Genomic DNA, 139,823 nt, shown 5'->3' on the forward strand with positions numbered 1-139,823 from the left:
ACGCTTTCAAAATAAGTACCAATAAAGAGGGTAAACTACCTGGGAGCAATGCTGGATTCAAGAAAAAGGAAAGGTGGACTCTCTATTAAATCTATTCAGCACAACTTCTATACACTGATCACAATCATGTGTCCCACACTGCACCAGATATTATCCTTTCTGGGTTCAAAGGCATGTTCCATTGGCATAATTCCTCATGCCAAATGGTACATGAGGCCACTTCAGGATTGTCAGAAAGACTAATTGTGTCAGTGGCCTGGAAGCTGGGACGAGTTAATGCTAATGTGCCTCATCTAGATGAAAGTAGTTGCCTTCAAATAATAATAATAACCTTGAATTTGTAAAGCGCACAGCTACCTCCTACGTGGTTTCCCGGCGCTGGGGGCCCTCGGGAAGATTAAGCGAGCTATTGCCCAGAGTCACATGGTGCCGGGGATTGAACCGTGAACCCTGTGGTAAGGAGTCAGGCAACCTGGCCGCTGCGCCACACCTCTTCCAATACAGTCAACAGTAACAGAGGCCTCTATGCAACGTTGGTGAGCATATTTTGGATGTCTTAAAGCTGAAGGCACACAGCCTCCATAGGAACAACACTCCAATCCAGATGCTCTAGCTCAGGAGAGAAAGAAAGCAGCACCCTTTGGCTCTGGAATCCCTCTTAACAAACACTGATCAGTGAGGAGCTACTGATTCAAGCTGACCCCTACAGATATAATAATTAGGAAAAGAAAAGAGCAAATTAAATCCTGAGAGAATGCAAAATATATATTTACATTAATAATCTGTTCTTAAAAACTTGGAACTGTTGTTGCAATAGCATAGCCTCTATAATTTCATTGGTTAGGTAAAGTATTGAAACACCTTGTCCGGTAATAGACTCAAGTGCAGACAATGGTGACAAAAGGGATTGAACTCACGGACTCATAGAACTTATTTATTGATCAAGAAATGTCCCTCAATCAAGCTTGGTGAAAACTGACAATGACACAAATTATGATAATGGAGATGAAGAAGTGGTGTACAGTGATTGCAAACTGCATATGTGCAGAATAAGACATCATAGTGGGGGAGCCAGATAGAAAGAGGACGATAGGGACTGCGAGGCCTATTTTTTTTATTTTATTTCAAGCTTATGTTATTTCACATTATGTACATGGACCTTCTCTTTGAACCAATGCAGTTCATTATTTCATATTTCACCTTTTCAGAAAAGGTATCAACCACCTTATTTTCAACCCAACATATTAGGTGACCAAGAATAGCTAGAATACAGAGGCTTGATTCCGAATTCTGAATTTAGAGTATGCAGATCATTTATGGGTTAGCAGAAAGGAGGGACTGCAGTAAATGGGATAATCTTCCACTCTGCCAAACTCATAGTTCCAAGCCCCATAGAGCGCTTGAACCTCAGACTTGACCATCAGTGGCTTCACTGCTGGCAGTCAACCAAAGGTTTTTACTACGTAGTTGCTGCCTTCCATGGATCTGGAGGTGCGTCCAATTTAAGCCGGTTCTCCAGATCCATATATTCACTACCTGTGTCCACCATGCAGAATGATACCTGGTTTATTAAAGGCCACAAGTCAATTTGATTTACTTAATTATGTTTGAAGACCATAAAAGCAGCACCATTTTTAGCATGTATTGCAAACATTTTTTTCATAGGTTCCAGGCCTTGTGCAAAGATAGGTGCCACATTTAAAATAATATCAAATACAATAGTCAAATATAGAATATTACTTCCATAAAGGTTATTAAAAAGCTTACGTATAAAAGTACTTAAAAGAGCAATTGTCAAATATAAAAAAGGCAGCGAGTACAAAGGTTCATTTTAAGGTAGCACTGTTACATAAACTATATGACTCAACAGAAACTATTGAATACTTTTATCCCGATAGTTAATTAGATCTTATGCACAGGAGAAACAGCTGGTATTTTGACGCGAATAGGCCAAGTAGATTTTAGGAATTTGGCAACAGAAAATACAATGCATGGCCCTATATCTGACTTACAGATCCTGAAGGCTAGCTTCTGGTGGCGTATTCACAAATATTCCCCCGACAAAGATGAATATATAGGTGTGAAAATACGAGTGCATATCCGAGTTGTTTTTGGTACTCCCAAATATCTGCACAGGGGCACAATCCAATGCCTTTAGCTCTTGGTTCGAGGACAGAAAGAAGGGTTGTGGTCATCGTTTCATAAACTTCCCTACAGGCAGGGCAAAGTGCCCTACCCTCTCGTCCACACCTCCAATTACTAGAAAAGAATGCTAGCAGTTGTGTACCCAGCCTAAATCTTATGTACAGTGAACTAGTAAACGGAGGGCTTGAGGAAACATGGAGAGCTATCTGTGAAATGAAAACTGGCAAGGCCCGGGCAAGATTGCTGGGGACCTGTACAAATCCTATTATTGCTGGTGCTCAGCTCCCCATTGGAAGGCCAGAGCCGAAGCTAGTCTGGCCTACGCTTCCCAGAAGATTTAGGATAAAAGGGAAAAGGTCGCTTTCATACCTAGGCTGGACTTCCATGTCGATGAGAACTGACCAGAAGTAGAGGTCTAGAAGGGAATAATCAATATTGTTCCGATACCCTACCCTCATAAATGTGGGTTTCCTGGATATATCTGACTGGGTACAGGCTTTGCAAGCTCCCAAACAGCCTGACCGGGCAGGAGAGATCAATGATTTGTAGTACTGCGTTAGAGTTACTTGTTATACAGTGGACTAGTTGATGGGGAATACTCCATTGCAGGGCTTCCTCACCTGCTGTGTTGGCCAAAACAATAACATTAGTGTATGCTGGTGATGGAAGATGTAATGTAGAGGGCCCATCACTGTGTGATACTGCAGTGGGTCTCCGACCTAGGTGTTGGATGCTGCCCAATGGTCTCGATACTATGTCCCTTCTCGGGCCAACTTCGGCAACCTCTGGCTGGGCCCGAAGTCCTGGGCTTCCAGATGCCATAGAGCAGACACCCACCCCCGGATTGAGAGGGGTTGTGATGCTGCAGTGTGGGGAATAGCACTGGCCTCTCTCCCTTGCCCCAAGGTGGCATCCCGTTTCTTCCCCACTTCTTGGATGTCCTTAGCTTTTACACTTGATGGATGACAGCCGGGAAAAAACAAGTTCTAATTTAGCAAATAGGATACCCACTAATTCAGCTTTGAGTGAGTTGACCCAAGTCCCCTGCACTAAGCAGGCATTGCTGGAAAGGGACCTCAGACGGAGGATCACATTTGAACTGAGTAGGTTTCCCTCTAGTGTTGGCTGACCCCCTCTAGTGTTTACATGCTGGGGTCGAACTTTGTGAATCACTAGGTACTTGGAGTAAATCACTATCAGGTAATGCAGATGGTGCAGTAGTGGTTGGACTGCAGAAACGCAGCTGGTTGGAGGGTGCAGGCATGTATCAGAGTGGGTGTCACGGGGCCAGGCTGGACTACCAGCGATGAGAAGTTGCAGCCGGACAAGGGCCCAAGGCTCACTCTACGCAATGGGGGCGCTTCCCCGATCAAAGACCATAGCAATCCTCCAAATTAAATGCCAAAAGATTATGGATTTCATTAAAGACACAGAGGCTAATATTCTTTTAATGCAAACTCCACTAAGCCTCTTTGAAGTATTGCATCACAAACGAAATTGTTCTAGAACAGAATACAGCTAGACCCTAGTAGGCACGCCCACAGTACAATCTGCCTCTTTGAAATGCGGTTCAAAATTCTCCATCCTGTATTACGTAAAGTCCAAAAATGATATGGCACAACAGGTTAATGAGGAAACTCCTCAAACAACGAAGAACTTGCATTGCAGAACCAAGTAAAGAAGGTACTTGGGTCATAGAGGTTTACAGGTGATGGAGACGTGTAGACACGAACTACTGGGAATTATCCGAAATAGAAGCGAATATTGGAACATCCTCCATAGGTGTAAGACATTCTAAATAAATAGCACAAATACAATGTATATAACAATCTTGAATTATTAAAATGTTACATTTTGTTAACCTCCTTTAGTTTTGTATTTTTGTTTATTATTTATGTCGGCATCCAAACCCTTCAAACAACTTCAGGATTGGGAGGGTTGGATAATGTCAGCCTCCGTGTCTTTAATAAAATCCAGATTCTCTTGGCATTAATTAGGAGAATCGATATTTCATTACAAGCCTGGCTACCATTATGCATGTTGGTAGGCCTGTAAAACCACATCTGACATGTGCTCGATCGGTTTACAGTAATGTTTTGCGAAGGTATTAGTTTGACCAATCAGCAGCCTTAAGGAGGTCCTCTAGTCTTCCACCTTTCCAGAAGGATGGGCTAGCCATAGTTCCTCTCATAGAGTGTGCTTGGAACGTCTTACGGTCAACACCTGCCAAATTCATAGTCTATTTAACCCACCGTGCTATTGAAGCAGATGTTATAGCCTTGAAAGGTTTCACAAATGAGCTGAGTAGTTGCTCAACACCATCAGAACGTTGCTCTCTCATTCTGGAATCTTATTCTCTCATGCAATCTACTACGCACAACTTTTTGCAAGAGTCAAAGCTAGGATAAAAAATTGTGTCTGACATAGTCTTAGTTCTTCTAATAAAATAAAATTTAACTTCAAAGGTGTCGTAAACCCTGTTCCTTACCTCTAAAGATTTAACATCCGATACACAATGGCAGGAGATTAAATAGAAGAGAAGCTAGCTTCATAGAAAATCTTTTCTGATCTAAATATCAGTTAGTAGGCCATGCTGTGAAAAGATCTAGGACATGTTTAATGTCCCGAAGGGTCTTGTATCTAGGTCTGGGTGGTCTCCTTAACCTAATGCTCTTAAGAATCCTACATACTATGACATTTTTACCAATGCTTCTACCGTTTTCTAACCTCTCCTACTGAGATTGCAGATCTGTAACAATTAAGTGACCTATAACTAAGACCGCTATCAAACTGTTGTACTAAGGAATTATCCACTTCAACTATAGGAGCTTCCACAGGATCCAAGTCCCTCTCCAAGCACCAGTATACCCATGTTTTCCATATAATCTATAATGGGTATGTGGAGCTCAGGATTCCCCAAGGAGCTCTTCAGCCCTTCCCGAAAGACCTGACCTCTCACTAGATCTCCTGACACTTTCCAGGCAAGAAGGTTCAAAATTCCAGTCTAAACCAGAGGGTGTTCTCTTTCATCTACGTCCCTTAAAAAGCCTCCCTCTGCCAGTAGAAGCAAGGTAATATCGCAGGCCCATTCCAAGGTCATTGGGAGCCAAGCCTGGGACGGACAGAAGGCAGTTACTAGTACCAGGGGCCATTGCTCTGTCGTACCTTCTGGAAAACCCTCTGGATCATTGCAAAGGGGGAAAGGCATCCGCTCTGGTTCCCTTCCAAGGTTGCAGGAATGCATTGACTGCCTGAGCACCCATGTCTGGCATTCAGCTGAAGTACTTCAGTTGAATTGTCAACCTGCTTGCAAGGAGATCTACCTTGAGTTCCAATCTGCTGCAATATTGTTTTTCCCTGGTAAGTACTCTGCTCTCAAGCTGATCTTGTATTCTAGACAGAACATCCAAATTCTTTTGGCCAAATCTGACAAGACTGAGGATTTTGTAACCCCCCCCCCCCCCCCCCCAACTGATTTATGTATGCCACTGCAGACACATTATCCATTTTTACCAGTCCAATTCTAATCTGGCATCTTGATCTAGAATCATCCTCTCCCGATACCATGATCCTTTTCTTAGAGCTCTCGCTTTCAGCCTCTGTAGAGCTCAATAATGTAATGGCCCTGGAAATATGGCTTGGATAGAAGACGAAAGGAAACCTAGGAGCCTGGCTAGCTCTCTCAAGGATATAGAGTCCTATCTGAACACAAATCTTATCTCCTTTCGAATCTTGGTAATTTTCTTCTCTGGCAACAGAAGGGTCTTTATTGTATGTCGTAAAACCCCAAAATTCTAGAGACCTGGCAGGAACTAGAATGGCCTTCTCCTAATTTATTATCAGACATAAACTCTCTAGAAGATTTACCACCAATTAAAGACCCTTTAAAATCTGAGAATGATATTGGAACATTATGAGGATATTGTATAGATAAACAATTAACCGTATCCCCCTCTCTCTCAGAAAGGATGCAGCCACTCATTACCTTGGTGGAACACAAAGGAGCTGAGGATAGGCTGCAGGGAAGTGCCTGAAACTGGGGAAAAAACTGTGATTCCATATGAACTGGAGGTAACCTTGAGACTCCATGGCCATAGGAATGGTGAAGTAGGCATCCTTCAGGTCCAACTTCACGAGCCAGTCTTTTTCTAATAGAATGTCTCTCAAGAGATGGATTCCCTCCATCTTCAAATGTCTGTAGACTAGAAATCTGTTCAGGTCTCTGGGATGTATAACTGATCTCCATCCTTTGTCTTTTTTCTACACAAGAAAGAGTCTACTACAAAAACATGGTATTCCCAAAAGAACCCATACAATTGCACCTTTTTGTCTCATAGAGACCACCTCTTCTTCTACCACCTTCTATTGCTCTAAGGTACGTTTCAATACTCTTGGGAGAAAGGACTGGACCGGGACCTCTGCAAAATCTAATTTGAAGCCTTGGATAGTTTCCAGGACCCAAGGGTCTTGTGTAACTAATTTCCAAACAGGAAAAATAAATATGTGAAGTGTTCATGCTCATTCTGAAAATGAGATCCTTGTCCACGGGATCTGAAACCTCTGGTACAAGTGGTTCGTCCTCTTTGAGGGTAGAAGGACTGTGAGGTGCCTGGTTGGTAACCTCTACCAAAACCTCTTTGTCTGAAGTTGGGCCTTTGTGTACCTCAGCTGGTAGAAAGGCCCCTTCTTCTGGCCCGACCAAAAACACTAGGGTTAAAAATCCTTCTCATATTTGTCTGTGCTATGTCCAAGGCCATGGACGTAGCCACACATTTTCCTACTGTTTTAATCATATTCTCTCAGAACAGGAGGCCTTTGGGGGTTTCGGAGAGTTCTTTATCCACCATATCGCCTCAGTTTGGGTTGATCTTGCTTAAGACAACCCTACGCAGATTGTCCTTCAGCCCTGCATTGGCGTTTCCTAGGAGGATGAAAGCTCTCTAGCTCCAACCCCTAAGTAGATTAATATCTACTGGGGTCCCATTAATATGGACCTCTGCCATGCTGATTATTCTAGCCAGGGGGCCTAGGATGTCGAGAAGGTGGTCTTGGCAGGCCTTAAGGGATCTCATCATGCCTTTTCAGGGGTTTCTTCCCCAGCTTGAATAACAAGCATTGGCATAGCCAATAGGTCTCGCCTTTGGGACCTTATAAGTTTTAAGCCATGCAACATTTGATGTTGTTGCACCAAGGATATTGTGCTGCATAACTAAATACTTATAAAGTCCCAAAGGTGAGACCTATTGGCTATGCCAATGCTTGTTAATGTTGGATTGACAGGATGCCCGCTCACTCCACCAACAGGTCATATATCCCACATCGAGCACACAGTCTGTCACTATCCATCACACCACCGCCACCTCTGGTTGAGTTTCTGTCCTCACTCAACCATCTCTGGTTCACTGCATAGACCCTGCTGCAATGCTTTGTAAGCCGGCTTTGAAGCCTGGCAATGGTATTCAGCAATTGGTTCCCACATGCAGAGGAGTCTGGCAGGGTGTTGTATGTGCAGGAAGTAGTTGTGTGTCCCCTCCTATCAGCTTGGAGAGATGAAGAAGGGCATCCAATATGGTAGGAGGGCTTCCCAAATTCTATCGGCATTCACAGGCACATAACACCTCCTCAAACACTTTGGCTAGAAAAGTATATCTACTGACCACAGTGACCTTGGTGGCAGGCCCAAACATCACTTATCAAGTGGGAGTGGCAGTGCTGATCTACCTACAGTATCGTGCATGCTATGATTAGCACTGGAGAAGTGCTGTCGTCTGAAGCTAGTGGGAAGTACACCATGGCGGCAAAACTGGCAAGGAACCTATTTTACTGGTAAATAACGGGGAAAAATGTATCAATAAAGTAATCAGTTAGCAGAATTGCACTAGGAGTTGCCTAACGCTACACAGAGTTCCACAAAAATTAAATTAAACCAAAAAAAAACATAGGCGAACAAGAAACTGCAGCATCATTTGTGGACGAGCACCATGCCTATCCTAAATAGGCTTGGCTAATGCACAGAGTCTGCATTATTCAATATTACCAGAATTATGTAAGTTTGCATGTGGAAAAGGCTGCAACTTTCTTAAGACTCAAACAGCATATTACAAGGGTGCTTCCTGCTTTCCAGTACCCTGTGGCGCTAAAACAAGCAGCTATTTATTTTAGCAATATTTGAAATGTATGCCTCTATCTATACAGGGGAAAGTAAATAGTGCGTATTTGTGAATAGTGCTTAATGATGGCGGCGAGCCCATTTCTAAGATTTCCAAGCAACAGCATTTAAGGGAAAATAAGGCATATGGAAACGAAGGGAAAATTAATCACATAATTTGGTCAGGTAGGGAAGCCATATATGTGATTATGCAGTGTACAATCTAACCACTAGACCGAAATGCCTTCCTAGAGGAAGAAACTTAAGAAGGATGGGACATTTGCAGATTCCACAATCAACCAAGTCCCCGCAACCTCTATGAACCATGTGCCATCAGTCAGATAATGTGCTTCATCGCCCACAATGAAGAATGCAGTGCTCCATACATGCATAAAGGGTAAAAGTAAAGCTAGGTACAAGTTATATACTTATTCTTGGTGATATAGTACAGGCTATAGATACAGCAACATACATCTCTATGAGAGTGCACAACCAAGGATATTTATACAAAGAAAGCAAGAAATTCTTTCTATTTTTCACAGATTGTTTTATTCTTATTTTGTTATTGATACTTTTTGTTAAATATTTATAAATTTCAGTTTGAAAACTACATTTGATAACTAAGTTTCAATAAGAGTTTTTTATAATTATATATGTGACATATAAATTCATTTATACAATGTAATAATGCAGTCATAAAGCATACATAAACCGACATAGAATGTGAATATAAACCATTACATAAAATGTCTAAAAATACATAATTCTGAAACAGAGGACAACATTAGAGATGGAGATGGTGAATTATCAAAGACATTTCCATGGCAGGCGGTAGATAAAAGCACTACACGCGTTTCGGCAGTATTGCCTTCATCAGGGAAAACCGTCTCAACTGTCTCGGTTATGGGCGAAGGCTCTCTATTTATAGGTGGATACTCCGTATGAACCGAGTATTATCTGTATGGTGACTATATGGAGGGGTATTCTTTGTGTATACACAGATTTAAAACAATTGGTTCACCCTCCTCGATATCTATCCAGATGTAGGGCATGTGCATGTTTCCATTAAACGAGTATTCGTGTCCGCTTTGTATTAGAGAAGATGTTTAGGAGGTAAAAACTGATCACTATTTGCAGTATATTTATAAAGAAGATGAAATTATTTGCGTCTTTTCTTCTGATCTTATAGTGCTGGACACTAGTAATCAGTAGGTGGCGTCCCTAGCAAGAGGTGTGCGTGTCTCCTCCGTCCACCCAGAGTGAGAATTCCGCCCCATACATGCAACCATACAATTCAACCATGATCAAGTTTGCCCCCTTGTGGGCAGTCCAAGCAATTACACTTCATACTCTATGTATCTGGCCCCACATCCAAGGCATTTGTGCAGCTTGAGCATTAAGCAGAATCAGTAATCGGAAAATAATTGGCAAAAGGTTCAAAGAAAACCTCACTACAGACCAAGACATGAAAGAACTGGTGCAGGATTAAGCCTGGTTCTGCAAGTAATCTGATATTGTAATGTCTACTTGCGCGTTGACACTACATACACTGGGGTTGGCAAGAGTTAGCATACTAATTCTTTATGGGTTCCGGGGTAGCTTGCTACTTGCCGATAAAGCGCTTCGACGCCTCGTCAGGGGTAGTAAGCGCTATATAAATGCAATTACAATACAATACATCAGTAATAAATATGTCAGCGCAACCTTTTCCTTTAAAAATGGATGAATTAGCGGGAACAACAGTTGTGCCACACATGGCCAGGAGGTTCTAGGTTGTGAAGTTTGTACTCTTGAGTGAATCCACTCACACGCTTCCCCACTGCCCCCGGGTTCACTTGCCTCCAAACACACTTCTTTTATTTGGTAACTGAAAGACATGCCTGGCCTGGTGCCTTGAATCGAATGCTGTCTGTTTCATCCATACATTTTCCTAACATGCACTGTGTCATTATGGCACAGTTAATCCCTTTCCCCTGCTCCCTCCGGACTCACCTAAGGGGTTAAAAGACTTGAGTACATTTGTGACTTGTCAGTGACATATAATACCCGGGTCCTTCATAAATCAACTTTAACTTGACATGTATTTGCTCATCATAGGACCCACATTAACACTGGGAAAATGAAGAAAAATCTAAATAAACACTTGACATTCAATATGGTCAAGTCCTTAATTGGCTGGGCTTCCTGAGAAAGCAATTGGGGTGGGTAGAGAGATGTGCTTCGCACACTCTTCCGAGACGGCGGCACCCCCAAACCCTACTGTTTAATTGGGGTTTCGGAAAGGTCAGGGCCTACTTACCTGCCGCCCTCAGAGGCAGGGGACGCGGACTCTCCTGAAATGTTTCATCCCGCCTTTAATTTATTTCTGCTGCGGGTTGCGCGCTTCCATTTCAGCAAAATTCGTTAAGAGAGGAAATATTTGAAGAGCGTCTGCTATGGCCGGAATGGGGTGCCCCGGCAGGGATTTGCTGCTAAACAAATGCGTGCTGCAGCATAAGCCAGTGCTGCTCGGGGGCAGGCTGAGGTCAGCAGAGGTTATGAGTGTACCTGGGGTACCAGATGTCTCTCTCTGGCCCCCTTACCATGCATAACAGGCAAATTATATTTTGGTATTCTGAAAAAAATATTTGAACTCTTCCTGCATTCATGTTATCTTGTAAATTTGGACGTGGCGTGCACGTGTCACAATGAGTTCATGTTTGGTCATTTAGTACAAGTGAGGTAGACTTTAAAAAAAAAAAGAATTTACATTGTAATGAACTGCATCAAATATTGACATCACTAATGTGATAACTGCTGTCATCATAAGCGATTTTAGTGATCAATGGTTGCTTGCCAGAGACCTACAGAACACCGTTCCAAGGGCAGGTAGGGCTGATCCAGTCCTTCATCCTTCTGATGTCAATACGAGTACTAGTACTTATTATAATAACAATAAGGCTGTTATTGGAATGCTCAGAGGTAATTCAGTTTCTGGTAAGCACTACACAAATAGTCATTCATTGTTTATCAGTAATCAAAACAGTGCAGACTTCACCTTGCGCAGCACGTACCATACACATTCTCATACATTTTTGTCCCGAACATTTTTCATGCAAGCTTTTACAAAACTAGAAGAAAATTTAAAAAGCCCGCGGGTGGTGCGCGCGCACTACAAAGAATTTAAGGATTGCAGCAGGCACAGTGCGGGGCCGCTGCTCGCTCCCTAGGCCAGGGGAGAGAGAAGGCGGGACATGCACACGCCTTTGGCCAATTGCATGCTTTTCTTAGAAAGACGCACGCAAAGGCCAATAGAGTGTGTGCAAAAAACCCCAAAAAAACGCGCACAAGCGTGTGGTCCGAGTTGGAAGTCCTTACTAGAAGCCTCGCAGAGAAGCGCATGCGTGCTGTCTCAGGCGAGACCTAAAAATTCAGGATCCAGGTTCGGAGCTAGGCAAACTTTCTCTTGGATCACTGGTCTAGTGCACTCGGCTTTCAAGATGTTACGTGCCTCTTTTTCTAGGGGGTTTCTTATCCATCTTCAAATAAATGTCCCCACATGATCTTTAGGCCACCAATTCGGCACTTCTTGGATGCCTGATGTTATGTGGGGAAAACATCTCCTGACCAAGGGGGTCCATTATTATCCCCTTAGAGGATGACGGACATTCCTCCTCTGTGCATAGGTCATCGATGTCCATATCATCCTGCTCCAGGTCAAGGATGCATTAATCAAGTAATTCTTCACTCTTATGCCCTTGATTTTCCATGGCAATATATTCTGCTGTACTCTGAGCACTTAAGATATGTGTGCCACCTCGGTCACCCAAGACTTTCGCGGTGCTTTGATCTCCTGATCTGTTCAATGTGGTTAGACTACCATTATGTGTTGAGGTGCTTAGACCTCCCAGTATGAATTGAGGAGCTTGGACCTCCCGATATGCTCATGGAAGCTGCTCCTTCAATGTTATTAACTTTTTTTAGTCTTTTACCCCCTTTCTTACTGCAATCAGACTCTCTCCCTGAGGCGGTTTCCAAGTCACAATCCTCATTAGAGATTAAGGACCTTTTATCAGACATGACCTGTTGCAAGTTTTCGCACAAGTGCGCATCTCCCGTTGTATAATTGTTTTTAGTAGTTAATATTAGGGACGTAAGGGCTATCAGTTTCAGCATCAGACGTAATGTACCAGTTTTTTTAAGCAAAATAGTAGCAGAAGATATATATATTTTTTTTTTGGGTAAAAGCACTTAACCAAGCCAGAAAAATTGTTTGAAGGATTACTTAGCCCCTCGACATGGGTAAGAACCGTGTAAGCTTTGCCTAATATGAAAATAACCTAGTGCTAACCTTTTACAATTAATAATAGGAAATCAAAGACACTACGGCCATGAATATGGTTTGCGTAAATTGGAAATCTGTATACAAATGCCATGGGAGCTCTTCCTTCATCATGGACTATCTGCGCATAGCTAACTCTGTCGCTTTAGACACTACTGTAAAGATGCGCCAGGTGGATTACCTGGCGTCCCTCTGGTGCACACCTGAATGAATCCGTGAAGGAGTAAAATAAGGTGATCCAATTTTGGTTGCGTTGTTCCTCCAAAATGTTTTGCACAAAGCTACTTGATGCGTGGTCAAAAGTACTTTTTATTCAATTGTAACATCAAAGTGAATTCCAATCTTTAGTAGAAACGAAGAGTATAATCAATTAAGTGAAGTAGCAAATATAATGATCCCAATGCATTTCGAATCATTCAGACTCTTCATCAGGGGATAAGGTCCTAGAAATAAAAAAGGTAATCACTACCAAGACATAAGACCACAAATAAAGCGAAATATTACACATGCGGTGAGTTTCTTTTGAGTTGAAATCCAATTAATATATATGCGTCATAATAATGACAACTAGGTGAAATATTACAACGGTCTGAGAAAAAACCAAGAAAAATAGTGCAGGGTAAACAAGGAAAAATGAAAAAATAAATGGCGAACATGAATGCTTATGTAAACGGTCAGCGTTTAAGAGAAGGAAACCTTATAACCAAGATGCGTGCTGTGAAGACTAAGTCCACAAGTTTAGTAGTGTGAGCGCGCGTTTATACCATGGAAATCAAAGCAAAAGTGAACTACATTGTCCAACAAATAAAGGGTGCAGGTAAAAACGAGAGTCAAACACTAAGGTCGTGCGAGTGAAGGTAAAGTCAAGTGATAGAGGTCGTGCGAAAACGGTGTGGAACACCATGAAAATAAGGACCAAAGGAGTGATGGCAGGTTTGATTTAGTTACCTAATTCTCGTGTGAGTTTCGTACTTATCCGGTAATCGAATTTCGGAAAAGACGAGTCTAAGGGAAACGGGAATGAAGTAAGGTCATATAAAGTGAATATTCACAAACACAATCCGTGGACGGATTTGTTAGAACCATAACAGAAGTCCCACTCACCTAACAAGAAGCGGTTTTCGGTACACGATGAGATGCAGAAAGTAACGACGGGCGAGTGTTTTCATCGCTTAAAGGCGTTTAAAAAGTTAGCAATGAAGATAGGACTAAAATGTAAGCTGGAAATACAAAAAGTGACGAAGTCCGGTATTGTTAACACGAAAATGTGAAGGAGTATAGAAATGAAAGTAGACACTACCCCAGCCAGAAAGCCACCAATGGTTGTAATTCAGGCAGGTGCCAGGGCATACAGGGGTTTGGCAGGGGCAGCCTTTCTTTTCCCCATAGTACGAGTGCTGCCCCAGTATAAAGAACTCCAGGAGAATAAAACAAGAAGACTGTAAGGTTGGATCTGCAGTTATCAGACACCTGCCACAGTCAACAAACCAATAGGGGCTAGTGGGCAGCCTAGCCCAACTTTTCGCAGGCACCGCAAGTAATGTAATAGTGCTATATGGGTTGCAGCGTAAGAGAACTAGAGGCCCCTTACTCAGGAACTGAGAACCAGGCAGTGGCAATGACCGTGACCGTGGCCTGCTGGCTGAACAGCAGTTCTAATAGGCAATAGTTCAGAACAGTTCAGGCGACTTAAGCAATGGCCTGAGATACCAAACAACTCCAAAACAACCCTGCACATTACAGGTTAATGGGGGTGTTTTTGTATTACTGCATCACTGTAAGTGCATATGCAGTAGTAGCTTGATCACAAACCGCCATCCCCTGGACAAAGCAGATAGCTGCCGCCACCCCCCACAAGCCGCACCCACAAGCGCGACACAGTGATATTTCCCGCTTCTTTTACTCTTGAGCAGCGATATTTCAGAGCCCCCAGTGCAATGGCAGGCAGTGATTTGTCCCTCTGTGTCGGGACAGGATCCGCCTTCAGGATCAGTGTAATAGGGGAAAGAAACTGAAATGAGCCCCCCCACCCCCAAAGCCTCACCTCTGGTAACCTAGCCTCCCAGCCCACGGCCATCCCAGCCACCGTCCTGCTGCACGCCTCTTACCTCCTCAAGGAAGTTAAGCGCAGTGATGGTTTGTGAGCAGCATGGTGAGCTGAGCAGGCAGGGACTGGGAAAGGGCCAGACGCCTGCAAAGAGCCACACGCAGACCTGGGGTCCTTGAGAGACAGGCCCGTAGTCCTGCACCAGCCTCCTGTGAAGTATTCAGAGCAGTTTCTGAGCTCGTTTCCCAGCCCTTGACCAGAACAGGAAGCCCGACACAGAGGAGCGAGACAGCATGATTGTGGCGTATTGGCAACTTGACTGGCCTGTGGGCTGGCACAAGCTCAGCAGCCTGGTCACAGTTTGGGAATCCTAATCAAAATATAATGCCAGATACTCAAAGTTAAATTCCTTAAAAGTTTGCAGGTGACAATAGGCGGCATTTTACAAGTATTCATAACAGTCAAAGTTAAGATATTCAGAAATTTAATAATAGCTTGTCCCAACTGACGTGGCTGGCCCGATGGGTTATCAATACTTCTTACCTCCAATAAAGGTTTTTGTAAAATAAAAAAAAAGCTAAGATATTCACAGAATATATCTCCACAGAAGCTGCGGAAAGCTGCTCTCCACCGACTGCATCTGTGCATGCAGCAACCAGTTCATACATGCACAATTAGTAAATCTTCAGAATCGCAAGGGAAAATGCCAGCCCTCGTACGCAGTTCACCCAATTGTTCATGATAGCATGTTTCCGCGATTTCTGCCTTCGTCAGGACCTGATGGAGGAGAGAGCTGAAACGTTGTGAATCAAAGGGTGAACCGCACAAAGGAGTGCTTTAGTTTTTCCATGCGATTTTGAGGATTTATAAATTGTGTGTGTGTGTGTATATACACAAGAGAAAGAATATTATGATTTAGTAAATAAGTTGCAATTGAAAACAAATTGTGATGTGATGAATTCTGAAAAAGGTGGTAATATAGTGCTATAGGGGAAAGAGGCTTACATGGGAAAGAGGCTTACATGGTAGAGGCATACAGCCAACTTAAGGAAGCCATGTGTTACTGTTGAGTGGCAAGGCAAGTTTTGGAAGGTTCATGACCTAAAGATTTATTCTAAACTGCAACAGTGGAGAGATCTGGATCTCCTTAGTCGGGAGGAATATTGTTTTTTTAATGAAAGATCATCCCGTCATACCGGTGTTTTATTTGATACCAAAAACACAAAAAAATAAAGATAATCCCCCCAGGGCGCCTGATCCTTTCTGCAATTGGCAGCTGTTTGGAAAATGTGTCCAGATACATTGACCCCTTTTTGAATGATATGGTTAAGAGCCTTCTGTCTTATGTACAGGACACGGGTGATTTTCTAAAAAGGGTATATGACCTCCCGTGGGAGAAAGTTTACATCCTGCTTACAGTAGATGTCACCTCACTGTACACGAGCATTCGTTACACAGATGGTATGCGAGCTGTTAGTCATTTCCTGGGCACCAGACCTTTGAAATTATGGCAGCGTATTAAAATGCTGCTAGCAATGATTGAGCTGTCTTTAACAAGCAATGTTTCCCTTTTTAATGGTGAAGTATTTCAACAGCTATTAGGGACTATGATTCACACCTGCTTCTCCCCCGTTATGTAAATCTGCATATGGGCTGGTGGGAGGAGTAGGCGGTCCTTGCAGAATATCAGGTGGAATGGGAGGAACATGTCATCCATCGAAGTTGTTTCATAGACGACCTGTTCATTGTTTGGAAGGGTACAGAGCAGAGTGTGAGATCATTTTTGGGAAGAATTGAGGTCAGTGATCTTAATTTACATTCTGTGAGCAACTTATGTCAAACTGAGGTGAACTTCCTTGATTTGACTGTGTACGTGAAGGGAGACCGACTACAAACGAACTTGTTCAGGAAACCAACGCTGTGAACACCGTGTTACATGCATCAAGTTTTCATCCCCATAACCTGATACAGAATATACCATATGGGGACTGTCTCAGAGTAAGACATAACTGCAGTGAAAAGCCAGAGTAAGAGAAGGCAGTTAACGACCTGAGAAAAAGATTCAAAGAGAGGGGGTATACAAAAGGCCACCTTGAAAGCAAAGTCCAAACCCAGGGAAGCAATCCTGTTCAACAGAAAGAGTAGTCAGAAACGTATGAAATTTGACCCACATTTTATGTTTATTACAACCTACAATACACAAGAGGCGGCCATTAGAGCCATCATGAATAAATACTGGCACCTTATTAGAAACAACCCAATTCTGAGGGCAGCAGCCCCACGCAGGCCAGGCATCATTTTCAGGAGAGCAAGGTCAATGAGACATGATCTGGTGGTGAGCAGCCCTGAGAGTAGAAAAGAGGTCACAAACACCTGGCTGATGGTGAGAAGAGGATTCCAAAAGTGTGGGAAATGCAAAGCATGTCAGCACGGAAAAAACACAACACAATACGCTTCTCCCCTCACATTACGCACCAAACAGATCAAGGGACAGTATAATTGTAACACAGAATATGCTGTGTATATATTGCAATGCCCTTCTTTGTTAGTGTATATTGAGAGTTCAATACTGCCGGTTCATAAAAGAATCTTACAGAATCTGCGAGCCATCAAGAATCGAGATCAAGGTTACCCTGTAGCAAGGCACTTTGAAGAATTTCATAAAGGGAACACAGAAGGTCTTACATATTGCGTGATTGATGCAGAACCTAAAATGTGTGAGAAGGTGACAGGGAAAAAAGGTTGAGACAACTGGAGTCAAGATATATTATAAAACTAAATACCAAGACACCAGAGGGTCTCAATATGGAAGAGGACCTATACACGCATTTGTAGATGGCTCAAAAAATACTGTGATGCTTTAGGACTGCTAAAAATCCTGAGAAGGATATATTTAATTGTGTTGCGTGGAGTGCAATTATGTTGTTTGGAATGGAGTGGAATTATATTGCATGTAGTAGTATTATGTGAATAGGAATTATGTGGCATGGAGGGGAGTGGAAATATATGGAGTTGAATGTGTTGGAGTGCAATTACATGGGATGGAGTGGAATGATGTGGAGCGGAATTGTGTGGCGTGGAATTATGATAATGAAATGTGTTTTGTGTAGTGGAATTATACAGTGTGGATCTGTGTATTGTTGAATTGCATGACATTAATTTTGTGGTGCTGTGTTGAATTATGTGGAGTTGAATGCTTGTTGTCTTCACAGGCCAGCTGAGCGAGGGGCGCAGTCTGCTTCAGTAGGCTATATTGTCCAGTCATCTCTGCGGTGCTTAAAGTGCTGTTGACTTGGAATGTAAGCAGCATATCTACTGCAGTGCTGAGGGAGCCGTCTTCATATGAGGTGAGACTATTTTGTTTCTCTTTTCTGTCCTCTCATCCCCTGAAATTGCCTAAAACAGTGTGAATGCGATCCAGCAATTATTGATGCCTCCCCTGCGACTGCTTGTGTTTCGAGTGGTTGGACTGATCACTGCTTTGAAGTTTCATTCAACGCGAGCTCTGCTTCGATTAAAGATGGCTTGCTGAGTCCTCTGTATTTACTCAGCGAGCGGGTGGCGTTTCTGCAGCTCTTCTCTCTAGTAGCATGTTTATTTCAAATGTGCATCAGCGTGAGGGACAGAAATAGTCTTTCTATTCCTCCTGTTAGACCATGACAGCAGCTTGTCTGCAGTGATGTTTTCTTGGATGTCCTTTAAATGACCAGCATCTACAGGGGCAGCCATAAAACAAGAAACAAGATAGTTAATCTGTAGAGGTTTTCGAGGTTTTCGATTTCCTGTCCAGAAGGTGGGTGAGGGAATAAAGAAACAGGAGCACGGGCAGTGCTATGCCCACTGAACAACATGTCTCGAAGAGACATTGCATGCACTGTCTAGCCAAGACCTAAAAAGAAAAGATGTAATTCATTTTTGCTTTCCTACTAGCTGAATGCATAGTTACTTCACAGGTATTTACTTTTTGCTGTGTGTTGCAAATTTTAAAAAACCACAACAACATCCTACAGCCGGTTCTTTCACATTCCTGGCACTCCAGCAAGATTATCACATAATTCACTTTAAAAACTTCTCTCACTTTGTAGTTGGAGAAAGAAAAGAAAACATTAATTCCTCAGAAGACACAACCTGACATTTGACCTCAGTCTTTAAGCGCTGGAAAATGCGACAAGATAAACACAGAATTTAAAGGCATCTTTATTTATTGCGGACTTATCTGATCCACCACAAATTGGCTCACTAGCCACAGTTTGGGATACACTGTATTAGAGGCTAAATATAATGTATTTTTTATATTCGGTCTATTCAGCATGTTATTCAAACAACCAACCTCTTCAAGTATAAACTTTTTGAGCCAGATCTGCAGTCTGTCAGAACAGTTTTAATCACCACTGCAAGAAGATTAGCGAGTAGGAGATCAGTAAAGCACCTTTCAGAGAGTTCCTTAAGGATCTGTGCTCCTAAACAAACTATAACTGGATTATGAGTTAATTTGGTATGGAAAACATCTGAGTCAATTGCTGATTTGATCAGAAGACAATGTTTTCTTCTTCTATTCAACAGGCTCTGTCCTCTTCATTACAAAGCAACCTGCCTAGCTTGGACCAATTGACCTTTCATCAATGTCTCATTAATAAAAGTCCTGAAAAAGTTTTTTTTATACTAAGCAACTAAGGACTCCATCAGAAGATTGTCTTCACCATATAATTAAAAGCAGTGCAGTCACGTTTAGTCTGAGTGTCACTTTAATTAATCTGTTCTTTATAGGAGGAGTAGTAAAAGTTAATTTTGGGTCACATTTTTTCAATTTTGATCTTACCTCTAAAACAATATTTAAATCAGATAACATTAAGCTTTCTGAAAATATAGTAAATAAATTAAATCAGAAAACTGAATTGGGAAGCATGATGACACCAGGACATGAACCCTCAACATTTGGAACAAGAGTCCAAGACTTTAAACTACCTAATACAGGTACCAGACACACTGTGTCACGGGAGTTCTACAGAATGCTGCAAAATGGCATGTAGTTTATTTATTTAGGGATTTGTAGAGGACCTGAATGCAACCGAACAAAGGTTAGTTTCATGGCACTTAAAGCATTAACAAGTAGAGCAGACTGTTGCCGGTAGAGAAAGAGTGGGCCTTCATGAGCTTACAAAATGCGTACAATGAACAGTTGTTTTTTGCTAAGACCCTAATAATGGGTTCAAGAGACCCGCACTACGAAACAATGTAGGCTCCTTGGTTAAACAAGCATTGGCATAGCCAATAGGTCTCGCCTTTGGGACCTTATAAGTGTTTAGTTATCCTGCACAATATCCTTGGTGCAAGAACATCAAGTGTTGCATGGCTAAACAGTTATAAGGTCCCAAAGGCGAGACCTATTGGCTATGCCAATGCTTGTTCTACCTGTTCTCCTCTTCGCCACTTTCCCTCCCACCTTCTCCCCATTTCACCCACCCACCCACTCACTTACCCACCTCTCTTTCACCTCCCCGCCCCTCTGATCACACATTCTGCCCCTTATCCCCTGCCCGTTGGCCTCCCCAGGTCCGTCTCTATATATCCCTGTGCCCCTTCGCCCCCACATGTCTCCCCGCTGCTGACCCGCTCGTATCTCGCCTTTCACCCCCTTCTCGCGGCCTCACTAGCTCTCGGCACACCCGGCCTCTTCCTTCCAGTCACATATGCTCCCTCTGGCCTCTCTTCTCTTTCCCCATTCCTCAATATCTCTCCCAGGCCTTTCGCTCAACCCCTTTCTTCTTCCCCATAACCCTCTTGCCCCCCTGCGCACTGTGAAAGGTTCACAAAGCAGTGGAGAGACACTAAAATGTGTATGAAAGACAGGGTGTGCAGGAAGAAAGTGCAAGCGTGGGATGAAGGTGAGAGAGAGGGAAGATCGCAGATTGGAGAGATAAAGAGAACCAAAGTGGACGGAGAATAGAGAGACAAGAAAAAGTAAAATGTAGGGAAAGGGGTTCGAGTAGAAGAGTATAAAGTTGGGGGACAAGAATAAAAGCCGCAAGGGGCAGATACAGAGGAGAAACTGTGATCGGGCATGGAGGGGTCGCGAAAACCTTCGATGAAGATCAGGGGTTCAGAAAAGAGAAGGAAGAAAGTTGAACAGAAAGGAACATTAGTGAGTGCTGACTAGAAGCTAGAGAGGGCGTAAGAGACAGAGAGAAAGGGAGAGAGAAGGGGGCAGAAAGTGGAAGGAGGAAATAGCGAGATACACAGAGAAAAGTTGAAATAAAGATAAACACGTGGAGAGAATTAGCGAAAATGTGAGAAAAAGAGGAAGTGAACTCCCGAAAAAATTACCGGAGAGAGAAGGGAAGGCTAGTGTAATTACATATGAAAAGAATGAGAGAGAAATTGTGGCTTAAACGGAGAACAGGGAGAAAAGACGGCGAGAAAGTAAAATAAATCATAGAATAGACGCTAGATTGGTAAAGCAAAAGGAGACGAGAGACCGGTAGGTAGAGAGACAGAAAAGCAAACAAGCACTGAAATACAAGCAGCAGCTGTTTGCTCTTTTTCAAAGCACACAGTCGTGCTTGTGGCGCGCCACTGCACACTCCCGCAAGCTGTATGCCCCCACAAGCACGAGTATGTGCTTGGAAAAAGAGCTGTACGACGGCTAAAGGTCTCCTATGCAGCGCATGCGAGACCTAAAAAGCGACAGTGCTAGGATTTGACGAGACGTTGAGTGGGGCGATCTTAGGCTGGAACTGGAGTTGCAAAGCCTTTGAAACTACTAAAGTCTGTAATGAATTTTAGATTCTAAAGAACCATTAAAATACTGGTTTGGGAAGACTTTTTCTTCTTGACGACCCCTAAACCATTTGAGCTCACTCTTTAACAAGGTAAATTTACCTGTGATCCAGGAAATCACACAGAACATTAAACAAAGAGAAGTGCAAGCATTTTAAACTTTTAGCAATCTATATGCAGACAAGCAACCCAAAACTATATTGGGTGACCTGGTTAGACCATCATATTATTCACTTTGTTATCCATCTAAAAAAACAAGTTCAGAAGCGGTGGTGAACAAAACAGTTGTGTCCGCTTAGCCCAGTCAAATGGATTAGATATGATGACCCTAATCGCTCTTGGAGTGCATCTTTGGCTCCAAACAGCCAACATGCCCATTACAGTTACTGTAGCCTTCATTAAATTAAGATGTACCAACCTCCCTACCAAATGTTACTTCAAATTAAAGTGTTATGGACACACCTCAACACTTGATATTTACATCTTCTGATGAAGCTCTGTCTTTCAGAAAATGCCTGATTCAGTTACAGAGCATATAGAGAAAGTATTCTTCAGAGAAGAAATGCAAGAGGGACCAAACAACTTACCTACTGTAAAGTGGCAACAAACCCCCCCCCCCCCCCCAAAAAAAAAAAATATATATATATATATATATATATACACACACACTATTTTATTCACTCTCTTTAAAATTTTTCCCAGCAATGCAAATTTGGGTTTTAAAAATGCAGTTCCCAACGACTCTCAAGTTGCTTGTAATAATGTCTATGAATGTTATCTGCAGATTATAAATAATGAACAAGGATTTGTTCTAGGGGTCTCTTGTCCTTTCACGGCATAATTGTATCTTGCTTTTGCCTGAAGTCTGTTATCTGTTTCGTCATTGAAAGTACGGAAAATTATGTGAACTCTATGCTCAACTACCACTCCTTTGGACCATTACGTGTTTCAAATGATTTTTTTTATTATTTTTTTTACAAAGTTTTATATAGCGCGAACTTGACCCGTGTTGGGTATCAGAGCGTTTTACGTATCACCAGTTGCATTACATGAGGACACATTCATTTTTGTAAGGCACGGGGAGATTAAGTGATTTGCCCAGAATCACAGGTTGTTCAGCGTCATTGCTGAGGCTCGAAACCAGTTCCCCAGATTCGAGGTCGACCGACCTAGCCGTTAGGCCAGCTCCTTTCCCCAAAGGCCGTGTAGACAAGAGTAGTCCAATTTTCACCTCTTTATTTAATCTTTTCTTTAAATAAGGAGTAGAACAAGAAAGAAATACAAAAATGTATGTGCCTTCTCAACTGAAAAAAAAATGTATCTTCACTTCAATTTCATATTTCTCAAAGCATTTTAAAAATACTATTTAACCCATCAGCAAAGAACAATCAGATTTAAGGACTCAAGGCATTCACACATTTCAAAGAATGATTGAAAGCACTAGAAGATATTGATTGGTAATGCCTTTATCGACAAATTATAATTGCACAGCAAATCCAATCTTTTTCATTTTGTTTTCACTTTTTAGCTTCAAAAATAAAATATGATCTGATCAATGTTTTCATAAAAAAATAAATAAAACAAAGAATTCTGAAATTGGGCCTTGGATATCACGCAGGGATTGTAAACTTTGCACTCCAACAGAATACAAACAGGACCCTTGACATCCTTAAGCGTCCTAAAACAAATGTACGAAGTAGAATTACTAACGCAGGTGATAAACTCTGTCCCATTCTATGCCAATGTGGGCATAGCAGTACAAGGATGCCCACACTATTATTGGTGCCCAGGGCCACCCTTCAATGAAGAACTTCTCCCAGTATATCTTTCCTACATGCTCCCCTCCTAGAAATACTAGATTGGTTAAAATCAGCATTGATGTTGCAACTGCAGCTAGTGTTGCATGGAACCGTCGCTGCATCTCTGCAGAAAGTTTCTGACAAACGGTGCTTTGGACAACAGCGCAGGACAACAGTCTCCTGATGACATATTCTGTGTTGATACCAATCCAATTTAGCACGGCCCAGCACCAAAGATTTTGGTGCGCTCCATGCCAGTAGGTCACAAATGCGAAAGTAATGCCTGTGGATAACAACATCCCTCCATAGCCAGACTTTGAACCTCCCATTGGTATGTAAATATATCTGATCAGAAACCTATGAAGTCCGATGTCAAAACTTCTCCACATCTCAGTGAAACTGTACATTGTACTGACACAGCGTGGCAAAGGCAGAGGCCTCAGCCCGTCTATGCGTACAACAAGGGCAGGAAGGCCATAAAGAACCAGGTATTTGACATAGAAAAATAGCACATGAGCTAAAGCCAAGCCCCCCAAAGCCCAGTGGGATGTAGTTCTCAAAAAGGCATCACTGGCGTACATCTCATGCATGTGCATGAGATGAATCATCAATTCTGCAAGCCACCACCACCAGAAAAGGCGGAATGCACTAAGGATGCCAACAAGCAGGTCAGTTTTTGGAGTGGAGGTCTTTTGCTTCTGCATCTCTTTACGGAATTCATCAAAGTTCATGATAGGCCCATTGTGGAACATGGGATAATAGAACATGTACAGCAGCAGCCATGCCAAAGAATACCCACTCTCCTGATCCTTCTGCTGCCAGCAATACTCCAGACAGAAGCTGGTATAGAACAAGCAGCGCACAGCCAGTGTGAACTGGAGCAGGTAATACTCATTCTCTGTTCTGTACCAAGCCCTGGTTTCTTCCTCAATTGCCTCAACCTGTAGAATGGCGAGGAGAAAAAGAGAGCAGACCCAGGACAGCACAGGGATCCTCAGCTGGGCAACACTGTAAGACACAGCGATGTGGAGCAGGAGTAGTCCAAATCCATGGATCCCCAGGAGATACCAGCAGGCAAACATGCCATAGATCATTAGGCACCAAGGTTGTAGGGCTCTCAGGAAGTAACGGGATGCTAAGGACACGACGATGTGCCCAGTGAGAAACACAAGTAACGGCACCCGAGCCCACCCTGTCCAGAAGTTCCACTCGAAATCCAAGGTATCCTTTTTAAGGCCCCAAAATAAAGTGCCCTCCTCTGAGTCAACGCCATTGTCATATTCTACAATGTACTCCTGGGACAACAAATAAACCTCATAAAAGGAGTAAATGTGGAAGCCCACAGAAACGAGAAGGTAGAAGTCCATTTCCCATTGTGGCAACAACATTCCCGTCAGCTTTTAATTCTAAAGTCTTTGTTCAGTGCCAACATAGCACTTACCAATATGGAGCACCAAGGTAAGTGTGTCTTTTATGTCTATGATCTCGATGTCCCATAGCCATTAAAAGAAGGCCTCTCGATTAATGGCTTAGCGTTCAATGTGTTATCCCTTCTTTCGGTGAGCCGTAATCCGGTGTCCAGGCCTTGTTTCTGACTCGAGTCTCTAAGCTTTTCTTAAGAAGTAGAAGCCTTGAGCATCCATGTAACATCGTGTCAATAAAAGTCGTTGAAAGCCTTGCCTTCTCACTTTATGTTTTTCCAAGTTCGTTCCTCAAAATGGCATCCTATCCCGAGTCCGTCCTTTATTTCTTTGTCTTCAGCGCCAGGCATTTTAAAATGGCTGATCGCCGTAGTCTCTTTTTTATGTCCATGCAACCAACGTCTCCTACTGGAGTTCGCTTGGCGTCACAATATCGATCATCCTGTGCATTCCAGAGCGTGGCACGACCAGCAGTGTGAAGGTGAAAATTCTGTAGACTGGTTGAATGCCATTTCGTTAGGAGCGGGAAGGGCGAGAGACATCTCGGACTGAAATGAACATATACCTGCGCAGAGAAATACAAGACCTAAATTAGGTAAGAAAACAATTGCAGTTTGGGGAGGCTTGTCTTAACTTTTTACAACCTGTTTACATATGAAGTGTTTGAATCTCACACATGTTTATTTATTGTACAAACGAATTTACTTTCTACAGTTTTCTACACGCCTGTAGCGCAAGTCGAATATATATATTCCAAGATGTCTGCAGACGTAACCACCCCCCTCTAATCCACATTGGCTGGTTACTACGATGCCATATAGCCGATGAAGGCCACTCCGTCGCGCTACGGAAGTTCCTCTGCGCGCTGACGTTCAGTCTACTACGTCGATCGTACTGAGGGATCCGGATTTTGGGCTGCTTGTGTTGAAGACTGAAGAAGATGTACGGGCGGCCCAACAGTAGCGGGTCTCAAGGAGGGTAAGAGTAGGGCGTATGGAAACGATAAGTCCGAAGCAGGGAATGGGACCTCCAACGGTGCTAGGGAGGGGGGTCCTGGTGGAAGGGTTCCGTGACCTGGTGCGGTTGAGCCATACCGGAGTCGGTGTTCACAAGAGTCCGAACAGCCGGCCATAAGTGAAGGCAAACCCACGATTAGTTGGGGGAGTTTTGCGGTTGTGGTGTGGACTGAGAGGGTCGGTCTTGAGTGGGCAGAGGAGGTGTGTCAAAGATAATGGATCTGTAATTTCGGCAGAAGGGGTGGCGGTGTGCTCGAGAGGGTCTTTTGAGAGTGGTCTAGTGGGCAATGACTGTGCCTCGGGGGAGGGTGTGGTTTAACGGAAGATGCGATGACGGAAAAGACCCCGATAGCAACATGTTTCAGCGCTAGGACAAACAAATACCATAGTAATTTATTTTGTAATCACGTTGCATTTGCGCAAGTCTGATGCTAGCGGTTAAGAAATATTTCAGTTGTGAAATGTTTTGTTTGGAAGCTGTATTAGAAATTACTGTGCCTCGGTCATGAAAAGTAGTGCTACACTGCCCATGTGTAACTGGTTGGTCGAAACGTGTTCTTGTAGATTGTAGCCCAAAGGAAAATGAGCCTAATGTATTGCCTGGGACAAGCATTTTTATACTATTGATTTCTCCGGTTAGGGTACATTTTTATTTAACTGCCCACCATACTGTTGAGGGCTGTTTGAAATGTAAGTATAGAGATCTATTTCAGTCTTTAAAAATACTTGAAGTGGGGACTTCCCTAGTTTACAAATGGCTCTCGTAATGCAAATGGCTCTCGTAATTCTTAACCTGGCCCATGTGCAATAAACATGTCGAATTCCTTCATACACGTACACTTTTCAAACAATGTTTTTCGAAAGCTAGCCCCAGATTTTGTCAAGATTTCTTAAATCAGACCCCTCCATATTTGTTAAACGGCCCCCGATGTATAGTTTTTATTCTTGTAGCTGTTCATTTGGAAGTAACATTTCGAAAAGAAATGTTACAAATGAACAGTAACCAGTACATGTAGACTCAAACTATGTTAATAAACCAGGTTTAGATTTTGCGATATTACGTACAGAGCTGTCGGTGAAAACTAGGATTACCTGCGTAAAGGCAAGCTGTAGCTAGTTGGTCAGAAAATGTAGTTTCCAAAATGTTACAGAAAATAAAAAGGCCGGTTCGAGACGAGACAAAATTCGGTTTGGGTGAAGGCAAAATGTTTTTACGTGTGGCCTCATAGTGGATCTTTCTTGTGGAGGGAGAGTAATTTACCTTTTAACTTTTGTAACAATTCAATTGCAATCTAATAGTTATACTTTCCACCTTGATTCCTGTAGATAATGCTATGCTGCCCTAATCCTCTGGCACACTCAAAACAGCTGGTCAATATGTGACCCTGTCATGCTTTCTGTGTCTTGTGTGACTCGGCGGTAGTCATGCAACCCCACGTGTTAAGGTGAAGGCAGAAGGGCAACGCAAGCCAGCCTCATCTCTACAAGCATACTGTATTTTATTGTATTGCAACATTTGTATAGCGTTTACTACCCCTATGTGGGGGCATCAGAGCGCTTTCCTTCATGGATAGCACACCTTGCTGTTGGTAGGGTGTTTGTTTGAAATGATGTCTTTTGTTTTGATTCTGTGTGGGGAGGTTTTTCCAGGTTGTATGTGAGGGCCATCGAGGTGCTGTTATTTTATGGGACACATCGCTTGGCAGTGTGTGTGAGAAAGTGGCTCTGTATATACTGTTCCCAAATAGGTACAGGGTGTACAGAGTCCACAGTCCCCAGAGATTTGGCAGAGGCTTAAGTTAGATATAACCTTACTCTCTAAAGTGGTAGCTTGGTCGAGTAGTAAGGCAGTATCGGAGGACAGTGTAAAGCATTTGTTGCACACACTCAGCCAGCAAATGGTCTCACACACTCAATAACTGAACTCTAGGCCAATGGTTTTATATAAAAGATATATGCTTGTGTTTTTTTTTTTTTTTTTTTTTTTTAGAACCAACAATGGATATTAAAATATACTTTCTCTGAATGAGATGCTTTATATAGTTACTTTTGCAATATGCAATTGACTTTTGTAGAAAGTTACAAGTGGTTGTAATAGGCAACACAATTTTAAACACAATAATGCATTGAGTTCAATGGAAGTTTCAAGTTATTTGCAATAGATTACTTTTTGAATTCCAGGACTGGATCCTAGATTCAGTCCTGGGTCAGTACTTGCAATCAAGTGATAAAAGTCGACTTAATTACTGTGATTTTTAGACACTATTTTGCTATTTTAAAAGTTGACACTTAGAAAATATTTCATAGAAAACAGTCAATGATTCCCTATGGCAGAAAATTCAAGTTGCAGGTATAGTATGTTCTTGTTACTTTTGTAATCCAGTACTGGGTGCCTAGACTCGGTACTGGGACCTTTATCCAAAACAGGTGAGTAATTACGTTTTCAGAAATCATACGATTTTTAAAGAATATTTAGAGTTTGCAGAAATTGACACTCTGAAGAAATTTCACAGAAAAACAGTCAATGATTTCCTATGGGAGAAAATTGGGATACTGGTAAGGACAGTTGTAAGTATTTTTCAGAGTCAGTGCTGGGCACCAAGATCCAGCACTGGGAGCTCATCTAATAGCAGGTGAGTATTTTCGTTACTCGGCTGATTTTTGGTGAATATTTTAAGTTTTCATAAGTCCACACTTGGAAAAACCGGTCAATGTTACCCTCTGGAGAAAAGTTCAGTTATCGGTTTAAAGGTAAGTACTCGACTGGTATAGTTAAGGTTCTGGGCATAGACGCGGGGGTCTCCCAGGGTCAGGTAGGTACAGTTGGTTCACCCTCAGCGGCACAGGGGCGGCCAGGTGCAGAGAGAGTTAGACCCAATGTTATCCTATGATGGGTAGAGGGACCTTGGTTGGTGGCTGCTGACTAGAAGGCCACGCGGCTGTGGGAGCTGGGCTCCTGGTCACTTACTCAGGCAAGTGGGGACGTAGATGGGTGTAGAGGTTGCACTGCCAGGGCCACTTGGGCGGCTTGGTGCAGGGTGCTTTTGAGCCTTCGGGCGCTCAATTGATTTCAATGGGAAAGCTCCGGTTTAGAAAAAGACTGCAAGCTCGGGGACGAAAATTCTTCAGGTGCCACCACCACTTCGAGAGGTAAGTTGGGTAGTTGGAGGATAGGTAGGTACCCTGGGATTGGGCACGTGGGGCACAGGGTTACCTTTTGGTGTCGGGAAATCTTACCCTCTGTTGATCGCTGTTGGGGGAGGGGGGGCGGGGCACCTGTTTCTGAGGTTGCAGGCTTCTTCAGGAGTGTCGAGGGAGGCTCTTGGGTGCCGGACTCTGGGTCACAGTCGCCGCGGTGTTGTCTTCGTGGTCTTTGTTCACTCTGGCACAGGCCAGGCTTGGTGGGTGCAGAGTGATCTGGGTTTGCGGTTCCGGGCTGCTGCCAGGGATTAGAAGTAGATTTCGAGTATAGCCTCTACTCATGGGAGTCCCAGGGGCTTGGAGTCAAAAGGTAGCCAGGTCCTCCGGGGTTTGTGAGGTTGCTGGCCACAAGAGATGTCTGGTTGGAGCAGGTTCGAGGTTCAACAGGCCGGTAGGGCTGGGGACAAAGCAGTTGGTGTCTTCCTCTTCTTAGCAGCTGCAGGGCAGGTCTTCTTTCTTCTAGCTCTTCTTCGGATTTTGGAATCTGGGGAAGGGAGGTTCAGGGTGCCCCATAATACTAGATTTAGGGGCGTTGTAGGTATGTGAAGTGCAGGGACCAATGGGTCCCTGTCCTGGGGTGGGTACACCCCCTATCCTGCCTCTCTCCTGTGGGACTGGGGCAGTAGCCCAGTCCTGATTGGGCAGGGCTTCCTATCTTCAAGATGGCGAGAGCCTGGAGATGTGCTTCACCTCGCCTCTCCCACCTGATGGGTGGGGTTGGCAGGCTGGCACATCCCCTCTCCTTATTTGGGGTTTCCGGCCAAGCTTCCCGCCAGAGTGGGGGGTTGCAGGGGCCTGGGGAAGCTCACAGAGGCGGCATGCCTTTGAAGCTTCCCCCTGCCCATCCTGGGGGAGGAGATTTAGCACCTCGCCCAGGATGTGCCCTGTTGCAGGCCCAGGAGAGCAGGGGCTCCCCTACCCAGGGGTCCAGCAACATGTCTGCTGTGTGGCAGCCTCAGAACAGACGTGGATGTTAGGTTTTAGGGGGCATCTCTAAGATGCCCTCTGGGGTGCTTGGTACATTAAATCCCACACTGGCATCAGTGTGGGTTTAATGTGCTGAGAAGTTTGGTACCAAACTTCTCAATCTTCAGTGTTGCCTTTATGGTGCTGTGGACTTCGTGTTTGACGAGCTCTCAGCGCCATGTACTCTTAAATGGCAGCATTGCACTTGGCGCCCAGGAATGGACCTGGGTACTGTAGGGGCACAGGTCTCTTGCTCCTGTGCCCACACCACTGGCATAGGGCACCCAGCTAGAGGGGTGGCTGATGTATACCATGGAAGTGTAGGTGGTGGGCATGGCACACAGGGATGTGTGCCATGTCGACTCTTTGTTTTGTCTTGTACCCAGACACCCAGCCTGCAAGGTGTGTGTGTGTGTGTGTGTAAGGGTACATGGCCTCTAAGGGTGGCACAATGAGTGCTGCAGTCCTTAAAGGCCTTCCCTGGTCACAAGGCCCTGGGTACCTAGGGTACCATTTACCAGGGGCTGACATGTGGCCAGGGTTTGCCGTTTTGTGTTTTAGGGAAGGAACATAGGCTCTGGGCACCGGATTGGCAGGAGTCAGTCAAAGTACATTCAGCAAAAAGTGGGGGCCTACCATGCAAGAAAGGTGGCACTTTCTCAGTGTGATAGATGAAGAATGTGAGATAAGCACACCATTTATGTTTTTTAGTCAGCTGGCAGGTTTGAGCAGCTCCGCAGGTCCCTTTTTGGTATTTCTTATGTTCATAGTCCACTTAGCTGGTTACTGCACTAGGTTGTCCATTTTGAGATACTTTGTTTAAAGTTTATGGTCCTGAGGGGGCATAGGTTAGAAGGAAAAGTGGTGTAGAGAACTGCTGGGATTTACTTCTTTCAATATTATCCCAAATCATTGTGGGATGCCACAAAGTGCCTATAGAATGTAGCTTGTCTGGACCTGTAGCAGGAGACTAAATTGGAGTTCTCCGTTGGACAGCGGTATGTGGTAGATAATTACTCTGTCCCCCATCGATTGTTGTTTTTACAACCATGCCACCTCAGTTTGCACCAAACTGTATGCAAATCATTCTTGACCATGTTCCTATCGAAAGAGTCGAGCCCAAACTTCCAGTCCAGAGCCTCCCCAGTTTTGCTCTGGTCGGGTGCTGTTTAGTTGGTATTGATACTGTAAAATATATATTATTGTTCGTATGACTGTTTATGCTTAGTGCAAATTATTATGGTGCTGCAGGGAGTGGGAGGCCACCCCAATCCCTAGGGATCTGCCTTCGAAACAACTCAAAGCCCGAGCACACACATGCGAGAGACAGTTAAGTAGTATGCTCATAGATGCTCATAGATGTTCATTTTCTGTCCAGTCAGGATTTGTATAGAAAAAGTCACTTCTGTAACATACCAAAAACTTTTTCACTTAAATTGTGTGCTCTTGGATACAAGACATTAACAAAGCCAATGGCTCTCGCATCTCCAGGACCTATTGTCTTTGCCAAACGTGTATTATTTCTGAAATGGAGGCTTGATGCGCACACTTCATCAGGATTTTTTTGTTTTGTCTACAATATTACTAGACGGTGACATACTTCGCTTAAACATATGTATGTAAGGGTGAAAAAAACAATCTTGCACTTGAACTTTCTTGGATAAATGAGAGAAAAATTGGTGTCTATAGTCATCCTTTTTATGTCTTGCACAAGCTAGTGCGGTTTGTTGAGAGATGCACTATGGGCTTACAGTGGGCTTAGAGCCTACCCATTGCTTACCTTTGGTTCTTTGTCACTTTCGATTTTTCATAGTCCCCCTCTATTCTTGTTTTGTCCATCCCCTGCAGAATGGACCAATTACTTGTCCTTTTGCCTCTCCCACTGCAGGCACCTTTTTTCCTTTTTGGTTAATTACTCTGCAAGAGTGCATATATTTTCCACCTGCCTCATTTGAGTACGTAGTTCTTTATTGTGGGGTGTTTCTTTCCTTACCCTTCCTCCTCAGTTGCCGTTCTTGCTTGCTCCTGGTCTGCCCACCATCTGCTGCCTTTCTTGCCCCACTCACGTTGTCTGTGTGCCTCCCCATCCCTGTCTGCCCTTCGTTGTCTGTATCCTTGCCTACCCTCTGTTGATCGCATGTCCCTGGGCTGCCCACTCTCCCTTGGCCATATGCATTCCAATGGTGTTCTGTCCCATGCCCATCTTTTAGCCTCCCCATCACCTACCAGCTCACAACCTCAAACTCCAATCTGTTTTTTCCCAAAGCAAATTAGCGATACATAAAAACAGCACAATGTTTTACATATGAATCTACTTCAAATTAGTAAATTAAAAAACAAAGGCTCACCTTGTTTTGAAGATCCCTGTCTGTGTTGACACATGCCTACAAAACGACATTGAGCTGCATCAGTGTGTGTGTATGTATATGTATGTATATATATGTGTATATATATATATATATATATGTATATTTACGTAACCAATTTCGGGCAAGCTGCGCAGCAGCCACTTTGCTGTACAGCATGGCTAAAATCATTGGGAAAGCCAATAGAGCTTATAGGCCATACCAGTTGACTTTTACAATGCTTGTTTTTTCATTGTTTCTCCACTTTGTCCTTAGTGGTGAATTTGTCAGTCTTTCTGATTGGGTAAAGAGCTGAGAGATAAGGTATCAGTGCGAGTTACAAGAATGTCATTTCTGTAGTCTTTTGAACTCTGTTTACTGATGCAATGATTTGTGCACTCTTTTACTGATAAAGGCGTAATCCATCTTATGTTTGGTTTTTCTTAGGCGTCGCAGTAAGTGGGATGTTCCTGGTGACTTTCCTTCATCCCAGTCCTATGCCAACACCATGGCACACAGCAACACTGCTACTATGTCTCAGGCTGGTAGTACTTTCCAAAACTTCCAAGGTCTATCTGGAAATCCTGGCTACCAGAATTCACCTGCTGGGAATGCTGGATACAGTTATCAAGGTTCATCTTCTAGCAGTATTGGACAATCCTTTCCTGGCAATATTGCCTATCAGGGCTCAAATTCTGGAAACGCCCGCTACCAGGAATCACTTTCTCAGAATACAGGCAACCGAGATTCATCTTCTGTGAAGAAAGATTCTGACAGTATTTCTACGCCCTCAGGAGCTTTGGATGCCGCTGCTGCAGTGGCAAGGAAAATCAATGCCATGCTTGTAGCAAAGGGCAAGCTAGTACCCTCCCAAGCTGCTGATAAGGTAATTTTCCCCCATTTATTTTCCAGTAATGCAGAAATCGTATAACCACCTATCTTGCAGGCTTCTGCGGTTTAGCCTGGATCGTGCATAAAATCTATTGCATTGTTCTTTCAGGTTGATGTCTATTGGAGTAGTGTATGTCTTTCATACTTTTGCTGGTTATATCTGGTATAGTTAAAAATCGTAGAAGTGATCGCACAACATAAAACACTTCTGATATAGGATCAAAACATCCATCCACACACCTTATATGGTGTAGCATGCTATTCATATAAGCGAGGGCTTCAGCACCCCACGTAGGCGTAGTGGGTGCTATATTAATGCTGCAGTACAATAGCTGGATGGACATAGGCGGTGACATTTGTGTAACATCACTAGTGACATTAAAAGTGTATTAATGAAGTTGCCTGGAGCTCAGGGCTTTCTTGTTATAGTTTTCAATTGGCCAGTTATATTGACACTCCAGCATATCGCGATTCCGGGGTCCACAAAATTTGCATTCTATTTGTGAACTTCCATGATGCCTGCGTAATTTAAATTTCTGTGAAAAATGGCATCGGCTAGCATTTTCTCCCTGTTGCATTTGTTAGTTCCCTTGTTTCTTCAGTGTAAAAAAAAATGACGTCTTGTGACTTGCTTTGAATAATTGGACGTCATTAAGTACCTCTGTTTTTTAGGTGAAACCTTTGCACAGGCATTAGAGCACTGTTTCTTCTTTACTGGCAGCATTTTACTACTGCCTGCTTGGGGAGTCTGAGGACAGGGAGCAGTGATAAACATCAGAGGTACACTCAGCAGTAAGAGGCATGGCTTTCCCTTGTCTTTACTATGGGTATTGCCTTCCGATACATGGAAACAGCAGAGTATTGAAACAAGTGTATTTGAAAGACGGGCTGGACATGACCAGCTGTATCGATTCTACACATAGGCCCTGGAGCCAGAGTAATTTTGTAAGTTAATTTGTCATAAAACTACCAGAGATAAATATTTTTAACCACCGTTGCTATCAATTAGTCACGATTTAGAGGCCGCCACTAATCACTGGGCCATTTGGAATTCCGGAAGTGATATGATAGTCTGGAGGTGCGTGGAGAGGCTTAGGTCCTGTCTGGTGAGGAGGGCTTGGGTCACAGTGAATCTTGTGTGTAGGGGTAGCCACTTGAAGGTCTTATGTAGCATGAGTAGTTTGAGGAAGCAGGCAGAGGAGATGGCATTTATCTGTGATTGCATGGTGAGCGTGTTGTCAATGATTCAGAGGTTTCTGGTGTGGTTGGAGGCAGTGGGTGCGGGTCCTAGGTCTAATGGCCACCAGGAGTCATTCCATGTGTTGCTGCTGTTGCCAAAGAGCGGTACTTTGGTCTTGTCTATGTTCAGCTGCAGGCAGTTGTCCTTCATCTAGTCGGTGATGTTTGTCCTGTATCTGTGGAAGTTGGTTCTGGTGGTGGTGGGATCATCTGTGAGTGAGAAGATGAGTTGTCGTTTGCGCAGGAAATCATGTTGAGGCCGTGGGATCTGACTATGTTGACCAGTGTGGTCATGTGTGTTTAAGAGCGTGGGCCAGAGGGATGAGCCCTGAAGGACACCGCAGATTATCTCCTTGGGTTCAGAGGTGGGTCCGCTGGGTTCTTCCGGTGAGGAAGGAGGTGATACATCTGAGCGCGCCCCCTTGGATGCCGATGTGTGGTAGGATACGATGTCGAAGGATACAGTGATGTTGAGGCGGATCAAAGCTTCTGTTTCTCCTAGGTTGGGATGGTTGGCGGTCGTTGGAGCTGTGATTGCTGCGGATCCGAGGCGTTGAGTAGCTGGTTCTGCTCCAGGTGTGTCAGGAGTTGATTGTAGATTATCTTTTCCAGTACCTTTGCTGGGAGCGTGGAGATTGGCTGGAGGTTTTTGAGTTTGATGGGGTCGGCAGAGGGTTTTTTGGGTTGTGGTATGACTTTGGTGTGTTTCCAGGCATCTGGAAATGTATAGTGATGATGAATAGGGTGGTGAGTTCCTAGCAGATCCTTTGGTTTCCAAGTTTGAAGATTTGCTGTGGGCATGGGTCTGTGGGAGCTCCCAAGTGGATGGATTTCATGGTGAAGGTGGTCAGTTTCGGTGGTGGTGCATCTGTCGAAGTCCGTAGGTGTGGGCTGGGGTTTGAACTTTCTGTATATGGTCCTGATCTTGTCATGGAAGAAATGGACTAAGTTGTCGCACAGCTCCTGTGAGCGAGTGATGTCGTTTTTGCTGGCAGCCGGGTTGCAGAATTCTTTAATAATGTTGAAAATTTCCTGTTGGTGTTGCTGCTGTTTTCGATGCATGCCGTAAGAGCTGTCTTTGTTGCCCTTTGCAGGCCGCGGTAGAGGTTGTGAGAGAGGTCTTGAAAGCTGCCCTGTTGGGAGTGTACTTGCTAGTACGCCATCCCCTCTCCAACTGTTTTCTGTCTCGTTTCGCTGTTCTGAGTTCTTGGGTGTACCAACTGGCCTTTTTGGAGGATTTTACCTGGATGTTGCTCTTGATTGGGACGATGCATTTAAGTTTTTCACTCTTTGTACAAGGTTAATGACGGTTGGAGGTGTTGAGGCATTCGTCCAGCTGGTCTCTGAGACTTTATTCTACCATCAGTGGAGGGCGTTGGTCATCTTGGGGGTGGCAGTGCAGTGGCTGGTGATGCTAAAGTGGACGACAAAGTGATCAGTCCATGTGAGTTCTATGACATGGCTCCATTTAACACTTGCTGGAGGTGAACATTGGGTCTAGCGTGTGTCCTGTGGTGTGTAGGGTCTTGGGTGATCTGGGTCAATCCGAGGCTGCTCATACTGTTAAGGAGATATGCAGTGTTTTTGTCATTTGGTTGTAGATGTGTAAATTTAGGTCGCCGGGGAAGGTTTAGTCCTTGGAATCGACCACTAGGGGTACTATGAAGTCTGCGATGGTGTTGCAGAAGCTGGAATGTGGGCGGGCCTGGGGGTCAGTATGGGTGGGTGCCTCTGGTTGTCTTGTCGTGAGCTTCAAGCTTGAAGTTGAGATGTTCCGGGGGGGGGGGGGGGGGGGGTAGTGGTGGTGGTGGTGGTACATGGTACACTGTACGGTCTCTTTGTGGACGATGGCTTTTTCTCCTCCTGCATTTTTGGTGTGGTCCTGGTGAGTAATAATTATTGTTTTTAAGATCCGTTTGGGCTCGCTTTGGCGGATGTGAGGTTGAGCTAGGTCTCAGTGATGGAGAATATTCGGATGTGAGGGTGGCAATGAGGTCCCATAATTAAGTGGAATGCTTGCATTGTGAGCGTGTGTTGAAGGATGCATGCACGTTTTTTTTTTGTTTTTTTTTTGTTCATGTGGAGTCTGGTGTGTTGGGTGTGTGGACTGTGACAGGTGAAGTGGCAATGGGTGCAGGTGTAAGGTACTATCGCGTAGCGTGGGTTGGCACGGTGGCAGTGTTTGTTGCTGGGGTTGAGGGTGTAGAGCTTGGCGATGATGTATCTTCGGGGGGGGGGGGCAGGAGGGCCAGGGTTTGTGCCGATGGGTGTGTTACAGACTCGGACTGGCTTGCCTTTAACGCTCGCGTCTACTACGTGGCCTGCTGCAGCCTGCATTAAGTAGGTCCTGTGGTAGGTGGGGTTTTTGTTAGCGGGAAGAACATTGAGTCTGGATAGGTGTAGTGTCACTGGAACAAGCAGGAACTGGAGGCAAGGGGCAAGCTAGGCGGCACGGTGCCTACTGATATGGTCATGCTGCGGCCTGCATCAAGTAGGTCTGGGGGGGGCTTCTGTTGGTGGGAAACTCCCAGTCTGGAGAACCCCAGCGGGCAGTTGCGGTGTCTGGATCAGTCTGGACCAAGCAGCTATGCCTCTCACCCAAGAATGGCCATGCCCTGCAGAACAAATACTACAAACAAGCATTGGCATAGCCAATAGGTCTCGCTTTTGGGACCTTCTAAGTATTTAGTTATGCAGCACAATATCCTTGGTGCAATAACATCCGGGCTAAACACTTATAAGGTCCCAAAGGCGAGACCTATTGGCAATGTCAATGCTTGTTTTTTTTAGCCAGCTCAGGCTGTCCACCGATTTTGGCCCCTACCTGATAGAAATAAATGGTTAAACGATAATACCTATTAGATTAAGCACAGTAGACTGGCATTGTGTGCTAACTTTGTGAATGCATCACTTTTTTTTAGCTGTTGCAGGACAGGTATGATCACAGCCTATTACCACCAGACTCTAAATACCAGTCCCACGCAGCAGACGCAGTGTAGTAAACAAAAGCACCCATTAGCACTGTATGTCTGAATGGAGGCGACAGACCAACTATACCACACTTTGCAGGTATATGGTTTGGACATGACACTAGTCTTTCTGTTCTTCTGATGCAGCTGAAGACTGCTTTCAACAAGGCAGAACCCCAGGGTAGGCCAAGATTTTAGGCCACGTCACTGTCCATGTGGAGCCTCTGCAGGGCAGTGCAATCCCAGCATAGTGCTGACTCAGGATCCCTACTCCTCATGCAACAGAGGCTGGAGTGCACCCTCCATACGTGCAGGCCCAAAAGTTGACACCATTCCACTTCACCATATGCAGCTGACTTGGTCATGCTGCTAGTCATTCTGCTTCACTGGTGCTGGCCAGCCCGAGAGAAACAGTTTGTTGCATGGTTGTGCCCAGAGATAGGCTGGCCAAGCAAGAGGTTTGTTAATGATTCCACTGTAGTTGCCAAGGTCAGGATGGAGCTGAAATGTATAATAGATTGAAGGTTGTTGCAAGCAGGGGGTCCACAATTAAGTTTGGCCAATAAACCCCAAAATCCTTAAGATGTCCCTGGTCTATGCAAGCACACAGTCATACTGCTCACCCTGGCTAATACTGCACTCACTCAGATATTCACAAAGACACACAGGGGCAGCAGAGATAACACAGAAAAATAGGGGCAGCATGATGGGAGTCTGATAGATCCCAAGAGATGGAGGAAGGCAGCTTTGTGGAGAGTAGGTAACAGTAGGAATGGATAGGAAAAACGAGGGCAGCACAAAAGAAGTCAGAGGTGGAGAAGGCTGGCCCTGAGAATGAGCAGGGCACAGCGGGAGAGGAAGAGACAACAGAAGTCACTGTCTGCCATAATGACGGATTGTCACTCTCCAGCAACTCTTGCATCTGATTCTTCATTTGCTCCTGCAGCACCAGCGGAAAAGTGATGAGGGCTAGTCTCACCCCCTTTAGCTCACAGAAAACCCTTCCACCAGCCCCTACTAGATGGTGTGGGAGCACAAACATAAAACAAAGAATAAGAAAATGGCAACAGGCACAGCATTGACCTAAAGAAAGGACGAGCTGCTGCCCTTATGATGTGTTGCGGCTTTGTTGAAGCAGATGTCATTATTATTATTTGCATGTTAGTCTTTTTCGGTGAGGGGAAACATCTCAAAAGCCAAATACGGGTGCAACAAGTACTTTTTGGTGTCGGCAAACAACTTCTTGCCAATACATTGTTGTAGGAAAGAGAATCAATATGTGGACTGAGCCAAAGCCCCTTTGCAGAGCTTCCCAACGCTTTTTCGATTAATCACATATGGCAAATGACAGGTCAAGCCAAACCTAAAAAGACTGGAATGCTCACACTGAGCACATACATGCATGATGGAACTCCATTTTATGAAACAGTTATCATACCATTCTGATAACAGCCGCGAAAGCTGCAAGCAGGGCACACTATCACAGTATTTTGAAGTTGCCAAAATGAAGTGACTATGCAAGGGTCCTAAATTCATAAATAAATACATTCAAGAACAACAGCCAGAGACTACATTCCAAAATTACAACTACAAGAGAGCTTGGAAGGATCAAGAAGCAACTAAAGCCAGAATGTTTATCATTGCATACATGAACAAGCAGCAGTGTGGCCGCGAGTCATCGCGATCAAACATCAAAGCGGCCGTGAAAGTAATTGCGGAAAAGTGCGGCACCCGCGCACATGCACTGTACGGATCCATATCCTCCTTTTCCTGATCCTGGCACGGACCCTACGCATTTTTTAAATGCAAGGTTTGGCATGTTTGCCAGAGCCCCTAACCCATCTGCTGCACTTTCTGGCCCCGTGGGTCCTTTGGCCTTTAATTTGGGTGTACCTCACCAGTATGCCCAGGCGCCCTTTGTGCCATTCTTGCCGACTACTCCGGCGTGGAATTTTCTGACGCCAAGGTCTTTCACTCCGGTTCCTTGGACTCCTTCAGCTGTCGAGTCGGCGCCACCTTGAATTCGATCGCCGCCGAGGTTTGAAACTGAAGGTCCTCCATCGACGCCGATGGCGTAGTCACCGGCGCCACCGATTCTGAAGCCGCGCTCTAGGAGAGATGCACAAAGGCTGCTTGAGGAAGAGGAATATAGAATGGAACAGGAGGAAGGGGAAATTGTTGAATCTGTGGACGAGTTTGAAGGATTACAGGAGGCCAGTGGGTTGGATACTTCCCCTGAGTATGAACTCTCATCTCCGAAGGCTGGGGTATTACAGGATGTTGCTCCATATCATGTTGTAATGAGGAAAGCAGCTGAGTTGCATGATCTGCAGTTACCTTCAGCTGAAGCCTCTTCTGCCCTTCAATGAAGCCTTAACTGAGCCTATTTTATAAGTCTAGCAAAAACTCTTGACTGCTCCAGCAGTTTCCAGGTCCATTGCAAGAAGGTACAGACCAGCTGCTGGGGATCCGGAGTTTTTCATTGCATCATCACCTGAAAGTCTTGTGGTCCAGGCCTCTTGCTCAAAACAATCTTCTGGTTCATTCCCAACTATTCCAGGGGATAGGGATTCTAAAAAAAATGGAGCAATCTGCAAAGCAAGTATTTGATTCTGTGAGTATTGCATTAAAGTCCACTAATGCTACCTGTTTACTTGGGAGATATATCCATGCTCTTATGGACTCAGTCAAGCAGCTGGCTCCAAAATTACCTGAGGATGATCGGAATAATTTCCTGGAGGCTCTCTGTGACTCTCGGGCTGCGGCCCGTCAAGTTATACAATCTGGTCTGGACACGGCTGACTCTGTGGCTCGTGTGATGGGGTCTTCTGTAGCAACAAGAAGACGAGCTTGGTTGAGGTCATCTGGATTTTCTCCTGATGTTCAGGCAACCCTGTTGGATTTGCCCTTTGATGGCTCGAAACTTTTTGGCATTAAAGCGGACTCTGTCATACAACGCTTTCAGGATAGCAGAGCGACTGCAAGATCTCTGGGCCCTCAAACGCAGTCTAAAGGATACGGCTACAAGCGGTATTGTGGATTTGGAAGGGCTGCTTCCTTTCGTGGCCGCCAGCAACCTCAACAGGGCCAGCAGCAGAATCCTTTGTACAAATGTACAGGGGCTGTCTTAGAGGAGCCCCTCGACAGCAATCCTCTTCCCCCCCCCCCCCCCCCCCCTCCCCCCGCCACTGGAAAGCAGTTCTAGATGCCCCCCCCCCCCCCCCCCCCAAATCTTAGAACTCGTTGGTCCGGTAGGAGGTCGGGTGTCCCACTTTTCCTACAAGATTGGAAATCAATTACTTAACCTCTTCGATGCGGCGCCGATTCCCGCTCAGCGCTGACCGTTTCTTGCGCGGGCATGGTCATGACGGAACGGTTCCGTCATGAGCACAGCTCAACCGACGCTCATGACGGAACCGTTCTGTCATGCGCACCGTAAAGGTTAAGATTCTTGTAGAGAATGTGTACACCCCCCCCCCCCCCTTTTTTTTTTTGTTTCCTCCTTCTTACCCTCCTCGCCAGGGTTGGTGTTCAGAGGACCACTTGCTGGTTTTGCAGCTGTAAGTTCTTACCTTGTTACATAGAGGTGGTTCTGGAGCATGAAAGGGGTCTGGGGTGCTACTCCTGGTATTTCCTGATCCCCAAATAGGACGGTCGATTGAGGCCGATCTTGGACCTCAGGATTTTTACATCTTAACCTCAGGCAGGAAAAGTTCACAATGTTGACCATGGCTCAGGTTCTTCTTGCGCTGCATCAATCGATCTGCAGGATGCGTATTTTCATCTTCCCATCCTGAAGTCGCATCGGATGTATCTACGGTTCACGCTAGGATCGCAGCACCATCAGTTTGCTGTTCTTCTGTTCGGTCTGACTTCCGCTCCTCGAGTCTTTACAAAGCTGATGGCGGTGGTAGCTTGCACATCTCAGAAGGTCAGGGGTTCCTGTTTTCCCCTACCTGGACGACTGGCTGTTGAAAGCAGTCTCCGGAGTTGGTATTGTGCCACTTGCAAGCGACAACGCAACTGTTGTTCAACTTGGGTTTCTTGATAAATGTACCCAAATCTCACCTGGTGCCTTCTCAGCGCTGCCTGTTCATAGAGGCAATACTGGACACTACTGTATGTCGGGCGTTTCCGCTTCCGCAGAGGATTCTCGACATTCAGGAGATGATTCCTTTGTTTCATGATGGAGCGGTTGTTCCAGTCCTGTAGGTTCTACGCCTGCTCGGTCTGTTCGCTTCCTGCATACTGTTGGTCAGTCATGGACGTTGGCACATGAGGGCACTCCAGTGGTGCCTCCGCAGGCAGTGGTTTCAACACAATGGAGATCTAGGGGGAGACGGTCAGAATCTCCATAGGTGGTGCAGCGGAGCTGACGTGGTGGGGTGTGCAGGGCAATTTGTCTCGGGGAAAGCCCTTTCAGCCTCCTCTGCCGGTGGCCACAGTGATCACGGATGCCTCCACCCTAGGGTGGGTTGCTCATCTGGGGGAATCTTGAGTTCAAAGGTCTTTGGTGTCCAGAAGAAAGGTTGCGTCACATCAGTTTGGCACTAAAGGCTTGCCTTCCCTTCACGGTCCGTCGGTTCAGACAGACAACACTAGCGCAATGTGGTAGATCAACATACAGGGAGGTGTAGGGTCGTATCGTCTGTCAAGAGGCTCTGCGACTCTGGTCCTGGGCTCAGGACCATCAGATTTGTGTATTTGCAAATCATCTAGCCGGTGTGCTGAATGTTTGTGCGGACAGTCTGTCGGCATTACTCAGCTGATCACGAGATTTATCCGTAGGTGGTCCATCACATCTTCGAAATGTGGGGGTCTCCTCGGTTGGACCTGTTTGCCAATTACCAGAACGTTCACTGCCCGTTGTTATGCAGTCTCCAGTAGCTGATGTGGGAAGCGCTGGGGGACCCGTTTCAATTGGATTGGAGCTTGTAACTTCTTTACGCGTTTCCTCCCATACCCTTGATTTCCTCAGGTTCTGAGGAACATTCGCCTAGACCGGGCTCAAGTCATATTGATCGCACCGGAGTGGCCAAGAAGGGTGTGGTACACAGATCTTCTTCAACGCTCCTCGCACTCTCCGCTCCGTCTCCCTCTCAGTGCAGAACTCCAGTCGCAGGGGCAGGTTCTACACCCCTACCTCCAGAGCCTGCGCCTTCATGTCTGAAGATTGAACGGGGCAGCCTGAGTTCCTTCTCTCTCCCGCCCTATGTGGTGGATGTTATTTTATCATCCTGGCGACACTCCACTAAATCTATTTATTCCTCCAGATGGTCTAGATTTGTCAAATGGTGTGGAGTGAGGTTCATTGATTCTTTGAAGGCCCACTTGTCAGATGTTCTTCAATTTTAGCTTTTCTTGGCCCAGCAGGGTTGTGCTGTGGCCACTGTTGAGGGCTATTTGTTGGCTTTTCTATGTTTGCCGGACCAGCCGTCTTTATTTAAGTCCCCCATTGTTATGAGGTTCATTAAGGGACTTACTCATGGGTTTCCTCCCACTCTGTTCATTATGCCTCAGTGGGATTTAAAGCTTGTTCTTACTTTTTTAATGGGTTCTCCTTTTGAGCCTCTTCATACTTGCCCGTTTAGGCTTCTCTCTTTTAAGACTTTTTTCTTGATTGCCAATACCTCGGCCAGGAGGGTAAGTGAGCTTCAGGCTCTTAGTTCTAAACCTCCATTCTTGACCATTCATGCAGCTAAGTTGGTTCTAAGGACCAGGGCTGCTTTCCTTCCAAAGGTGGTTACTCCTTTTCATTTGGGACTGTCCATTACTTTACCTACCATCTATCCTCCCCCTCACCCTTTCAAGGAGTAGGAGAGACTTCATCGCCTGAATCCTAAGAGAGCTGTCTGCTTTTATTTGGACAGAACAAAGGATCTGAGACTGGATGATCAGCTCTTCGTGGGCTATATTTTGGCGGATGAAAGGCAAAGCTGTGCACAAGCGGACTCTCTCCAGGTGGATCACCTTGTGCATAAAGATCTGCTACGCCTTGGCCAAGAAGGAACCGCCTGAAGGTATCGGAGCTCATTCCACCAGAGCTAAATCTTTTGCTTTGGCTAGAGGTGCTCCTGTTATTGCTAATTGTAAAGCGGCAATGTGGGCCTCCCTCCACACCTTTGCAAAGGATTACTACTTTGATTCGAAGATTTTTTTGGTCTAGTCAGGTGCACACCCTCCTCCGGGAGAGGTACGGCTTTGGGATTCTATTCAAAAGGTGAGGAATCCACAGGCCGAAGAATCCATCAGAAGAGCAAGTTACTTACCTTTGGTAACGCTTTTTTTGTGGATACTGTATCTGCCCGTGGATTCCTCACTGTCGCACCCACCTCCCCGTTGTCCACCTGTTTCTACCAAAAAATGCCTTAACTATTTGAGATGGATGTTTTTAATGTCTTTTTCAAGCTTAAGTTTTAATAATGGGAAATGTTTGGTCTGTTGCCCTGTTCCATGCTTGTATTGGTTATGCATTTGTATATGTATATTTTGTATACTGTGTATACATGTGAAAATGTGTCGGTCCACCCGTTTGCCTGGAAAAAATGGGTGGAACTGACGTCAGCACACCGACTAGCTCTTCTTATGGCTCTGCTTGACGTCATACGGAGTCGCGAGCGGAGCCATGCTATTATGGCGTCATCGTCGACGTGGGAGAGCTAGGAAAGAATTTCCGGGAAATGCTGGCACAGGGGGTATTCAAAAGGTGAGGAATCCACAGGAAGATACTGTATCCACCAGAAAAAGTGTTACCAAAGGTAAGTAACTTGTTCATCTCCGCCTTACATATTTTCATGGCCATTAGAATGAGTACTATTGAAGTTGGCAATAGTAACACCTAGTACGTTGTTCTTAGACTCGCATGTTTGTTAGAGTGCAATCAAAGCCATCATTTGTCAGTCTGGTTTGCAAATTCTTTCTGCATGATAGATCAGATATTAGGTAGTGTCTCCATGTTACAGTTGGGAAACCTCCTTCGATCCCGTTGGCTGGTATAGACAAGTATGGAGATCACTCCTTTCTTTTCGCTTTCAGAAATGTTGAACTTTGGTACAACTTTTTATTATTTCCTGTTGGAGCTGCTGCACTCTCAAACTGGTAAACATTAATATCTAGTTGGGAATGGGTTTGGCATAAATTGATAGGTTATATGCAGGGCTACAGCTTCCTTAGCTGTTACGCTAGATAGTAGGGTGCTGGTGAAAAACAAGCAGATCTGATTCAAAACTTTGTGTTCAAACTTGGGCTGTAGGTGGAAAGAATACATTCGTATTCCCTGAAGGCGAAATGTTTCTGTAAATGTATTAAGCCATGTTTATTTTAAAATTATTTCTCCTAAGTTGTTTTTATTGAACTTGATACCAGACTGGCACCACTCCAGTGGTTCTTGCCAGTTGCTCGCTAAGAAACCGGAGTATTCACTGGTGCACAGTTTGGTATTTACATCCTATTGTCCATCACCCAGTCTCCCCATAGGCGGATATCTAGAAATAAGCATTTCTACTCTTCAATTAGCTTGTTTGGTGGTTGAGTGACTTTACTTCAATACAATGCACATTGACGTTTATGATTGTGGCATTTCTTCTTTGGAGCTTTCTTTCTTCCACATCATAATAATATATAGAGCAAATTATTCTTTTTGTAGCCTGACATCCACTTTGAATCTTGGGCGGTATTCTTGCCTTTTGTGGCAAGTCAGCATTGCGAGGAGCCAAGCTGCCTACAAAATGTGGCCACTTTTTCAAATATAGAAATGGAATCACAGGTCGTTGGTCCACAAATTGAAACGCCATTTGATTTTTGTCGAGGTTGATCCTTTTCTTATTACTGTAGTTATTTGGATTTTTTACCTTGTCCCCATGGTGTTTATTGCCTCAGTACTTAAATGTTGTGGCAGATATATTGTCTTGCACTGTTAAGTCCACCCTAAGGGTTATTGGGTGTTCTTCAAAAAAATGACGCATTTTTAAATGGAAACAATGTGCCTTCTTATCTTGTCATGCTCTGATCTAAAGAACTTTCTCTTGCAGTTTCTACCAGCCATGAAAGTCAAGGATGATTTGGTTGTAGCAGAGGTGGAAATCAATGACGTTCCTTTAAATTCGAGAAACCTGCTGACAAAGGGGCAGACCCAGGATGAGGTGTGAATGCAATTTATCTATTCCCATTAGATGTGCTCTGTTTTTTTTTGTTTTTTTTAAAGGACATGTTTAGACATTTTTTTTTTTTTTTTACCCTGTGTCCTTGGGAAGTACTATTCCTTGTTAACTGAGCCTATTGGGTGATTATCTGAGTAATTAAAAACACCTGAATGGTTTCTTCTCCTGGGTAGTTCTTTATTTAAACAGCAGGGTGTGCAGATAACATAGAAGGAAAATGTGCTCACTTTTGACATTATTAAATTTGCCATTTTTGCATGAAGCAGCTAGATCTAAGGGGTATTGAAACGTTTTATCTGTAAAGAATGGAACCTTACTATGTAACAGTAGGATGGTCTCAAAGGCTCATAGGATTCAGTGCTTGTTCTGTGTCTAATTACTGGGCACAGGTTTAGTTTGAAGCACATCTAACTCCGGTTTGAATCCACAAGAGATCACGGACTCCTAAGTCATTTTTCGGGTAATGTGTTGCCTTTCATTCAAATTACAGGAGATTGTTAGTCGTGCTATGTGTAATATTAAAGGCTTGCCATTCTTTCAATGTTAGATTAATTTACTGCCACTAATTAAAGATGAGCATCTTTAACAAAACAGTTTGAAAACTTCTTCACTGTAATTTTCAAACTGCAAAGCTTGATCAAAGGAGATTTTGTTTTCCGGAAATTCTGTGAACGAACCTTGGTGTATTTCTTACAGATAAGTCGCTTAAGTGGAGCTGCTGTGTCCACACGAGGCCGTTACATGTCAAATGAGGAGAAAGCCCTCTTTGGAGCTGGGTAAGTGATTTTTTTTCTTTTTTAGTTTTTTTGTTTTTGTTACTATACTTACTATAGTGTAACAAAATTTAAAATGAGGGTCGCTGTTTCATCACTCTTCTAAACTGGATGTTCGAGGCATATGAGCTGCAGATGACACACTTAGGATAGTAGATCGCCATCTGGTGTTGGGCTCGGATACTTGCAGGTTGTTGTTGTCTTCGGATGAAGTTTTTGGTCACGAGATCGGTGACTCCTCTCTTGGACGACAGTGCGCATGGGCATCAACTCTATCGTTGGATTGTTTTTTCCGCCATTGGGTTCGGATGCAACTTTTCCACTCCGGTTGGAAATATTAATTCCAAGCTTTTCGAAGCGCAAAACTTCACACAACATCGAAGCACCTTCATTCTCGACATCTATTTCATCGGCTCGATTCCGGATGTCGACGCGCGCCGCTGGGCCTATCCACGCCGTGAGGCCTACAGCTCATGGAAAGGACGCCTTTCAAAAAATGCCCCCAGTGTGGAGCAAAATTTCCATAGTGACCACCACAAAGTCTGCAACTGTGCCTATCACCTGAACACACATCATGGCACAGAGAAAAGCTCCGGAACCAGAAGACATCTTTGATGAAGGCCCTGATGTCCCGGAAGAAGATTCCAAAGATTTACAAATAATTTCCGAAGCAGCTGACTCAGACGACCCCATCACTCCTGGGCAACTACTGCCCCTGCCCCAACCCCACCAAAGGCATTGGTCAAGACTTCGCCTGCTGGCCCCAGTCGAGACTGAAAACACACTTCAGAAGCCCCGCCTCCGGACTCGGCTCCGAAGAAACATAAGCCTTCCGGTAGCTCGGGACCGAGCAAACAGCATGTCATTGTCCAACCGGCACCCTCTGCACCAAATCGGCTCCAACGCCTTCGGCCCTGAAAACACCAAGGCCAATAGATAAACCGGCACCGAAGGTTCCCAAGCCCACAGATGCACCTTCGGCTCCGAAACAATCATCGGTACCAAAACCAACGGCTAAGTACTCTCATACGCCTCCTAAAGCCAAACACTCCACCGATCAACAGAAACCTTGATCGGAACCGAAAAAAATCAGTACCAAAGACTGTTCCTGAAGAACAATAACTTTTTCATCCAGATCCCATCGACCCAAGGCAGAAAAAGATTGATATCAACCCCAAGACTGGACCTGTCACCGCGGTGCCCTGTAAAAAACAGAAACTGGACACACTACCTGCCCCAGTTCCTGTAAACAGGAAGGACTCTGAAACATTCCCTATGCCTCCTTCCTCTCGTATACTGCCTCCTATCCCACCCCCTCTACCTACACCACCCTTACCTATGCCCTCTCCATCACATACACCACCTCCACAGGATGATGCCCCCCCCCCCCCCCCCCCCCCCCCCCCCCCCCCGGAAGTGTTTAAAGAACCCCGTTCGTGCCAGGGTTCTCAACCCAAGGATAGAAAAGAAATATAGACCTGCCCCTGAAGATCCTAATTACATCAAAGGGCAACTCTCTTTGGTCGTTTCCAATGCTAGGAAACGCGCCAACTCCCAAACTACAGGAGATACACCACCCCCAAACAAAGAATCCAAACTGTTAGAAGCCTCTGGCAAAAGCACAAGCCGCTAATCATTGGCGTATTGCCAACACCCATGCCCTACTAGCACGCTATGACACGGCCCACTACGAACAATTAGAGACTCTTACATCATCTGGCAGACCAATATAAGACCCAGGCAAATGACCTTCTCCAGGAGGGAAAACTTATTTCAAATGCAGAAATTAAATGTGCGCTTGACGCCACAGACACCACCTCTAGAGCAATTAACACAAGTGTGCTCCTTCGACCTGCGTGGCTACGCATTTCAGGCTTTAAGCCAGAGGTACAAACTACCATACTTAGTTAGCCGTTCAATCAGGAACAGCTCTTTGGGCCAGCAGTAGACACTGCCCTTGAAAAAATGAAGGACACAGACGGCTAAGTCCATGGGGGCATTACAGTCTCCCCAACCACGTGGCTCCTTTCGTTGCTCCTTCTATAGAGGAGCCTCCCAAAATATGGGAGGGGACACCTCTACATTCAAACCCGCTACACAAACATCCCCCAGTAGAGGATATTTTAGAGGCAGATACAGAGGAAACAACAAGGGTCGAGGTAATAACACTCGTGCCTCCCCTGCCACAAAACAGTGACTTTACTCCACTCCCCCCAGACCATTCCACTCCGGTCGGAGGAAGACTAAAACAGTTCCTACCGGTCTGGAACTCCATCACAACAGACAAGTGGGTAAGACAAATTATCCAGTATGGTTACTGCCTGGAACTCACAACTATCCCACACACACACATACTGCCCAAGCAACGTTCCATGTCACCAGACCATCTTGCGCTCCTCAAACAAGAGGTTCTCTCATTGCTTCTAAAACACGCAATAGAACCAGTTCCCTTAGACCATCAGGGTACAGGGGTATACTCACTCTACTTCCTAATCCCCAAGAAGGATGGGACTCGAAGACCAATACTCGACCTCAGACCCCTAAATCTGTATATCAACTCGGATCATTTCCATATGATCACTCTTCAACCAGTGCTCCCACTACTGCAACAAGGCGATATCCTTGCCACACTAGATCTCAAGGATGCCTACTTCCACATTCCCATACATCCTGCCCACAGGAAGTATCTAAGGTTTGTGGTGGACGGACAACACTACCAGTTTACAGTCCTTCCATTCGGGTTAACAACCGCACCCAGAGTATTCACAAAATGTCTGGCAGTAGTAGCTGCACCACATCTCAGAAGACAACAAATTCATGTCTTCCCGTATCTAGACGACTGGCTAATAAAAGCCAAGTCATTCAACAAATGTGTTCTACATACTCCCCAAACCATCCAAATCTTACACAACTTGGGATTCACAATAAACTATCCCAAATCTCATCTCCAACCCTCTCACATACATCAGTATCTAGGAGCCACTATAAACACCTCCACAGCCCTAGCATATCCCAGCCCAGCCAGGATAACCAATATACAAGCTCTTATCACAAAATTTCAAGCCCAACACTCCCTTCCAGCAAGAGTGTTCATGCAACTCATAGGCATGATGGCGTCGTGCATCTTCATTGTGCCTTATGCAAGACTTCAAATGCGTCCCTTGCAAGAATGTCTAGCACGTCAGTGGAACCAGGCTCGCGGACTACTTACAGATCTGGTGTTGTTAGACAGCCGCACACATCGCTCTCTGAAATGGTGGAACATAACAAACCTGTCCAAAGGGTGGCCGTTCCTAGAGCCTCTTCCACACATAGTGCTGACAACAGACTCATCGCTCACAGGATGGGGAGCCCATCTCCTCGGCCACACCACTCAGGACAAATGGACCACTCAACAGAAAGTGCTCCATATCAATTACCTGGAACTGCTAGCTGTGTTCCTAGCACTAAAATCATTCCAACTACAGCTTCAGAACAAAACTGTCCTCATACGGACAGAAAACATGACAGCCATGTATTGCATACAAAAACAAGGAGGCACACATTCTCTCCAGCTGTCCCAGCTCGCACAGAACATTTGGAGATGGGCTGTTCCCCAGAAAATATACCTGCTTGCAGAACACCTTCCAGGGGTTCACAATCAAATTGCCGATCTGTTAAGTCGCCAAACACAACAGATCCATGAATGGGAACTACATCCCCAAGTCCTACTGCCCTTTTTCCAACAATGGGGCCAACCAGACATAGATCTGTTCGCCACACACAAACGCAAAATGCCCAACCTTCGCCGCCAGGTTTCCCTACCCGGAGTCAAAGGGCAATGCGATATGGATAAACTGGTCGGGCAGATTTGCATACGCTTTTCCGCCTCTCCCACTCATTCGATTAGTGGTGCGCAAGCTCAGGCAATTATCTCCCAAACTGATCCTAGTAGCTCCCACATGGGCACGCCAACCCTGATTCCCAACACTACTGGAACTCTCGCTAGTTCCACACCCAAAACTGCGTCTCTCCCCGTCCTTATTAACCCAGAACCATGGAGAAATCAGACACCCAGATCCAAGTCAACTGAATCTGGCGATCTGGCTGCTGAAGTCCTAGAGTTCGGTTACCTCAACCTGCCCCCAGACTGCATGAATATTATAAAGGAGGCCAGAAGACCTACCACTAGAGCCTGCTATGCTGCAAAATGGAAGAGATTTGCCATTTATTGCTCTAACAATTATATAAACCCACTGGATGCATCCATCCAGGACATCATTTGCTACTTACTGCACTTGCAAAGATGTAATTTGGCATACTCATCCATACGTCTCCACTTAGCAGTCTACACTTGTCATTCTTTATAGTACCTGCGATCAAAGCCTTCTTGGAAGGACTAAAAAGGATTATTCCTCCCACATTACCACCCTCTCTAGTGTGGAATCTAAACATTGTTCTTACAAGGCTCATGGGACCCCCATTTGAACCTTTGCATAAATGCGAACTACAGTTCCTCACATGGAAAGTGGCTTTCCTTATCGCTATCACATCCCTCAGAAGGGTAAGTGAAATCCAGGCTTTAACCATACAAGAACCATTCTTACAATTACACCGTAACAAAGTGGTTCTTAGAACAAATCCGAAATTCCTTCCAAAAGTCGTATCTCCGTTCCATCTTAACCAATCAGTAGAGTTACCAGAGTTCTTCCCAAATCCAGACTCTGTAGCTGAAAGAGCTCTTCATACCGTAGACGTTAAAAGAGCCCTTCTTTACTACATTGACAGAACCAAATCATTCCACAAAACAATTGTTTGTTGCTTTCTCTCCACCACATAAAGGCAACCCCATTTCCAAATTTGGGATAGCTAGGTGGATAATTAAATGTATCCAAATATGCTACCACAAGGCTAAACGCACACTAACTGTTCCCCCTAGAGCGCATTCCACACACAAAATGGGGGCTTCCATGGCATTCTAACATTCCATTAGAAGATATTTGTAAGGCAGCCACATGGTCTACAACACACCTTCACTAAACACTATTGTGTTGACGTGCAAGCAAAGCAGCAAGCTTCTGTGCGTCAGGCTGTCCTTAAAACTTTATTTCAAATTGCTGCAACCGATACAGGTGACCACCGCTAGGGGAGATACTGCTATATAGTCTATCCTAAGTGTGATCTGCAGCTCATATGCCTCGAACGGAATATGCCTCTTACCAGTATGCATCTGTTCTTGGCATGTAGAGCTCCAGAGCCATACACACCCACCCACCTCCCCGGGACCTGTATCTGTTCCAGCATTGTCTTACTTAGACATCACACATCTCTCTCTTTTCTACAAACTCCATCATTTGCCATCATGGCGAAAAACAATAACGATGGAGTTGATGCCCATGCGCACTGTCGTCCAAGGGAGGAGTCACCTATCTCGTGACCAAAGACTTCTCCCGAAGACGACCACAACCTGCAAGCATCCGAGCCCAACACCAGATGGCGATCTACTATCCTAAGTGTGTGGGTCTGCAGCTCTACATGCCGAGAACAGATGCATTCTGGTAAATAGCATATTCCTAATCTTGTGTGGCTTCTCTTCCTGCAAGCCTGTAATTTATTTATTTTGTTTGACTATAGGGAGCGCCCTCTGTATCTACATGTCCAAGGCCATTCGCGGGACCAGGTGGAGAGTAAGTACCATTGATGTTTTTGTCTTGTTCATTATGTATTCTACTATTGAGATAATTTGATGTCTAATCTGTCAGTAGGAACACTAATAGCAATTGAGATCACATCATTTAATCTGAAATTCTTACATTTGAGACCATGTGGCGAGGTAGTAGCATGTGGGCCACCATTCTCTAGTCCTTTTTAAGTCTCGCTAGCGTAAGGCTGCGCGCATGCGCAGTCCCGCTGGCGCGATTTAATGAGATGTGGGTATTTCTGTAAGGGGCATTAAGCCCCGCCCCTCTTTTCCATTGGCTGGCGTCACCGTTTATGCTAAACGGTGGCCAGCCATTGGAAAAGAGGTGTCGGTGACGTATTTGCTTGGTTTTTCGAGCCGTCCGATTCGTACGGACTCGCTTGCTTTGCGTTGGTCGCAAAAGGTTTCTTATCTTTATGGGGCCAAACACATGGCCCCATAAAGACAAACCTTTTGGCAGGCGAGGCCGGCAGGAAAAGCCGAGCAAATACGTAATGGCGTCCGCTTGTTTAAACCGAGATGAGATCAGCTGTTGTGGAGCGACGGTTTGTTTTGATGACGGTGGAGGGAGTGAACCGCGCCCATGTTCCGAGCCGGCGTATGGAGGAAACAAGGTGAGAAAGGCGAGATCAAGAAGGCGGCATTATGGTGGCCACAGTGAGACTAAGAGAACGGGCCGAGTGTATGCCTCAGCATATATCGTTCTCCTCTCGGCCTCCCCTAACCTCACACGTTCCTCGGATCTGCCTGTCAGTGAGGAGGAAGGTTTCCGTTGTGATTCTGCGCAGGTGTTTCAGCTCGCCCTCAGTCGCTGTTGCTAGACTAGGAAGAGCTGACGACAAAGAGAAGATGGACCTTGCCCTGCTAGGCGACAGTCGGGAGCTGCATCGACTATTATGGCTCCCGCCTTACGGGCAGGTGAATTCTGCACGGCGGACAGATGTTTTTTTCCAAACGGGTGACAAATCTGAGATGGCCTGTTAACCTCCTGTTTCCATGACATTGAACAGATCTCGCTCTTTTCCCATTACAGTGGTCAGACCCTTCTTACTGTTCCAGGCCCTGCTCCGATTCCATTACACTGGTCAGACCGCGCTTAAACTAGTCACTCTTCTTGCGTTACACTGGTCTGATCTCGCTCTGCTTCCATTACAATGGTCAGTCCGTTCTTACTGTGTCAGAGCCTGCACTCTTTCCCTTACACTACCCATATCTAGCTTACGCTAGGCAGACCTCGCTTTCTTTTGCCGACCTTGCTCTAGTTCCATTACACTGCCCATACAACGCCTACACCCATCAGACCTCGCTCTGCTTCCATTACACTGCTAAGATCGCAGCCTAGTTCCAATACGCTGTTAAGACCTTGCCCTGGTACCATTAACAGTGGTCAGACCCAGCTTTGCTTTCATTACACTGGTCAAACCTTGCGATGGTCCAATCACAGTAGCCAGACATAAGGTTCCATTACATTAGTAAGAACTCGCTCAGGTTCAATAACCGCATAAAGGCCTGCTTCTGGTTCCACTACACTGGTTACAACTTCCTCTGGTTCCATTACACTGGTTTGAACTTCCTCTGGTTCATCATACTGGTTACAACTCCCTCTGGTTCTATTACACTGGTTTGAACTCTACCTCGATCCTTTACACTGGTTTGAACTCCCTCTGGTTTATTACTCTGGTTACAACTCCCTCTGGTTCATTACACTGGTTACAACTCCCTCTGGTCCCATTACACTGGTTACAACTCCCTCTGGTCCCATTACACTGGTTACAACTCCCTCTGGTCCCATTACACTGGTTACAACTCCCTCTGGTCCCATTACACTGGTTACAACTCCCTCTGGTCCCATTACACTGGTTACAACTCCCTCTGGTCCCATTACACTGGTTACAACTCCCTCTGGTCCCATTACACTGGTTACAACTCCCTCTGGTCCCATTACACTGGTTACAACTCCCTCTGGTCCCATTACACTGGTTACAACTCCCTCTGGTCCCATTACACTGGTTACAACTCCCTCTGGTCCCATTACACTGGTTACAACTCCCTCTGGTCCCATTACACTGGTTACAACTCCCTCTGGTTCCATTACACTGGTTTGAACTCCCTCTGGTTCCATTACACTGGTTTGAACTCCCTCTGGTTCTATTACACTGGTTTGAACTCCCTCTGGTTCCATTACACTGGTTTGAACTCCCTCTGGTTCCATTACACTGGTTTGAACTCCCTCTGGTCCCATTGCACTGGTTTGAACTCCCTCTGGTCCCATTGCACTGGTTTGAACTCCCTCTGGTCCCATTGCACTGGTTTGAACTCCCTCTGGTCCCATTGCACTGGTTTGAACTCCCTCTGGTCCCATTGCACTGGTTTGAACTCCACCTGGTCCCATTGCACTGGTTTGAACTCCCTCTGGTCCCATTGCACTGGTTTGAACTCCACCTGGTCCCATTGCACTGGTTTGAACTCCCTCTGGTCCCATTGCACTGGTTTGAACTCCCTCTGGTTCCATTGCACTGGTTTGAACTCCCTCTGGTTCCATTGCACTGGTTTGAACTCCCTCTCTCTGGTTCCATTGCACTGGTTTGAACTCCCTCTCTCTGGTCCCATTGCACTGGTTTGAACTCCCTCTCTCTGGTCCCATTGCACTGGTTTGAACTCCCTCTCTCTGGTCCCATTGCACTGGTTTGAACTCCCTCTGGTCCCATTGCACTGGTTTGAACTCCCTCTGGTCCCATTGCACTGGTTTGAACTCCCTCTGGGACGGAGCCGTGGCGCAGTGGCAGAACGGCAGCAGTCAGGCCAGTTCCAGGGTTCCAGTGCTTTGTCTGACTTCTAGACTCTGCCAAGCCAGGCATGTTGTGGCTCGTGGGCTGCTTCCCTGTTGCTGCCTCACTGATGATACACGACGGCTTCCCCGGCGGAGGCAGTAGGCCCCTGCAGCATGGCAGAATTTATTGAGCTAATCCGACCTTCAGAATGTATAAAAGGTGAGGCGTTTCACCCCTCGGGGTCTCAACCTAACATCCTGGCCTCTCCTTCCTTGCTTCAGCTACTCTAGCTCTCCACTTCTGTCCACAGTCCCCTCCTGCCTTCTGCTGCTCTTACAGTCCAATGGGGTTCAGCCTCTGATTCTCACATATAGCCTCTGTCGCCTGCCCCTCGTCACCAAAGTCTATTCCAGTGTCTAAACAGAATTAAAATATTGGAGTATACATGCGAAATATATGCAAATGCTCTATAGGCAAACGTATGCCAGGTCATTCAAAATTTACTTGTCATTTGCTGCTTGAAATTGTGTGAAATTTAATTGTGCAGCTTAATTCATCGCAGTGCCCATTTATACTCGAAAGGGAGCAGTTTATAAAGGTGACCTTATTTTTTAATTTAACAGTTATAGCCTAACCAAATGAGCATTTGCAATGCAATAGGTCTCACACTTTCGAAACTTTAACCTATTGGTATTTTAAATGGCAATGACTTTTAGTTATGTGCACTTTGTACTCATAGTCGTTGCTTGAAGGTTTTCAAAACGCATAAATAAAAGGCATTGTCGTTTACATTGCCAATAGCTCAATCTCGCAAATGCGAGACATAATGCATTGCAAATGCTTGTTGTAAGTTGTACTCTACTGCTATTTCGCCTGTATTGCACATGAGCGTATTGTGAGAAAGTGCCATCTTTCTTGCATGGTATGCCCCCACTTTTTGCTGAATTGCTGAATGTACTTTGACTGAGTGTGCCCTGGACTGCCAATCCGGTGCCCAGGGCCTATGTTCCTTCCCTAAACAAAAACCTCAAAACCAAATTTATCAAACCCTGGCCGCATGTCAGCCCCTGGTAAGTGGTACCCTAGGTACCCAGAGACTTGTGACCAATGAAGGCCTCTAAGGGCTGCAGCACTCATTGTGCCACCCTTAGAGGCCCTGTACCCTAACACACACACACTCACTCGCACACTCTGGGTACAAGACAAACAGAGTCGACATGGCACACATCCCTGTGTGCCATGCCCACAACCTACACTGCCCTGGCATACATCAGCCACCCCTCTAGCTGGGTGCCCTATGCCAGTGGTGTGGGCACAGACAGGAGCCCTGTGCCCCTACAGTACCCAGGTCCATTCCTGGGCCCTGTAAGTGCAGTGCTGCCATTTAAGAGTACATGGGGCTGAGAGCTCGTCAAACACGAACTCCACAGCACCATAATGGCAGCACTGAAGCCTGAGAAGTTTGGTATCAAACTTCTCAGCACATTAAACCCACATTGATGCCAGTGTGGGATTTAATGTACCAAGCACCACAGAGGGCATCTTAGAGAGGCCCCCTGAAACCTAAACTACAATCCACGTCTGTTCTGAGGCTGCCTACGCTGCCACACAGCAGACATTTTGCTGGACCCCCGGGTAGGAGAGCCCCCGCTCTCCTTGGCCTGCAACAATGCACATCCTGGGCGAGGTGCTAAATCTCCTCTGGCAGGAAGCTTGGCCGGAAACCCTAAATAAGGACAGGGGATCTGCCAGCCTGCCAACCCCAACTCTCAGGTGGGGAGGCGAGGCGAAGCACATCTCCAGGCTCTCGCCATCTTAAAGATGGGAAGCCCTGCCCAATCAGGACATGGCTACTGCTCCCTCCCACAGGAGAGGCAGGATAGGGGGTGTACCCACCCCAGGACAGGGACCCATTGGTCCCTGCCCTTCACCTACCTGTAACACCCCTAAATCTAGTATTTAGGGGCACCCTGAACCTTCCTTCCCCAGATTCCAGATTCCGAAATCCGAAGAAGAGCTAGAAGAAAGAAGACCTGCCCTGCGGCTGCTAAGAAGAGGAAGACGCCAACTGCTTTGGCCCCAGTCCTACCGGCCTGTCGACCCTCGAATCTGCTCCTGCTTCAACCCGGCATCTCTTGTGGCCAGCAACCTCACAAACCCCGGAGGACCTGGCTTCCATTTGACTCTAAGCCCCCTGGGACTCCTATGAGTAGAGGCTCTACTCAAAATCTACTTCTAATCACTGGCAGCAGCCCGGACCCGCGAACCCAGCACACTCTACACCAGCCAAGCCTGGCCTGTGCCGGAGTGAACAAAGACCATGAGGATGACCCCACGGCGACTGAGTCCGGCACTCAAGGACCTCCCTCGACACTCCTGAAGAAGCCTGCAGCCTCAGAACCAGGTGCCCCCCCACTCAACAGAGGGCAAGATTCCCGACACCAAAAGGCACCTGGCGCACCACGGCCCCCTGTGTCCAATCCCGGGGTACCTACCTATCCTCCAACTTACCTCTCGAAGTGGTGGTGGCACCTGAAGAATCTTCATCCCTGAGCTTGAAGGCTTTTTTCTAAACCGGAGATTTCCCATTGAAATCAATTGAGCGCCCAAAGGCTCAAAAGCACCCTGCACCCAGCCGCCCGAGTGGCCCTGGCATTGCAACCTCTACTCCTATCTACTTCCCCACTTGCCCTGAGTAAATGACCAGTAGCCCAGCTCCCACAGCCGCGTGGCCTGCTAGTCAGCAGCCACCAACCAAGGCCCCCCTACCTCTCGTAGGATAACAATGGGCCTAACTCTCTCTGCACCCGGCTGCCCTTGTGCCGCTGAGAGTGCACCAACCTGACCCTGGGAGACCCCTGAGTCTATGCGCAGAACCTTAACTCTGCCAGTCGAGTAGTTACCTTTAAACCGATAACTCAATTTTCTCCATAGGGTAACATTGACGGGCTTTTCCTGAAATTTCTTCTAAGTGTGGACTTTTCAAATCTTCAAATATTCATCAAAAATCAGCCGAGTAATGAAAATACTCACCTGCTATTAGGTGAGCTCCCAGTGCTGGATCAGGGTGCCCAGCACTGACTCTGAAAAATACTTACGACTATACTTACCAGTAACCCAATTTTCTCCCATAGGAAATCATTGACTATTTTTCTGTGAAATTTCTTCTAAGTGTCAATTTCTGCAAACTTAAAATATTCTTTAAAAATCGTATAACTTCTGACAACGTAATCGCGCACCTGTTTTGGATAAAGGTCCCAGTACGGAGTCTAAGTGTCAACTTTTAAAATGGCAAAATAGTGTCAAAAAATCATCACAGCAATTAAGTCGACTTTTATCACTTGATTCGAAGTACTGACCCAGGACTGAATCTAGGATCCAGTCCTGGAATTCAAAAAGCAATCCTAAAAGTAATCGGTGGCAAATAACATGAAACTTCCATTGAACTCAATGCATTATTGTGTCTAAAATTGTGTTACCTATTGCAACCACTTGTAACTTTCTACAAAAGTCAATTGCATATTGCAAAAGTATTTATTCATTCTGAGAAAGTATATTTTAATACCTATTGTTGGTTCTAAAATAAAACAAGCATATATTAGTTTGTATATAAACCATTGGCCTAGAGTTCAGTTATTGAGTGTGTGAGACCATTTGCTGGCTGAGTGTGTGCGCTACAGATGCTTTACACTGTCCTCTGATACTGCCTTACTACTCGACCAAGCTACCACTTTAGAGAGTAAGGTTAAATCTAATTTTAGCCTCTGCCAAACCTCTGGGGACTGTGGACTCTGTACATCCTGTACCTATTTGGGAACAGTATATACAGAGCCACTTTCTCACACGTATGCCTAGGGCAGGTGTCCCCAATGATTGGATCACAAGCTGCCAGTAGCTCCCAGATACGTTCAGAGTATTCCGTACCCTTGAATTAATATTTTAATCGGCAGAGGGTCACATTTTCCTTTTAAAGTTGAGAGGACACTGTTTATTTTAAATTATCAGGTTGTAGATAGCAGGGCCTGATAATGAGCAGTGCTGGAGTCAGTTTTCTGATCCAGACTGGGGCTGCGTCACAGATGTGAAGAACCGAGGCACTGATGTATTTAACTCTTAAATAAAAGTCCTTGTCAACTCCATATTGGAGCATGATAAAATTATGTTTCTGAATGCTTTTGAATGGGAGAAAAGTACAATGAAAAGTTACTTTAAATAATCTCTCTACATTTTAATTTTCTCCCATTTATAAAGTGTCGCATTCACAAACAGGCCTCTTGCCCCCAGTGACCAGTAGACACCATGCCATATTTATAACTGAAAAAGTCATTGTTTTAATGGGAAAAATTTAAAGTGACAAAATTGTTCTATATTTTGAACTTTTTTGCAGAATATTTTTCTGCACTTGAAATTTCCCCCATTTAAAAAGAAATGGTTGGAGGTTTGTGTTCTGCATGTAACGGTGCCATATATGGCGGAAGGTATATCCTGAGCCACAAGTACATACGACACAGGCTCTGTCACCCATACACATCTAGCCCATTCATACTCGCACATGTTCACACATCCCCAAAAACCACACACGGTCATAGTGCCCCTAGTCAAAGTATTTTGTTCAAACCATAGTATCTGGCTCTATGGACATTAGGCTTAAAGTCAATGAAGCTGGGCGTGGAGTTGTCTGGAAATGATGCATGAGTTGCTTAGCCATCAGTAGTTCATAATTTTCATTACAGAAATGGTTGGAGACCCCTGCAGTAGAGTCACTGTTGAAAAAAAAGAATCTGCGACCTTTTACCCCTTCAAAAGAATTTGCAGCTTGCTGTATATAATCTGCTGCATACTTTTACAATTTTCCTATCTTTGCAAAAAAACGTTTACGAAAGAAGCATTTAGTGGGAATCACGGAGTAAAACCTAGGAGTAAAAGACACAGCTTTTCTTGCCTGTATTTGCATCTTGTAATGTTGCATATATTTTAAGTCTAAAACAGTTAATTCACAAATTGGAAGGATCCAGAAAGAGTAGAATTATTCATATCACCAATATGAAGCCCTCCTCCCCTTCTTTATACACATGTTGAGGGATTTTGTAGAATAATCTTCGTGGGATATACCAAAGTCAAAGTTAACTTTATTCGGTTAATTAAAACCATCAAAGTGCAAACACAAAACAAACCCATCAAAACTGCAAACATTAAATACATAAATGTAAACTTGTTCGATTTCCGCCACCTTACAACAGGGTAACAGACATCATATTTCCAAACAGAGGACAATTTAACAATTATTACACTTCATAATCTCTTACTCTGTTCAGTGTCATTATCTACAAGAGATTCAAATACACTTGCCGTGGTTGAACAACATTTCATGCGCAAAGATAAACACCCCGGCAATCATGCGGCAAGCGAAATAAAATACAACTCTCCAACACAAAATAATTCTGCCTGGGAATTAAATAAGTAAGATAAAATTTTAGCCCAACTTGTTTTTGTCCAGTGTCCTATGAAGAGAGCATTAAAAATAAGTAAATATCTTAATTTAAAACAGAGACCGCAATGTGGTTCAATGATAACCTATTCCTATGCCTAATTGCTTCTATTAAACTTGCTACTCCAAAACAGACCATGGGTAAATATACCAGCGCCGTAGTGAATTATAATAAGGGCAAAAAAATATTAAATGGAGGGTGTTCTGGTCCGAAAAGTGGTCACGTGGGCAGGGATTTAATGTTCCTTCTTTAAAATACCCTTTCGGGAACGCTGAAAGCCAAGGCACCATATTATGCCTAAATCTTGTTAAAACAAACAAATGGTAAGGTTTATTTATATAGGATAAATATGGTTGCAACTGTCTGCCCAGACTTAATTTGACAAAACTTCCCACCGTGAGTTTTGCCAATTCATTCTCCTCCCTTAATGACATGCGTCTGTCCAAAAACTGCCGCTTGAAGTCCCTTATGGCTGATTTGCCCATTACTATAGGGCTCAAGAATAGGTCAGAACAGCCAAGGGTTTCCATCTGGACCTTGATGTAACGAATCCATGGGATATCAAGCTCCTTGTCTAAAGAAAGGCAATCTTGGATGGTTAATTGGTTGAGATTTGGGTTGGGCTGTGCCCAAATTCTCAGCCAGCACAATAAAGGGGCAACCACAATCTGGTCGGAAATCAAACCTGCTCCTATCTCCTCATGTATGTTAAAAACTGGCATGGAAGCCGAGACCGATGACAATCGGCGCAAAAAAGTATTTTCGGCCCCCTGAATTTCTGACGTTTATATATCCCCATATGTCGCTCCCATAAGTAGCCATGGGTGCCGGGAGTGGTTTAGATCCAATTCTTTTTGCAAAATCCAGAATAGCCCCGAAGCTCTAGCTAGCACGTTCCTTTTCTGTGTGCGCTGCATGAGCCATGAGCGCCTGTCATCAAAAAGAACCCCCTAGCTATGGAAAAGCGGAGACTTTTATTAATTCTTGATCTTTCCAATAAAATTTGACCTTCATTGCCTTCCTTGAACCTATCGACATTGCATGTGACTTTTTAAAATTAGTAATAAAGTCCAAGGACTCCATAAAATGTATAAAACAATTTAAAAGTGTCTGCAGCCCCCTAGCAGTCCTTGCCACCAACACTGCATCATCGGCATACAGAAGTGCGGGAATCATTTTAGTGCCAGCTCTAGGGATGTCTTTACAGCAAGAGATCAGGGCGCCCCCAACTTATTAATCTAGAGCGTAAACAGCAAGGGTGCAAAGATGCACCTCTGCCGGATCCCTCTTTTAACTGCCCAGGAATCAGTTAGGCTGCCATCTTCATTAAAGCGCTCTGCCGCTGTTGTATTTTCATGGATGGCAGCCAAAAAAGAGATCAGGTCCGTGTCTAGCCCTATATCTAAAAGGGTCGCCCACAGTTTTGATCTATTGACCAGGTCGAAAGCCGAGGTTAGGTCCATAAAGACCAGATTGAGATCCCCGTGGTTAGCGACTGTGTACTTCCCTATCACTAGATGAAGGTTGAGACATTGGCCCAAAGTACCTTTCCTGAAACCATATTGAAGGTCAGACTATATTTGCTTGGTCAAGCCACTCTGTTAGGCGTGCAAGGATAACTTCCCCATAATTTTGGCCACGGAGTTAAGAAGGGAAATGGGCCTATAACAGGCCGAATTGTCTCTGGCTCCCTTCTTGAAAATCGGTATAACCACCGCCTTGGCCCAAGACTGGGGAAAGCCAGACAGAGTGGCTGCATTAAAAACATGTATTAGGATTTTAGCCCATAACTTAGGATCTGTTTTATAGAGATCGACCAGAACTCCGTCAGGACCCGGGGCTTTTCCCCCCTGACGTTGATATAATCGCCTTTATAACTTCATCCGTTGTAAAAACTAAGGGATGTGAGACAGGAACACTACCTACTGACCTTACAGGTGTTGCAGTGATCACATCACTGTACACTTTCCCTAAGTGTTGAACCCACCTATCAGCAGGAACTAAACCGTCTTTACTGGCGTTTGGTGATTCATCAAACATTGGACTATTAACAACGGACCAGAACCTAGTACTATTTGCCAGAACACTGGCCTGACTAAGCTCCTCCCAAGCCATCTCCCTTTGTTGTTTTTTCCGCCTTTCCACCGCAAGTTTATATGCCCTCCTTGCATTTGTGACCCCTAAGGCCACCCTAGGTTTTTGCTTGAGTTCCTGCATGAGTTCATTATGGGTGCTCATACAGGCTTCATCAAACAATTTGTTTATATTTTAGGGGCCTTGGTCTGCGCGATAGTTGGGGTTGAGGCAACCTGCTTGGTGATTCGATCAAAGGCACCAAGGACTAATGATGGGTGGGAGTCCTGGTCTGAGCAAATCCCAAACTCCTGTGCACAGTTAGTAATTAGTTTATCAATGAAGCTGTCACGGGTGATCATTTCCCACCTTATTCTACGCGCTTGAGCTACAGGTGCGATATTAACATTTTTAATGTCCAGTGTCAGCGAGTTATGGTCACTTCGACAATTATTTGTTGCACTTAGTGTGCCTAGTGAGGACAGCAATGAAGATGAGACTAAAATATAATCAATTATATTTTGCCGGCTAAGCGCATATAACTGCATGTCTGGCGCACCCATCCCCCACTGCCTCAACGGGAGCATCAGCAGCTCCCAAGAGACTCTCGCCTGACCCCCTGCCCATGCCAGCGTCACCAGCCTTGACCTTAAAGAGTTAAATGTCGTTCAGGGAATGGGAATATTTGCAAACGGATACAAAAACTTGGGAGAACGATCATTTTGGTTAAGGCCAGCCTACCAGTCAGAGAGCGGGAGTTTCGTCCATATTTTGACCTTCTCCTCCAACTAAGTCATAACTCTTCCATAATTTAGATTCCAAATTTCCTGCACATCCCTACTGACCCATATTCCCAGATATTTTACCCTGTCTGCTTCCCACTGTAACGGATACTCAGTCTGATTTAGGCGTGCCGTCCGTTAAGGGGAAAATCACCGACTTGGACCAGTTGACTGTTATCCCAGCCAGACCCCCGAATCGGATAAATTCCCTCAAAACAGGGTCCAGATTTTCTTTCGGGTTTATCAGGTATAAAGTGACATCGTCCGCGTAGAGCGAAATCAGACGAAATCTGGAACTAAAGCCTATTCCTCGAGCCGTGTGATGTTGGCGTACCCGTGCTGCAAGCGGCTCCATTGCTATTGCGAACAGTGGAGAAAGAGGGCACCCCTGTCTTGTGCCACGGAATATCGGGAACGGGTCCGAAAGCATCCCGTTGACCCTAATCAGAGCTCTAGGGGAGCTGTATAGTAGCCGAATACTGTTTATAAAAAGCGGACCGAACCCCATTCGACCCATGATTGTGAACAGAAACGACCATTCCAAGGTATCAAACGCCTTTGTGGCATCAAGGAACTCCACTGCGGCGTGCTCTTCAGGGTGTAAATAATGTAATACTGAAAAAATGGTGCGCAAGTTGTGCGACGTCGACCTCCCCGGGATAAACCCGGACTGATCAGGGAGCGCAATCATGGGCAGCAGTGGCTGCAGTCGATTGGCGATTAATTTCGTGTATATTTTGACATCTACATTTATCAGCGAAAGTGGCCTGTATGAATCTAGCTGGGTCTCTGACTTCCCTGGCTTCAAGAGAGTTAAATATTGTAGCTTCCCTCCTGGAACTAGGTAGTTCCCTCGTTTCCAGGGCTTCCCCATAGACGTCCAGCAGCTTTGGCGCCAGCTCATCAGCATGGGCCTTGTAAAAGGCCGTGGTTAACCCATCAGGACCGGGGGCCTTATCAAGGGGTAAGCTCTTGGCTATATGCAAACTTGACTTTTTATCATACAGAAACTCTACAGGAAAGCAATTCTGGGCCGGTGGTTGATAGTTCACTTTGTTTGTAGTTTTCAGTTGCATACCCCCTCCTTTTCTTTATAGTCTGTGTTTGCACTCTATGAGAGCGAGTTCTTGGTTCTCTCCAGAAGAGTAGCCTTTTTGTCTAACAACTGAAAAGACGGGTGTTATCTATAACTGTAATGTGCATTATTTACACACATTGAGGAAAGTCACCCCTTTTCAGCAACAGTTTGAATGTAGTTGATCGTTGGTACTCATTTGTCTTTCCTTTTTAGGTCTCGCCTGGCGAATGCAGCGCGAAAGCACTGTTGCCAGCAAGATCTATTGTTGCTGACTTGCCTCCGAAGTGGGACAGGAGAAGGGCACGCGCAGGGCTTTTGGCGGATTGGAGCCTGTGTACCCGCACGTCCACACATGCGATGTGCACATCTCCTGAACCCCTTCCGACCACATGCCATCCCCGTTGGAGCGTCCCGCTGCAAGACGGGCCACTCAGATCCGGCACCAACAATAGCCCACACGGAGCCCCCCAGCCCTTCTTCACTCACTGGACTGCTCTCTTCTGGTGGGGGCTCCTCCTCGCGGCGGCATCACTTCTCTTGCGGGGCTTCGCTGCACTCCTGGGAGCCCCGCGCTGCTGTGGACAGCCTTGGCCGCCCGCACTCTTCACCCGGGCCCCCTCCTGGTACCCAGGGCTTTTCTCCACTCCGGCCGCCACCGCGGGGCTCTCCCTTCAGCATGGGAGCCCTGCGTTAGCACGGCACGCCGGTTTCACTTCCTGCCGGAGCAGGCCCTGTCCACGTCCCGGGCAAGGGCGCCTGACTTCCGGTTTTGCCGAACAGGGCCGCGGCGGTGATTGCTTCTCGGCGGCAAGAGGGGTAGGCTCCCTCGAGAGTTAAAATAAATGTAGAAGCGGGCTAGGCACCCGCCCCTCCTTGCTATTATCTACACTACTAATGTATTGTAACCTGTACTGCGTTGTTTATAATTACCGTGATGCAAGTTTCTTCCATGCTGGATGTGTTGACCAATCCCTCAGTACATTTGCCCGTGACCTTTAAGCTACCCCACCTCCTTCGCAGTTCTTCCCCCTTCTACCACCTATAGGGTATCCAGCTTTCCATTATCACTTCGCAAGATACTTTGTGTGCATGGATACATATACACACTTACAGACATTTTGCACGCATGGAGACACCAGAAGATGTTTGCTACGGAGGTATAAGCCATGGAGCGCTATTTCTGGGTCTTCATTCCAGAACCCTCCTCTGCATTAGGTCATTTTAAAAGCTTTAAGTCAGTTAGTGTGTACGTTGCTATTCATCAGATACCTTGTGCACGTAATAACTAAATTCATCCAAGCAGCGGTTGTGTCCTTCAGCTATAAGTCGTGGCAGTTACCTCCGTGCAAGTGAACTTCAAGCACAATCTCAGCTCGCTTCAATTGCAGCACAACCAAGCTTGTGAGCAGAGGTAAATGAAGGGGGAACAACTGTCAAATTAAACGACGCTAGAGGTACGGTAATCTTATCTTCTTTCCCAGCTGACTGAAACAAGCATTTGCAATGCAATAGGTCTCGCATTTACGCTAGTTTAAGCTATTGGCATTGTAAAGGACAATGCCTTTTATTTATGTTTTAAAAACGAAAATAAAAGGCATTGTTATTTGTAATGTCAATAGCTCAAACTCGCGTAAACACGAGACCTATTGCATTGCAAATGCTTGTTCTGAGTATAGTCAATCTTTATCGCCTACTAACCCCGTGCTATGATGCCAGCAGGGTCATTCTGATTTAGGGAGACAATGACCAGGGTTGCCTCACACATCAGACTGCAGTAAAAGACTCCAGGGCATGATATTGCCATTATTGGGAGTCCTCATCCTATGAGATGGACTTCATATGCTACAATTTCGTACTAATTTTAAAATTATTTGTCCATTATCACTTTTGCATGGTGGCTAAATAAGCTGAGTGGTGTGAGGGAGTTTGTTCCTGGTACAGTAGTGTTTTTAGGTCTCGCGTGGCGTTGCAGCGCAAAGTGAGATTTATTGTTAACTAGGAGTTTCGGAAAAGGGCATGACGCCCCGCCCCTCATTTCCATTGGCTGGCGTCCCCATTTATGCTAAACGGTGGCCTGCCATTGGAAATGAGGGTTTTTGGTTGACGCCCTTTGGCCTCCGATCCGGACTGGCTCGCCTGCTTTGCTGCTGTCGCAAAGCACTTTCTTATCTTTACGGGGCCATGTGTTTCTAATTAGAAACACATGGCCCCATAAAGATAAGAGATCGATGCTTGTTTTGAAGACAGCAGTCGTGCGTTGCTTTCTGTGAAGCTGCACAGCCAGTGCCTTCGGGTTGGAGTGTCATGTTTTTGAGAGATGATGGTTTACGCTTGAACAACAAGGTAAGGCTAGTGTTTTTTTAATTTGTATATGTGCGTTCCCCTCTTGTCATCCTTCCTCTGTTTCCTTTCTTCCGCCTTTCCGTTCTCTCAGCCTCCTCCTCTCTTTGCATTCTTTCCTCCGCCGGCCCACATCCCTTCCGCCCGCTTCCCCTTTCCTCTGCCCCTCTCTCTCGCTCTCTCTCCCTGATTCCCTCCCTGAGTGGTGACGCACCCCCTCAGCCTGACTGTCTCTGCCTGCTCTGTCCCTCTTCCAGCTCAGTTTGTTTGGCTTGGTGTTTGGGCCTCTCCCTGCTCTGTCCGGATCTCTGCTCCGAGTGTGCCTCCTCCCCAGAGCCTGGAGAGATGCAGCGCTGAAAGCCCCGTGCAGCAGGCGGAAGCAGTCCGAGCCTTGCCCCCTCCTCACCCTAGAGAGCCGGGCTCTGGCTGCAGGGAATGCCGGCCGAGAGTACAGGAGGGGCACTGCCGCTGCCCGCCATGCAGCCTTTGGATTGGAGTTGCCATTTCCCCAGGAAGGAACTTGGCCTGCTGTAGTCTTGTGGTAACCCGGAGGGCGGTAGTGCGATGACGGCGACCGGGGTGGGGGGGGGGGGGGTCACACACAGGATTCTGGAGACAGAGCTGATTCACTCAATTTGTAAATATCAGCTTTCAGAGGATGTAATAAATAAGTGAGCTGAGAGAACAACTGGCATACAGAAACCATGAAAGAATGAAGTTTGGCTAGCGGCAGTAAACTGGGACGGAGGGGCCATCGCCACAGTAGCGGAAAGGCCACTAAGGATTCTGGGTAGATGAATGACTGAAGAGAGATGAGGCGAGGCAGGGCCTGGGGTGGCGGCAGCACAGGGGATTAATAATTAGAGAGAAAGGGTGTCGGAGGGTACCAGGGGATCACGCATTCATTCTTTTCTCATTTATGTCTGTTGGGTTGTGATGCATAAGGACCCGCAACAATCTATGCTTTACCACAGCTCTAAGCCAGACAGTATTTGTTTGAAGCACAGCGCCCAGCTATTCAATGTGCAAGCACAATACTGACGTTATTTCATGTTTAAGGGGTTCTGTCTGCATTGTGTGCTTTAGTACAGCACTAAGTGCTCCATGTCTGAGTACAACTCAAGGCACAGGCGGGGCACTTGATGTGTCCAGAACCCCACGGCCTTTCAACAAGTGCCCGAGCCGGGACTCGAACTCTGAGTCAGCAAGGACACCTCGAGGCCCATCTCCTGCACTCTGACATCATATCAGGGCCCGGGGAGTCCGCCCTTGACCTGCAGCACAGTGGGCCTCCACATTACCAGGCACTGTCCTTTTGATCAGCGCCTGCCACTTTATACTGCAATGGTCGTGCCCCGCCTCAGCTCTGCAGGTGGTTCATTTTTTTTAATATCTTTATTAGTACTTTTTTTATTTTTTATTTCCTGGTACAGTATATCCATTGTCTAGCATCAATAACCATCACTTTCCTTAATACATCACTTGTTCTATGGCACTGTATAAAGAAATCAGCGTGTGTCCTTCACATGAACTTGGTATCATTGGTAGCTACAGTGTATGGATGCTCATCCAGTTGTTAATCATCTTGGGCATTGACAGGGCGCACATTCTGTCATCTCCAATCGAGCGCCAGGAGAAAAGGGTTTGGTAGGCCTATTTCCGACAGTAATCTATGGTGCGATAGAGGCAAGAACATTAAATAAATTAAAAGTAAGCAACACCTATATGAGAAGGCTATTCATTGTGGGTCGCAACTGTTAAAGTATACCTTAAAACATGTCTAGAATAAACAGATCCATATATACATACAAGTGTCGCTTCTGCTCACAAGATATTTCTTTTCTCTTGCTTATAACATTCAACCCCAAAAAAACGTTTAATAACCAATAGTTAAACTAAGCAAACAAGAGATGTCAATATGTTGAGGGAATGTGTCCAGTACCTGGTATGTCTTTGTTTGGTGTAGCCATGCCTAGATTAGTGTCATTAGTGAGCGTGGACTTCTACTGCCGATGCGGGCGTGGTCTGCTACTGCCGATGCGGGCGTGGTCTGCTACCGTTTAACATCTTCAAGGAATGCGAGGCTTGGTCTGATCTAATCATTGTGTTTGGGATAACATACAGGTGCAGCACATCCTCTACTTTCTGGTGCTACATCAAGTGTTCGGCCCCACCTGCTGTGCGGGCGGTGGCTGCTGTTTGGTATCGGAGCGCACTAGCGTTCTGAGCATGTCATCCCAGGTTTGTGCAATGGGATGCTTCCTCAACCCCGCCGCTTCTTCCCTGTGTAGGCTGGTGCTCTCTGCCTGCGCCCACACTTCTAGGGACTTCTTCCAGTGTGATACCTCTGGTGGGTCCTTGTGTTTCACTCATTTGGTTATGAGCCGTTTCGCTGCTATTAGTCCTAGGTCTCGAAATCGGAAGCCCGCTCTGTTTTATTCCTTTTATAGAACCCCAGCATACAGACCTCCCAAGTGTCATGTACTTCCATGTTGGTGCATGTGCTAAGCGTTTCCAATATCGCATGCCAGTAAGTGTGAAGCTTGGGGCAAAACCACAGCATATGTCACAGGTTAGCACCCAGAAGGCAGCACCGCAGGCATTCAGAGGTGTTGATATTAAAATATTTGTTAAGTTTATCTGGGGAAAGATACGCCCTATATGTGAGAAAGTGGCTCTGTATATACTGTTCCTTAATAGGTACAGGGTGTACAGAGTCCACAGTCCCCAAGGGTTTGGCAGAGGCTAAAGTTAGATATAACCTTACTCTCTAAAGTGGTAGCTTGGTCGAGCAGTAAGGCAGTATCGGAGGACAGTGTGAAGCATTTGTTGTACACAATCAGCAAATGGTCTCACACACTCAATAACTGAACTCTAGGCCAATGGTTTATATAAAAAAATATATGCTTGTTTTATTTAAGAACCAACAATAGGTATTAAAATATACTTTCTCAGAATGAGATTTTTCATATTAATACTTTTGCAATATGCAATTGACTTTTGTAAACAGTTACAAGTGGTTGCAATAGGCAACTCTATTTTAAACACAACAATGCATTGAGCTTAATGGAAATTTCAAGTTATTTGCAACAGATTACTTTTAGGATTACTTTTGGAATTCCAGGACTGGATCCTAGATTCAGTCCTGGGGCAGTACTTAGAATCAAGTGATGAAAGTCGACTTAATTACTGTGGTGATTTTTAAACAATATTTAGCTATTTTAAAAGTTGACACTTTGAAAATATTTCAAAGAAAACAGTCAATGATTCCCTATGGAAGAAAATTCAAGTTGCAGGTACAGTATGTTCTTGTTACTTTTGTAATCCAGTACTGGGTGCCTAGACTCAGTACTGGGACCTTTATCCAAAACAGGTAAGCAATTAAGTTTTCAGATATTATACGATTTTTAAAGAATATTTAAAGATTGCAGAAATTGACACTTAGAAGAAACTTCACAGAAAAACAGTCAATGGTTTCCTATGGAAGAAAATTGGGTTGCGTGTAAGTACAGTTGTAAGTATTTTTCAGAGTCAGTGCTGGGCACCAAGATCCAGCACTGGGAGCTCCCCTAAGAGCAGGTGAGTATTTTCGTTTTCGTTACTCGGCTGATTTTTGGTGAATATTTTAAGATTTGAAAAGTCCACACTTAGAAGAAATTTCAGGAAAAAGCCAGTCAATGTTACCCTATGAGGAAAATAGAGTTTGCTGTTTAAGGGTAAGTACTCGACTGGCAGAGTTGAGGTTCTGGGCATAGACTTGGGGGGTCCCCCAGGGTCAGGTAGGTACAGTTGGTTCACCCTCAGCGACTCTAGGGCAGCCGGGTGCAGAGAGAGTTAGGCCCAATGTTATCCTATGAGGGATAGGGGGGCCTTGGTTGGTGGCTGCTGACTGGCAAGCCACGCGGCTGTGGGACCTGGGCTCCTGGTCACTTACTCAGGGCAAGTGGGGAAGTAGGTAGGTGTAGAGGTTGCACTGCCAGGGCCACTCGGGCGGCTGGGTGCAGGGTGCTTTTGAGCCTTCGGGCGCTCAATTGATCTCAATGGGAAATCTCTGGTTTAAAAAGGCTGCAAGCTCTGGGACGAGGATTCTTCAGGTGCCACCACCACTTCGAGAGGTAAGTTGGGTAGTTGGGGGATAGGTAGGTACCCCGGGATTGGGCAAAGGGGGCTGCGGGGCGCCGCGTGAAGGGGTGCCTTTTGGTGTCGGGAAATGTTACCCTCTGTGGATCGTGGTGGGGGGGGGGGCACCTTGTTCGGAGGCTGCAGGCTTCTTCAGGAGTGTCGAGGGAGGTCCTTGGGTGCCGGACTCAGGGTCACAGTCGCCGTGGGGTCGTCCTCGTGGTCTTTGTTCACTCCGGCACTGGCCAGGCTTGGCTGGTGCCGAGTGTGCTGGGTTCGCGGTTCCGGGCTGCTGCCAGGGATTAGTGGTAGGTTTTGAGTAGAGCCTCTACTCATGGGAGTCCCAGGGGCTTGGAGCCAAAAGATAGTCGGATCCTCCGGGGTTTGTGAGGTTGCTGGCCACAAGAGATGCCGGGTTGGAGCAGGTTCAAGGGTCGACAGGCCGGTAGGGCTGGGGCCAAAGCAGTTGGTGTCTTCCTCTTCTTAGCAGCTGCAGGGCAGGTCTTCTTTCTTCCAGCTCTTCTTCGGATTTTGGAATCTGGGGAAGGAAGGTTCAGGGTGCCCCTAAATGCTAGATTTAGGGGCGTTACAGGTAGGTGAAGGGCAGGGACCAATGGGTCCCTGTCCTGGGGTGGGTACACCCCCTATCCTGCTTCTCTCCTGTGGGAGGGGGGCAGTAGCCTAGTCCTGATGGGGTGGGGCTTTCCATCTACAAGATGGCGAGAGCCCGGAGATGTGCTTCACCTCGCCCCCCCCCCCACCTGAGGGGTGGGGTTGGCAGGCTGGCACGTACCCTGTCCTTATTTGGGGTTTCCGGCCAAAGCTTCCCGCCAGAGTGGGGGGTTGCAGTGGCCTGGGGAAGCTCACAGAGGCGGCATGCCTTTGAAGCTTCCCCATGCCCACCCTGGGGGAGGAGATTTAGCACCTCGCCCAGGATGTGCATTGTTGCAGGCCCAGGAGAGCAGGGGCTCTCCCACCCAGGGGTCCAGCAACATGTCTGCTGTGTGGTAGCCTAGGCAGCCTCAGTGCAGATGTGGATTGTAGGTTAGGTTTAAGGGGGCATCTCTAAGATGCCCTCTGGGGTGCTTGGTACATTAAATCCCACACTGGCATCAGTGCGCGTTTAATGTGCTGAGAAGTTTGATACCAAACTTCTCAGTCTTCAGTGTTGCCTTTATGGTGCTGTGGACTTCGTGTTTGACGAGCTCTCAGCACCATGTACTCTTAAATGGCAGCACTGCACTTACAGGACCCAGGAATGGACCTGGGTACTGTAGGGGCACAGGGCTCCTGCTTCTGTGCCCACACCATTGGCATAAGACACCCAGCTAGAGGGGTGGCTGATGTATGCCATGGCAGTGTAGGTGATGGGCATGGCACACAGGGATGTGACATGTCGACTTTGTTTTGTCTTGCACCCAGACACTCTGCCTGCAAAGGCAGTGTGTGTGTGTAAGGGTACAGGGCCTCTAAGGGTGGCACAATGAGTGCTGCAGCCCTTAGAGGCCTTCCCTGGTCACAAGGCCCTGGGTACCTAGGGTACCATTTACCAGAGGCTGACATGTGGCCAGGGTTTGCCAATTTGGGTTTTGTGTGTTTTAGGGAAGGTACATAGGCCCTGGGCACCTGATTGGCAGGAGTCCAGGGCACACTCAGTCAAAGTACATTCAGCAATTCAGCAAAAAGTGGGGACATACCATGCAAGAAAGATGGCACTTTCTCACAATGTAATATACATGTTTGTATTAGTTTGAATCTTGAGTTACGCGGTACATGTGTGTCGCTGGCTAAAACTCGTCCCCAGTCTTTATCCGTCCAGGGGCAGCCTCTGTCTTCAGTCCAATAGGCGCAAAGCCTCTGTAGCGGCTTCAGCTCTGCGGGTGGTTCATGCATCTAACACCCCCTTGGGAAGAAGGGGCGTGAGCGTCCTCTGCGGGCCAGGATACTCTGCACAGAGCAGCTGCACGTGACACTGCTCAGCCTTGGCATCTCCCATCACAAGACTGGCAGCGCTTAATTTGCAACAACAAAAACAAGCATTAAAAATGCAATAGGTTGTGCCTTTTATTAAGTTAAAGCCATTTGCTTTGCTATACATTGCCATTAGCAAAGCAAATGGCTTTAACTTAATCAAAGGTCAGACCTATTGCATTTTCAATGCTTGTTTATCTGGTTCCCTGAGACCCATGCAGTTGCAAAGCCTCCGTGATGCGCACGATTCCCTAATCGTGAAAACCCCCTTTTGCTCACATGACGTGAGCTTGTTCAATCATGTTCTTTCTTTGCGTTCTTGTATTTGCAGTCTTCCATATGTAATGGGAAAATTCACTTAGTTAGGCTGGGTAACCTCCTTACACAGGACGTTCGACATTCCGACCACTTGGGGATAGTGGAGGTGAATAGAATGTTGTAGAACTCTTCAGTGCCTTAATTGATTTATCATTCCTTTTATTGATGTTAAAGAGCCTCTGCTGAATGTATGCAAATGTTAAAGCGGTGTGTTTTTTTTTTTTTTTTTTTTTGTATGTGGAAAAAACAGGATTTTGTATCAGAATTTAGCTCCTTTAAAGTTTGATTAACGCAAATCTATTCACAAAATCGAATAATTTTACCACCGTCTGCTGTTGTACTTCCAGGGCCAAGCAGTTTTAAGCTAAATAGCAAAGGCCAAGCAGAATGGTAATTTAAAATATATATCTATATCTCAGGACAGGCTGGTTGTTTGTCCGTGCAGTCATAAAGACTACTTTTGATGGACTATCTAGCCATTTTTTTTTAACCATTCAGTAACTTATTATTCTGTGACGTTGCTGGGGCTTGCCTTGCGGGGAAGCTCTATCCCTGCATTAAGTCTTTATTTATTCCCAACAGAAGCGGTAAACCTTATAAAAGAGATAATCACAAGCGGCATGATGAAGGCTGCAGCTGGAGGTGCCGTTTTCAATGGTGCGACCGTGACGGTGTATCATCCGTCTGCTCCCTCCTCTCACCTGCCCCAAACTGGTGGCCCGAAGCAATTCCAGTCCGGGGTAGGTAAAGTAAGAACAACAATCTTTATTTATTTTTTATATGTTCATTTTTTGCACAGTGATTTCAGTATTCAGCTTTGACATAGTTGTGTGTGTAGGACTGGGTTGGAGGGTTTAACTGCTTTTGGGAATAAGTTTTACACTTTTGTCAGCTTTGAAATATGCGGCAACTTAGATGACAAAGATACCCAAGACAACTGATATCAATGTATATTAAGTAAAGTAGAAGTTATCAGGGCTCTTTGAAGCTATAACTCTTTTCAGACTATCCACCTCTTCCTGTTTGGTCTGCCCTGTCCAGGCCATGTCATCAAAACATTTATGGAAATGCTTTAGGATTTGACGTTGAATTTCATAATAAAATAAGGTGCATTACATATTATGGCATCAAAGAGAAGTTGCATGATGAAATATTCCAGCAAGGGTGCGTGGCATGCTGCAAGACTGTAAAAGGATTTCGCGTAAGCTTTGAAATCCTGAAAGGAAAGATTTAGTTTTAATTTGACTTTCTGTTCCTTCCGACCAACTATAGACCTATCTTACCAACAGTAACATAATAGGCATGTTTGTGAAACGGTTACCCCAGAATTGTTTTGGAGTGGTTCACTGGTGCATAGCCTCTTAATGGTAATTAATATTGTAGATGGTTGCTCCAGGTGAGGAAAAAATCCTTGCGTAGGGTGCACCTAGATTTCTTTAGATTCCTTTTTAGGTCTCGCTGGGCCAGCGCATGCGCTGCTCTGCGAGACATTTAGTATCAGGGTTTTCAAAGTGCTGCCACAGGCTTTTGGTGGCCTAGCGCTTGCGTTCATGCGAGCACACACGCAACCGCCATCTGCCTCCCTTCCAGCGCGATCACTTTCACTTTTTCGTGCTGCTGCACGCGTGGGCATCACTAGCGTGTTTTTTTTTTTTTTTACATTACTACAAGCTTCCTGCGTCGCGCGGCCCATGCTTGTTGTATAGTGCTGGGGTAACCTGCGACTTGCTTCAAGGCGCAGCAAAGGTCCGAAGGCTGTGGTAGGTATAACTATATTGAGTAATGTTCTCAAGTCGTGGATCTTGCCTTCTGCAAGCCCCTGAGAAGGATGTTTGCCCCACAGGCGTAGGCCCCGCCCCATCTGGTTCACTGTAGGGAAAGTTGTCTTTATCTCGGAAGCGTTTTTTTAAAATAACTTTAACTAGTTTTGTCGGTTTCCTAATATTAACCTAGTTTTTGCAACTGTTTCCCTTCGTCAGGAGCTCGTGTTTGGTTTTGGAAAATGCACATGAGTTACCAGCTCTGAGCGATGGCTTGTTGGTGTTGCACCCCACTGTCCAAACGGCTCTGTGCTCCCTCCTTCTGCGCACGAGAACGGGTTTCCCCCAAATCTTTGTCGCCTTACTAGCCTTCATGGGCATTAGACACATGTGGTCTCTTATGGAGCAACTGCCATAAATGGCAGGGTTAACAACACAACAAAGAAACTGTCTGAAAGAGGAACTAGTACCAATGCGCGAGAGACAGAGAAACAGTTTATTGGCCAGAGCATGGCAGAGCAAACCACCTGCCCCCTGGCAGCAGAAGTTATTCTCATGGGCACTTTGATGCAAACCGGTGGCAGGATGTGTCCGATGGAAAGAACCCACCAGAGTGCACTCTGAGACAGTGCAAAATACATAACCAACTAGATCAGAAGCGACCCATACTGTGCCAGCCTTCCGCCCCATACCGTAGTGGGTCAGACCAGGAATCCCTGCGGGGGTGAAGTGTACCAATATCAGGACTCCCCTTGGACCTGCCACCCCACACCCATCTCAAGTCCGTCCATTGTTTTATAATCTGGTTGTGCATTAATTAGAAAAAGCTCTGTATAGATTCAATAAATACATGTTTTGCTCATGTGCGGTGCTCGGATGGTTTCGAAACTCTACTCTCCGCTTCCTAAAAGAGCCCGGATTCCTCGAGCAGAAACGCACATTTCTAGAGGACAAACTTGCCACATCACCTTTAGAGGTCTATGTTGCACTTTCGCTCTTTTCAAACCATGTTAAGAGTAACAGGAATTGTAGCTTTTTGGCTCCGTCTCTTGTTACAGACTTTGTGCAAACAAAGGCTTGGCTCCTGCTGGTCCAGTCTAAAAATACAAATAAGCTGGTCCTTACACAGCTGTCTGGCCAGCAGAAAGTCTTGCGCCAAAGTGGAGTAGCCACGGACTCCTGCAGTCCCTGCCTCAGACCAGCCTGGCGTGTTTCCGGACCAACAGGAGATCTGGAGACCTGGGGTTTGAACTGCTGCCACTGGAGTTCGCTGGCCTGGATTATTAGCATGAGGGCTCATGCATGGCTCCAGGCCCATGACACCCTGCACACCAGTGCCTGGGAACTTCTTTTTTGATTGAAACACCCTAATAACTGGTACATTTGAATAAAGGGTTAATTTTATTTTTTAATATGCCGCCCTTCCCATTGTTTACCCTTCTAGGTGAGACTAGAATCTGCTCTGTGTAACAATCTCATGTCATCTCGGAATATGGCCTGCTCACCTGGTTGTCCTGGTGGTTCGCTCTGCTTTCTCCTGCCTGCTTACAACGGTACACGAGGAATTGCGACAGCTGCAAATCTTTACAAATCTGTTGTTTTCTGGCATAATGCTCTAGGGACAAGTTTGTCAATGTTGGTTCAGTGTAAAAAAATAGGAAGTCATATCCTGCCAATGATTCTGAAAATGAATGCCCATTTAGTTACCCTTATCAGTGCAACACCACCTCAGCAAATATTCAGCACTACCTCAGTGTCAGCGCTGCGCCACTTCAGCACTACTCAGCACCACTTCTGCATCATTCAGCAGTACCACTGCAGCACAACCTAACCATCACTCGGCAGCACCTAAGCACCACCAAAACACCTCCGCATCACTCAGCCCAAGCGCAGCACCACCTCCGCACCAGCGCTGCACCATCTGAGCACCAGCACAGCACCACCTTTGCATCAGCTCTGCAACAGTGCAGCACTGCCCCACCGCCAGCGCTGTTTATTCCCCCCCCCCTCCCCCAATACCAAAGAAAACCCTTAACACACCAGCATTAGAATGGTCAGGAAGAATTCGCTAGCCTTGCGAGGAGAAAAAAACGAGAAGGCATTTTTTTTTACGATAGTTGTATTTTTAATATGGTCGTTTGGTTGTACATATCTTTTTTGGTTATATATAAGGTAACAAATGCTTAGAACACCTTTTTATTAGAACATTTCAACATGCTGCTCTGCAACATAGCTTAAAGACCTTGTCAAAGACAATAACTCTGGCTAAACACTTATAAGCCGCCAAAGGCGAGACCTATTGGCTATGCCAATGCTGGTTTAGCTTCAGTTACTTTACTTTCTCTGAAATCAGGTTACTGGCATTCTTTGAGCTCAGCCAATGCTTGTTTGCGCCACCCTCAGGAAGGATCATGCATTTTTGAGCACCCTGAACCAGGTCTTTTGCATGTTCATCCAAATGTATCTAATCCGCTTAAATGGTGGTAGTGTGAATGTTATTTAACCACTTGTTACACAATTGGGCTGTTTGAGGTCCCATAAAATATGTCCTCCTTTTTGGGCTAATGGCTATACCAGTGATAATTTTTTTAGTAGGTCCAAATTGTGTATTAACCTGTTCTATTTTTTTTTGTGTGCTCTATGTAGTATTTTTGTAGTGTTTTAAGCAATACATTTTTATTTGTGTGATTATTGGAGGATAAAGAAGGCTGGGCCTGTATAGTGAGGTTCCGCTGATACAATCTTCCTAGAAAAAATGGAAGCAGAGAGCAGTCCTGTCTAAAGAGCAGCCAAGGACTGACTGCACTGTCCGACAGTTATTCTGGCAAATTACTGTTGTCCTTGATTTCGTACGAGTGGGTGAGTCATGTCTTTGATTCTTATAATATGATTACTGTCTGGCTTTTCCAGATGCACTATGTGCAGGATAAACTGTTCATTGGCCTGGACCAAGCACCACCCTCGTTTAACGTGAAGGAGAAAGTGGAGGGGCCAAACTGCTCATTCCTGCAGCATATCCAGTTGGAGACGGGAGCCAAGGTTTTTCTGCGCGGAAGGGGCTCTGGCTGCATCGAACCTGCATCCGGCAGAGAAGCTTTTGAGCCGATGTACATTTACATTAGGTAATCAGAGATCCTCTAGGGTTCGCAGGGACTTAAGTATATTTACACTGCTGTCATCTATCCTCTCCCAATCACATATTCAGCTTCTGCATTATTTCCATATTGTTAGAGCTAAACAAAGCACTTTAACTTGTTTGAAGAATAAAGTAATGTTAACAGCTGTTAAGCAGAGATCTCTGGATGTTGGTCACTCTCCTTTGGTCATTATGGATTGGTCCAAACGTATTTTAACTATCACCATTTGAGGCTCTTTTAAAGCCAGTGGGGCTGCAGGAACTGTGCTGTTTAGGACATTACCACCTCTGTGTGGCAGACTAATCGAATGTGGTGTCATGGAGCTTTTTCTCAATGGTAGGTCTAATTTTTGTCATGTTCCTCTGCAGCCATCCTAAACAAGAAGGCCTGACCACAGCGAAAAAACTCTGCGAGGATTTATTGCAAACTGTAAGTGCTGGCAGCATAAATGTTCCACTCATTCAGTTCATTAAAATAACAACCCATCAGTAACAAGTTTATTTTCCGACTTTTTGCATTGAGCCACAGTGCTGTTTTTTTGGTCAAGTAGTCACTCTTGTTTTATGTAGGTTGGACATCTGCTGTAACACAGATGACCAAATGCTTAATTCTGTACCAATTGCATTTAAAACACTTGTGTTTGTGGCCAGGCATTCTGGCACTGTATGTATGTTCAAGGTCCCCTGCTTAACTGTGTAGAACATGCGCCCCTGTCTCTCTCTCACCACAAGCAGAATTTATTTTTTATCCCCATCGTGGTACACACTGATATCATGCATGTGCATTGGCGGTACAGTTTATAACGCGGATTGAGTCCCAGAGTAGGGCTTTCGGTGGCCAAGGGCATGTCATGTTGAAGCCCCCTTTTTTTTGTAAAGCAGGATTACGGTAATCTCACTGGCCTGAAGAGGGCTGACCGTGGTGACAGCAGTACTGTTTCTAGTGGGAAGTCGAACCCTTTTACCTGTCCTTGGCAGACAGTCTTTACTGAGTTCTTCCACTTTTTAAAATGGTAACAAGTCCTCTGCAAATGGGTCCTTTGCTAATCCTTGTGTGACGTGAATGTTGCGCAGGTCTGCAGTTTAGCCTGTGTTAAAGTTACGTGCATGTGGGTGTAACAGTGCTGTTACAAAGGGCAGTGAGGTAGCTGGGGTCTGTTTGCTCCAGGTACACAGTACAAAACATATTAAGCTGGGGAAAGAGACCTTTCTCTGTAATATGCAGCAGCACTGACTGCTTTCCTAGTAGATAATTGTGGCTGGCTGACCGCAGCAGTGTATTTGGAGGTTAAACAGGGACTTCTTTTGCGCTTCTCACTTTTCTTGGTGCACTTTTTTGTGTGGACTTCCCAGCATTAGGGAATGCAAATCAGAAATGGAGCAGAGATAAAATATTGAAATGTATAACAAATTCTTTCTGCACTGTTGACTAGTAAAGACTGTGTCTAGGGCTACAGGTCTCCAGTGAGCTTAGAGAGCCCCAGCAGCACCAGATATTTCAATGTAAACTGACTTCGTTAGTAGTACATTTTCTGCTTCACTTACGGTCTTGCCATATGACTGACTCCACCCGTACACAGTACACCACCCCACTCTTTCTTGTTTTGTTTAAGGATTCTTGGCCAAAATCACACATTGTCTCTGCAGCTCTACTCTAGCCTTTTGTTGACTCCTGTTAAGTTGCTTGCTTCCAATCGCTTATTCAGTTCCCAAGGACTCCATTCTTAGGCTTTGCTCAAGCATTTTATTGACTCCTAATCTTTAACCACCAATTAAAAAAAAAAATTACTCTGACAGCCAATGGCGCATCTCCTGAACCCCAACCTCAAAGCAGTTAATCAACAGCGGTGAGTGCACTGTAGAAACCCCGACTCCAGGGAGAAATTAGCACGCACAGTTCCATGAATGAATGAATGTATTCTAAATCATTATTGAATATAAATTTAGGGTTGCGTATCGTAATTTGGTTTTATAGCTTCCTTCCCATTAAGCGCCTCACTGTGTACATTCCTCGGCTGCTGCAGTCTCTGTTCTGTGAGACTCTTACAAGAGGTCCATGCTTTGTGAATCCTTCTAGCTGCTTTAAATGGACTGAAATAGGTTCCTCGCCCCATGTTATGTTCACAAAAGCCTATCTAACAGAGCTTGGGGGCTTTGATAAAATTGTACTCCTATTTTGCTTTTGGCACTGAGGCTGCTGGCAGCTCCTTCCCTCTTTCCTTCGCGCTCTCCATCTCCCCCTCAATTTGTCTCGCTCCTCCTCACCTTCTGAAAACTGTTAACTAAAATGGCACTTACCCTCTCTTCCTCTCCTGTCATTCATTATTCCCTTGTGAAATTGATCCAAAAAAGAGAAAGGAGAAAAGACATTGCTGAAAATTGCGTCTTTTTCCAGACATTTTCTCTTCCAAAGTGCAGCCTTTGGACAGAGAAACAAAATGAAGAAAAAATGTGTTTAAATAAGATAAAGTGGCCTAATTGGTTTTTGACACAACCAAACACATTAGCACCTCTTTACAGAGTGTGCCACTGTATCGCCATTTTCGTTTTCTCATCTTTTTCAACCACATTAGGACTACGGCATGCAGCTCTTCCAAATCAATGCTCCTCAAACCTGACCGGCAGCAGCCTCTGCAGTCTAGTTTTGAGATGCACACATATTCAGAGGGACCTCAGACCTGACAGACTGGTGCATTTTTGTGAGAAAGTGCCCTCTTTCTTGCATGGTATGCCCCCACTTTTTGCTAAATTGCTGAATGTACTTTGACTGAGTGTACCCTGGACTCCCCTGGACTCCTGCCAATCAGGTGCCCAGGGCCTGTGTTCCTTTATTAAAACACACAAACTCCCAATTGGCAAACCCTGGCCACATGTCAGCCCCTGGTAAATGGTACCCTAGGTACCCAGGGCCTTGTGACCAGGGAAGACCCCTAAGGGCTGCAGCACTCATTGTGCCACCCTTAGGGGCCCTGTACCCTTACACACACACACACTGCCTTTGCAGGCTGAGTGTCTGGGTGCAGGACAAAATGAAGTCGACATGGCACACATCCCTGTGTGCCATGCCCAACACCCACACTGCCAAGGCATATGTCAGTCACCCCTCTGGCTGGGTGCCCTATGCCCATGGTGTGGGCACAGGAGCAGGAGCCCTGTGCCCCTACAGTACCCAGGTCCATTCCCGGGCACTGTAAGTGCAGTGCTGCCATTTAAGAGTACATGGTGCTGAGAGCTCGTCAAACACGAGCTCCACAGCACCATAATGACAACACTAAAGACTGGGAAGTTTGGCATCAAACTTCTCAGCACATTAAACCCACACTGATGCCAGTGTGAGATTTAATGTACCAAGCACCCCAGAGGGCATCTTAGAGATGCCCTCCTACAACTAACCTACAATCCACGTCTGCTCTGAGGCTGCCACACAGCAGACACGTTGCTGGACCCCTGGGTGGGAGAGCCCCTGCTCTCCCGGGCCTGCAACAATGCACATCCTGGGTGAGGTGATAGATCTCCTCCCCCAGGATGAGCAAAGGGAAGCTTCAAAGGCCTGCCGCCTCTAGGAGTTTCCCCAGGCCACTGCAACCCCCCACTCTGGCAGGAAGCTTGGCCGGAAACCCCATACAAGGACAGGGGATGTGCCAGCCTGCCCACCCCACCCCTCAGGTGGGGGAGGCGAGGTGAAGCACATCTCCGGGCTCTCGCCATCTTGAAGATGGGAGGCCCTACCCTATCAGGATTAGGCTACTGCCCCCCTCCCACAGGAGAGGGGCAGGATAGGGGGTGTACCCACCCCAGGACAAGGACCCATTGGTCCCTGGCCTTCACCTACCTGTAACGCCCCTAAATCTAGTATTTAGCGGCACCCTGAACCTTCCTTCCCCAGATTCCAGATTCTGAAACTACAAGAAGAGCGAGAAGAAAAGACCTGCCCTGCAGCTGCAAAGGAGAGGGAGACACCAACTGCTTTGGCCCCAGCCCTACCGGCCTGTCGACCTCGGACTTGCTCCTGCTCCAAACCCGGCATCTCTTGTGGCCAGCAACCTCAGAAACCCCGGAGGACCTGGCTACCTTTGAACTCTGATCCCCTGGGACTCCCATGAGTAGAGGCTCTACTCAGAACCTACCTTTCACCCCTGGCAGCAGCCCGGAACCGCGATCCCAGCCCACTCTGCACCCGCCAAGCCTGGCCGGTGCCGGAGTGAACTAAACTCACGAGGGCGACCCCACGGCGACACCCCACGGCGACTGACCCTGAGTCCGGCACCCAAGGACCCCCCTCGACTATCCTGAAGAAGATTGCAGCCTCAGAACAGAGTGCCACCCCAACCGCGATCAACAAGAGGGTAAGATTTCCGACATCAAAAGGCACCCCTGCACCCGGCGCCCCACGACCCTCTGTGCCCAATCCCGGGGTACCTACCTATCCTCCAACTACCCAACTTACCCCTCTAAGTGGTGGTGGCACCTGAAGAGTCCTCGTCCCCGAGCCTGCAGTCCTTTTCCAAACCGGAGATTTCTCATAGAAATCAATTGAGCGCCCGACGGCTCAAAAGCACCCTGCACCCAGCCGCCCGAGTGGCCCTGGCAGTGAAAACTCTACTCTGACCTACTTCCCCACTTGCCCTGAGTAAGTGACCAGGAGCCCAGCTCCCACAGCCGCGTGGCTTGCCCGACAGCAGCCACCAACCCAGGTCCCCCTATCCCTCATAGGATAACATTGGGCCTAACTCTCGCTGCACCCGGCCACCCTAGAGCCGCTGAGGGTGAACCAACTGTACCTACCTGACCCTGGGAGACCCCTGAGTCTGTACCCAGAACCTCACTTCTGCCAGTCGAGTACTTGCCCTTAAACCACAAACTCTATTTTCCTCATAGGGTAACATTGACTGGCTTTTTCCTGAAATTTCTTCTAAGTGTGGACTTCAAATATTCACCAAAAATCAGCCGAGTGGCAAAAACTAATTTACTCACCTGTTCCTAGGTAAACTCCCAGTGCTGGATCTTGATGCCCAGCACTGACCCTGAAAAATCTCTTCAACTGTACTTACCCTTAACTAAATTTTCTTCCATAGGAAACCATTGACTGTTTTTCTGTGAAATTTCTTCTAAGTGTCGATTTCTGCAATCTTTAAATATTCTTCAAAAATGGTATGATATCTGAAAACGTAATTGCTTACCTGATTTGGATAAAGGTCCCAGTACTGAGTCTAGGCACCCAGTACTGGATTACAAAAGTAACGAGAACATACTGTACCTGTAACCTGCATGTTCTTCCATAGGGAATCATTGACTGTTTTCTCTGAAATATTTTCTAAGTGTCAACTTTTAAAATAGCTAAATCTTCTGAATTCTGTCCCAGGACTGAATCTAGGATCCAGTCCTGGAATTCCAAAAGTAATCTAAAAAGTAATCTGTTACAAATAACTTGAATTTATCATCGAGCTCGAAGCATTGTTGTTTAAAAATAGTTGCCATTGCAACCACTTGTAACTGTTAACCCCTTCAGTGCCCCGCCCTTTCCCCCTCCTGTGCCGGGCCTTTCATTAGCGGGCGGGGTCCATGACGAGATAGTCTCGTCATGGAGCACAGTTGCGCTGTGCCCATGACGAGACTATCTAGTCATGGGCATTGAAGAGGTTAACAAAAGCCAATTGCATATTGCAAAAGTATTTATATGAAACATCTCATGCTGAGAAAGTATATTTTAAATCAAAGTGTTGGTTCTAAAATAAAACAAACATATATATTTTTTTATATATAAAACATTGGCCTAGAGTTCAGTTATTGAGTGTGTGAAACAATTTGCTGACTGAGTGTGTACAACAAATGCTTTACACTGTCCTCTGGTACTGCCTTACTGCTCGACCAAGCTACCACTTTAGAGAGTAAGGTTATATCTAACTTTAACCTCTGTCAAACCCTGGGGGACTGTGGACTCTGTACACACTATACCTATTAGGGAACAGTATATACAGAGCCACTTTCTCACAGCCAGTAGCTTGGTCGTCTTTCCTCTGTTGTACAGTACTGATGCCGGCATTGGGAGAGAGTGTATTGATGTGTTCTCAGGGTATGCATTGTTGGAAGTTCTAATTGCTTGATGTGAGTTGGTAGCATATCCAGAAATTCGTTAGACATTAGGGCTTTTGACTCTGCCCAGTGTGAGTTGTAATTTACTTTGTGGATTTTTTGTTTTCTTTCATATAATTTTTCTCAAAGACCATAGAGTAAAGGCTTAGTTTATACCAGTGTTATACTCCACCTAATCCCTATGCCTCTACAGTAACTAGCCTTACAGACCAAATTTGTTTTTCGCATCCCAAAAAATTGAATTCTTTTCCTCAATCCCTTTAACATTTACATTAGAGAAGTAGGCACTATCATAAAAAGCAGATTAACCGTCCTCCGCAACTTGTTCTGTGTAATGTTAAATTTACTAGAAGGTTAACAATCATGTTTGTCTCTTGTAGGTACATACGGAGTACAACAAACACATAAATCAGATGACTGGTTCTATGAATATGGCAGGTACAGATTTAATGTTCTGTATTTGTGTGTGGTTGCTAAGTTCATTCACAACTGTATTTGACAGTAGAGTATGAGGGAGTAATAATCCCTATTTTATTTGAATTGTTCATGTTGATGTTGTGTTGGTTTAATAGAGCAAGCAGTAAAATTGCTGCAGGGCAGCAACTTTTAATTGCACTAATTCTTCATTTTACACTTTGCTATGCACCACGTATTGCAATGCAGAAATATGTAAGTTCTGTTCAAACAGACTAGTCTGTCATTTGTAAACTAGAGCGCTTTTCTCCCCAGGGTTTGGTTTGCCTTCAATGCAAGGTATGTCTCCTCAAACATCGTATTATCCATCTGACGATTACAACGTTGGTTACTCTCTTAATTCACCACCTAATCAAGGCCATGCCTCGTACGGTGGAATGGGCTCCGACGATCGGTTATTAGATCCCTCGATGGGAGCGCCAACACAGTATCCAATTGTGCAGGCCAACAGTAGCCAGGTGAGATGCGAAGCATGCAGACACGTTTGATCTGTGCAAAATTTTTAATAGCTCATACGTTGTCAAAGATATTTTTTAAAATATTTGAAAATTCTTCAAGACAGTTGATACAGTCTTGGTAGAGGTGGCTCTTGTAAGATGTAGAGGGCCTTATATACTGGATCGTAAGCGCCTTATGTGTGGGAGTGTAAGTCCAGAGTACATCATTTTACCTACCACATATGGCCATGGATTCGGCTGGGGTGGAACCTGTATAGGTCATGTGGGATTAATTTTTAACTGATTGTCACCGGGGCCTAGGCGCAGATAGCCACCATGTCTGTAATGGATGTAATCTTGGATTTTGTACGTCTCCTGATTGTTTTAATGTCCAAGTAAATAACTGAAGTATGTATTATGCATGGTTTCTTTCTATTCAAAGAAGATGAAAACAGATTTTGCAGTAATTTGGTTAGAGTTAAATTGAAAGACTAGCCAATCTGTGTTCAGAGGTCTTATAAAATTCAAAACTTAATTCATGCTTTAAACTTGTATATTCATGGCCTTTGTTTTAGTATTTTTCAAACTGCTCATAAGGAACTATTTGAGTACTTATAAAAAAAATTATGAGGTCTTGTTTTGGCACCTGGGTAGATCGAGAATTACTTGTTGTGATCCGTACAGATATTGTGCTTGTTATCGTGGAAACTTGGCAACTAGTAGTTAAATCTTACTTTCCCCGTTCGGCAGCGAATGGCTCCAAACTTCAGCTACATGGCATCTGATATGATGAAGTCATCTGAGACCGGGAGTCTGCAGTCCATGGCACAGAAGAGACGCTTCCGGGAGGAGCTCCCGAATGAGAGAAACTCGCGGCTGCTTGGCTACCAGGTGCGCCACACCAACCCTTTTCTCTTTTTAAGTGCTGTGTATCTTTTTAATAACTCCTGCAAAACTCAAACAATTTCTTTTCTCAACATACGTGAACATCATTAGAGAATACATAACACCAGAAATATAGCCCACCCCCCAAATTTCATATGAATTCATGGAGAAGAATGCAGTTCCGTTGTGAACTCTTCACCTATGTAGTCTCCGAGCAGTGTTTGCACTTTCTATTAAGACCTTACTATAAGAACACCTTACCTGTTTTCTTGCATGAAGACCATGGCTACATTGAGCGGTCCCCTTGTGGTACTGACCTTCACATTAACTTCTCAGCATTGTTTAGGCATGTGGACTACGTTAACTCGAGGTGCCACTTTTCGACAGTCCTTACTGGCCTATCTCCTAGCATAATATGTGAATTCCTTTGACAGAAACATTGACCAGTACACAAGCTACTTTTCCCTTCGAGATCAGGAGAGTTGGCCTCCATAAACACAAGGTACCTCTTTATTGATCTCTGTTGCAAACCTGTCCGTCTGCCTTTACTGACCTGTTACATATAATAATCTCTTAGAGAATGTGTTTTTTTTTTTATACTAGTCAAACATTTGTTGCCTCTGTCCCCAGCTGCTCCATATGTATGCTTTGACAATAAAGAACCAATAAGGAACATTCCCATAGTGTACCTCGCAGTGGGAGCCCCAATTTAATGTTGTATGCAAGTGATGAAAAGAGCATCCTTTGTAGTTCTCACTTGAGTCCTTATTCATTTCAGTGTTTTGGCATGCTAAGATTGTCATTGAAATGACTGAAATCATTTGTAATCTTCGTACTTTGGGAAAAATAACCACAATTGCTTTCTGATTCCCTCTAATTAGGCTGCACTTTGTTTAGAAAGTCACTCGAGTGAACTGCGTGAGGGTTCATATCTTCACTCAAAACACAGTCCCTATTCTAGCTCCCAATGAATTTCTAAAACTCCCCTGCTACATCTTGTGGCAACTTGAAAAGTCCGGACAGGTCTACTCCCTTGTTAATGGTTGCTGTCTGAGTAATTTGCAAAAAGATATCCCTTGACCTGGTTGAGGTCATGATGACTTTCAATTTGTCCAGAACCTATTCTGGTTCTGGTCTCTTTACCCTTTTTTTTTTTTTTTTTTTTTAACTTTGCATTTAGGCCGTCCACAATAGAAGTCCAGCAACTTTCCTTAATAAAATGGGAAACAGTCTTTATCCAAGGTGGCTACAGCCAAACCATATGGTGCTGATGTGGGCTTATTCAGCAGAGCAGCTCTCCATTTCCCTAATTGTCATTTGTAAGGTTCCAGGGATCCCTCTGCCTCTTGTCTAAAACCATGTAACTCTTATTCTACATTTTAATGGGGATTAGTGGAGATTTCATTGACCTCCCATTCAGTTTTGCATTCTCATATCCCCACACTTGAATGGGTGTGGGTAAACCCCCAGCCAAGGCAGAATTGCTGCTAATGTTGTGTTGCGAGATGGTGCCACAGTGTCGTTGAGGAGCTGGACCGTAAGTAATTATTGTAGAGTCGCTAATGCTAATGTGTGTTTTTCTGCTCATAGCATGGACCCATTCATATGACTAATTTAGGTACAGGCTTCCCAGACCAGCGAGGTGCCGACGGAGGTGGCAAGAAGAGAGGTGGTTCCCAGAGCAAGGAGAGAGAGAGGGACAGGTATGTTTAAGCATAATGGATTGACCCTTTTCTATAGTAATCCAGTAAACTAAAAGGCTCTTTGAAGTATAGGCAGTTTGAAGACTGTATTGATGGAGCTCATCTACCTGAGCACCAGTATTATAAATCAAGGTTTATCTTGCACTTGTTACTGACACCGCCTGTATCTTTGTTGAAGTGAGTTTGTTCCAAACTCTCAACACACCTGTTAACATGGCTTGCTTCACATGTATGTGGAAGCTGTTCCTATATGGCTTGCTATGAAATATTAAGGTGAAAATCTGTTTTTTTTAAAAAAAATTTTATAGAAATACAAAAGCAGTCTACTTTTACAAAATGTATTTTGTCCACCCTGAAGGCCCACACGTTTGGCCAATGACTTGAGCCTTTGTGTGTTGCTTCCGTTGTTTCTTTTCGTCGTTTATTTCAACAAGAAAAGGTTTAAATATTGCAAAAATTGAAGGTGCCTCACTGAACTGTCATCCTCTTTTTCATGCTGTAAGCATTTGATCATTTTCTGCACATAATATGTAGATAAAAGGGCTTAGTTACATTAATGGTTGGAATTTTTTCTTTTGGCACATTTCTGTTGAACATGGAAGGCAAACATAGCAAGCCGTTTACCATTCTCAACTCCGGCCGGGGAATACCTATTTAGTGATGGTGCCAGAAACTGCTTCTACAGCGGTTTTAAAACGGACTTAAATGGTGGAAAAACATTCATGTGAGAGTCAAGGTTGTTTTGCACTGCGATTTTATGATGTTGGTTCTAGCCTTGAAGGGCACTGTTCAAAGGAGCACATGACTACTGCTAGTAGCGCCACCATGCTGCTCCCTTCAAGATCGAGAACTAGCACTGGTTTTGCAGCATTAATCCTTTTCTGGATTCACATGTTGTGCATCTATTCTGTCCTCTAGTGGTTGGGTCCGAAACAGTGTTTTGTCCTGTTTTTGCTTTTTGCTTTTTTTTTTTTGTAGACCACCATTTAGTGATAAAATGTTAGATGGTGCCCCAGATATTCCTGTGTGTCGCCTCCATCTTCAGATTATTTGTTCCGCTGATGGGTCTGGAGGCACACCGGAGGAGTTCTGAAGAATCTTCAAGGATCTGCAGAGACGAGAAAATAGCACCGAAAATCACCGGAGGCTGCAAAGAACATCGATGTCTGTGAGAAGAGCAGAGCTCCCCTCTAGGAGGGGGTACCTCTCATGATAATATGCTTGTACGGTAGGATTGCATCCTGTATTGCCATTGTACCTCATGTCAGACTTCACATGCGTCCGCTCCAGGAATGCTTAGTGGAGCTGTGGCTACAGGCGAAGGGTCAAAGGAAGGATCTAATGTTAAAGACCAAAGCTCTCTGCCGTGATGGACAGCAACAATTTGCAACAGGGCGGGCCTTTTCTTTTACCAGGAGTGGACAACGAATTTGTGGCCTTCTCAGCAGGATGCAGCAACAAGTCCACAAGTGGGAACTGCACCTTCAAAAACGACTTCGAACGTTGGGGTTTTCCCGACTTAGACCTGTTCGCAACTGCAGAAAACGCAAAATGTCCAAGCTTCTTCTCCTGATTCCCACAGTCCAAGTGAAATGCACTATGGAGGACCTGGTTACGGATATTTGCCTACGCTTTTCCACCTCTCTCACTACTTGCATATGTGGTCAGGAAACCACAGTAAACTTCCCTCGCATTGATTTCTAGTAGTTCCCCACATGGGTCGGACAACTCTGGTTCACTGTCTTCCTCGAGCTCGCTGTAGTTCCCCACCAGAAGCTCGCCAACCGGCTGGAATTTGTCACGCAACACCATGGAACCCATAGACATCCCAAACAACTCAACCTAGATATTTGGCTCCTGAAATCCTAGCATTTGAGTACCTGTATATCTACCTTGAGTGCATGCTTATGCTCAGGGAGTCATGTCAACCCACCACTAGAGCCGGTTAAGCTGCTGTTGCTCGGGTTCGAATTCCTTGATAGAAACAGAAGACTAGGCATTTGGCAAAGCAAAAAATGGTTGTTTAAACAGTTTGGCCAGAACAGTTACATTCACGAGGTCTGAGGGACTCACTCAATTTACATTGGGTTCGCGTGCATCTTGGATACAGTATTGCAGCAAGCAATAAATGTGTCTGGTGTACCATATATGGTGAGGAATATCGGTTGCTGCCTTAGAGTCATAAATTAATGGTCAAATGGTTACTACAGGTCCTTCTTGGCCATGCGTGGACACAGTGGTGAATGTGTTTAGATATCCGGCACGGAGGCGCGTCATCACTACGTGTGCTAGGTCCTGATTGGCTATGTGTTACTAACTTATGTGGCATCTGACTTCATGGTGTTTTCAGAAGCGCATGTACCCTCCCTCAGGCTGTGCTTTATTGGTGGCAATCTCCACTGACAATTGTAATGTTGTTGCACCCTATCTGGGATTGATCAAGAGTTTCCTGCCCATGTGTTTGCCTGCTAGCTATGCACTCTCCCACCTTTGACCCATCAATCCGCAATCCCGGGCCTAGGTTGTAGGGCCTGCCTGACTACATATTTGCATGTCGAGGTAGATGTGGAGTTCGAGATGGGTGATTCTATTAAGGACGATAGTTCATTTTTATCGAACGCTTCGATATCCATATTAAGGCTGCAGCGTGGAAAAGATTGGACTACTACTGCCTTCTCTACTGCATGAGTCCTTTAAAACCAAAAGTACAGAAAATTGCCTGTTACCTTTTTAACTTGCAACGTTCAAGACTGGCATCTACATCTATTCATTATATATTTGGCTGCAGCAGCATACTTGCAAAACCGGGAACACCCTCCCTTTTCAGAGTACCTGTAATTGGGGCCTTTTATGGAACAGCTAATGAGTCCTCCCTTCCAGACTGCCTCCAGTCCTTTCCTGGAATCTTAATATGGTCCTCAAAGATGAATGCGCCACCCCCTTATGATCCCCTTCATTCTTGTCTGTTACAATTTCTGTCCTGGGAAGTGTATTTCTTAGTCGCTATTATCTCCCTTAGATGTGTAAGTGAGATTCAAGCGCTAAATTTGGAAGAACCTTTTTCAAAGTACATTCTGAAACTGTAATCCTTTAAACTAATCCAAAGTTGAAATCATCTTTTCACCTTAACCAAACCATAGAACTTCAAATTTTCTTTCCATGTCCAACGACCGTAGCAGAGGGGGTGCTTCATACACTAGATGTTAAAAGAGCCCTTGTGTACTAGGTTCATGGGCCGCAACCATTTCGGAAAACTCAATTCTTGTTTGTGGCTTTTTCTAAACCATGTAGAGTGACTGCTATTTCAAAACCCGAAATTGCTGGCTAGCTAGTCCAGTGTATTCAGACCTACAATGCCAAAGCCAAGGACTGCTCCTAACGCCTCCAAATCCACATTCTACTCTCAAAAAAGCAGCTTCAATGGCTTTTTAGGCAACATTCCAATTACTGACATTTTGTAAAGCTGCTACTTGGTCCACAACGCACACTTTTGCTAAACACCACTGTATGGACGTTCTAGTAAAACAGCAGCCCCAGGTGGCACATATTCTTTTACAATGTTCTGCAACATCCTCTGGTTAGCCATATTGGGGGAACGGCTTTCTAGTCTATGTACGGCATGTGTATCTACAGCTACGCGTAACACTTTTACTTGCCTTGTAGACATCGGTTTGTGGCATATAGTGCTGTAAATTCACATGTGCCACCCTCCTTCCCGGAAGCCCTAGGTTGTTGCAGATACTGTTTTATTTACTTTTCTCTTAGTATTTATGCGTCACTTAAATCGCTATCCTACACCCGCTGAGCGGGAAAACAATCTAACTATGGAGTTAATGTTCATGCGCAATAGTTCTTTAAGGAGGAGTGTATATCTCATTACTTAAAATACTACCTTGAACGAAAATAATTTGTGCATGCCCGAAACACAAGAGCAAAAGTATGCACAGCATGTGAATCTACAGCACTACATGCCACAATCGGAGTCTACAGGGTAAGTAACGGGTTACTTCCAATGTCTTTTTTTTTTTTTATCCTTTTCTTTTTATCCTTTTCTTTTTATCCTTGTGGGTACACAGTTGGTTTTCACTTTTTTTCTGAAACATCTTGAGAAAAATCATTCAAACAGGAGTTCAGGGTGTTAAATTTGTAATTTATTAACCTTTGTACTGAATAATCCCTAAAGATACAGTTAATGTTTTTGCTATCGGAGGATTAAGAAGGTTGGGCCTATGAAGTAAGGCTCTGCTGATACTATCCTCCTAGAGAAAACGGAAGTACAGAACTGTCCAGTTTCAAGATGAGCTAGTGACTTATTACTGCTTCCCACATTTGTTCTCATCTGCTTATTGTTGAGTTCTGGTGGTAGTATGCATGATTGCTGGGTTGGCTTTTAACAGTCAATGAATTCGCTCAATGTGATTATTGGGGAGATGGTAATTTAGCTTCCCACAGTGTTATATGTTCCTTGTAGGCAGCGTAAAGTGGCATCTAGTAAGGACGATGGTACAGTACCCAAGCCATCGTTCATTTCCCCTAAAGCACAGAAAGGTTAAAATAAAGCCCTTCCCTTAAGAATGAAAGGGTATTTTGTAATTTTTGACCTGATACTGCCCGTACTCTTGCCTCTACACTTTTATTTCCTTATTTGAGCTCCAGTGCCTTGAAGTGTGATCATCCCGAATGTCCTTTCAATAGGAATTTAAAATCCTTTTTTTGCAGTTTGGTAATCAAACAAATATTACCAGTACTGTATAAACCAAATTGCCGTCTGAAAGACCCTTTAATAGAACATGGCCATAAAGTTGATTGGTTTCAAGTGTACAAGGTATTTTGTTTATACTCCTTATGGGAAAGCAGGACCTCACACACTATTCTATCAGCTCTTGATGCGCAAAGTTGTGGTGTCCCCACAGACTGCGACGATCTGTGCAGATTCAACTTTTACTCAAATGCACGCTTCTCATCTAATGTGTGAAATGGAAGAGCAATCAATAATTTAAACTAGTCAACTGCAAAGAAAGATAGGGAAGGTATGTGGTGAAGAATGGTCAAGGAAATGTAGATTAGACTTAGTGTGTTTACAGAAAATGTGAAGGTGCTTTGTGTGGTTGTGGCTTATTATTTGGACTTTTTGTTTAATTGCCCTCTGCCCCTCCACACACCATCATTTCTATGTACTTAAAGTTATGCTTTTTTTGTAAAATTCAGAAATGTGACTAAGCTTGCTGTGGGTGTATGAGTAAATAAGAGTTTTATGTGTATGGTGTAATTAAATTGAGGTGGGCCTGTTCCATGCTTGGGTAGGCAGCCCGCTCTACAATTAAATCATGGCTGCCATTTTTCACAGGAACGTGATGTCTTCATCGATTCCACCTCTTATGGGAATAAAAACCGAACTCGCAGAGAGAAATGGTTCCCGAACTTCGTCTGGGAGTCACGGTGAGCATAATTCCTACAGAATATGGCCTTTGAATTTCCAACTGTGAGAGTCTGCATCATCGTTTTCTGTTGTGGAGCTAGCTCTCTCAGATTGAATGTTGGATATTTAGTTCCTAAGATCAGATGATTGTTTGAGACTAAACATATTCATTATTCTAAGTAACCTAATTCAGAATAGTTCTGTCCTGACATCCTATGCATCTTTCCATGTTGCAGGTCTAGAAATCCTTTTAAAGGGTTGCAAGAGGCTACCATGGTTCTAAGTAAATTTATATATGGATACAGGAGGCTGCTACCTTGCCAGGTTTGGATATCACAGCCCTAGGCCACCATTTAACACTACTGCCTTTCTCGCTTTACCGGTTCTGAACCGTCACTATTAAAGTGAGGTCTCTGATGGCTTTTTTAATTAGTTTAACTGTGATTCTGATTGCTGGCAGGCCTACTCTATAGCATTACAAATCTAGCTAAACTACTGTTATTAGCTGGATACCTGAACTTAAGCTTGCTCATTCCTGTGTATTTTCTTGTTACAAATCATGTGCCCCAAAATGTGGTCGATTTGAAGGCACTCTGCATCCACTGCTGCCTCCCAGAAGAATGCACAAAAGTACGGCCTCAGAGGTCAGTACTGGGTACTAGACTGTAATATAAATGGAAAGTGGCATACCCTCCAGTGTTTCCATTTAGAAGAGCTATAGTCTTGAGCAAGGCTCGTTTGGCGCTCCTACCTTAATCGGCTGTCCTTCCTTGCCTAATAGCTGACCCTTTGCACACCTGTAAGTTAGCATTCTGTTGTTCAACCGTAGCATGATCCAAAGACAGAAAAAACGCTGTCCTGTTCAATCCAGGTTGGAGATTAGCAATACAGCAATTTTACGTGGGATGTTTATACTTAATGACTTACACATGCGGGGGCATGTGCAACACCAACATTCCTTACCTAACTTCCTCTCTCTGTAGGCACACAACCCATTTCAGATCTGCTTAATGAGGGTCATACTCCCACTGTCACCAGGAGCTTTTCTCTCCCACACCCACCCCCCTCCAAAGGTGACGTGTGCTCGGTGAAACCCTGTTATCTGTGCTGCAGCAAAAGATTTACTTTTCCACCTTCCTCAGTATGGTTTGTTGTGTTGACTTACTTTAAGCATGCATGGGCTGTCTCAACTTGGAGCTTTCCTTCAGAGAAGGAGTAGGAACCCTATCCAGTTGAGGAGCATACCAATGTTACTTACACAGTGGGGCCCAGCACTAGAGGTGTGCTGGACAACCAACAGAGCTCCTTCTCCACTGGCAGACCACAAAGCACTTCCTTTGAGACACCACACTGCAGAATCATTTTTTTACAAGAGTATAATATACTATTGGGAAGGTCACATATTTAATCTCCCACATATCCTAATCAAGATGGATTCTTAGTTCGATAATTGAATGATAAAAATTTCAAATGACTACATGCCAACTGGAAAACTCTGCTTTCCCAAATGTGTCCGAAATATGTTTGGAGACCTTTTGGATTGAAGGGCTTTGGCCTTTCCACATTTCTACATTTGATCCATGGAGACAGGCAAGCAGTCTGTATTTCTGTGTTTGAGCCTGGCAATCAATATCACATGTTTCCTTAGTGAATCAGTAAGCGAATGCAGGCTCTTGTTTTACTAGTTTAATATCCGAGATGACCCAGAGGACAGATTAGCCTTCACACTTAATATGTAGTATTTAACGTTGCCCTTTGACATCATGTTCTTAGCATGTGTGGCTGTATATGCACATACTCATCATACTCCTGCTGTCTAGTCTTGGGCCTGAACTGTTGCAGCTTGTTTTTGTTAGAAGAATTCTTTATAGTCACGAGGTACCATGCAAGTGCTCCTTTAGTTGGTAATACGCATGGCCACCAACTCTATTGTTAGGTTGAGAACTATAACTTCTTAGTGCAGACGCTCTTTGACCGAGATGTCTGTCCATCTCCTCCCGGATGCACTGTGGTGGGGGATGCTCAATACCGCCCCTGATACTTTTAAAAGAGTCGGAAAGGGTACTACTGGTGGTTACAACAAGAATAGAAAAAAAAATCCTGCTTTTGCCCTCTGACCCTCACATACACAAATATTCATGTCCTCCAGACTCCCCCATGGTAGACTCACTGCTGTTCATGCTGCAGGCGACACTAATTAACCTGACCATGAGAAAAAGCGCATAGACTCTGCATCATCTCAGAGGGCAAAACCATCTCGAACTCTGCCATGCACTGTCCTCGACGCAGCTGGCACTGCAGCGAAGGGAGGAAGGAAAAACGTTTATCATACTTAGGCCCAGGTGCTGTATATCCAGCTTCGAGCCAGAAGTCTAACAGCATCTCATCAACCTACTGTTTGGAAAGCATCCCTTCCGTCTATAAGTTGAGATGTTTTAGAACATAAAGGAGACAGACCCCACCAAGGCTGTGTGTGTGCGCTTAAGGCATCAACATCTGGACTTATCTTTCAGAAGGCATGATACAGTGTTTGGGGTTCCCAGGCCATCTCCATTGACCATACCCAGTCATACCAAAGGCAGCAGCAAGCCTACCACCAACAAGGGGTGAGAGGGTAATCACTCCAGTATGGGCAGCTGCTCAGTGGTGTCGCCATAAACCTAAAAGTTGGTGAATGCGTTGCCCGATGATGAAGTATGACCTCCAGGTGTGTTAGGGCTCTTGCACCTATTGGGAGCACTTCCCGCATGTGCCCCTCTGGTTAGGACCGCACCTCCCTTCCCATTAGAGCAACAGCATACCTCCTGTTTTCTCTGTCCAAAAGGCAGTCCCTGCCAAAGTGTATCAAAGTGACCTTAGGGTTGCAGTAATTCAGCAGCTTCTGCCTTTTTTTCAGCCACATCCCTCTCACAGAAAGATAATGCGCCTCCTAGGGATGATTGCCTCTTGCATAGGCATAGTCCCCCATTCCAGTTTTCACATGCATCCACTACAAGATGTCCATCAGCACAATGGTGAAAAGCAGAGTTTTGTTGGGAAGATCTAGTGTTCATAAGGGCCAACTAGCATCTTTTCTGCCATAGTAAAACAGCAACAACCTGTTGCAGTGAGTGCCCTTTATTGACTTCATTTTGCAGGTAACAATCGATCATGGCATTTGTGAAGCGCACTACATACCCACGAGGGTCTCAAGGTGCTGGGGAGGGAGGGGGGGGGGGGGGCTGCTACTGTTCAAAGAGCCAGGTCTTGAAGTCTTCTGAAGGTCAGAAGGTCTTCGGTCTGCCGTAGGTGGATGGGGAGGGTGTTCCATGTCTTGGCGGCGAGGTGGGAGAAGGATCTGCCACCGGCGGTCACTCTTTGGATGCGGGGGACGGTGGTGAGGGGGAGGTCTGTGGAGCGGAGCTGGTGGGTGGGGGTGTTGAGGCGGAGTCTGCTGTTGAGGTACGTTGGTCCGGTGTTGTGGAGTGCCTTGTGTGCGTGCGTGGGTGAGGAGTTTGAAGCTTATCCTCTTGTTTACAGGGAGCCAGTGTAGGTCTCTCAGGTGGGGTGTAATGTGGCTGCTGCGAGGATCAGGCGTGCGGAGGCGTTCTGGATGCGTTGAAGCAGTTTCAGGAGTTTGGCTGGGGCTCCTGCGTAGAGTGTTTCTGTAGTCCAGTCTACTGCTGACTAGGACCTGGGTGACCCTCCTTGTTTCGGTGGGGAGCCACTTGAAGATCCTGCTAAAGCAGGAGGAGGAGACTGCGTTGACCTGCTTCGTCATGGAGAGGGTAGAGTCGAGGATGACCCCTAAGTTGCGTGCGTGGTCGGTGGGAGTGTACCTAGTGCAGTCAGCCACCAGGAGTCGTCCCAGGCCGAGGGGGTGGATCCGAGGATGAAGACCTCCATCTTGTCATTACCACAGATGCATCACTGTCCAGCTGGGTGTTGCATCTGTGGTACAGTACAGTTGAGGGACCTCATCGAGGTTTCTATTTCAACCATTTAGAACTTTTAGTCGTTCAGGTATCCCTGAAAAGTGCTTCTGTACAACATTCAAGGCAAAATAGTCCTGGTGTGAAGATCCAACGTGACCCCATGGACTGTCTCTACAAACAGGGTGGCACACATTCTGTCTGTATTAGTGCTGCGGATATGACATTGGGTGATTCACCACCGAATACACCTCCTTGTAAGAGTGCTTCCCAGGAGGGCGCAACGATTTTCGCAGATCCTCGCAGCAGGGAGTAACAAGCGTGGGAACCCTACCCAGAAGTCCTACTCCTGTACTTCTGCCGGTGGAGGTGGGCCCCAGAGATGGATCTATTTGCCACTAGCAAAAACTTTCAAATTCTCAACCTTTACCTCAAAGTATCCACTCGCCCAGTCCATAGGCTTTGCTCCATGGATTAACTGGTCAGGGATCTTTGCCTACCATGTTCCTTCTCTACCACTTCTCCCGTATATAGTGAGGAAACTGCTGAAAACATCCCTCACCTGCTTGGGCCAGACAACTATGGTTCTCAACCCTTGTAGAGATGTCCATCCTCCCCACAAGAAGCTCCCAAACAGGCTGGACCTTCTCGAGCAGAACCAAAGCAAAGTCAGACACGTGGACTCCAGGCAGCTCAGCCAAGCAAATTGGCTTCTGAGCTCCTGTGGATTTGGTTACCTTAACCTACCCCAAGAACACATGAACTTCTCAAAAGCCAGAAGAACGACTACACCGGCCTGCTATACTGCTAAGTGGGTTTGTCCGCTACTCCTTTTAACTGCATAGACCCACTTAACCTGCAGTTCAAGACATTGTTTGCTACCTGGCACATTTGAAAAATAAATATCACGGCTACTCTCTACCTCGATATGGCGACATCTAGCTGCTGTTGATGCATATATGCTGAATAGTGAACACCTCGATTTTTAAAATTCCGGTCATCAAAACTTTCATGGAAGGCCTTAAATGTGTCATCCCACTAAGGGTACCACCGGCTCCAGCCTGCAATCTTAATATTGTCCTCACCAGACTCATGGGACCTCCTTTCAAACCACTGCACTCTTGCCTTTTATAGTTCCTCTAATGCGACGTTGCATTGGTTGTAGCTATTGCTTCCCAAAGGCGGCTAACCTCTGCTCAGGGGAGTTCTGCTTTACAGATCGTGCAGAGCGTGTATCTCCAGCAACACAACCTACGAACGGAATAGTTTACTCTGTAAGCATATGTTCGTTGCATGTAGTGTAGATTCAAAGGCGACACCCACCTCACCTGAAGTCAGCGCTTGGTACAGATCATAATTTCTAATCGTATGTGTTTCATTTGCAGCACAAGCATGGTGGTCATACTGTCTTCCTAACTACTTGCTCTCACCCTATGTGTGAAAATAATCAAACAATGGAGTTCGTGCCCATGTGTATTACCAGTTAAAGGAGGGAAGTTGCATGGTGCCTTGTAACTCTAAAGACTTCAAACAAAAAAACAAGTTGCAGTAAGTCCAAGCTTACATTAGATGGTAGGGGTATGCAGAGACTGCGAATCTACAGCAACTACATGCAACAAACAGATGCCTAGAGGGTAAGTAATATATTCCTTCTGTTCACAAGAGTTAATGACAAATACACTTGCTTCATCTCATGAATGGGATGTGATGTTCTGTTCCCTGCACCCATGACAACACTACACACTTTACATTCTACTCTTGCAAGCGTCTTCAAGCTAGTTTGTCATCTACAAATAAAGCCTAAAAGGTGACTGATTCATCTTTTCCACCCACCTAATTGTTCTCTTTTGTTGTTCTGTGTTCTCTTTTTTTTTCTCTCTTCTTTCTCTGTTCTCTTACATGTGCCTGATGAATCGGTTTGCGGATGCTGATGCTGTTTCGTGCGACTTCCAACCTGGGGGCTGCCATTGATCCTGTGGGATCTCGAAACGGTGTCCAACTAACAATTTTACTATTAACATCAATTTTCTTTTGACTTAATCGACCATTTGTCCTTGTTTGTTGGGGGTGGGGTGTTTCTTTTTCTTTTGTCTTTTGTTTTTGTTCACAGATTTTCCAAGCAAAAAGATGAAGACCTCTGCAAAAGAAGGCGGATTGGTGGCATATGCTGGAGACTCTTCAGATGATGAAGAAGAACATGGTGGTCACAAAAAATCAAGTACATTTGGACAGAGCTGGAACTCTAGTCGACAATTTCCATCTACCATGCAGCCACGTGCTCAGCAACCGATGCCTTTCTGGATGGCACCATGACCCAACTGACGACAAGCTGTCCAGAGTGAACTTTCAGTAGCAATAATGCAGCATGTAAAATTAATACTTTTATTTAAACTTTAAAGAAAAGATATTTCTTACCTTCATACAATGTGAGGTGCGGTAATTTCTTTTGTTTCCATTAGAGTTTGATATTCTCCCAATGGACTTGGCACCTATTTTTTGTCCAATTTTGAAGGTAAAGAAATGTATGAATGGCGTATAGAAAAACAATGGGCAGGGTGGTATGAGGGCAGGGACTATTTTCAGCTAACACCTTTTATGCATATTTATCTTATTTCTTTGAGTCTTGGAACTACTGTTCCCGGCTTTATTGCAATTTAAAGAAATTGTATATGCAGCTGAAACGAGCCTGGCCAATGTGCCACTGTCTGTCAAGTGTCCTTCATTAATGGAAGTCTGTTATGAAGAGCCAGTGCAAGGGTACAATGAATTTTTTATTTCTATTCCTCCAACATGGAAGGACAATGTATTTGTCTTGCTCTTCTGTTTTTCTTTTTTTTAACTGAAAGAATACTAAACCTGCCAAAATGTGTGTTTTTTTTTTCTTTTTTCCAAGGCTTTGACACACTAAGTCTGTCAAGACTCTCTCACTTTTCTTAAGCTTGTTGCCCCAAAAATATTGCAGTGTCCAATAGAGTGATCTACGTTTGAGCCTTACACCTTTACCTTATTACTGTGGCACTTACCTGATAATTATCCCTTGTGTCTAAAGCAATGGCCAACAGAACTCTATCGCCTCTTGCTTGGCTAGGTTTTTTTTTCTTTATTCTTACTTTCCAATTTGGCAAGAACTTTCCAAGTGAAGTTTGGACAAATCTGATATTCTCTAGGACACTGGGGGTTAAGAATGTAATATAGTATGTATTTTTTTTTTTTTTGCTCCCTGTATTATGGGAGCGACATCCTGCCCCTTCAGTTGATTTATATTTAAGTTAATGCTCCTATTTACAGGGAAATAATATATTTGCTTGTAGCATATCTCATGGTCACCTGTTCTTCCAATTTGGTTTGCTTTTACAGCCATGTCTTTGCATCAGTGCTTTTTGGGTGATGCTGGAACATTTGCCCTTTTCAGTTTTTGCAATTACCCTTTTGACGGTCAACATCTGTACCACACTTTGGACTCTGGGAAATGGAAGTAGCATACAAATGTTGCAGTATCTTGGTTAATAGGCTATTTTCAAAAACCTAGAAACCTTGCAAAGAATTCTAACCTAAATGCTGTTTTTAAAGGGTCTTTTTCTCCAATAGTTAAGGTTTCTTTGTACTGATAAATAGGCCAGAACATGTGCAGTTACAAAGATTGAACATGCCCAACCATTCTAACATACACCACACTTCAAAACAATCCTTTCCTTCTTTCGCAGTCTCTTCACCCAAGTCAAAGGTTTGTTTTTCGTTTGCCTGTACTATTTTATGTGGCAGACTTCAGGGGCTCGACTTTGGGGTTGTAGGGTTTTTGTTGGGCTGGTCCCCACAGACGCTGATGGTACACCTAGGCTTGAACTCCCAATAGATTGTGCTCCTTCCCTGTTAATTTTAATGGGTTTGTCTCTGGAGTAGCCTTCACCCCAGGGAGGTTATTTGCAAAACATTTCTTTAGGCAGTACACTAACTTCTAAAAAAAATTAATAAAAAAAAGCAAAAATAGTCACTTTTTTTCTCTCAGCCAAGCTCCCAATGGCTAATTTTCTACAGATGGACAAGCATTGCTTGTCTGGGAAAGGCTTTTAGATCCATGGATGCTGCCTACTTGGTGGGGATGGTATGTAAGGAAAGCATTTTCACTGTTCACTTTGAATCCCTTTCTTCTGTGTGGTAACAATTATTTACATCCATGAGACAGTTGCTAACTTGGAGTGCAACAAAAGAAGATGTGAGGTCAATCTCTTTAATAGTGAAGGCGTTGCATCCACCTTTTCTTGCGTCCACAGTTAGATTTTCTTCTAGTTAAAGACCTGAAGAACTACCAGTACAGTCACCCAGGTATACTTAATTTTTTTTAAATATAGTGATTCTTACAACATTTGGTTTATACATATTTTTCCTCCTCTTAGGAGATGAGCATCTTCCGTGGGTTTTAATCTCTCACCTGGTTTTGGAAGATGTGACCTACTTTGCTAAAGTGGTGGCCTAAAAGGCAGCTTTTCTTTGATAATTGTTCCTCCTGCTTGGAAGCTGTAACGTTAAAGCTCTGTGAACAGGAGTGCAATTTTAGGATGTTGCACTTCTTTATACGATGTACAATTCACACTTGACACAATTCTCACTTTCCCATACACCTAAAATAAAACTCTCCACCAATTTTTGCTTAAATATTGACCTACACGCTATAATTTGGTTGTTAGGAGGGAATTAAAGTGTTATTTGGATCATACAAATGCTTTTGTGTTCCTCTCTTATGTAATTCTATATCGGAGGGGAAAATGTTGAATATTTAAATTTCAGCAACTGACACCATACTTGAAATGCAATTTCCCCTCCACCCATTATAATCCTCATATATTTAGCATTCATGCTGTAGATTTTGACTCTAAAACTCACAGCATTGGTCCACGATAAGGTGAGCATCTGGAGCTAGGCTCCCCTTTTTTGTTGCGGCCTACATGCCTTTACATCTGTTACAGGTGCCATCAAATGGTACTGTGCACTTCAAAGTTACTGATTTGAAGTAAGAATACATTTCTCGTCCTATTTACTAGAGTAATCTGGGAGACAAGATGAAGCCACACATTTTGTTGAGACTCACAATTCAGTGTATTTGGGGTATGTCCGTATAGGCCGAGCATGTTTTGAAAGCTGGGGGGGGGGGGGGGGGGGGAGGGAGAATTGGGTAACATCCTTTGAGTTGCTAGGCGACAGTTCAGACTTTGTCAATAAAGACTTCATCTTACCTGTATACTGATTAATTATATTTGCAGTAAAAACCAACTAGATCAATTTATTTTAATCGCCGCTAAATTTTTCGAACCATTTGTAATATTTGATGAGTTTAAATGCGGATATTCCGATAACAGTTACTAGAGATTCCAGTCTTACACCAGGAGTTGTGCTGCTGGCATGTGCTTTTCGAACATGCTCCCATTTCAATAAATATTGCATTTGTATGAAATGTATTTGCTTGATATGTTGTACATTTCTCAAAACTGAATTTGTAAATAAATGTAATAATATTTCGCTGTATGTTTCTTATTTGATGAATGTAACTATGGTGGTCTTGGGCATTAGTTAATTTGTGCAGCACTAATAATGACTTTGCCCTCAGTGCAGATAGGTCTTTAACTGAAGTGTCTATTGATACCCCTTTAAAAGGATCCTTTATTCTTCCACAACTGAGGAGCTTAGGTCAAAATAAACACCAGGAGGAAGCAAAATGTAATTATTAACTTTCTTTGGAAGATCTTCAAGTGTGGATAAAGCAACAAGAAAAGGGTGTGGGCATTGAGAATTGGATACAAAGAAAATACCAGGCATCTGTGTGCACTGCCCCAGAAACTGTATATTTCTATATGTTCATAGCATGCGTGGCCATGGATAAATATGCTCTGAATGCTCATGTTCGAGGCATGTGGGCTGCTGAATTCATATCTGTGCATAGATCGCAGCCTAATGTTGGGTCCGGATGATTGCACATTGTTGTCCTGGAAGAGTCTTCGAAGTATCACGAGATAGGTGGCTCCTCCCCTGGACTACAGTGCGCATGGGCATCCTCTCCATCCTTAGATTGTTTTTTTCCGCCATTGGGTTCGGATGTGCTTATCTTAGCTCAAGTTCGGAAACTTGAGTTTAAGGCCAAAAGGCCTTTAGATCTCGTCGGTATTGTTCCCGTTCGGTATCGACCAGTTTAATTTGTGTTTTAGCACCTTCTTCACGCTTTTCGGATCCGCTTTTCGGATCCGCTTTGGTCCGAACATCGATCGACGATGGAATCGAGGACTCCCTTCAAAAGATGTCCTTTATGCCATGCGAAATACCCACACGTCGATGTCCATCCGGTGTGCAACAAATGTCTCTCACCGGATCATGATGAGTCGAAATGTATGGCCTGCGCCCGGTTCCGCTCCAAGAAGACTCTCCGGAATCGACGGGCAGCGAGATTGGAGGCACAGCAATCGGTGCCTGCCCCGGCCAACATCTTCAGCACCGAGGACGAAGACGCCGAGAGCGTAGAAGACATAGACTCCAGCCACGCTTCCGAACATGACTCCCGATCGGAAGACGATGACGAGGTGATCTTTGAGGACGAAGACGTCGTCGAAGAGGTAGGAGACGACAATGAGGCCCTTGGGGCCGAGGAAGGTAGCTCCAGCGAAGAGCTAGGCCAACCCGTCGATACGGAGGCCGAGAGACAAAGTCGTCATAAGACTCAGGTCGAGGGATCGCCTGCGGGCCTTACCCAAGATCAGTCACACGGTTCTTCGGCCCGGCCTCGAACATTTCACAGGAGCCCTTAATATCGAAGACGACTGGATTTCCTTCAGAGAAACCGTAACCGTCCGTCGCACCAGTTACATCGAAAGTGAAACAGGTTGCGATCGGATCGAAGGCCTCGAAGCCCTCTACTCCTTCGACGCCAGCACAGGTCATCGGCACCGAACGCACCAAACGAGATTTCGGTGCCGAGCTCACCGCGACGGGTCACGGTGCCGAGCCAAAGAAGAAGGCCCTCGGTCCCCACAAGGCGCCTCGGCCTATGGCACTGAAGATTACGGCCCAACCCACCAAGGTCAAGGTGGTCGACCCGTCTACGTTGACATCAAAGAGTGCGGCGCCTGCCAAATCATCGACTCCGACGAGCGTCGATACCTCCCTTCGGACCGAAGACTGGAAATAAGTCGGATGCCGCTTCGACGCCTGCCTCCGAAGGTGCCTATCGGTTCCAAAGCGCCATCTGCGTTCACCTTGCAACAGGTCTCAGCGTTGTTGCAACGCATCAGAGACCGGGCAACCCTCCAACCTACGTCGGGTCCCAAAACGCACAAGGCCGAAAATCACACTCTGCGCCGGCGCACATCACATTTGGATTGCTGCCGCCCATGGCACCGAAAATGTTCGAAATTCGGACACGTGTCCGCCAAACACAGTCATTATCCACTGGACAAATTGATATCGAGCCTTCACAGGCACACTTTATCGACGCCGACACTGGTAGGTTGATGCTCCGCAAATGGAAAATCACACCAGAGAAGGGCTTGGACTCATACAAGATTCCTTTGAAACACAAACTGCCGGCAGGTTCCGCACCAGTGCTTCATGAAACCTTTCAACCCTTCCTTCAGGATCCACCGTCCTTTTCTCCTACGCATTCAGACGCAGGAGAGCACTATATAGGGGAGGATACCACCTACACTGGGGATATCGATCCTGATGATCACTTGCAAGACCCAGATCAGGCATGGGATGACCCCACCGACCAGGGTAACGCACCAGATACTCCTGACACGCAGCTTTACAATGTAAAGACATCTCCCACAGAGGACACTGCTGCCTTTAATGCCCTCATAGAACGGGCTGCTGCCAATCATGGAGTGGAACTCCATTCTGACACTGAAGAAGAAGATTTCTTAGTGGACACTTTCGCCTCCTCTGAGAAAACCGTCAAAACTCTGCCAATGTTGAAGGGAGTTCTAAAACCTGCAAAAGACATTTTTAAAGAAACAACCAGGGCACGGGTGTTGAACCCCAGAATCGAAAAGAAATACAAGCCTGCACCCGGAGACCCTATGTACATTAGGGGTCAGTTACCTCTAGACTCCATGGTTGTGGCTAATGCTCGCAAACGAGCCCATTCACAAACAACGGGTGATGCTCCTTCCCCCGACAAGGAGTCCAAAGTGCTGGAGACATCAGGCAAAAGGATAGCGGCGCAAACGTCTAACGTCTGGCGCATTGCCAACACCCAGGCACTCCTGGCCCGTTATGATAGGTCCCACTACGACACACTAGAATCACTGCTACAACATTTGCCAGATGAATACAAAGAGGCAGCGGAGCTCCTTATCAGAGAGGGACAACTCCTTACAAATGCGCACTGGATGCAGCCGACACTGCAGCAAGGGCCATCAACACAAGCGTCATGTTGAGAAGGCACGCATGGTTAAGAATCTCAGGCTTCAAGCCAGAGATTCAGAACAATATCCTAAGTCAACCCAGACTACTTATTTGGCCCTGAGGTTGACACTACCCTCAAAAATTAAGAAAGACACTGGGGTGGGGGGGACTCCAGCAGTTCCTGTCAGTCTGGAAAACCATCACCACAGACACGTGGGTCAGGGACATTATCCAGTATGGTTACTGTCTAGAATTAACGTCCACTCCACCCAAAATACCGCCAAAGCACCGTCCTATGTCCGTAGAGCACTTGGCATTATTGCAGCAGGAAGTACTAAGTAGGCTGCAAAAAGGTGCAATAGAAGTCGTGCCCGTAAACCGACAGGGGTGTACTCTCTGTACTTCTTAATCCCAAAAAAGGACGGTTCTCTCAGACCTATACTAGACCTGAGACCCCTCAACCACTACATTCTATCAGAGCATTTCCATATGCTCACCCTACAGCAGGTTCTACCGTTACTCAGTCAGGGAGACTTCCTAGCCACATTGGATTTGAAAGATGCGTATTTCCACATACCCATACACCCATCGCACAGGAAATATCTCAGGTTCACTATTCAGGATCACCACTATCAGTTCAAAGTTCTCCCCTTCGGCGTAACAACGGCACCCAGGGTCTTTACCAAGTGCCTGGTGACAGTGGCTGAACATCTACGGAGACAGCACATTCACGTCTTCCCTTACCTGGACGACTGGCTTGTTAAGGCAAAGTCAGCCCAGCTATGTGCCAGCCACATGTCCCTCACCATTCACCTTCTTCACAGTCTAGGATTCTCACTAAATTACCCAAAATTACATCTCTAACCCACACACGTACGACAGTACCTGGGCGCGACCATAAACACTCTGGCAGCCACAGCTCAGCCAAATTTAGTGAGGATCAACAGCATGCAACTGCTGATCACAAAGTTCAAACCTCAACACTCCCTTCCAGCGCGAGTCTTCATGCAGTTGATAGGCATGATGGCCTCCTGCATTTTCATAGTCCCGCATGCGAAACTACATATACGCCCGCTTCAGGAGTGCTTAGCACGTCAATGGAATCAGGCTCATGGACAATTAACAGACCTAGTGTTGGTGAGCGGTCGGGCATACAACTCTCTGCATTGGTGGAATCCAAAAAACCTTTGCAAGGGCCGACCGTTCCAAGAGCCTGTTCCGCAAATAATACTGACGGCGGACGCCTCTCTCCAGGGATGGGGAGCTCATGTACTCAATTACACAGTGCAGGGACTATGGACGACACAGCAAAAGAAGATGCACATCAACATTCTGGAACTGATGGCAATCTTCCTAGCCATGAAGGCATTCAAAGTACACTTATGCAACAAAGTCATGTTGATCCGGACAACATGACTGACATGTACTACATACAGAAGCAGGGAGGAGCACACTCTCCACAGTTGTCTCATCTGGCTCAGAGCATGTGGAAGTGGGTCATTCAGAGGAACATATTCCTCATGGCGGAACACCTCCCGGGCAAGGACATCCAGATGGCGGATCTGCTCAGCAGACACAGCCACCAGATGCACGAGTGGGAGCTACATCCGTCAGTACTCCAGCCGTACTTCCAACAGTGGGGTCATCCAGAGAGAGACCTATTCGCCACAAACAAACTCAAAATGCCAAAGCTTTGCCGCCAGGTTCCCACATCTGCAGTCACAGGGCAATGCGATATGGATGAACTGGTCCGGCAGATTTGCGTACGCTTTTCCCCCCAGCGCCATTGATACCGCTAGTGGCACGCAAACTGCGACAACACTCACTGAAACTCATCCTAGTTGCTCTCACATGGGTACGCCAACCATGGTACACCACATTTCTAGAACTTTCCGTGGTGCCGCATCAACGGCTGCGGATCACACCCGCACTTTTGATGCAGAACCATGGCGAAATTCAGCACCCAGATCCGCAACAGCTGAACCTGGCAATCTGGCTCCTGAAGTCTTAGAGTTTGGCTATCTAAACCTGCCACCTGAATGTATGAATATCATCAAGGAGGCCAGAAGACCCACAACCAGAGCTTGCTATGCGGCTAAATGGAAAAGGTTTGTCATTTACTGCAACAACAATGACATTAACCCGCTGGACGCATCCATTCAAAACATCATCTGTTACCTCTTACACTTATACCGATGCAATCTGGCATACAGCTCCATACGTATACATTTAACCGCCATAGCAGCCTATCTTCAAAATAGGCAGCACCTCTCTTTTTTCAGAGTGCCTGCAATCAAAGCATTCTTAGAGGGACTCAAATGAGTGATTCCCCCGAGACACCCACCAGCACCAGTGTGGAACCTCGATGTGGTCCTCACCAGATTAATGGGTCCCCCTTTTGAACCTCTCCATTCGTGTGAGATTCAATTCCTCACCTGGAAAGTAGCTTTCTTAGTGGCAATCACTTCCTTAAGAGTTAGTGAACTCCAGGCACTAACCGTTCAAGAGCCATTCATACAGGTTCACGCAAACAGAGTTGTACTACGTACCAACCCCAAATTCATGCCTAAAGTGATCTTGCAGTTCCACATGAATCAGACTATTGAACTGCCTGTTTTCTTTGCAAATCCACAAAATGTCGCAGAGAGAATGCTCCATACACTAGATGTAAAGAGGGCCCTCGTACTATATAGACAGAACAAAGGATTTTAGGAAAACAAAACAACTTTTCGTTGCCTTGTCTCCACAACACAAGGGCAACGCCATTTCCAAAGCAGGGATAGCCAGATGGATCGTTAAATGTATTCAAATTTGCTATCAAAAAGCTAAACGCACATTAACGATTCCCCCACGAGCCCACTCAACACGAAAGTTAGGGGCTTTCCTAGGAAACATTCCTTTGCAGGAAATATGTAGAGCAGCCACATGGTCCACTATACATACATTTACCAAACACTACTGTGTAGATGTACACTCAAAACAGCAGGCAGCTGTAGGACAGGCTGATCTCAAAACTCTTTTTCAGACTGCTGCAGCTGGCACGGGCAGCCGCCGCTAATGGAGGGACTGCTATATAATCTATGCACAGATATGAATTCAGCAGCCCACATGCCTCGAGCTGAATATGCTACTTACTAGTATGCATCTGTTCTTGGCATGTAGGGCTGCTGACATTCATATCGCCCACCCGGCGCCTGTGGCGGCTGCAGCACTCAGAATTACTGTATAGCATGGTCATCACTTTCTGTATCTACTCCATCACTGCCACAATGGCGAAAAACAATCTAAGGATGCGGAGGATGCCCATGTGCACTGTAGTCCAGGGGAGGAGCCACCTATCTCGTGATACTTCGAAGACTCTTCCAGGACAACAATGTGCAATCATCCGGACCCAACACTAGGCGGCGATCTATGCACAGATATGAATGTCAGCAGCCCTACATGCCAAGAACAGATGCATACTGGTAAGTAGCATATTCAATTAGTGCTGAGCCATATTTTTCTGCAAAGAAGTTTAAAGTTACAAGACTTATTCTGATTACTTCTTCGGTCCACAAGGTACAACGATAATGGTTCCATCTCAGTGTTTCTTCTGCCATTGTGTTTGGGTGCTAGTGATGGGACTGACTCGTTCTTCCCAGGTTCTTCTGGATCAGCGTTTGAGTTTTCTATTTCAGTGACTTTGAAAACAATTTCTGCTCATTCTACAGACTGTTTGTGTTGCATCTAATTGTTGCAGAAAATACACCATCAACATCTCACCTATCTGTACTGATGTTTCTTTGACACTTTCACGTCCTGTTCCGGAGAATGACTGTGGAAAGTATAATGGAACAGATACCCTTCCTGTTTTGGTCTGGGACAGCGTCAAGTACCACTTGTTAGATCTTGTACAACCTCTGTCGCTGGAGCAAAACATGCACCCCCCTCGCTGATCTTTTCACTTGAAGAAAATTCTCCAAACCTAGGGTCCCATTTGCAGCAAGGTAAAACTAATTGCAAAGACTTAAGAGGTGCCCAGAGAGCCAGTTGCTTCATGCTCCTGGAAATGTTGCTCAGCCCACATGAACAACTGCCTCTAATGCATACATTCTCACTCAACATAAGAACTAGCTCAGTAAGCCAGACCCTAAACTATTCAATGTTAGATTGGCAACTAAGGACCTACTGTTCAGGTCTGGCTGGTAAAGGAGAGCATGCTGGTTTTGCACAAGATGTGCAGGCTCACTACATGTTCCTATTATGTAGCAAAGGGGAAACGGTATGTCCATTACTGCTTTAATTAACACATACAGAGACACCTCAAGATGTCTTTACAAGATACTATGTGCTACCTGCTATATCCTCAAAATGCTAGGTTTGCATGTACTTTCATACGCCCACATTTTAGTGCAGTCAAAGCACACATGCATAACAGGGAATGAGTCCCTTTTCGAAATCAAACCTTAATGTATTTCCTTATATGGCTCATGGGCTTACGTTTTCAACCACTCCAGTAGTCTGCTCTTTGTAGTCATGGCAGGCGACCTCCTCAATACTAGTCACCTCACTCAGATACATCAGTGAGTTACTAGCTTTAACCATACAGGAACCTTTCAATCCAGGTCACAGGGACAGTTTAGGCTTACTTACTAATCCCATGTTCCTACCAAAGGTAGTGTCACCTTTTCACATTAATCAAACCATTCAACCGCCCATCTTCCTGCACCATGATTCCATAGAGGGGTGACTTTTCACATTACATTTTAAATAGGTGCTAATGTATTACGCTGACATGACCAAGGCCTTCCCTAAACAAAACAACTTTTTGTGGCTTTTGCTAACGTCACATGGAAACGCCCTGCCTACTAGCCTGCATGGTGAGATGATTTTCAAATGTGTAGAAACGTATGCCAAACCAAGCATACATTGGCTAACCTCTGTGAGCCCATTCCTTGTGAAACAAGCAATGGCAAAGCCAATAGGTTTTGTGTTTGCAGGAGCTATTGGCTTTGCCAATTTCTTTAACCATGTTTGAAGGGAGTAGAGTGGTATGAAGTAGACTGCAGGCGTGTTGAGAGTTATATGCAGTGGTGAAGAGTGACAGTGCAGTGGTGTAGTGTGGGGCTGGGTGTCAGTGGTGTAGAGTGCACTGGCCTAGAGGAATGCAGTCAAAGGCCTACGTCAGAGCCTCAGTTCAAGTACTAGGAGATCCTTAATCTCTGAAGAGAAGCCACTCTAGTCGGTTTTGGCAGTGTTTTACACTAGCACTGCACTGGTGAGTACTGTAATTTATAGGAAGAGCGCAGCTGAAACATTTGACTGGGTAAGTGATATTTGAGGAACAAGAAATTTTGCAGCTTTCTTTATTCTGAAGGCATGCAGAATCTGTCACACTTAACAGTTCAAGGATAAGTGTATTTTATGCCATAACAACAGACCTGTTCACTGTCCTAGAGGAGCCTATTTTGTTTACGGGGGGATGGGTTGGGTGTGGCGCAGTGACCTGGATGGTCATATAGGAGATGGACTGAAAACGCAAGCGCTCATAAGAAGTGCCTGAACACATAAAAGGGAGCAGTGGAAGGTCACACAAACTTGGTCCATGCTCCAGGGAAGGGCCAAACAAGATAAGGATATCATGCATGCCATGACAAACTGGAACAAGCAAAAGAGCGCAACTCTGAATCTCTCCAGTGTTAAGCTATGGGTGGTCTGTAAGCCCACTGTATGTTAAAAAACTGTCTTGCAGTGACCGGTCTAGGCAAAACCCTGGGGGGGGGGCGGGGTCGGAGAACTTCTAGGAAACCTACTGCCAGCTGCCATTTAGTCAACTCTGCAAATATTCACAAAACACTACTGTGTGGACAGCTGAATCCTCAATAAGCTACAGTTCGCCAAGTTGTCTTAAGAATACTGTTTCAAACATCTGCAGCATCTGTTTGCTAGCCACTGCTTTGGAGAGGAATTGCTTTACAGTCTGCAGAGCATGTATATTAGCAGACATGCATGCTATAAATGGAAAATGTTGACCTGTAACCATTTGGTCGTAGACTGTAATGCTGGATATTCACAAGTACCCACCCGTCTACATGGAAGCCAGTGATTATCACCTTTTTTTAATTTATTTATTTAAATCTTTTACTTTAAATCTTACCTTTGTAATGCATGGTACACTTGCCTTTAGCACTCCATTCTTACTATTCACCCACTAGGTGAGGCAACAATCTGAGGTGCAGCTGTTGTCCTGATGCATTGTAGTTCAGGGGAGAAATCACAAGCCTTGTGACTCGAAACGGCATCAAAGGAAAAACAAGATGAGGAGAAATAGGCTCTACACTAGATGGCAGGATTGTGCAGACAATATGACTTTTACAGTCCAACACACTACAAACAGTTGGTTACAGGGTAACCTTTTCCTTCTCCAGCAACTTGTCTCATAGATTCATTAATTATTTCCCATTGTGCTGGAAAGAACCAGAAGGCATGTAGACAAATATAATTTCTATTGCAAAGATTTAGATAGCACAACCACATCGCGGAAGAAGACTAAAATGCAATTAATGAGGTGCTCCACCTACAAAATGGTCATCCTCCTAAATATTTCTGCTGCATGCCATGTGAGGGAAACCTCAAGAGTTTTTCACACACAAAAATGTATGAATATTGTATGAACTTTTTTCATCTGAAAGAACTTAGCTAACTCCCCCCTCAGCTGTGTACCCTGAAAACAACAAACTCCGAAGCTTACTATGTTAGATAAATATGGGAGTTTTCCAGCATTAATCTTTCTGGAGTCACATTTGCATCATTCTGCTATCTAATGGGTGGGTCCAGAATTATCTCTAATTGCCTTTTTGGGGAGGGCTATTTAGCAACATGTGCATCCTTGACGACTGGCGTCCACCCAGGAAGCTGTATTGTGTGGTGGTCATCTCTAGATTCTATTTTTTTCTGCTGTTGGGTCTGGATACAGTGCAAAATTTGAAAAACTGAAGAAAACTATTGAACACCGAAGAAGATGGTGGTGTTTGCACCAAAGAACTGGGGTTCCACAATCCTAGCAATTCATGAGGTCCTCAAAAAATGCATATGGCATATGGAGCATATGCCATTCAGGCACTGCCCTAATTGCCACCACAAGTTTCTGCAAAACGATAGCCAACAAGTTTTTGCAAAGACCAAATGACAGAGGGCGGCAAAGCCTGTGCCAAATTCAAACTAAATACCCTGAAAGTGAGGTAGAAACTAAGGTGGACACATTGTGCCATGACACTAGCCCAGAAATGCACCTCCAGGAAAAGAGGTGACCTACAGCGATAATGACTCGGAGATGGCACAAATGCAAGATTCAGAGATAGCAGATGTAGAGAATTGGCAGGTACCGGAGAAGCAAATGTTGAAAGATAGAAACACAAGGTACTGGAGGGGAGATTAGGGATGGAACTAAAGAAACCGGCCTACAGACAGAAAAAGTCTACCACCACTGTAGAGTTGGTGGGGTGAAACAAAAGCTCAAAGAGACACTCTGATTTAGGCAAAATGATACAGCAAAAGATCTGACAGACGATCAAGAGCACGGGGGGGAGAAATCAGCCCGAGAGGAGGATACTTCAGGACTGAAAAAGGCATTAGTGGCCGACACTGAAAAGAAAGCACTCTACATCTAATGTAAGAAATGCGGCTTGAGGCTGAAATATAGGCTCTCATCAAGCGGAAGGAGGAGTGTGACCAATTCTTGAAGGGGTACAATATTACATTCTGTCCCTCAAAGGGAACACCAGTTGAGACTAAGCCAAGGATCTAGAACAGCGCCTCTTTGGCAACACCTGAGCCAGAGGAGGAGGAGAAATCCTTTGGATTTGAAGAATTTAATACTGCTCAGACACACAGGCATTTTCAAGGCTGATACCCATATAGATTGGCACAATATCGATGCTGACAAGCTGGAAAAACAAACTAAGTAATGTTGGAATGCTGAAAAGCTTACTTCCATCACAGAGAAGGAGCCAATTCCTCCTGATGCTGCAAAGTATGATGGACAGTGGAAAGGTGATCCTCAACCAGTTATGTTAAATGCTGTTATTCCATACATGGAGAGAAAATACTGGCAGTACACACAGGACCCCGCCCATATTAGGGAAATCAGTGCCTGCTGACTGTATTGTAGTCTCCATAGCCTGAAAGCGGGTTAACTTGATGGCATCAGTGGGCCAATCACTTGATAGGGTGAAGCAAGCATGTAGACGCTGTGGCAATTGACTATTGCAAATTCCAACACCCTCCTGAACTTGTGCGCCCACCAACAGTGGGAGGGTATTGTGCAGCATTTCCTAGACCAATATCAGAAAAGGGGGAGCTCACTCATCCAGGAGAGGGAAGACGATTGGTAACACATGCATGAAATCAGCCTGGCGGCTCCAGGCACTGTGCACCAAGCTTAAAAGACACTCTTAACTAAGGGTGTCTGGGTTCAAACGAGGTGCAAGTGGTGGTGATAAACATGCCGTTCGTGGGAGAATCGCTCTTAGGAACAGCAGTAGATGACTCCCTTCAAAGAATGAAAAAGGAGGCTGACGCAGCTACATCCATGGGTGCACTGCAACTCTGGTGAGGAGGTGCTCTGCATTTCCGGTGAGGAGCTGCTCCACGAATAAGAACTCAATGGGAAGGAGTTTCACAGCTTTAAGCCTCCCATGCATCCTTTACTGTCCAGAAACCTAGCTACAGTACTCCATCCCAGTGACAGTATGCAGGTGACGGAGCCAGCCATTTCAATGGCGGGCATGAGGAAGAGGAGCAGCACCGAGTGCAGCTGCACAGATCAATATGTAACTCTACAATTACCCACTCCTACACATAGTAGGGGTGCATAATTGGAAGATTCCACAGGGAATGGCAAAATATCACCTGCGACAAGTTGATACTCCATGTAATCCAACACAGATTTTTATAAATTTCTTAAAACCACCGCCAAACATCACACCAAGGGTGGGGCCTGAAAACACCAAGGACACCATACACTTGAAAAAGGAGTTAACAGACCTATGAAAGAAGGTTATAGAAAAGGTGTCACTATCCGAAAGAGGACAAAGGGTGTGTTCGGCCTACAGTCGCAAGAGGACTTAAAGCTCATCCTGGATCTCAGGGGACTAAACCGGTATATTAAGACACAAGTTTCAGATGGCCAGGTTTCCAGAAGTCCTCTCACCTCTCAGGAAAGGGGACTACATGACAACAATAGACCTCAAGCATATGTATTTACATGTGCTGATTAACAGAAGAGACAAGATGTTTTTAAGGTTTGTGATTGACAAGGTCTATTACCAGTTAGTTCACTGTGCTGCTCTTCGGAACAAATGCTGCATCCCACGTCTTTGCAAAATGTCTGGCCACTGTAACAGCACACTTACTAAGGAAGGGGCTCATGTCTACTCCTACCTTGACTCCTGGCTCATAAATACAAAGTGCAGAGACAAGACAGAAAGTCATACCAACTCTGCACAAACTTCTCCAATGGGGAAAAATCATCCACAGATCCACAAAGTGAGAAGACCTCCCTAGGGGCCACACTGGATTCACAACTTAAAAAAGCATTGTGTTTAGTTAGGTGAATCCAAACAATGACAGAACAGTTTCACCTCTACCATAGGGGACAAGCTCTGACAGAGAAGATGGTGAGGGAAACTCGTGGACATAATCGTATCATGTATACCCCTATTATCAAATACCAGGCTCAACATGAGGCTGATCTGTGAGTGGCTATAGCGATACTAGACACAGTGAGCCAGGAGTAGTGCAGATCTAGTCTTGTGGTTGTAGCAGAGATCTTGCACAAGGAGATACAATGGTAGAACATGAAGACCATCACAGTGGGTAGACCTTTCAGACAACCAACTCCCACTGTCCGCATTTAAACAGATGTATCCTACATGGGATGGGGGAGCCCCATGAATGGAACTAACATCAGACGCATGTGGATTCCAGAGGATGCAGTGGAACACGTAAGGATCCGGAAACTTAAGATGGTGTTACTAGACCGCAGAATAGTCTGACCATACAGGAGGGCAAGGTTTGCACTCAGCATGGCTCCTGAAGAGACAGAGTTCAGAGATCTCCATCTTCCAGAGAAAGAATCCTGGAAGTACTAAAGGAAGGAAGAAGACCAACAAGATGAAAGTTACTCCCAAAAATAGAACTGATTCTGCAAGTGGTGTTCAAAAGACATAAGTCCACATGCCACGGCAGATGACATCACAGTCCTCAAGTACTTTATATACCCGTTAGCTGAACGAAGATCCTATGGCATACAGAAGGTGCACCTAGCAGTTATTTTGACGTAAAAAAGAGGTGTTAGAGGAAGAAGTCGCCACCTCAACAAGGTCAAGGCTACCTGGCACTTAAATAAATAGATTTCTGTGATGGATCCATGGTTATCTGTGATATCCTGTCTTAGTATGGTATAAACTCTCCTCAAGAATGTTTTTAAATAAGACTAGTTTTGGAAATAAAAATTAATTACTTATTTGGATCCGTAAATATTCCTGTTTAAATAGTAACCCAAAAACAAATCTTCAGTGCTGGTCCAGGCCATTATTTTAGAGAAGTCTATTTTATGTGAGGCTCTGAAATTTCAAGTCTGGTGTCCATCCAAAGTCTAGTTACCACATTTTTTTTTCTTTAACCAAGGACATTCAGTTGACTGTCTTTAGGAACCTTTAGGCTTTCATATACTTGAAAATGTTTCTTCAGGCAATATAATCATTATTGCATCCCTAAGCCTGGTGATGTTATGACTTTGAAGTCTATTTCCATCAAGACAGAGAACATCTAAAATTAGCGACTAATCATTCCCTGTCTACAATCTGATAGCCAACTATGTGGTTTAATGAGAAAGGAGATGGCCATAACAACAACTACAAAGTGATGCGCATGTTAGAGGAATTCCTTTGAGGTAGCTTCTCTGCCTACATTCTAATTGTTAAGAGATTGCTGCTAAATGCAGTTGCATGTCACATTTTAAATCTGCTGAAGAGGAAATCATGTACAAGGGATACTTTCAAAACTGGATTAAAATAGATTTAAGCCATGTGTGCCTCAGTTTTCTTGAATGTCTAAAGCCACATAGAATACAAATGTCCATATAAAATAAGAGAATAATCCAAGAGCCCAGTGTTAATTGCAGACGTATTAGGTCCAGGTTCCTGTTGAGCGCTTTCCTGTCGTTCTGAATATTACTTCACAAAAGCATGGAATGAATGCATGCTTCAAAGCTTATCTTGAGGTGATGGTCGAGGGGAGTGTCAATACTTACAACATTAGCAGTGGCTAAGTCCGTGGTGGGGACGATGATAAAGAAGAGCTGGATAATTATGAAGAGACATGGAAAGTGAGAAATTGGGATTTTATGAAACCAGGGTATCTGCATAGGGCAACTTCTAGAAGCACCTGTAGAAAGCTGTGTGGCAGCACTGAGAACATTAACTGGCGGGCTCAACTACCAGACATTTTATGATGATATTCTAAGGGACCAATGGGTGCGAAGGATAAATTACAAAAATGCAATGGAGAAACTGCTTATGAAGACAAACATGATATTGCAGAAGGCTATTTAAGTAGTAGTACCCATGACCAGCAGACTTTAACTAGCTCACCAGCCTTTCGTCTTTTAAATTTTCTATTACCGCAATTGCACTCAAGCTTGGGCGTACTTCTACACACAGTTATAATATATTTGGTTTGACTTGACATATATTCAAATTGACCACATAGCCCCAGTATACATAGCATGCTTTCTCCACAAAAATATGCTATATAATAGAGCTGCCACATTGTGTTTCCAGAGTGCCACAGTAGGTGTGAGGGTTCATCATCATGTCCAAGACAACTGTCAAAGATCAATCGGAGAGACAATTTTCTGACTATAAAACTGAACTTCAGGCGGACTGTACTTATTGTGTAATATAAAAAAGGTGGCTATTGCTGAAATTACATGGTTTAGTTATAGAGTCGGAAGGCATTTAATAGCAAAAAGGAAAAGTCCTGCTATTACCCAAGTCTGCATCGGTTACGGAATGTGGTTCCAGCATGTTCAAAGGTCAACAAAGAAAAAAATCGATTCAAATTTAAGGGCAGATATGAAATAAACATGCTAGTGCATGGAAACACAAGGAGGAATTTCTTAAGGGCAGTAAATGATGGCAGAAAGGATATTCTATATGAGCAGGGAGCATTACCAGATACTTAAGCCATAGACACCCTCATACATGAGGAATTGCTTCCCAAGTTTGACACAGTGGATCTTAAGCCACTGGATATCAACTGAATTCCCTAATGACAACAAGCAAGGTGTTAAGGTATTTGGAGACTTCATTGCCATTAAAATGAGTGGAGGTATGATCGAAAGTGTTTGCTTCCAAGGATGCTTCTGCTTATTAAATATATGTAAAGTATTTTGTGTGCACTAGTGACGCAACTGCTGTTGCAGCGTTTGGAGTGAGGAATACTTGAACATTTAATTTACAACTTTTTCCATTGGTGCATTGTAAACGGCTCCCTTGCTTCAACAGATGCACATTCCAAGATCAATTTCCGATTATGCTACTCCAGGCTTCTGTTTACGTAAAATGGTGTAAAATAGAATTGGATGTGCATTTTTTGTTGTCCTCATGTCACCATCAGATATGAGTGAGTTCTATCGAGAGCTGGCCTTGCGCAGGCCTTTGAAACCATACAAAGAGAGAAGTATAAAATAGGTTTTAACATGGAGATTACTTGGGGCACAAGTGCAATGCAGTTGTATTTCTCCTAAATTGAGTCTAGTAAAAGCCATTACAGTTGCCCTGTCATCAGTGTGTAAAGCTCAATTATGCTGCTCTCTAGCCTTGCAGAATAATATTCTCGATGTATTCCAATGTCTTCAGACAAAACCGAATGGATGAAGGAGTTAATCTAAAGGGAGAAGTTTGATTGGAGTGAATCTTGTGATGGAAAAGTTCTAAATGGAAATTGAAGGTGTTTCGACACTTGAACCAGGAACATACGTATTTTAATAAGGAGGCCAGTAACTGGTTTTGAGTAGGTCCAATGCAAGAAAGAGGGAGACTAGACATGACCGTAGGATCTGATTCCAGACAAATAACAGAAGCTGAAAAAACATATTCTACTATCAAGAAGGAAGCCTTATCTCTTCGGTGAGAGGTAACTTTGGCTTAGTTCAGGAAGTTTGTGTGGAGGAACTGGCTTCACAATCTGAAGTGATCGCATACTCTTTTTGGATCTGTTCACGACTACAGGTACAGAGAAGACAACTCCCGAGAATTGAAAACAGGTAATGCTGGTCACGCAAATGTTATTTTATTTGGAGTACTATCTGCAAGAACATTTTTTGCTGCTAGTTATTCCAGGTTGCCAGTAGGGAATGATGAATAAAAGGTGAGTTGTGATGGCAGGTGTGTAGTGGCTAGTTTGAGCAAGTTGACCAGTGGGTGTATCTGTAGATAGGATTTGATAAAGGCGACTGAAGATCTGATACTGCAAATAGTAATCAATCATATTAATAATGCATGACCGTCCAACAAACATAAGTGAAAAGGTGAAGTCAAAGAGGAACATGAGTGTAGAATTGTTCTATGAGGTGGAATCCTATTCCAAGAGAGGTCACAGTTTGAGGAGGACATTTTGAGGTACTGGATTGAGGCTTTTGACGCATGAGAGTGTGACAAGATCAGGTGGGACCAAGACCCCTTTCCCAGTGGGACAACTCTTTCTTCTCTTCCCCACAGCCGGACGGGGAACGGACAACCCCCTGGTATCGAGAAAACGAAGCAGGAATCAGTCATGGGGACTGTTTCTTTAACTGGACAGAGTTTCACCCCGGACACGCCTCCAACGATGACGTCAGCGGTCCGGAACCAGAAATAGCCGAGACGGACGGTGAGGAGTTGTGTTCTACACCCGGAGGCGAGGAGAAAGACGAAACGAGAGGCGAGAAGGAGTACGGAGAGAAAGAGCGTGGGAAACGAGGAAGTCGAGGTGGAGACGCGGACGAAGCAGACGGACTGTCAGCAGTGCCTGGAGGCCATCGTCCCGGCGAATCCCCGTGCCACACTTCAAGGGAAGTGTGGCTAGAACAGGTACGGGGTCGAGTCAGAGCGTGGGTGGGACGAAAGGGATTCAAACCCCCCTGAGACACACGACCTGCTACCCTTTAGTTAACGACACCAGCTTAAGAGTGTGCTACCCTCCCCTGAACACCTCCTCACGTCATAACACTATCTGGGTCGATTAACGAGAGCACCGTGTGATCCCTCACTCCCTCTCCCTGAAGTGTGATTCTATCGTTCCTGTGCCTGACACCCCCCCTATCTCTTCTTTCCTTACGGGACCCTTCCTGACCGGGGAGACCCCCTCCCGAGAGCTCCGAAACCCTGGAGAAGAGCCGGAGCCAGAGAGAGAGACGCAGCCGCTCCAGTCCCGACCCTCGTCACGCCGAAGCACCGTTACAGTACTACAGGAACATCCAAAGACCCCCTCGAGCCCTAAAAACAATAAAACCTTTTCTGAAATCAAGTAGTGTCCCCTTGCTTCACTTCGACCCGCCACAGAGAGTCATACAGGTATGGATGCCACTAAAAGGACCAGGTTGACTTCTGGTGGCTATTGTTTTGGTGGATAATGCTAGCACAGCTGTCTAAGAATGACATATGTTAATGTGCATTGTACGTTCATCAATATAATAAACACATATATTTTTGCTGCTACGATAATTTTTTCTCCAAGATCAATATATGATTCTAAATAATTAAACGTCTTCCACTGCAGCTCCATTGAAAAATGTTAGTGTGTTATAACAACGTTCTCTCTCTTTTTTCATATTGCCATGTGCAAATGTTAGTTTTACTTCTTTAATTGTATGCAGTGTGTGAACTGCTTCATAATGGTTATCGATATCACAGCTTGCCTTGGAGAACATGCTTACCTTTCACAGTACATACTCTAGGTGTAATTTTACTTGTGGTTAAGGTAATTTACAAGTGTAAATTTGTATTTTGAAAATATCAAACATACGATTGTAATCATAAACGCATGCATTTACATGCCTAATGTCAACTTGTGTTCCTATCTCCCTTGTGATTTGTGCCTTCTGCAGTTTATAAAAGTTTTAGCTTTTTGGGGTTATAATTTTTTTGACCTTTTGGCATGTGGAATATAACACAATGGCATTGTTTCAGCAAACATTGTGGTATTTGTATATTTAAATAATGGCTATATTATATGAATTTTATAATGCATTCTTTTTTATTCCTGGTCCTAATGATATGCACTGTACTTGGGCATATTTACCACAGAGTCATTTTGCTTCCAAAGTTTGTTCATCTAGGACTCTTATAAATCCACTCATGTACCACATGTAAACATTATCTCATAGAGTGTGAAGTGCTCTGATGCCTTCGGGTCTGGCAGGCACTATATAAAAGACAAACCCATACAGATACTCTCACACATACTCAGACCGCTATACAGACACTGACACCCACTCACATACTACAGTCTCTCACGTGGCCAAAGTCTCTTTCAGATACCCTAGCGAAGGGGAAGGCTGGACAAGTTTTCAGAGATGGTCTACAAGGGAAGGGGCATAACTTCCACAATAGTAATATTCTTAAAAATACTGACAGTTTATACATAGAAATATTCTTAGAATTACTGACAGTTTATACAGTACACATCAGAAAAGCCACAATACCTTGGCATTTAAATAAAAGCAGTCATTATCCCCAAGATCAAATGTATTTACTGTAGTGCCCTTGCATTGTATACTTTGTTTACATACTGTCACTATGTATTTTTTTATCGACTCCAAATGTATCTCATGTAATGGCCCGCTATGCAAACTCTGAAGCACTCTTATACCTTCGGGTCAAGTTTGTAATTAATTAAGCTTGATAAATAAAAATAAATAAAAGTGAACACAACTTCAGAACTTCCACCATATTGTGGGTGGTGGAATTAGGAATTCTGGGACAGGGTGATGCCCACTCCCCCACAGGAAGTGGTCATCTAAGGGGTGTAGTGACCCCAGGGGTAAGTTGCGCATTGGCGACTACCCCTCACTCCCCTTAACGCCCCTAAATTTAGTATTTAGGGTACCTCCTGATACAGACACAAAAGGTGTGGACTGAGAAGACTGCTGACCCTAGAACTGAGTAGCACGACTGACTGGGCGCCAACCCTGCCAGCTGCACCCAACCCTCTTACAGCTTCCGACTCCCCCTGCCACTGTGCAGACTCCAAGAAATCTGGAGTGCTGCCATTGCTTCGCCAATTGCCAGAGGAACTCCCTTGGAGTAGAGGAGCTACTCCCCTGCAGCCGCAGGCACCAAAGAAACAAAGACCCGGTACATCGGCGTGCCGCCAACTGTGACTACCGATGCAGCAGCTGCCCAGGAAAAGGTAACAGTGCTCCCACAGGTCAGTTCTGTCCTCCCTCCAAGTGTGGGGACGCCAGGACATACTGGAGCCGCACAATACCAATCCCTGGGATACTGGAAATCCTTGCAGCAGCCCAGGCTTGTTGTGCCCGGATGGACATCAATGCCGGGGAAGACTGACCTGCATGTCTAGGAACTTCAGGGACAGTGAGACACACATTGTGAATGTCTCAGCTGTCCTGTTTGTCCCTCCTGCAGAAAACAGACAAACAAGTGAGTCTGTGACTGCCGCCACCCAATGCCTCAAAGCACTTTTGCACCCGTGCTCACGAGTCTAAGAGAGGTGATAGTGCCAATGGGGTCCCGAGACACACAGGAGCTAAGCCCACGCTTAAGTTTGCCCAGACTGGACTTCCAATCGTTGCCTGTAGCCTCTTTCTGCAGGCCTCCTCAACCACAAGAGACTCCTGCACCGGAATCTGACCTCGAAAGACACCACTGCATCTGAGCCTCACAGCCCAAGGAGATGTTGACCAACGGTGTTCCTGTGTGCCCGAAGATCTCAAGGGTCGAGCCCCACTGTGGGTTCCCCGGACTGGCCCCGCAGTTCCAAGTTTGCAGCCTTTTTGTACTTGGACTTTTCCACCATTGAAGTGAATGGGACACCGACGCCGTGACACACCTCTGCACCCATACGCCCCAGAGCCTCTTGCAGTGACCTGTTGGTGTGCCTTAGACCTTTCCCCCGACTCATCTTAAGTTCTGAAGAACAGTCCTGTAAGTCGCGGACAAGTGTCCGAACCCAACACGTTTTTCCTCCATAGGATAACATTGCAGATCCAGAGAAGTACTGTGTCCGTTTCTGAAAACTGTTGAAATTCATAACTCGAAAAGTATTTACCCGATTCGGATGATAAATTGATATACAAAATGCATGTTATTTTTACAAATTGGTGTTGGGTTTTTTAATTGAGTGTGGGGTGTCATTTGTGCCTCTGTAATTCCTTTGGGGTTTTCCTGGACTCTTTACACAGTATACCTCTTTTTGGTCCACTATATAAAGAGCCAGCTTCCCACACCAAGGGTCTACATGACTCCCTTCATACACCAAATAAGCGAATGCGAAGCTGCAACTCAACATTGTGCCTGTTGTAATTAATCGCCACAGAGGACTTGAGCTGAATCTGCCTTTGCTGCACCCAAAGGACCGCCAACTAAGACAACATACTAGAACAAGGAATCTCGTGCAGGCAGAGTACTGGCCTGCCTGGAGAGCCTCCTTGTCCACAGATTCCATCAGACAGATGCAGAGAGAAGGAGGTAGGGCTGCCTGGATGAGCCCATGCAGGTGCTCACTGCGTTTTACCCACATAACGCAAACGCCTAACCGCACATTCACTGAGAACTTGATTAGTAGATTTTTGTGATATTATTGTAATGTGTTTAAAAGATGTCTTTTGAAAGCGTACATGCTGACCTATGTGTCAAGAACTCAGGAAAGCATCTCCATTTCACGTACAAGGAAGCTTCTAGGCGCTTGCTTAATCCAGAATGGAAAACGTGGATAGCATGGATGTTACTTGTGTGTAAACAGAAACATTTGAACTGTTTTCTGATCTGGAACAATGCCGGTCCTGTGCAAAGACAGAAGAGCAAAGATTTCCAGGCCTCTACTATGACAAAGGACAAGGTTCACTCACCAAAAGCAACCATGCGTGTCTTGGGAGTAAGCAGCAGATTTTGGGATCAATGATGAGCGCAATTAGATTGTACCATTGGAATTCTGGAGCTAAAAATCAGGGACATTTTTATAAACTGCTTTAAATACTCTTTCCATTTCTCTCAATAATATTTGGCTTTTAATGGGGATCCAAAGAAGATGCTTCAAAACTAGGGAGATAAGCGAGTATTTAGATGAATTGGTAATACGATGGGCAGCACCGTTTTGAATCACTTGTCGTTAGTGCAGAAGTGTTTCTGGGATAGATGTGTAAATGACATTTATGTCCAGTTTGCACTGGACGAGGACACTGATGACTGGGTTATGTTACTAGTTATCAATGAAGGGAAGCAATGACCTTTAGAATTTTTAGTTGCTAAAGACAGAATCTGGCCATGTTGATGATATAGGCCCACAAGAGAGGTCCAGGTGAAAGAATCTGTATTGATGACATCAGGACTGAGGTTTTTGTTTTTATGAACAACCAGACAAGCCAACATATCTCAGCCAGTATATCACATATATTAATCTAGTCTGCTCCCAACCTCATAAAAACATGTACGTACAACAACCCCCCATGTATCGTACAGCCAGGATGTTTGAGTCTGTCACCTATCTCCTACACTGGCATTAGCGTCACCTATACCTCAGACCGACTCAATTCAGAGTCTAGTTTGTGGTATTCCATCCAGTCTCTCTAAACCCTTGAGAGCTTTTGTTGACAATCCACAGCAAGTTATAATAGGCTTTTCCAGTGTCACGTAGTACCCATCCACCACTTCCAGGCCTCTAAGTGCAGGGGACCATCTCTTTTCCATTGCTGTCTAATGCTGCGCTATGTCTACTTAAATCGTAATTCAAGTATGGTCAGTTTCTATTTGCTTGTGCCAAGACTAGAGGTGATGTACAGGAAGAAGAATTTTTTATCCTTTTCAATTTGCCAGCTGGTAATATCTGAAAGAGTGTGGATTCTGCCCTGCCGATATCACAGAGCCCTAGCCCATGCCAGACTGTGTGTAAATAATCTTAATTGCAGTTTGGCATCTGGGATATTTGGGTGAATCTGCCCTGCCCATGGTCCACAATCATTGAAGGAGTCATATAAACCTTATGGAGGAAATTCAGTTGGGGTGGGGCTTATGTGACCTCGCTGATGTCACGCCCACGGGGGACGTCGGGCGGAGTCGCGAGGTGCCGCCCCCCTGGTGCGCAGAGATGCTGGGCAAGAAAGTTTTCAGTGTCCAGTCTCATGCCTGGGGATGATTCTACGTTAAGTAATCTGCGGCTAGAATCGTCTCTACCAGATACATCATTAACGAAGGTAAGTAACTTGTACATCAATGACAACTAACCTTAGTGCCAAATCGGCTTCCTGCCATTCATTGACGTGAATTTTCTCTACATCTCCCTTACACATGATTTTTAGCTTTTTAAAGGTGTCTCGCGTTTTTATCTACAGTGACATATAGTTTGGACACTTTTCTTTCACCCAAATCAGTAGGGAAGGACACTATTTTATCAGATAATCTATAATTAAGTGCCTACATAGGATTGGGGCGGTGTTGTCCTCCAGACTAATAAGGAAATGTGCCCATTAATAGATGAAGTTTATCAACAAATCAATTAGTCAATTAATTAAGCCTGCTTGAGTAAGATGTAAATTAAAAACCATGAAGTTTGGAAGTTGTTACAGAAGACAACAATCTAGTTAGTCAATCAAGTATCTCATATACAGGGGATTAGCATTGATGCAAATATTCTTCTAAATTCTGATTATGAGACAGAATGTTATGGGTCTGCTGTCGAGTATATTGGCAACCTACTCTGGCTCACCTCCAAAATGAGCACTCTTGTATAGCAAAATACATAGTAAAAATCATACAATCAGCATAAGGTGATCAAAATGTTACATTGGCTCAGCAAACCACAATACAGAATGAAACTCAACTCCTAATGCTGCCCCCTAAATTAACAAAATAGTAAGTCCCCTTCTAATGTAATGTCATAAAGATATGACAGTAAAAATCTAATTACATATGAAACCATGACAGACCCACACAATGAATGGGTTGACTGAGCTTCAGGCAGGAAGAAACTTGAGCAGTTACATTTGAGAGGAAAGCTTCCTCCGGAGCAGAAGAAGAAGAACATGTCACCACAAAGCATTTTATTTGGGCACATTTTGCTGCTTGTGCTCCACAAGACAGAAGAAATGCAAACACACAATTGCGTTCAGAGGTTCAAAATGGTGTTGAGGTCTAGTTCAGACCTAGTGTGCCCAATTAAAAAGAACAATTTGGTACAATATAAATCATTCAGAACCACAAGTAAACATTTTATTAATTAGAAATAGCTCTGTCTCTGTAGTTTGGCTTCCAAGTGGCTGTGGCCGGGCAGGTATGTGGGAAGACATACAGAAAATGCAGATACCTGAAGTTTTGATGTTTGTGTAGATCATACATGACCTGCAGATCTCCAAAAGAGCAAAAACAGATCCCTGACAAAACATCCTCCAGTTTGGCTATGCCAGTGGAATCCCACCCACTCAATTCCTGAAGCCCATTTATTTGGGGCATGTGGGTGCCCTTCCAAAGAGGGGTTTCCCTGGTGAGTTTTTGTGCCACCCTACTTAGTTCTGTTTTCCACTACAATCGTATCTCTACCCTATTTGCAGTGAAAAGCCCGGTGTCCACCTTGCACCAATATAGGTATTGCAAGTTGTCGTATGGTTGTAGGCATCCTGCTGTGTATGAACATTATGTGCTAAATAAAGGTTTTTTGGGGGGAAAATAAAAAAAAAGGTATTGCAAGTTGTCTACATAACCCATGCCCCTCTCGATTGCGTATGCTAGTGCTAATGAAGTACATAAAGCCATTCTTTCGCCACTATCAAGTGGAAAGTGCGTTAATAAGACTGAATAGTTGCGGAACCAATAAGTAATTAATCCAACTCGACAGGCGGTGAGGGCATAGAAGCGTGCGCACTGGTGTGTAATACTGGCTGATAGTCTTGTTAATTCAACCGCGCTCTACTTTCAATGGTCCCACCACCACTGGGCCACTAATCTTCCAAATTCACAACCTATGCAAAAAGGAGCGCCTTTTTATGTCGAGCATTCAAGACCTCTTGTATATACTTTAGTATATACTTATATGTGAATGTACTTTGTGGGCTCTGGAGATCAGCTCTACAACTTGTTGGCTTCCGCTTAGGAACTTTGATTTCTGTTCAACTGCCTATATTTAACTGTCTTGATAGAAAACGACCAGCAGAGGTCAGTAAAATACCAGAATTGCTTTCTGCTGAGGGACTTTCTTTTTTTATTTTTCTGACCACTGCCTCTTTTTAACTTTCTTGATAGAAAACGATCAGCAGAGATCAGTAAAATACTAGAATCACTTTAGCATTCTCCAGTCCATAAAAAATTGTCTTCCTCGAGCACCTGTAGACAATAATATTTTTTTCAAATCTTGTATTTTCAGTGATATGACCACCAAAGGCCCTAATTTTATATTAAAAAACAGAGCTTTGGACTATACCATTTCCCACTGAAAGGCAACATTTCTCTCCATGTGTTCCCATACCTGGCGTGTCACGCAGTTTGGTGCTTACTTTCCCTCCATGTTAAAGAACAGTAGATTTTTCAGCACCTAGGCTAATGTGCTGCATAGCTAAATAAGGTCCCAAAGGCGAGACCGATTGCATTGCAAATGCTTTTTGCATAGGTTGTGTCTCCAATAAGTACATCGTATTGTGATTTATAGTATTTGGTCATTGTGATTCAGGAAGGGCCGTTGTTCCAAAGAACGCTACTATGGATCGAGGAATTTCATTGCACAAAGAATTCTTTGGTGATATAGTATGGGTAGTTTTGCAATTGGTAGAGGAGGCGTAGCAAAGAGAAATTTGGATCGTTGTCGCTCTGCCCAGAAGTGCCAGCGGAGCGGAGTACACTACTCAACATAGCTGTGTAACATATTGACTTGGGATTGAAGATTTAATTCCCAAGCTACTGTCACCTCCTCAGACACGCATAAGCCCAAGTATTTATCCACATTTAATGAGACTCGCAGGCTGGGTACCCCATGAATTTCGTCATGTTTGCTACTAACCCTGAGTATTTGCCAAACGTCTTCAGGATTTGCAGGGCTCTTCCACCAGAATCTTGGGGCTGGTGGAGCTATATGTGCTTGTCATTCGTATACATTGAGCTGTGGTATGATACTCTCGTGGTCCATTTAAAATCCCAAATCTGTGCATCTGTCGTAAGCCATTCTGCCAGTGGTTCAATGGTCATGGCAAACAGTTGGCAGGAAAGAGGGCATTCCCTGTCTTGTGCCCCACTCTATGGGAAATTCCTCTGATGTGCAATTATTTACCACGATTCTCGCTTGCGGATCTGTAAAGAACCTGTGTGTACTTCTGTTGCAATCTGGATCCTATATACTGACCCCTTCCAGCACCACAGACAAGTACTCCCATCTTACAGAGTCAAGTGCCTGCTCACATTTCACCAGCAGCAGGGCAAGCAGGCCCCACAGCCAGCCAGCACCAAGGCACGCTGAAACGTCCTGATATCATGCCTGGTTTACCTACCTGGCATAAAGCCACACTGGTCGGGATGCAAGACTGATTTGATTATCTTCATCAGCCAAGAACTTTAGCAAAATCTTTCACCAGCCTGTTTCTTTGGCGATGGGGCAGTATGAAGTTCAGCGATTCTGTGGGGGCTCTGTGTCTGTGAATCATCGTAGTTTAATCTGTGTGCAGGTCTCGGGGGAGCTCACCAAACGTCTGTGCCTCCATGAGTGTAGTTGTGAGAGATGGCATGACAGCACGATAATTCAGTAGGAAAGCAATAAGCCCCTGCGGTTTTGCTCCAAGCAGTTGTCCATGAGCCTCTGACAGCTTATCCTCAATAATATCTCCTTCTAAACCAGCTCTTTGAGGGTCTCAAGGCGCTGAGTGGGGGGGATCTGCGTTCAGTCTAAGAGCCAGGTCTTGAGGTCCCCCCTGATGATTGCCTGAGGTGCAGAGGCATGGAGTTTCAGGTCTTCGCAGCGAGGTAGGAGAAGGATCTTCCTCCAGCCGAGATCTTGAGAATCCGTGGGATGGTGTCCAGGTCCAGTTGGGTGGAGCAGGGGTGTCTGGTGGAAGTGTAGAAGGAGAGGTGATGGTTGAGGTATGCAGGTACCGTGTTGTGGAGGGATTTATAGGCGGAGGTCAGCGTGTTGCATAGGCCTGGGCGATAGTGGTTATCTTGGGTAATATCACCATCAGGCAGCGTTATACTGCATGCCTTAAGGTTTTTTTTTTCCGCTTGCATAGCCAATGCAGCAGTTTGCTTGCCTTGTTTTCCCAATCATAAACCCTGCTCTGTGACTCTAGCCAGGACAGAATGGATATCCTTATCAGTGGTTCAAACAAGTGGAATGGTGTTGAATGTTTCAAAGGATTTGTGGCTGTTGTGTAACTAAGTTACCTCCAACTCCAGGAGGCCTTCTTCTTTTGCCGTCCATTGTAACAGGATACATTCTTCATGAGTCTGTCCTGCATATATACCTTGAATGTCTCCCAAGACGTAATATGGGGGGTTATAGGATCTGCATTTAGCGCCCAGTAGCCTTTTATCTCCCAGTCAATGCAAATGTTGAAGAATTTATCGGTCATATTCAAGGCACTCAAGCACCATCTCTTCCTATTATCACTGTGTGTGTACCAGCTAGAGTCAATTTAAAGGGAGAATGGCCTGGGAGCCCCCAGACCATCATTCGTATCCCGGATACCTCATCTAGAAATGTTTCAGGCATGAGGTAACAGTTTAGTCACCGGAAGAACTAATGTGCACCCAAGAAGGTGTCGCTCCTCGAGGCAGGATAGATTCTGCGCCACAAGTCACCTGGGTTCATTGAGGATTTAAAATTAGTCAGAGGGGTCAGACCATTTCTGCAAGGGATTCTCACAGCAGATCTATCCATTTCAGATCCACCACCCCATTGAAGTCATGACCTATGATCAGCATGACCACAGGGGCCCGGACATCAACCAGCATATGCTCTATGAAAAGAATGAAGTAGGCGGTAAGGCATAGACATTTAGGATGGCAAAACCCAGCCAGCCAAACTCCCTGTAATTCTGGACTCCCTCCGATGTCATTTTCTGTTGGCTCTGCATGTGGAACTGGGATGGTGCGGCTAGTCTCCACTGTTGGTCCTAATAGGCTTGTTGTGCACTGTAGGCGATTTCCACAGGTCTTTCTTCTTGTCTAGCCATTCGCAGGCCGTTTCTAGTGTGTCAAAGAAAGGTTTTTCACTGTTGCACAACACTAAGTTGAAAAGTGAAGTTTTTAACCGGTTTTGTTTAAAAACATTCTTGGCCTTCCACCAGCAACAGGCAGCCAGCCATTGATGGATGGACCATGCCTCGACCTATAATATCATTAGTAAGACCAAAGATAATTTGGTGTCATTGGCATACTTATAATCAGTGGATCTCTTCCTGATGAAGGAGTTTAGCCAAAGAAAGAATATAGATTGTTAAAGAGGAATGGCAATAAGATGACAATTTTCAGAACATGACAACTAAGAGTACTGTTCACTGCTGGAGTTTGAGTCTCTACCCCCACACTACCTTCCTGGGGCACTTTGGAGTCATCGAGTCTTTACATTGGAAGAAGCAAATCTATGTGACTGAGCTTTTGTTATACTTGCTCAGGTGGTAAGGATCTGGTGGCTGTCTCCAACTCTATAGGCAATATGTGGGCCAAGCTGCTGCCTCTTTCAGTATCTAAGTCATAGTCTTCCCAGACCATAAAACAGCTAGTCGCTCTTCTACATATGGGCATAGACACAACCACTGCAAGCTTAATATGTCATGAAAACATCATACACTCCACTACAGTTTCGAAAGGTGGCACCCGCTTGCAAATGATACGCTTTCTAGGACTTGGCCCCTTAAAAGGGGAATTGGTAATGGAGGAGAAGCTGTAGAAGCCCATAGCGCGTCCTCAGTAACATGTTTATCTTCAGAAACCCCTAGCGGTATAAAGTGGCCAATATTGTGCCAGATTCTCTCTTAACCTCTACTTTCACTCATCTACTAGATTTTATCAGTTTGTCCGAAGCCCTCCATTGGCTTTGCTCACACTCACAGCAATGCTGCCCACTTCCTTGTTCCTTTATTAATTTAATTTTTACAGGAATCAATCAATCATGCTTAAAAGTACAAGGAAGTTGGACTGCTGCGACGATTGGCAACAGGCTTGGCATGGCTTTTGAGGAAGAGAACCCAACACTATGTCGAAGATATTTGATACTAACACCATTACTGAGACAGGAGCGTAGTGTTGCTTTACTACACCCAAGATGGCCATTGCCGATGAAAACGGCAATCTCATCTCCAAAGTCCAGGCAGATTCTCTAGTGCATTAGGAATATACTCAATATGGCCACCAAGCTTTCAAAGGAAGAGATATTTGTTCAGAGTGCAGTGAAGGCAGAGGATAACACACACTCAAGCCTGGGTGGCCTGCAGCCGCAAATCACAGGAGAGAATGGAGGCACACCAGAGTTAAACCACTCCATAGCCTCAGGCCCTCCGCCCTTATGGGCACTTGCAGCCACAAAGTGAGCCAACAGCCAGCCAAAGCGGCAAGGACACTAAAGAATATTCACATCAGCAATGAAAGAATAAACCCCAACGGAATGGAGGTACAAGAAAATGGCCAATGGAGCAAAACAAAGCGAAAGTTAAATTGTAGGCAAGAAGAACAAGCATTGGCATAGCCAATAGGTCTCGCTTTTGGGACCTTATAAGTATTTAGTTATGCAGCACAATATCCTTGGTGCAACAACATTAACTGTTGCATGGTTAAAAACTCATAAGGTCCCAAAGACGAGACCTATTGGTTATGCCAATGCTTGTTTTTATTAGCGGCTGGTGTGCAGGTGGAGTGGCGAGACGGTGGAGCAACAGGTGGCATGTAGGTGGGGCAATAAACATTCAAGAATTAAAAAATTAAATAATTTATTTTTAATGTGGGTGATGTGTGAGTCTATTATGGATATTTTTTAGAAAAAATGTTGCGTTTATGTTTAATGCAACATCCTTAAAAAAGATTCTTTTAGATAAAAACAGGACATCACATATGAGAAATGGGAGTGTATCACAGAGATTATTTACAGTAATATTAGTGAGCTGCTGCTATGTTACAATATTAAAAATACAGGTCGCTTTCACTAAATATTAGGATTTGGAAAAATTGGGACAAGTGTGTTTGTGTGCACTGCCAGTGACCTGGCCAAAGAGGGCGAAGAGGGCATGAAAGAGCTCAAATAGGATCATAAATTCAAAGCTATTTCTCACAGAGGCCCCCAAAATACATTTGGCCCAGGGCCCCCTAAATCCTTTAGATGTCCCTGCCTCCCGACAAGAAATGCCTAGATACGGCTAGATGAAACCAAGGACTACAATGACTGAGACACAGCACGACTAGCTTACGATAGAAACGCATGAGGACAGCAGCATGCCATGGCCGTGGGCATCCAAAAGAAAGGCGCGTCAGGACCAAGGCGCCACATGGCGACAGTACAACAAAATCAAGGCAGTCACAACCATGCGCCAAAATCAGTGGTAGAATGGGGGGGTGTCAGCCCGCGGCGGCATGAGTTTTAGGCGGCGGCAAGCCCCCCCCCCCCCCCCGATCAACCCCGATTTACGGGCGCCGGGGGGTGCCAAAGGCTGGGACCGCAACGGGTGACAAAAGGCCTAGCTACCACAGCACCAATTTACCAAGGCGGCCTGCTAATGTACCGAGGCAGGTTTCTGTGTAGCCACGTCATGACCGGCGCACACCATAAAAGTCAACATCACAATCTATAGAGACCGTGAACAAATCATCCTTTGATCAAATAATTAAGCAATCAAGCCATACCTGGGCCACGGCCAATGGATGCAGTAACCCAGAAACTACCACACTAATGTATGCCAGGATAAGGCAGCGCGCCTACGGCCCACCACGTCACACTATCACCAAGGCAGGCATCCATCCCTTTTAGGATACCGGGAACAAAGCGGCTCTTGGCCATGGCGACCCGTGACCAGGGTATGCAACAAACAAGGACTGAGACACCAGAGGTATCACTCTACTGCCAGGGGCTGAGTGCAATGTTTGATTCCTAACCTCTATTTTTGGGGTGCTGCGGAAGAGGTAACATTCCTTCACTGGTGGCTCATGAATATGTGTCACTGCAAAGCCCTGAAAGGTACTGTAAATAAAAATAACAATATGCGGTGAGCCGGGTAAACAGCAATATCTGTCACATGTTTGAGGCACAACATGCTGAGACTAGAACTAGACACAGCTAAAAAATAGAACTGGACAGTACCAACAGGAACAAGGGAAGGGGTCTGGGAAAAAGGGGAAAAAAATAGAGCAAGAGGGGGGATGAGGCAAACTGAACCAGAAGCAGTGTGACACGATGTCTCCGTGATCCCGAACATTTATACAGCAGAGCAGATGAAGAAAGGACACGATGATTTAATATTGCCACCTTGACTTGGGAAATGTTCATAGAGGGAAATGTTACTGCTACCCAATGTATTGGCACTCGATGTATCGACTTGGAAAGGATGAACAACTAAGTCGTCTTTGTTGACAGGTGAACCTGTGACTATGTGGTCAAAGGAGATGTCCACAGGTGCTTATGTCCCGTGAATTCTTGAATCAGTTTAAACATTCACTTGGTGCTTCGATCTGAATTGATGCCCACGGATGCAAATGGTTTTTTGACGCAATAATGTGTTTGTCACTCTGCAAAAGCACACGTGTGCCACAATCCCCGGTCACCAAGGGACAAAGTGCCATCCAGGACATAAAGCGGAGGTGCATGCTGGGTAATCCTTTCAAACACATCGCCGCAGCCCCTTCCTACTACATGCTCCGCTCCCGATGCGTGCCTGAGACGAGCCTTGTAGTGTTCTTGCTAGACTATGCACAAGTTCTGTGTTGCCAGGCTGTGCATTATATGTGGCTAGCTCCCGTACTAGTGATGCTTGGGTAATGTGTTCTTGATACCGTGCACGGTCCGAAACCTCTAGCACTGACATCTGTGGCACGATACTACTGGTTTCATTTAACATATGCAATTGTACCCAAATAAGGAATTGAGTAGATTCTGGGCCATTGTGAATTCTGGGTGCGCGGAACCCCGTAATGCCATTGAAGCTAATCTTGACCCGGGGGTGTGGGAATCCCATTTTAAATTTCTTTACGCTGCCACTTCTGATCTAGATCTCTTGCCCTTCCGGCTCTCGTCTGTGGGGGATGCCGAAGCCCTGGAATTCACCGTAGATGATGTTATGACTGCCATAGGGAAACTGGCAATGGGTAAAGCACCGGGCATAGATAAGATACCCGGGGATTTGCTCAAAGATCAGCCTAAGATATGGGCACCGTACCTCTGTGCACTCTTCAACTCAATTTTGCACGGTACGGAGGTCCCGGACTCTTGGTTGGGAGCGGAAATCGTACCGATATATAAGAAGGGTTCTCCCCTGCTCCCCGTTAATTATAGGCCTATCAGCCTCATTGACGTCCCCCAAAAAATAATGGCAAGACTTATTTTAGATCACTTGCAGGACTGGATCAATGAGAATGATATCCTTTCTCCCTATCAGGCTGGTTTCAGAAGTAAAACATCTACCATGGACCAGATCTTCCGCCTAGTAATGCTATACTGGAAGACTGTGTCATTGGAGGGTGGCAGTCTCCACATGGTTTTTGTTGATTTACGCTCTGCGTTTGACACTGTTCCTAGGGGCAAACTTTGGGCTGTTTTACGCGATCTGGGTGTACCCATCTCCCTACTGGGCATATTGGTGAGGCTACACACTGAGAATTTTGCCCAGGTCAGGTGTGCAAGAGGAGGTGTATTGTCTGACAGGTTTGCTGTAAGCAAGGGAGTCAGGCAAGGGTGTGTCCTGGCCCCTACTCTGTTCTGTATTTATGTGAACGGATTGATTGCCAGCCTGGATACAGTCCCTAACAACGATGCACCCAGGTTGGCAGGCAGGAAAGTAGCAGCCATAATGTTTGCGGATGACACCCTGCTCCTTTCCAAGACACCAATGGGCATCCAGCGTATATTGGAGGGATTTAGCAACTTCTGTAGGGAGCACGGACTACAGATCAATGTAGATAAGACCAAATACATGATTTTTAATCCCCCAATACACACTAGGCCACCACCTACCCTTGATTCAGTTGCACTCGAGAGAGTTCACACCTTCCAATACCTTGGTGTTACCCTAGGTGAAAAACTTTCCTGGGGCCCACATCTTACAAAATCTCAACTTAAACTGACCCAAATAGCTGGGGGAATCCTAAAGATGACAAATGCCTCTACTTTTAAACCCATCAGCCCTAGTCTCGAAATCTATAAGGTGAGGGCCAGAGCGGCTGCACTATACGGAGGGGAACTATGGGGGCACGCTATTAGACCAGGACTAACTAAGGTTGAGAACAACTTCCTGAGACAACTGCTCGCGCTCCCCCAAAGTACACCCCTACTACCGCTGAGGCTTGACTTAGGTTTACTCCCCATCCAGGAGGAACTAGCCATTAAACCTCTCAGGTTTTGGAGGAGGATCTGGCTGACCCCCGAGCTGGAGCAGTACAAAACAGAGCTCCAAGAAATACTGAGATTAGGCAGGGCAGCACATATCCCCTGGCTCTCATACATCAAAGATGAATTTACGAATCTGGGTCTTGCAGATATGTGGGTGAATCCAGCAATAGCTTGCAGAGAGATGCCTGGGAAAACATTCACCGAGTTATACCGATCTCGATGCTCTAATGCGTGGCTCCATGATTCAAAGAATGGTACCATGGTGAAAGCATTTATAGAGATCAAATCAGTCTATTCATTTGAAGATTTTATGGATGTAATTTTCCCTGTTATGGCTAGGAAGCTATACATACAATGGAGGTTTGGTGCACTCCCCTTAGCGTGTTTAACAAGCAAATGGTACCCGACTAGGTCCTCACACTGTATTGGTTGTGACATGATTAAAGAGGATGAAAGCCACATCCTTTTTTTCTGTCCACTCTATAGCAGAGCAAGGCAGAAATGGATTGTACCTATCTGTAGGAACCTTGGTTTTAGGAAATGCTCGGACGCACTAAGGGTTTTTAAGACTGAAACTGCAGGTCACATTGTATTTGCCTTAGCCAAATATTTGCATGCTTTCTGGATTAAAAGGAGTTTTATACTATCTAATACTGCCTAGTAGTCGGGCATGTTTTCTACTTGTGCAACGTCAGTTACAGATACAATGTGTGCCCCAAAAAGCAACATTAACATTGACACTGTTTTTCATCCCTGATTTGCATTTGCCTATGTCATTTTTAGATGCTCTTTTAACAGTGTAATTTTAATGTGTATAATATGTTGTGTACTCTTTTATGGCTGAAATATTGCCGAAATAAAGATTTAAAGAAGAAGAAGAATTGTACCCTAAATATGGACATACTCAACACAGATGATGATAACTCACTGAAGGAGGGCAATGCGTTGATAATGGTGAGCTTCATCATATTTACTGAGCTTCATACATTCATAGTATAGATATCAAATTATACATCCAAAATAAAGAAGAAATCAATAAATAATTATTTTGGTGAGGGGGACAGAAGAAAGCCCCAGTAAAGCTGCGCTGTTGCTGCAAATGTTTGCATGGACCATACATTGCATTTCGCTATTCGATGGGCAGGTCTTGCTAGCAGGGCAGGTGCTGAATGTGGGTAACGTGACAAGACGTCAGCCTTTGCAGCTTCTATGGGTTGGTCGCGTGATGCTACATGTAACTTACTTTGCTGGAGTCGCAAGGGGCATCAGTCGATGTCTTTGATGGAACTTACGTGTGGTCTTTATTGCAAGGTTCATGAGCCATGTCCATGCGTCTTATGTTATGTGACACAAGAAGTATAAACCATACAATACACGTGCAATGAGGTGTGCAAGAGGCATGTACCATTGCAAATGTCCCCCGTTGTCAGTGCTTGAGGTTACAAAGCCAAAGCGTTTACCTTTGTGTGTCTATGTCTTATATTTATGTATTTTTTTAGGAAGAGTATTCAGCAAGTCTGAACAAGTATACTACAAAAAGCACTCTTGAATATATCTTGAGATGTGAGTACAAGAGCCTCCTTATGCCTGAATGAGATAGAAGACCAGTTGTCCAGTCGATCGGTTGTAGTGTACTTTCTTAGCAACAACAATCCTTAAGATTCTATTCCCAACAACACCTATGGGTTGTAGTATGCAACTGCGCGTCACTGCTTAAAACTCAGCGAGCACCACTAAAAAGCGACGCCATCGCTCGGTGCACAATTTGAAGGTGTCAGATAAAGGTCAGGTGCTGCTGTCTCTCAGATAAACACCAGAGGGGTGCTATTGCACTGCACTCGCTGCGGAGCGCCGCGCCAAAGAGGCGGAGTGAAGCGGCATGTCAAGAGCTGATTAATGAATGGCGGCATCAAAGTCTGTCTTCCTAAGTACATGAGGGGAGACGGAAGGCTAGACTACTGAAGAGTTGTTGGGTCAATAAATAATTCTAGATCAGATCCTAGAATTAGAGGGCAGCCTCTTACACTGAGCATAATTTTTTGAAAACATGGAATTTCCTTCGATTTAGCGAGACTTCTTCATGGGGTCAGTAGGCAGCATGAGCGGCTCACTTCTGGAGTGATTTACGTCGCTTGTGTGAGTGCAGGAGGCTTACCTGCACAGGGCCCGCAATTACTTTTAAGTGAACGCTAGAACAGTTAGCGCTTAAATACCCAGCCACGCTGCAAATAGAGACGGGCTGACCAGCCTGACAAATATTCCCGTCCTACAAAAGAGAGTTTGAAATGCTCGACTAAGCCCCACCCGTAGAACGGATTGAAAAGGGGAGAATAATCATTATTTACTAAAACTGAAAATCAAAGAAGAAGAGCAAGGGCAAGAAAAAACAAAGCGCCTGCGCGCCGAAAGTAAAAACAAGAATTGGCAGCGCGGCCGTAAAAGTAACGACCGCACGGCTGTGAAAGCGAAAGTAATCGAGATCAAAGCGAAAGTGATTGCGATCGCGAGGATGGGATGCGCTGTGTGGTAAGCACGCGAGTGGTGCGCGTGCAGCAGTGATTGGCGGCTGCGCGCATACACGCTCGCGTGAACGCAAGCGTTAGGCCAGCGAGGTCTGGTAGCACTTTGGAAACCTGTATACTAAATATCTCTCCGAGCAGCGCATGCGCTGGCTCAGGCGAGACCTGAAAAGCATACACTGTGTATAAAGAATGTGCTATAAGGAAGAGAGCCAATGTACACTACTAAAAGAAGAAGCTAAGCAAAGCAAGAGAAATTTAAGAGAGTGCTTAATGAGGTAAGAGCAGCAATCAAAAGAGATTTTGTCCTAGACAATAAAAAATTTCTAAGTATGACATCACATAATGACTTAGTGATGTACAGTTGTTGAAAGCAGCAATGAAAGGAGAGTTTCATATAATATGTTTCATTGCCATAAAATCCATAAACTATGTTTTAGCCTTTTACACACTGGGAAGCCAAGATCTAAAGGTATGAGTGCAAAATGGAAGGATGCAAGAGCCTGGCTGAATTAAAATAGGTGGAAGATCTTGATCATCCCTATCTCGACTAGGCTTGCAGAAAAGATATCTTTTGAGCCACAAAATCCTCTCGAACTTTGTGGTACAAACTTTGATCGGCTATTAAACCAATGTCCCAATGTAGTAGAGCCTTGGTAGCTCAACTGCCTCTCCACCACTGGCCCATGGAAAACCCTCAGTCCACAAAAACCATGAACATGCTCTCCTAGTAAAAAGAATTATTATTGTTAAGTTAAATTGGCACCTACACCGACTTATTTAGACATTGCCTTAGGAAAGTGCTCTTCAGTTACCATATAGTTGGCATCTCTGCACTTGGCTTAGGAAATTTGGCCAGATGGGGTTAGTTTTGATCAAATGCTTTTAGGATGTCATTTTCTCATTAATGCCAGTGGAACACATTTTCACATTGGAGCCAGTTGTGCTTGATGATCAGTGGTGGAAAACGATAGTTAGCATTTGCAAACTTTTTATGTTCCAGACTCAAATCAAACCTGTCACTAAGGTATTTCTTTTTAAACCTATAGTGGACAGTACCAATACTTAACACTGACTGGCTTTTGTGTCAAGCTAATTTGCTTGCTTATATCATGGATTTCATTGCTGCTCTTGTGTTTGTCCGACACCTCTGCAGCATTGCCTCTTTACCATATTTTTTGACTGGGTGACTTGCGTCCTTCAACCACTTACATTCAGGGAACTACATTTCTGTATTGCTTTTAGCACTTCATGGGAATGATTGTGTTTTTGCTCTCCCTCCTATGCTGCTTTCCCGATAACTACTCTGCGCCCTCTGTATTGCTCCACCCTTGCCCTCAACTTGTCCACTGTAATCTACCCTTGCTAGTTTGGCTTTTTGCACTTTTTTCTTAACCCTCCACCACACACACACACATTGCACCCCCTACGTTCCTAAATAAATTCCACTGCCTCCTCTGCTTTCTCACCACTAAGCTCTTCCTTTCGTCTTGCTTCCCCCCTTGTTTTTGCTGCTCAACAATTTTTACGTTTTCCCCCTCCAGCTCTTTTGTAGCTCTGCCACCCTCCCTTCGGCCTACATTTTTCTTCAAAAGCACTTTCATGCTCAAAATATTAATTTTTAACAATTTACTGCCTCAAGATCGATGTCTGCTATCCTGAATGTCAAAATAAAAAAGAAAATGCCAGCCATGTGGTGATGCATGCGTGTGTATACACCATCATGCTGGGTTGCTATAAGCGTTATGAGGCATACGCGGGCACTGAGCTTTATGTTATTGTTCTTCTTTTTTTGTAGTACGCTGTTCAGCACCCGTAAACAAGCATTTTTTTCAATTTTGTTGATAAGGAACAGCATTGTCAAAAAGCAGTGCCAAAGCTGAACTGTGTGCATTGGCAAAGCCGGTAAAAGGCAAGACCTAATGGCTTTGCACTTTTCTTTTTTTTAAGCAGGTTATAGATTATGTTAAAGAGGCATCAGAATGGAGGACAAAAAAAAGGCTTTATAGGGACCCATCACAACATTGTCTCTGTAGGTTCTGCCAAGCAGACCACACAAGCTGTCATGGTTGCGAAAGCCCTACTGTGCAATTGTTGAACTTTCCCATTAGCAGCAGAACAGCATGTACATATATGGCTTAATCAGAGGTATTCATCCAACCCGACATTCCCCAATATTGCATACCCTGAACAGTTGCAATGGTCAAACAATCACAGGTCTCTGACTATGCCTCATGACCCAGCCCCTCAGTCACTCAACTACACCAGCCAACAATACTCATTGCCCCAGGTGGTGTCATGTTGATTAGATTGTCGGAACTACCTAAAACGGAAAGAAACAATTACTTAGTTTTGCCTATCTGGATTAGACCTCCAGGTGCCCAACGGCACCTGCACAAGGGTGGTATTGGTATCGGTACCCACCCCCCCCTAGACAAAAGGTTGTAGCCCAGGAAGCTGGTGTACTTCCGAGTCTGAAGAAATGTTTCCTTTCGGACAG

General features: G+C 45.0%; 2 protein-coding genes and 2 non-coding genes across 7 annotated transcripts; 3 read left to right on the forward strand and 1 right to left on the reverse strand.

Annotated features, from left to right (window-relative positions):
- Positions 1-22,382: 22,382 nt before the first annotated feature.
- HHAT (hedgehog acyltransferase) lies at positions 22,383-24,953 on the reverse strand. The gene has a single exon (XM_085638263.1). It carries the CDS (start codon positions 24,623-24,625, stop codon positions 23,144-23,146), a length of 1,482 nt encoding a protein of 493 aa, XP_085494389.1. The 5' UTR covers positions 24,626-24,953; the 3' UTR covers positions 22,383-23,143.
- A 137-nt stretch (positions 24,954-25,090) lies between these two features.
- KHDC4 (KH domain containing 4, pre-mRNA splicing factor) lies at positions 25,091-102,170 on the forward strand. Of its 4 annotated transcripts, none has more exons than XM_085638261.1 (15): positions 25,091-25,253; positions 25,373-25,636; positions 32,634-33,072; positions 45,316-45,426; positions 46,141-46,220; positions 51,831-51,883; positions 73,421-73,587; positions 77,509-77,720; positions 78,104-78,164; positions 84,208-84,265; positions 84,557-84,759; positions 85,489-85,629; positions 87,214-87,326; positions 92,674-92,765; positions 98,767-102,170. In XM_085638261.1, exons 2-15 carry the CDS (start codon positions 25,599-25,601, stop codon positions 98,967-98,969), a joined length of 1,971 nt encoding a protein of 656 aa, XP_085494387.1. In that variant the 5' UTR covers positions 25,091-25,253; positions 25,373-25,598; the 3' UTR covers positions 98,970-102,170. The 4 variants fall into 4 exon arrangements, 2 of the variants coding, with proteins under 2 accessions (XP_085494387.1, XP_085494388.1); XR_014972150.1 differs by having other exon boundaries at positions 25,105-25,253; positions 87,242-87,326; positions 98,767-99,610; XM_085638262.1 differs by lacking the exon at positions 25,091-25,253 and having other exon boundaries at positions 25,407-25,636; positions 73,421-73,578.
- On the forward strand, positions 77,289-77,416 carry LOC146772687 (small Cajal body-specific RNA 4). The gene has a single exon (XR_014974884.1).
- LOC146772688 (small Cajal body-specific RNA 4) lies at positions 91,530-91,657 on the forward strand. Its single transcript, XR_014974885.1, has one exon.
- Positions 102,171-139,823: the final 37,653 nt, after the last annotated feature.

This window comes from Triturus cristatus, chromosome 12 (genome assembly GCF_964204655.1).
Source record: "Triturus cristatus chromosome 12, aTriCri1.1, whole genome shotgun sequence".
In the NCBI taxonomy this organism is placed as follows: domain Eukaryota; kingdom Metazoa; phylum Chordata; class Amphibia; order Caudata; family Salamandridae; genus Triturus; species Triturus cristatus.

What these genes read in the sequence shown, in the direction of transcription:
- HHAT (XM_085638263.1), bottom strand. Translation starts at nt 24,625, where the DNA reads ATGTTGTTGCCACAATGGGAAATGGACTTCTACCTTCTCGTTTCTGTG.
- KHDC4 (XM_085638261.1), top strand. Translation starts at nt 25,599, where the DNA reads ATGTACGGGCGGCCCAACAGTAGCGGGTCTCAAGGAGG. An exon ending in CCTCCCAAGCTGCTGATAAG is followed by an intron (nt 33,073 to 45,315) that starts GTAATTTTCCCC and finishes TTTCTCTTGCAG; the next exon opens with TTTCTACCAGCCATGAAAGT. An exon ending in CGCGGCTGCTTGGCTACCAG is followed by an intron (nt 85,630 to 87,213) that starts GTGCGCCACACC and finishes TTCTGCTCATAG; the next exon opens with CATGGACCCATTCATATGAC.